Below are 144,179 nucleotides of genomic sequence, written 5' to 3'. Positions count from 1 at the left end.
ATCATGGCAAGTCAAGGTATACAATAATTTAGCCAGGATAAAATGTGGTGCAAGATAGTTATGAATCATAAGTAGATGTCAGCTAACAAACATTACCTCAAAATATGAATTATAGAATGATGCTCCAAAGCCGGCACACCAAGACATTCCGAATTCTGCCTCACTGTGTCCATCTATGGAACAGGAAAACAGACACCACAATCAGTCCAATTTATTCTTCAAAAAACTGTGTAGCTAACATAATCTTAACAGGTTTCGTTCACTCGTTCAATTATTAACCGAAATTACAGGGTTTTGCTTGCACCTACACCTCAATTGATCTGAGCTTTCATACTTTGCATTCTTAGCTACAGAACAAACTTTTAGGATTGCAACTTACAGTAGCACGCTGGATCCAATATGACAGGCTCTCCATTTTTGTCAGAGCTGATGTTTCCGCTCCATAAGTCTCCGTGTAGTAAGCATGGTTCTATCGCCACATTTTCAAATAGTTTTCCTATGCTTTTCACCAGTCTTTGTCCTATTAAGCAGGAAAATTATACTACATTCAAAATATTATTAAGCTAAAGTAGCTCCACAATAAAAAATGTTGATGCTTATAGATAATCCAAACAAGGATAAGCAAAGTTCGCGAGCAAATGACGAGTTTGACAAATCTTAATAAAATATTTAGGCCGTTGATATCTTGGAAAAGACTCGTGCTTGCTCGGACAATGTTGCATAAATCTACCCTCTCTAGACCCCCACCAAGTGAGAACCTTGTGTACTAAATCATCTCTTCTTGAGTTTGGTGAAAACTTATACCACAAAGGAACCATATTTCTATTCTGTTCCCAGATAAAAAATTACCTCTTTCATAAATGAGACTGTCGCCATATTGTCTCGATGCTAGCTTCAACTGGTAACCCAATCTATGCTCTCCATAAAATTGAATCCAATCCGATGACCACGTGTTTATTTGTGGAGTACTACGGCATAACAAAGATGATCTCATCAGATATTAATTAGTACAAAGTAATCTCTATTTTAGATGTTTATAAACCCCGAAAATGTGCTACTTGGTCACATGAATGATAACAATAGCAATTGCAACAAGCCAATAACAAAGCCACATTTGATGAAGAGGGCCTCTTATACCTGCCAATGGTGTTATCGACATCAAAACCAAAGCCTTTGCTAGATTTTCCGGCTTTATGCATCTCAGCAAGTTTCCTCCCTAGAACAGACTGGGAAGCAATAAATTATAACTAAGCTTCATAAGTTTTCCTAATTAGCAGTAATTTGGGTGCAGCTCACTTGATTGCCTCTGGAAGCGCCGAATTCTATGAATTCCATAATGATGTAGGAACCACCAGTGGGAAGCTCTCCAACCTATAATTTCAAGCAACAAGTTACCTCAAGCTGGCATGTTACAAATAACAAACAATAGTATTCACATCTCTAATGTTAAACCATCTGACCTTATATGGCCTAGGCACACGGATTGTCCCGGTTTCATACATAGCCCCTAAACCAAGAGCCTCTGCTTCAAACATTGATGGTCCAATACTCCTAACATAGGGTTTCAACTTTCAATAGCATAATAGTTGGAAACAGTTCAAAATCAATTTAGAAAAGGGGTAATTTACACCTATCCCCTAAACCCTAGGTATACTTTTACCTGTTTGTTTTAACAAAGAAAGAACCAGAATCAGTGTCATAGCGACTAGCAAGGTTGATGCAACCACCACCAACAGGACTAATCTTGGTTATCTTTGTGGCTTTCCCTTCAGAAAGGATCCACTCACGAACTGGATCCATATTCATGCTAATGCTGCAAACTATCACACAACCATAAGAGTACAATTAAAAACCTTGGTTTATCTTCTCAGCTATAAATCTAACTAAATAACTCAAAAAGAAAAAAAGGGAACAAAAAATTTGCACACTCCATACCCTTACCATTCAACTTAGAACAAAAAAGGCAAACCAAACAGAAAAGTTCAACCACTACAACAGTGCCCCAATTACAAAACTCACAAATGTGGAGATAAAATTGCACTAAATTGCATGCAATAGAACAAATTAACCCAGTTCACAAAAATCATCATTTATGAGGCTACTTAATCTTTGAAGGGAAAAATGGCAAACCTGAGAAACAAATTGGATAGAAAGAAGCAAAGCAATTCAGCTACACAGACATTACTACTTTAATAGCATTGGAACTGAGTGTGAGACTATATAAATATAAAGAAATAGTAATATAGATTGCAATAACAAAGTGTATGAGATGAAATTTGATTAATACTTACCTGGTGATGTATTGATTTTGGTTTTGATTAAAGAAGTTGGAGGAAATCGAGGGAAGAAAGTGGAAGGTGATATGATTCCCACGTGTGCACCCATCATTGCTTATTCACTTCCTCAACACGCCCACCACTGATTCCTTACCTTGCTTCCTCTCATACTAGTTACTACTTTCTTCTTCTTTTTTCTTTTTTTTTTTCCCATCTATGTTAACAATAATAACTGTTTTTTTTTTTTGTCACATGTGTTATGAATTTATATATCTTTATGCAGTTTTCTTGCCACCATATCTGGATTCTCTTTCACTACTTCCTTGAATGAATTTAATTTTGATATATGCTATAAAATGTTTTATATTCTTATTCGATTACTTTTATTCTATAGATAATTTATTAAATAAAAGAATATAAAAATAAAAAAAATTAAATATACTTAAAATACTAGTGTTCTAATAATTTTAATAATTGATTTTAATTAATATATATTATATATATTTTTTATAATTGAAATTAATGATTAAAATTATTAGAACACCAATATATTTAATACACTTAAAATTCTTCCACAAAAATAACTATTATTATTAGTATGAAAAAAATAATTGAAATATCTGTATAAAATAGTCTAAATAAATAAAAATTAAATTCATGAAGAATATGTTTTTTTCTGGAAAAAAAAAGAGTACAGAACCAGTTTTCATGGGGATTAAATTACTAGAGTTTTAACCAATATTTTTTGTTTGATAGACAGAAAAAATTACAGCAAGTTAAAATAAATTCTTACAATCATTAGTGAATAAAATAGATACTTCAGAAGAAGGATAATTAAGCACTGAAAAACTATACTTACATAAAAGACGATATAATAATACCAAACTTTTTTTAAAAAATAACACGTGCTTTTTAAAAAAAATAACTATTAATTAGTTGAGAGGTCTAAATTGAACTCGTCTCAACAACAATAATGAATCTAAATCTAACCAAGTTCAATGTTCTTATAAATAATTCATGAAATTGAATAACCCAACTTAATCAAACTTCAATTGAATTTTTTGTAGTTATACGATATCTAGTTATATATGGACCTACATTTTGTGAGATTAATCCATTACCTTTTGCTTTGAGTCTTTCTTTTAATAATAAACTATTATTTTTAACTACAAAATATATAATTTAGATAAAAAATAATCACAAATTAATTAAACTAATCGTATAACTACAAAAAAAATTACTTAATCAAATATAACAAAATTATTATAACAACTTTTTAAATCATGCGCTTACTTCTCCGTTTCCTTGTCCTTCTCCTTCTCTGTTTTTTTCTTCTTCTTTTTCTCTTTCTCCTCCTCTTTCTTCTTCTTCCAAATTCAAGCACACATGTTCTTCTTCTTTTCTTCTTTTTCTTCTCTTCCTCCTTATTTTTCTTCTTCCAAATTCACACACGCAGATTCTTCTTCTCTAATGTTAGGTCTTCTTCTTTTTCTTTTCCTTTTTTGTTATCGTCTTCTACTCCATTTCATTCAATTAGTTCAGTTTGGAACAAGCAGTCAAAAAGACTCTATTATCATAAAAAACACATCGAATTCATTTTTGATCCAAATGAATCTCAAATAAACTAATAAATGAACCGAAATTACTTAAGGAATAAAAAATTTGGTCAAAACTTAACAGCAGCATCAACTGAATCTCAATTAACACACAAATGAATCAAAATTAGTTCAGTTTTGAACAAGCAGTTAAAAAGACTCAATCATCAACAAAAACACATACAATTTATTTTTGGGTCCAAATGAACCTCAATTAAACTAAGAAATGAACCGAAATTACTTAAGAAATAAAAAATTTAGTCATTACTTATCAGGAATATCAAGTGAATCTCAATTAATTCACAAGTGGACATCAATTAATTCACAAATGAAACGAAATTAGTTAAATTTTGAACAAGCAGTAAAAAATATTCGATCATTAACAAAAACATATCGAATTCATTTCTGGATCCAAATAAACATCAATTAAAAGAAGAAAAAGAAAAAATGCAGCAGCAACAACATCAATAAAAGAATGACCATTGAGAGAAACACGCGAAGAAGAAGAAGAAACACGAAGAAGAAGAAAGGGGAAGGCAAAAAAGAAGAAGGAAGAATGCAAAAAAAAGAAGGAATGTAAAGACGAACAAAAAAGAAAACGAAAAAAAGAAGAAGGAATAACACGAAGAAAAAAGAATGCGAAGACAAAGATAAAGAAGTGTTATTTAAACATGCGTGTGTACACATTAATGTAATAAAAGTGATTTTTATTGAATTTAAACTTATTTAATTAAATTTAAATACAAAAATATTTAAATGTATAGTTGAATTAAAAATTAAATTTGTTTTATAAAACTAGCCAAATCTTATAAAGCCAACCACTTTTTTCCTCTCTCTCTCTTTCTCCAAACCATGTAAACTCTTATTTGTTGAAAGGATTCAATCATTTTCGACCAAAAAAAAAGAAGAAAGGATTCAATCATTTATGAATATCAAGTTAGTTTTAATATATCATAACCAATTTTGTTAGTATTAAATTTTTTTAATCAGAAATAATAATTTATTCTTCTTAAAAATACAGCATATTGACATAACAAGGTTGATTGCATCATCTAATTAGATTAAAAAATGGCGTTGACATTAATTAAGTAAATCTATAATTTACATTTAGTTAGTTTTATTAAATGGATTCAATCTTTTAAGTTATGTTTAAAAGGGAGACAGAAACTAAGAAATTGAGACTAAAAAGCAGAAATTAAAAAATTAAATTAAATTAAATTAATATATCATATTTAATATAAAATATTATGAATTGAGTTATGTCTTAATATTTTATTTAGTTTAAGATAAAATAGAAATTGAGAAATAGATTTAAAATTTAAAAAATTAAATAAGAGTATTTTTTAAAAAATATTATTAATTAAAGTATCATTCTTTGTTTCTAAAAATTTTAGTCTTTTTTATCTCCTACTTTTTAGAGGTAAAATTTTATATCTCGAAACTGAAATTTTAATTTTAGCCTCTAACTACTAATCATAATATTGAGTTCCAATCTTTCGGTCTTTGAAAACAAATCTATTTTACAGATACCAACTTTAATGTCTAAATCTTTCGAAGTAGTTGAAATTAAAAAAATAATTAATATGTACTTTAAATATTTGTGATATGAAAAGATCAAATATTATTTAAAAGTTATTAGTTTATATTTTTAAAATGTTCAATTTAGTTTGATGTATTTTGATTTTATTTAATTAGTTATTAAATTGGACTTTATGTTATAGATTTATGATTTTTCTTTATTTTAACCTAACTTGTCCACATCATAGTTTAAAAACTGAATCGAATGGGCTCTTTAACTTTCTACCCAATTCTCCGATGCAATAAAAGAGATTAACTCAATCTCATTTGTCCACGTCATGGTTTCATCACAAAAACTAAAAGAAAAATTTTTACACTTCTAATCTCTGAATTACAATTACCATAATTTATGAGATATTTATAATCTCTCGTAGTCTCGTTAGGTTAACATAAAAAAAAAAACCATAAGCTTATAACATAAAATCCAAATAGAAAAGTTTAGGGTCAGCAACTTTATTAAATTCTGGACATTATATAACCAGTAAAAAAAAGTGATCATTAGATAAAATCTCACACCAATCTCACACCATTAAAATCATCATTGATAGCTATTGGATGGCTATAAATCACAAAAATTACTGCCCCTAACACTCTTCAATTTAATTTAGTAACTAGTTAAATAAAATCAAAATACATCAAACTAAAAATTAAATATTTTAAAAATATAAACTGATAACTTCTAAATAATACTTAATCTCTTTATATCACAAATATTTAAAACAGGTATAAAAAATTCTTTAAAATTAGAATTGACGGCTACGTATAACTGTAACTGTAACTATAATTGTAATTGAAAGATGTTATGAGGGTCTTATATCAGGTTCTCCTACAGAAATTGGAAGTGAGGTGTTACTAGAATTAGAATCAACTACTGGCCTCTCATCATCACTACTAATGTTCCTTTGTAATGAAGTATTATACTCTTCATCAAGAGAGTGGTGGTGGCTTATTGTGAATGCCAAACTTGTCACATTCTTTTGTTCAAGAGCATTTCTAAGTGGCAAACGGCATACAGGGCATGTAGATTGCTTTCTTAGCCACATATCAATGCAAGAGACATGAAAACAGTGCCCACATTTTGGTATCATCCTCAACAATTCTTGTTCTTTGTAATCTGCCAAACATATCACACACCTGTAGTTGGAAATGTCCAATGTTACAAGTTCAATGGTTAATTTACAAACATGCTCTTGTGATTGTACTTACCATACAAAGTTATATAAAAGTTGTGGGATGAATAGTCAAGTGAATTATAAACATTTCATTGTCAAATAAGCATTTCCATATTTAGTCAATATATTGACCCATGCCTTATCTTCATGAGCTTATTTTTCAACTTATAAGAATATAAAATGCTTGTTGTATACATCATTTCTTATACAAAACTTAGAAATTATGAAAAATTGTTATTAGGTGATTAATATTGGGTTAATAATTAAAATAATTTTTGAAATATTACATGTTCTTTAATTTGGTTTTTAAAAGATATAAAAATAAATTTGATCGAATCTTCTACTATCTTCAGATTTATTCTTATATCTTTCAAATTTCAATATCAATTTAAAACGTTTGATTATTTAAAAACTATATTAATGCACATTTAATCGTTTAGAAAATATTTTGATTATTAACTTAGATAATATTTTTTTATTGCACTAACTTTATATTTGTGTCCATATTAATCAATTTTCTATTTTTTCTACTATAACTATTATTCCTAACATTATCCTAATTTTATTGATAAATAAACTTTTCTTCCTTTTAAATCTCTTGTAATTTATGATTTTAATTTCTATGAATTTATTTTCATGGTTATGACCCAAATATTTTCAAAATCAAATAAAGATGATCTGAATATAACATGATAGTAAAAATAAATTTCACTTATTTCTAAAAATTATAGACCCCATAAAATAATAATAATAATAATAATACAGAACTAAATTACATATAAAACTACTCACAAAAAAAATTATATATAAAACTAATTTATGTACAGCATCAAACTCTATTTAACCTTTCACCCTTTTATAAATTAGATTGAATTGTTCAAGGAGAAGAAGTGAACTTAACTGTGTACATTCAACGGAGCTGAAAGCCTCTTGGTTGAACTTTAAAGTGGGGATTGCAGAAACAAAAGCAGGTACTCCCTCAACAACAACATGTTCTCCCTAACAATGAAAAATACTTAAATTAAATTAAATTAAAATGGATATATAATAATTTCACCAGATAGATTGATGAAAATGAAACATGCCATAGAAATGAGAAGAAGAATTCATCATAGGAGAGGTGAAATTAATTATTAATTTATCATTACCCGTTCTATGTCTGGTCTTGATTGAAATTCGTATATAGTCCTTGATGATGAAGATGATGATGATGCTATATACCTTTGAATTCTCCCACAAATGATTCTTGTGCACACAAACACTATGAATGTTGCACTCAATCCAAAACCAATTATTGTAGTCACCAAGTTCGTACCTGAACTCCCCATGACATCAATCTTAACATAATACAAATAAACATATATATTACACAAAAACAAATGACAAATTAAGAACACAAAAACTTTTCAAAAATTGAAAAAAAAAAATTATATATATATATAGTAGATAAGTCACCCCACAAGTTCTAACAAGAGATAAAAAAAAAAAAAAAGAAGAGAGAGAATAATTATGATTTATGAGTGCTTGGAAAAATATTGTGGTATGGAATAATCGAAGTGGATTTGTGGAAGAAGAAGGTTAAATCTCTTACACCTTGAGAATCATTTTCATGGGGTCCACTTTTCAGTGAGTTGACCCACTCATATCAAACGGTTTTCATGGTAGTTAGTTGATTCTTCAAATTTCTTTTTTTTTTTTTTTCAACAGAAATTTGGAGACACACATATTGTAGAGAGGATAATTCACTTATATAGTTATATCAATATACGTATCTGGATACATAAGTTAATTTATTAATAAATATTAAATTACGATCAACTTATAAATTCAATCAAATACCAATACCATCTATAAATTCAGGCTTTATATTTTACTTTAGATATAGATTTTGTCTTTATGATAATTTAATTACAAAAATATTCAACTAATTAATCTTTTAGCGGAAGATAATAATTAATTAAAAATTTCTTCTATAAAAATAATTACCAGAAATTTGATTATTTTAGACTAATTTGTAGCAATCTTCTCAATTCTATTTCAAAATCTATCCAAGTTATATGGATAAAACAAGATCAAATTTTTAACATTTGTTTAAATAGACAAGTTAACTAGTCACTTGATCTATCCAAGTTAGTTATAATAAATTGATTTATGTTATGTGATTCTGAAGTTATAATGAAAAAAAAAACAATATATATATATATATATATATATATATATATATATATATATATATTGTTTCCTATGTTAGTTGCAAAAAATAAAGTTCTATAGTCAGGGAAAGAAGTCTGGCCACTTTAGGATATGGTCAAATGTATTGAGTTTTTGCCAATTTTGTAGTAAAAAATAAAATAATAAAATGATGTTTGAAAACCATGGCCTTTAACTAGTCTTATCTCCTAAGATAAATCTTATTACTCAGGTATATGGTGGCATAATTTATTTTTATCTAAAACTGATGAACCCTTTTTTTTTTCTCCTATCTTTAGGTGGATGGATTATGATAAGAAAACAAAAGTCTCACCTTAATTAAAATCTATTGACATCACCATAAACGTAACACTTGGAACTCTGACAAAGTACGTTTATTATTTAATTGAGTGACAACAAAATACTTATTCTGTCATAGCCTACTAGCGAAGTTGTTAAGGAATGGAGGAAAATTTTTTTCCCTTGTTAAATCATTTTATTTGTCAAATTACAAACAATTTCTTGACATCACCAGCTTTTCAAACGAACAAGGAACAAGTTCAATAGTTTAATAATCAAGTCGAGTCCTAAAATAATTATTGAGATTATCCGTTTGTGTTAAAATAGTTTTTAAAATTGGTAAACCTATACCGTATAATTAAGTATTTTTTAAATATTTTTTTATTCAATTTTTAAAAATAAAAAATAATAAATATTTTTTATTTTTTAAATAATTGATACGTGAAAATAAATATTCAAATTAATTAAATAATATTAAATTTTTAAAAGACTGACTAAAGATTAAATTTTAAAAAACAAATAGTATTTTTAAAAAATATATTATGTTAATCCCATGAGTTAATTGATAAAAAAAATAAAAAATTAACGTAATATATTTTTGTCAATTTTAAAAATATAATTAACAAAATTTAAATTTATTGACTATTTTAACGCATACAATCAATTTGAGAGGCTATTTAGAATCTAATACAAAGAGAAATGGGGCGCAAACATTAACAGCCTGAAGTGAATATGCTTCTTACATCTTAGTTCTACAGATTCCACATTAGAAAGCTAATGAAATGTAAATGACGACATAGAAAACAAATTCAACTACTATTTCATTTCTTTCCCTGCTCCATCAATGCTTAGTTAACTGAATCAAAGTCTTTTTTTTTTGTCAATATGCTTACAGAAAACATGTAAATTGTTAATACAATTTTGCTCAAAGAAATGTAGGTGACTAGGAATCCACCAACCTAATCTTTGACATTACCTACTTAAATCAATCAAAATTCATTTACAGTTGTATTCCGCAATATCTACAATTATCTATGATGCACAATAACATGAGATACCATATGATATGGATACTCAAATTATAAATTTTTATAAGATATAAGAATAGAAAATGGCAGAAACTCACCTGCAGTCGACTGCAGGTGAAATTGCTTCTGGATGGCTGACACGTATTACTATATAGTTTAAAAAAATTGGTTTATTTTATATAAATGGTTTATTTAAAAAAATCGGTTTGAATTGGACCAATCAGTTACTTTTATTCCTTTCTTCTTCGTTTCGCACGTAAAATTCGTTCTTTTTCAATCCCTTTTTCAGAATTAATATGAAACTTTCAATTAGGTATGTTCCTTTTATTTATATTTCTTAATCAAATTTATTATTTCAAATGTATTTCTTAATTTATGTTTTTATTCATTTCTCTGTGAATGATGAAAATTATTTAATAAATACGTACATATTTATGTCATCACACCATTTTGATGTTCAGGATCATAAATGCCAAGATAATTCATGGCAATTTCATGTGATGGAAGACAAAAATGTAATTACGGTATAATGTAGACTAGTTGATAGCATGAGCATTGTTGAAATTTTGGCATGATCTCTTTCATATTTGTTATATGTCTCTTTAGTTGGTGATGTTATAGTTTATTGTGATGATATGATGGTAGTTTAATTGTATGAGTTAGGTCCTTTTTATTTGGTTGAATTTTTTCTATGGCTATCCTATTCTTGATGGCAATGTCAAAATAAATATTTTTATTAGTTGTTTTTTTCTCTATTTTTGAATCAATTTTATTTTGAAAAATTTATTAAAATTTTTTGTTGTAGACAAAATTAATAATATTATGTTCAATTATTTAAGGAGACCAAATTAATATTTTGATTAGATACTTTTGTTTTATTAAAAATAAATTCTAATTTCATTAAAAAATAAATTCTAGTTGATAAGTAAAAACACAAAAACGTGCGTGACAGTGAAATCATAATTTCTAGACAAGTAAATTATAGTCTTATTATCTTAAAAAAATAATTTATTTATAGAATAATATTAAAAAATCAACAATAATTTGCATGAAAATAGTTTATTAGTAAAATAAAAGTTAATTGATTGATTACCATAAAATTTAATTTAACGATAAATTTGCAATTGAACATATTTTTACAGCTTAATTTAAAATCTGTTTACAGCTTAATTTAAAAGCAACTGAAAATATAAGTTATGGAAAACAAAACAAAACAAAACTCATCAAGAAAATAGAAACAGAGACACAAAAAAAGGAGAGATGATATCATTTATGCCATTCCTATAAAAAAAACCGTGAATTTTGTTTCTTTTTCAGAATACTAAATTTTACTTTTTCAAACAATTTGTGTACATATATTTGATAAAAATTAAATAAAAAAAAGTTTCAGATAAATTTAAAGAAAAATTGGTCAATATGAATGAAGAAAAAGAACATATCAAATTCATCTGTTAGGAATTTAGGAATAACACGCAGAAAGAATTTAAATTATTTTAAAAGTAGTTATTTGATCTATTTGGTTTTTTTAAATAAACCATTTGTATAAAATAAATCGATTTTTTTTTAAACCATACAGTAACACGTATCAACGATCCAGAAGCAACTTCACCTGCAGTCGACTGCAGGTGAGTTTCCACCATTAGAAAATATATATAAAATATAAAGTATTTTTTATATAATTGGTAATGATAATATTAAAATATAAATTAATTTTTTAATTATTTTTAATATTTTTTAATTATATAAAGTATTTAAAATATTTTTTATTTTAATAATAATAATATATATTATTTTAAAATTAATTTTAAAAATACATATTAAAAATAATATTTAGGTGTATTTAAATATATCGGCGAATAATTTTTTATTTTTTATTAAAATACAGTTAGATACCAAAAATATCAGACAAATATTGATGAGTGTGGTTTCTAAAATATGTCTGGCATATGGATTTGAAAACTCAGGAAAGTGTCCATACTCGTAATCGCAGCGCAGCCGCATCCTTGACCGTTACCAACTTACCATAATCCTGACCTTAATTGGAGTTTAAGAATCTTGTGGAGAAAAAATGAGCATAAGCATGATTTTCAAATTTTCTTGTATGTATGGTTACTGCAGCCAAGTCATACAATGTAATATAATCAGAGCTATTAACTGCATCTACATTTGATGTATGAAGCAACTTGTCAGAGTCAAACGCCAGGTTTAGTTTAAGTCTAGTTGAAAATTGTTCAATTCATAACCACTTTCTTTCTTATTAGTTGATCTGTCAGATGCATTGCTAAGTCAAATTCTTCAACAACGTTTTGGATGGAGGGATTTGAAGGTAAAGGAAGAAGACTAGTTTCATATTCTATTATGTAGGCTTGTCTAACAAAAGAAAAAATATGACTAAGTGCTCCAATGGTTCTAATGGTGTTTTTTTTTAATGCAGAGCATATCCCATGTTTGTTTTCTTTTATCTTTCTTTTAGTTCTCTTTATGTTTTTATGAAGTTTTTCTTTGTAAATATGGAGAACTACTCATTGTCATTGAAATAGTTTGATGGTAAAGCTGAGATGAGATGTTAAATAAAATTTCAGAATGATCTATCCTAACAAAATCTCAATATCAGATAACTATATTGAGAATAAGACTCCATAATTTGAAGTTTTCAGATTTCAGCTTGAAAGGTTCTATTTCTAATAAAATAAAAATAAAGTTTTGCTAAATTCAATCATATTATCAATGTGTGAGATTACTCATGTTATGGCAAATAGAGTTAAAATTTAGATATTATATTAAAACTGATATCATAATTCTCATTATGTTCCTCAATTCAGAGGCAACCATTGAGCCAAAGCTCAAATGGAAGACTACCATAACACCAAGGCAATATGCAAGCAACAGCTAGAGATTTAACCCATTCCAAGTACTAAGTAGCATCAAATCCGGGTAAAAGAACAGAAGCTAGAAAATCAACAAAACTGCCCTTTCATTACTGTTTATCTGAGTTCTCAATTATCTATTGAACTCAATAGTTCATAATGTAACTAAATCCCAAAAAAGCACATACATTCAGCTGGTATTTTACATCATTTATCCTTGGATCATGGTATAGGTGTATAGCACTATAGCACAAGTAACAACAATAGAACTTTATTCTAGTAAAGCGGGGTTAGTATTCAATGACATTATCCAAGTCATTGATCCATATGATATCAATTCAACAAAGTTTTTACAATGGTTAATGAATAATATAATGATAGCTTAACACATTCCTCAATTATTGAAGCTCAGGAGCAGCAAGGTAAAGATTAGCAATAAAGCATAACAAATAAAGCAACAACTTTGGAATACTTCAAGCAACAACATACTTCCTCCTTTGGAAAAAAAAATCATTTTTGGAATGTATTTAGACAAAAAAAGTTGCATCTAAATACATCCCAAAAGTGACTAATGTTTTTGGACAGGAGAAGTAATATACAAAGCTGAATCAAATTGAAGACAGAATACAAAGCTTTAAGACCGGATCATCATAGATCACAAGATCATTTAACTGCAGTGCTAGTAGGGACATGAATGTCTTTATAGAGACAAACATAAGGTGCATCACTCCCATCATACTTCCCTGCCCACCTCCCATTATCAATGCAGCTTGCATCCCAAATGGAAGCATACAAGAACATAGGCTTCTGAGGGAACCCTTTCCCTTCTTCTTTCTTCTCCTCTCTTCTGACTACCTTCCCATCAATGAGCCACTCTATCACATCATAACTCCACTTGATCACATACTCATGAAAACCATCACAGGCATCAAAACCCAGATGGTGAATCTTCTCCTTGTTGCCATTGCCACCACTGAAGTAGTTTGTCTGCACAATGGTCCTATCCTTACCCAAGAACTCAAAATCTATCTCATCTTGGGACTTTTCACCTGCATAACATAATAGGAGAAAACGTAACTAACAGCATAGATACATAATATAGAAAGATAAGAATATTAAAAACAAATTTTATTTATGGCTTAAATAATAAAGAAATATTTCTAAACAACTTCACTAAGTAAAATAACAAATTAAACTTTATAATCCTTGATCCATAGCAAGAACTCAAAGCATGTTTCACCAATTATGCAAGAGTAATTAATCCCTTACTTCCTTCTCCAAGATCCAATTCTCTAAGTATTCTATACTATCATCCAATCACATAACTTGTAGTATAAGCTATTAGAATCAAATTGTAGTATCAAAATGTATTAACTTTGATACTTAGCAATACAAGATATCGTCAGACGTGTAATTTGAAAAGTAATTATACAAAAATATATTAGATCAAACTTTGAAATCATAAATCAGTGTAAAAAAAAAAGCATATATATATAATTACATATATACCTTCTAAGGAAGAGAGGTAGAGGTTGAAGTTGAGGCCATTGGTGTTACCCTTAGGGCACTGGATGAGGGAGCTGAAGGTGCCATAGTGGAAGCGAGTGGTGGTGCGCCACCTGGCGCCGCCGCGGTGATCGAAGGTGAGGGTGATGGTGTTGGTATTAGGGCAGTGAGAGCATGCTTCTGGTGTGTAGTCAATGGCGATCTCTTTGAGAGGTTGTGTTTGATGGTGATGAAGAGGGTTTGTAGTGTCTGGGTGAATAACTGGATCCGCCATTGTTGATTCGTGGAGTTTTCTGCAGTGTTTGGAACTTGGAAGGTGCAAAGTGGAGAGAGAGAGAGATTGTAGGAGTGTTGACTGTTGAATGAATTGTGACCGTTGATGTTGATTACCTTTTCCCGATATGATTATTGCATGGTTGAGATTAAAGGGCAGAGAATAATATGATGTGTCTTATTCGGTTATTCCTCGTTTTCATGTGTAGCAGCATCCAACGACCACCATTCATGTTTGGATATACGGGTGAGCACGGTCAGTTTAGTTTAAATTTATGGTAAAATTAAAATCGAATAAAAAAGTAATTGATTTGATTTGGTTTTAATTTGTAAATTTTTGTACATGTATTTGAATTAAACCAAATTGATTAAGAATTGATTGATTTAGTTCAGGTAATTGGATATCCGATAACTTTAAAATTTATAAAAAAAAAAATAAATTTTTATCTTAAAAATTCAACAAGTATAATAAACATGTAACATCAATAAAAATAATTTAAACATGTTAAATACTAAATACATTAAAAATTAAACTTATTAAAATCCAAACATATTAATAGTGAATAATCATTGTCAAATAGAAAAGTCATATATATTTTTTATTTTTTTTATTTAATTAATATATGATCGGGTTCGTGGGTTAGTTCGGGTTACGTACTCCCATAACCGATATCTGAACCAATTACTAACAAAGGTCATTGGTTTGGTTCAAGTTGGACTCGATTACCCGTTGGTTTCAAAACCAATTTAATTGATTCGGTTCGAATTCGAACGGGTAATTGGATACCCACTATACGTGCTCATCCCTATTTGGATACGTATTTTATTTGGTGAAAATTCAGGTATAGTCAACTTCATGTAAGTTGATAGTTAAGAGCTGTTAGATTAAAATTTAGTCAAATCAATTAAATCATCTAATGATTCTCAAGTATCAACTTCACGTAAAGTCGACTGTACTTGAATTTCTTCTATTTTATTTTATTTTATTCAAGAATAAAATACTTTTCATTCTTAATTTTTCTACTAAATTATAATTTCATCTTAATGTTTAAAATGTTTTATTTTTATGTTAAATATTAAATTTTTTTTCTAAACATTTTTATCTTACCATATATTGACGTATATAATATTCGCTGTATGTTATCTTATATATTTTTAAAATATGAAAATGGCGAATTTAATTAAAGATTATGGAATTTGAAAAAGAAAAAAAAATTACTAATGCATGTTATCATTTTTGAAATATTTTTATATAATACTAATTTTTATGGTATTTTCGATAAATTAAAGATTAATTCGCGGTTGAGTTGTATAAAAATAATTGGGATAAGTATGATTTTGGTCCCTAAGGTAGAGGCTGAAAATTTATTTCGTCCACAGCCTTTTTTTCACTCTAAAATGGTCCCCAAAGTTTCGGTTTGTTTTAAAATTATCCTTTTTACTAATTTTTTTATTACCAACTACCCCTCATTAAAAAAAGTATAATATAAAATAAATAAAAAAAAAGAAAGAAAGGGATAGATATAGAGAAAGGGTGGGGGAGAGAAAGAAAGGGGGGGCGAGAAAAAGGGGGCAGGGGATAAGGGGGAGGGAAGGGGACCGCCGCACCACCGCACCGCCGCCCGCCGCCTTGCCATCCTGCCGCACCGCACCATCGCACCACCACTACCACCTTCTTTTTCTTTTTCTTCTTCTTCTCTCCTTGCCGCTGCCACCAGTCTTCATTACCGCCGCTGCTCTTCGCTGCCGCCGCCGCTCTGCTCCTCGGAAAAAGGGGGAAGGGAACGCGAAGGGAGAAGAGGGGGGAGGGGGTTTCGGGAAGAAGAGGGGGAAGGGGAAGGGTCCTCGCCGCCGCCATCGGTCTTCATGGACGCCGCCGCTCTTCGCTGCCGCCGCCCCACCTCTTCTTCTTCCGCCGCACCACCGCACCACCAATTCTTCTTCTTCTTCTTTCTTCTTCTTCTTCTGTGAACTGGATTTGTTTGTGAAATTTCTGGATTTTTTGTCAAATTTGTTGTGAAATATTGTTGTTGCTGAAATTTGTTGTGGAATATTGTTGTGGATTTATGATGATGATGATGACCATGATGATTTTAAAATTGGTGGTGGTGGTGGTGGATTTTAGTGGTGGTGGTGGTTCTGTTATGATGATGATGATGATGATGATGATGATGATGATCATGATGATAATGTGGTGGTGGTGGTGGTGGTGGTTCTGTTCTGGTGGTGGTGGTGGTTGATTTTGGTTGATTTTGGGTGAAGAGAGAAGGGTATTTTCGTCTGAATGACGATTTTAAAACAAACTGAAATCTTGGAGACCATTTTAGAGTAAAAAAAGGCCGGAAACGAAATAAATTTTCACTCTCTACGTTGGGGATCAAAATCATACTTATCCCAAATAATTAGTACAAGACCTTATGAAGTGTATTTTCAAACTTGGGTCTAGTGGGTTATTCAAGTAATGTCATTTTTTCATATACAAATTTTGGCGGTTTAAAATAAGAGGAGTTTTATGGTGTGGATGGCATTAAACATCCACATATTATGTGAACATCTTGGTCGATGAACACGTTTGGATTGTTCATGCTTACAGGTTCAGCTAATGGGATAGCAATAACATTTCAGGGTGTAGCAGTGGTTTTGTAAATGTAATGTACAATGTAAAAAAATTAATAAATGTAATGAGATGCTAATTATTTTTGATAAATTGAGACTAATGGACAAGTTGTATTTCTTTTTGTGTATGTGACCATGACTGAATTTTGGACTTGAATCACCATTTTTTATGTAAGTGTGCATAAACAAATTTTGTTATGGATAAAAATAAGTCAAAGATAGCATTAAAAAGAAAATGGGCTAATGTGTTTTTGGATTTGTTTGGGTAATCTGATTGTTTAATTTCTAGAGAATATGACTAAGCTTCTCTAACTCTTTTTTATTTGTCATGGTGTTCTCATAAAATGCAAGAGATTGTATATTGTTAAATGAATAAAAAAAAACAAAAGGATTTGGGCTTTGCTAGCCCATCTTTATATCAAAAAAAAAAAAACAAAAGGATGCAATGCATTATTTTTATATTTAACTTAAATAAATAAATAAATATGTGATGTATGTTACTAATAAGATAGAAAAATAATATTTTATTATTTTTTGAATGTTATTTTTTATTATGTTGTTATTAGCAATTATTTATATAGCTTAAATTTTTATAGTTTTAGTGAACTATAAAAATAGAGAATTCCTTTTAAACATTACATATGTCATATTAATAATGTAAATCAAATCTTTATGAGTATGCAATTTATTATAATATTTATGAAAGATGTTAAAAAATAAATAAATAAAGATATTTAACACTTCTCATTTATATTTTTATTCATTCGAATAAAGATATTAGTTTGTGATGAGTTTGGAAAACTCTTGTTTAATTTTGATGATGAACAAACATTATTGAAATATTTAAATACAAAATTATTAATTTAATCCTAATTCATATATGTTTAATTAATAATTTTGTTGTGCAGATTTTGAGCTGGGCCGAAACAAAAGAAAATATAACAAAGCCCAACTGTTGCATTATTGATTCAGCTTTGTGTTTGTAATCAAAGCTAGTTATAATTGGGCCAGAATAAATATTAATGTTGCAAGCCCAACCAAATGCTTTCTTGTTTGCTTCCTATGCTTGATCCGCTACACAACTCATCAGGAAAGCAAATGTTAACCAATTGGGCCAGCTTTAATCTCAACACTACAAGCCCAAGTCTCACAAGTGATGAATGTTTCCATTCTTGGTCCGAAACAAAAGGAAAAATGAAAGCATAATGCTTCCAACGGAACCAAGTATTAACCATGTGATGGATTTCAAAATCTATTACATTGTTAATTAATGCATGGGGAACATGAGAGAGAAAAATTCAGCTGAAGTGATTGATGGTTATTATGACTAACACGCCACTCTATGTTAGGGAAGTAAAAGCAAGCTATTCATTTTGTTTAAACCTCTTTGCATTGCTTTTCTTCAAGATTCTTTTCATTCTCTCTCATCTCTCACTTCTTCTCTATTCGGTCCTTGTCCAGGAAACAATGGAAGAAATGTTCTTCAACACCGAAAAGAAGATGTTGCATGCGCCTAAGACCATCAAGCTAATGATGGCAAGAAAACATACCAAAAGAAAGATGAGCTGTGGCTGAGATTACTACCAAATGTGGTTAGATTTGGTGAGGTAATCTTGAGCCTCTCATGCTCAAAAAGGGAAGTTGAAGATTCGGCCAAGAGGGAGATTCTTGAAGCATGGCTTGTCTTTGATTCTGATCAACCACCACAGGGAGTAGCTAGAGTGGCGAAGTGATGGTTGAAGGCAGAGATTGAAGCAGATGAAGTCATTATCATCATGAGGCATCAAGGGCCAGAAATCCATCTTGGAGAGGAAGCCAAGGATGGAGAGCTCAGATTGATGAAGGGTGATGATCAAGAAAGGACTAGAGGTAATTGCATGTTGGGTTTAGCATGGTTATCTCTTCTCTCTCTGTGTGGCCGAACCGGTTTGTTGAAGGAGGAAGAAAGTTGGTTCGGTTTTGGCTTCAAGTGTGGAGGCTTTCCTCTTTCTTTAAAAAGGGGGAACAACCACTGTTTGAAGCAAGGAGAAAATTTGAGAGTGCAAGGCACAGAGTTCTCAGAGCTACCTGAGCTAACAGATTTCTCTTCTCCTTCAATGTATTCTGTTTTGTAATTTTTCTGTTTAATTTTGTCATGTCTTGAGTCTCATGGAAAAAGGCAAACAAGTGAGGTTTGTATGAAAAAGCCATTGAGCGGAAAAAGGCAGAGAGTGCAAAATTAAAAGAAAAAGCCATAGATGTCTTAGAGGTCCTTTGTTCATCTATGTTGTGTATCATGATTCTGTGGGAATCCCCTTGTAAGTTGGGTTAGCACTTTACAAGTTGTAATCAGAATGATTATAGTGAAATTCCATCATGTTTGTGATGGAGACTGGATGTAGGCTGCACTGCACTTAGCAGCCGAACCAGGATATATCTTGGTGCAATTCTCTTCTCCTTCTACTCCATTTCTGTTTTCCACTACACAGGAGCAAAAGCCAGAATTATCTCGTGCCAAGTGACGAGACAAAACAAAAAGTCTCGTGGCAAGGGACGAGACAAAACAAAGTTACTCGTGTCCAGTGACGAGCAAAAACAGAAAAGTCTCTTCCGAAGGTCAGCAAGTGTTAGCTTCGAAAAAGGGGCTAAGATTCAACCCCCCCTTCTCTTAGCCACTGAAACCATCAGTTTGTATATAATTTTTTTTGTTAGAAAAACTTAGCCACATTCCTTGAAAATTAAAAAACTAGATTATCCAAACAAATCTAAAAACACATTAGCCTATTTTTTTTAATGCTATCTTTGACTTGTTTTTATTCACAACAAAATTTATTTCTGTACAGTTGCATAAAAAATGGTGACCCAAACTCAAAATGCAGTCATGGCCACATACACAAAAAAAAAAATACAACTTATCCATTAGCTCTAATTTGCCAAAAATAATTAGCATTTTATTATACTTATTAATTTTCTTACATTGTGCAGTACATCTGCAAAAAAAATGTCCACATAATATTCATAAGTATGAATGTTTAATGCCATTCATACCATAGAACTCTCCTTAAAATAAAGGACATATATCCGGATAATTTTTTGTTGGAGACTTGGAGTAATTAATACACATGAGAGTTCTTTAGGAGCTCTACAAGACACTCTCCCAATTGAAAACATGCATGTTAAAGGAGGATGACAAACTGGTCCAAACTCGTTAGATCATTTTGCATAATTCGTTAAAAAAATGGAATAAATTAAAAATTTAAAATTGTTATAATAAAAAAGTTTGCTTAATTCGTACGGTCTAATTTACAGATTTTGACGAATTTTAATATAGTGAAACGAATTTATTCATTAGGTTTGCCATTTTATTATTTTATTTTAAAAATTTTGGTTAATTTTTTTTGTGTTCAAACAAAAAAAAAACACAAAAAATACCTATCTTAAATCAAAACTGATGATTTGCTAGAGAACATTACTAAGCTTTAACCGAATCACATGATTGGGATTACTTCTTGTTCTATATCTAACTATCAAATCCACTGCTTTATTTGCTTTTCTAGCTATCCAATTGACTTGAACATATCAAGATCTTGATCAAAATTCCTGAATTTTGTAAACTAAATCAACAACTTCAGACGTGTACTCACTATTCGAATCATGCAAAAAGTGTAGAACATCCAAACAATCTATTTTACTTACAATGTCTCTCAAACTACCATCTTAGATTAAGATAAGTCCTTTTTAGACTGCAAAAATCTCACATTTAGTGATAAATTAAATTTTAAAACTTTTGGTTAATGATTATATTTATTAGATATTTAAAATTATATATTTTTTAATATTTAAAAACAAAGTCTCTTCCGAAGGTCAGCAAGTGTTAGCTTCGAAAAAGGGGCTAAGATTCAACCCCCCCTTCTCTTAGCCACTGAAACCATCAATTGGTATCAGAGCTTGGTCTCAAAGAGATCAAGCTTTGCAGCTTGGAGTAAAGATCCTCATGGCAGAAAACAGTGGCACAAATGTGTTATCATACAATCTGGCTGAAGGTCAATCAAGCAACAGACCTCCCCTCTTCAATGGGAAAAATTATACCTATTGGAAGGAGAGGATGAAGATATTTGTACAAGCCGTGGATTACAGACTTTGGAAGATCATCCTGGAAGGTCCTAAATTTCCAACTACCACAAATGCTCAAGGAGTAGTCTCTCTTAAACCAGAAGCAAGCTGGACCGAGGAAGATAGGAAGACGGTGGAGTTAAATGCCAAGGCAACCAATCTGCTCAACTGTGCTATCAGCTTTGAGGAGTACCGACAAGTATCACGGTGCACAACGGCAAAGGAAATCTGGGACAAGTTGCAAATCACTCATGAAGGAACTACCATTGTAAAGAAGACTCGGACAGACATGTTAAACAGGGAATATGAAATGTTTACAATGAAGGAAGGAGAGTCCATCGATGAACTGTTCGAACGGTTCAATGCCATCACTGTTGGCTTAGATGCTCTTGGAATCACACATTCAGAATCTGTGCTAGTGAGAAGAGTGTTGAGGTGTCTCACAAAAGAGTGGGAAACAAAAGCCTTAATCATTTCTGATAGTAGTAACTTAGATTCCATGACACTTGATGATTTGAGAGGAAACTTACTTGCCTTTGAAAACTCCTATTTGAAAAAGGATTCAAAAAAGAAAGGAATTACATTTTCTTCTGTGACTAACCCTCTGGATGATGAATCCAGTGATAACTCTTCTGAAAATGAGTTTGTGTTGTTTGCAAAAAAATTCAGGAAAATGGCAAAGCTCAAAAGCAAAGGTAGCAGCTCCAGGAGGACAAAGAAAGATCTTAGCAAGGTATCCTGTTTCAATTGCAAGGAAATGGGGTATTTCAAATCTGATTGTCCCAAGTTGAAAAAGGAAGAAAAGCCGAAAAGAGTGAAGAAGAAGGGACTGATGGCCACATGAGAAGATTTGGAAAATGACTCAGATGATGATGATGAAGAGTATGAGACTAAATCACAGCACTGTCTCATGGCAAATGAGATAGATCAGGTCTGCCTAGCATCTAAGAAAAAGGAAAATATGTGGTACATGGATAGCGGATGCTCTAGGCATATGACCGGAAAAACAACCTTCTTCATAAAGCTTGATGAATATGATGGAGGACTTGTTACCTTTGGTGATGATGCAAAAGGAAAAATAGTAGCTGTTGGGAAAGTGGGTAAAAATCTCTCTTCTTGTATAAATGATGTCCTTCTTGTAAATGGCTTGAAACATAACTTACTTAGTGTTAGTCAATTGTGTGATTTAGGTTTTGATGTTATCTTTAAGAAGTTTGTTTGTTTGGTTGTGTGTGAGAAAACTGGGGATATTTTATTTGAAGCCAAGAGATGCAACAATGTGTATGGATTAACTCTTGAGGATTTAAAGGAACAAAATGTAACATGCTTTACATCTTTTGAATCTGAAAAATGGCTTTGGCATAGAAAGTTGGGACATGCTAGCATGTACCAAATTTCTAAGCTAGTCAAAAAGAATTTGGTTAGAGGAATTCCAAACATCAAGTTTGATAAGGATCTTACTTGTGATGCTTGCCAATTAGGCAAACAAGTAAAATCCTCTTTTAAATTAAAAGATGGAATCTCAACCAAAAGGCCATTGGAAATGTTACATATTGATCTTTTTGGTCCTACTAGAACTCAAAGTTTGGGAGGTAAACATTATGGTCTTGTTGTGGTTGATGATTACTCTAGATTCGGTTGGGTACTTTTCCTTGCTCATAAGAATGATGCATTTTATGCTTTTTCCACCCTTTGCAAGAAAATTCAAAATGAAAAGGATTTGAAAATTGCCCATTTGAGAAGTGATCATGGAAAAGAATTTGAAAACCAAGACTTTGAAAAATTCTGTGATGACTTAGGGATTTCTCATAATTTTTCATGTCCTAGAACACCCCAACAAAATGGGGTGGTTGAAAGAAGGAATCGAAGCCTTCAAGAAATGACTAGGGCCATGCTATGTGAGAATGAAATTCCTAAATTTTTATGGGCTGAAGCTGTGAACACAGCATGTTATATTTTGAATAGAACAATCATTAGAAAAGGGCTAAAGAAAACTCCTTATGAGCTATGGAAAGGAACCCCTCCAAATCTTAAGTATTTTCATGTTTTTGGATGTAAATGCTTTGTGCTTAATAATAAAGAAAATATTGGAAAGTTTGATCCAAAATCCTATGAAGGAATGTTTGTTGGATATTCCACCACAAGCAAGGCTTATAGAGTTTATCTCAAAGAACATAGGACAATAGAGGAATCCATACATGTTACCTTTTGTGATTCTAACTTAATTCCCAGTACTGTGATAGACAATGATTCAGATGAAGAAGGAGCCGGAACAAGCAAAGAAAATCATAAATCTGTCCAGAATGAAGAGTCTGCCAGTCCAATTTTGTCTCGTCAGATTGAAGGAGAAACTTCCGATTTGTCTCCTGAGCAGGGACGAAAAACTGAAACAGTAAGACCACCAGAAGCTCATCAAAGCTCAACACCTGTCCGAAAGCCTAGAGAATGGAAGTCTATGAAGGGTTATCCTCATGACTTCATCATTGGTGATCCCTCTCAAGGAGTAACAACAAGATCATCCGCCAAAAGGCCAACCGAACCTAACAATCTTGCTCTCTTGTCACAAATAGAGCCCAACAATGTCATACAAGCTCTTGAGGATCCATCATGGGTCAAAGCAATGCAAGAGGAGCTTGCTCAATTTGACAAGAATAAGGTTTGGACACTAGTACCTCATCCGGACGGTAAGAAGGTAACGGGTACTAAGTGGGTATTTAAAAATAAACTTGGTGAAGATGGACAAGTTGTTCGTAACAAGGCTAGATTAGTGGCCCAAGGTTATGATCAAGAAGAGGGTATTGATTTTGATGAGTCTTTTGCTCCGGTAGCTAGAATGGAAGCAATTAGGTTGCTTCTTGCCTATGCTGCCCATAAGGGTTTCAAAATGTTTCAAATGGATGTTAAGTGTGCTTTCCTTAATGGCTTTATTGATAGGGAAGTGTATGTGGCTCAACCCCCCGGTTTTGAACATAAAGAATTTCCAAACCATGTTTTTAAATTAACTAAGGCCCTTTATGGTCTTAGACAAGCTCCAAGAGCTTGGTATGAAAGGCTTAGTGCCTTTTTGTTGGAAAATCATTTTCAAAGGGGAACCACCGACACTACCTTATTCATTAAAACATCTAATGATGATATCCTTCTTGTTCAAGTTTATGTTGATGACATTGTATTTGGTTCGGCCAATGTTTCCTTGTGTGAAGAGTTTGGAAAACTCATGACTAGTGAGTTTGAGATGAGTTTAATGGGAGAGCTTACTTTCTTTCTTGGCCTCCAAATTAAGCAAACTCCTAGTGGTATTTTTATTCATCAAGGAAAGTATGCAAAAGAACTTATCAAAAAGTTTGGCCTAGAAAATTCCAAATCAATGGGCACTCCTATGCATCCCAATACTAAACTTGAAAAGGATGATGATGGCCAAGATGTGGATGAAACAAGGTATAGAGGAATGATAGGTTCACTCATGTACCTTACCTCCTCTAGACCGGATATAGTCCAAAGTGTGGGTGTATGTTCAAGGTTTCAATCACATCCAAAAGAATCCCACCTTACGGCTGTTAAACGCATCATTAGATACATTAAAGGATCTTGTAATTATGGATTATGGTATCCTAAATCTGATGACTTTTGTGCAGTAGGGTTTTGTGATGCAGATTATGCGGGAGATCGGGTGGATAGGAGGAGCACCTCCGGCATGTGTTGCTTCCTTGGAAGCTCACTCAACATGTGGTCAAGCAAGAAACAAGCCACAGTGGCCCTATCCACTGCTGAAGCCGAATATGTTTCCGCATCTGCTTGTTGCTCACAATTAATTTGGTTAAAAACACAATTGGAAGATTACAAATTAAAAATCAATAGTATACCCTTATTTTGTGATAATATGAGTGCTATAAACATTTCAAAAAATCCTGTCCTGCACTCAAGAACTAAGCACATTGAGATAAAACATCATTTTATTAGGGAACATGTGCAAAAGGGTACTATTGATATTCAATTTGTAAAATCTGAAGACCAAATTGCTGATATTTTTACAAAACCTCTCTGTGAAGACAGATTCTGTACATTAAGAAAAAGTTTAGGAATGTTTGACTTAAGTTTCATTGAAAATCTGTGAATTTGTGACTCTGTTCTGTTTTGCTCGTAGGTTTGGACGAGATAAAAAATAATGGCACAATGGAAGAGCTGTGGTCAAGGGGAGGCAACGCAGAATTCAAAATTTTATGGGCCCCACCAAATTTCCATGACCCCACAATAACAGTTTTGTTAATTACCTCTCCATACAAATAAGAATCTTCTTCCTTGAGTCACCATATCTTATTGGAAGTAGTTATTGTCAAATCAAATCCTTCTCTCCATCTAATCCCTTGATTTAAGGCAACCACTTTTCAGTTTTTAGATTTCAAAAGTTAAAAAGAAAATCATCTTTTTGGGTAATAACCTCCCCATAATGGTCATTAACCGCCCACTAATGATCATTATTTCCATCTTTCTCTCTCTTCAAGCCACATTTAATGCGTCACCCACCTTGCTTCTCTCCCACTCAACTCGGCTATCAACCCTTTCATATTTCATTCTTCCATTACCATGAAAAAGAAAACCGCGCCAAGAAAGAGTGAAAGAATTCTTTTATCTCAAAAACCATCAACACCTCAAACCCACACTCACATTCACATTCATTCAACCTCATCATCTTCTCTTTCACCACCGTCCAAACAAACAACCACCATGAGAAAAAAGGTGATTGCCCACAAAAGTTCAGGCCGAGGCAAGAACAAGAAGCCCGTAGTTGAAGAAGAGGAGCAAGAGTCTCATACTTCTCCCACTCCTTCACCTCCACCCTCATCACCAAAGAAGTCTACTCCCGGAAAAGGCTCACAAAAGAATCAAGGGTTTGCACTCAATGACACCACTGAACCACCAAACTTGGAATCCATGGAATTCCGAGACAAGTATGGCAAGTCTCACTCTCATTTTGATCCAAGCAGATTTAACTCATGCACCTCTTTCGAGTTTCACAAAGAGGTTATGGAGAAACGTCATCTGTGCACTACCTACCTTGTTAGTCTCGAAAATCTCAAGAGCACCAACATTCCCTCTCTGTTTGATCTTCTCAACTGGAAGCCTCTGTTCCTTATCAAAAAGTCAGTGTACCCAGGTCTTGTTCGAGAATTCTATGCTAATATGCGACTCATTGATGGCACCCTTCATTCCTATGTCAAAAGGGTTCAAATAGCCCTTGATGCTGAGACAATTGGAGCGGCCCTGGGCTTCAAGGATGAAGGACCACGAGCATACATGGTGGAGAAATGGGACACACAAGTCGGCATTTCTCACAAAACTGTTCTTCAGCACATTTGCACAAACCTTTCCGGATTGCATGGAACCACTCCAACTCACAAAGCTCTTGGACCGGTCAATTCCTTGCTTCACCGCATCATCACTCATATTCTGACTCCCCAAAGCGGCTCACACAACCGAGTAACATTTTCTGACTGTCTCATATTGTTTGCTTTGGTTACCTCTACCCCTATTTCCTTTGGTTACATCATGATTAGGCATATGTGGGATTCTGTTAGAAGCACCAGAAAGGCTAACCTGCCTTATGGTATGTTTTTAACTAGAATATTTGAGTACTTTAAAGTTGATTTGTTAAATGAGAAGGTAGAAAACGAGGTGTCTACAATCCGAGGAGGAGGAGCAACCAAGGAAACCAAAGGGCGAAAATCGGACAGTGAGCATGAAGGAAGGCCAGAATCTTCCAAAACAATTAGATCCATTCAACAGATTCTGGGAGAATTTTCAAACATGGCAGACCTGATGTTCCGATCTCATAAAGAAGCCCGGAAGCAAGCTTATGAAAATGAGAAGGCTTGGAAAAACTGCAAGGAACGGGTTAATTTGATGCTGGAACATCTGAACAAGGATTTGGGAGATGATAATGAAGGAGGCGCTGAGGAAGAAGACTTTCATTTATCTGATGATTAGCACTTGTCTTTATTCTGTTTGATATTGGCTCCATTAGGCTCAATCTCTTTTTTGTATAAGCATGACTTGATACTCACTGCTTTAGGATAATCTCTAGGATGCTTTGATCCACTTTTGCTATTTTATCTTGACTTTTTGTTGTGTTTATCATGGTTTGTGCAGGTGCCCCTTTGATGACAAAAGGGGGAGGAACTTTAGGTTCCAAAATTGAAATTGGAACGAAACAGGGGGCTGGAAAAACAGGGGCTGAAATTTTCACTTTTGAAAATTTATGATCACCCATGTTCAAAGAATGCATGTTGATTGCATATGATCATTGTTGTTTGAACTACATTTGTTTGTCATGATTAGTCTATTTTGGCATTTGGTTTATAATGATGTTTGATTTATTTTGATGCCATGGCTGTTGATTCATCATTAATAAACTTGTTGAATTGAAAATTTATTTTTGGCAGTTCCTTTAAATTGTGTAAAAGATTAAAACTGCCTTGTTTTATTCTTCAAATATTTTTCATCATGTTGTTTTGATCTTATATCCTAAACAGGAAAATGTTTGAAAAATATTTGGATACTTTTTGTAAGGTTGAGCAGTAAATCAGTTTATGATATCAAATGAGTTTTGATTATCAATTAAAACTGCTCATAAATCAAGCAATTTAGCATTATAAAATTTGCTAAATAATATTGTTACTTGAAGCTTGATTTAAATGTTACAGGTTTATGCTTCCCTTGGTAAAATAGCATATATTAAGGGGGAGCCATGTGACATTTTGAAAGGGGGAGAAATTCAAAATCAAAGGGAGTATTCCTTACTCAATCTTTAAATTTCTTTCCATTTCAATTTTAATAATGTTTGTCATCAAGGGGGAGATTGATGAGTTTGGAAAACTCTTGTTTAATTTTGATGATGAACAAACATTATTGAAATATTTAAATACAAAATTATTAATTTAATCCTAATTCATATATGTTTAATTAATAATTTTGTTGTGCAGATTTTGAGCTGGGCCGAAACAAAAGAAAATATAACAAAGCCCAACTGTTGCATTATTGATTCAGCTTTGTGTTTGTAATCAAAGCTAGTTATAATTGGGCCAGAATAAATATTAATGTTGCAAGCCCAACCAAAATGCTTTCTTGTTTGCTTCCTATGCTTGATCCGCTACACAACTCATCAGGAAAGCAAATGTTAACCAATTGGGCCAGCTTTAATCTCAACACTACAAGCCCAAGTCTCACAAGTGATGAATGTTTCCATTCTTGGTCCGAAACAAAAGGAAAAATGAAAGCATAATGCTTCCAACGGAACCAAGTATTAACCATGTGATGGATTTCAAAATCTATTACATTGTTAATTAATGCATGGGGAACATGAGAGAGAAAAATTCAGCTGAAGTGATTGATGGTTATTATGACTAACACGCCACTCTATGTTAGGGAAGTAAAAGCAAGCTATTCATTTTGTTTAAACCTCTTTGCATTGCTTTTCTTCAAGATTCTTTTCATTATCTCTCATCTCTCACTTCTTCTCTATTCGGTCCTTGTCCAGGAAACAATGGAAGAAATGTTCTTCAACACCGAAAAGAAGATGTTGCATGCGCCTAAGACCATCAAGCTAATGATGGCAAGAAAACATACCAAAAGAAAGATGAGCTGTGGCTGAGATTACTACCAAATGTGGTTAGATTTGGTGAGGTAATCTTGAGCCTCTCATGCTCAAAAAGGGAAGTTGAAGATTCGGCCAAGAGGGAGATTCTTGAAGCATGGCTTGTCTTCGATTCTGATCAACCACCACAGGGAGTAGCTAGAGTGGCGAAGTGATGGTTGAAGGCAGAGATTGAAGCAGATGAAGTCATTATCATCATGAGGCATCAAGGGCCAGAAATCCATCTTGGAGAGGAAGCCAAGGATGGAGAGCTCAGATTGATGAAGGGTGATGATCAAGAAAGGACTAGAGGTAATTGCATGTTGGGTTTAGCATGGTTATCTCTTCTCTCTCTGTGTGGCCGAACCGGTTTGTTGAAGGAGGAAGAAAGTTGGTTCGGTTTTGGCTTCAAGTGTGGAGGCTTTCCTCTTTCTTTAAAAAGGGGGAACAACCACTGTTTGAAGCAAGGAGAAAATTTGAGAGTGCAAGGCACAGAGTTCTCTGAGCTACCTGAGCTAACAGATTTCTCTTCTCCTTCAATGTATTCTGTTTTGTAATTTTTCTGTTTAATTTTGTCATGTCTTGAGTCTCATGGAAAAAGGCAAACAAGTGAGGTTTGTATGAAAAAGCCATTGAGCGGAAAAAGGCAGAGAGTGCAAAATTAAAAGAAAAAGCCATAGATGTCTTAGAGGTCCTTTGTTCATCTATGTTGTGTATCATGATTCTGTGGGAATCCCCTTGTAAGTTGGGTTAGCACTTTACAAGTTGTAATCAGAATGATTATAGTGAAATTCCATCATGTTTGTGATGGAGACTGGATGTAGGCTGCACTGCACTTAGCAGCCGAACCAGGATATATCTTGGTGCAATTCTCTTCTCCTTCTACTCCATTTCTGTTTTCCACTACACAGGAGCAAAAGCCAGAATTATCTCGTGCCAAGTGACGAGACAAAACAAAAAGTCTCGTGGCAAGGGACGAGACAAAACAAAGTTACTCGTGTCCAGTGACGAGCAAAAACAGAAAAGTCTCTTCCGAAGGTTAGCAAGTGTTAGCTTCGAAAAAGGGGCTAAGATTCAACCCCCCTTCTCTTAGCCACTGAAACCATCAGTTTGTATATAATTTTTTTTGTTAGAAAAACTTAGCCACATTCATTGAAAATTAAAAAACTAGATTATCCAAACAAATCTAAAAACACATTAGCCTATTTTTTTTAATGCTATCTTTGACTTGTTTTTATTCACAACAAAATTTATTTCTGTACAGTTGCATAAAAAATGGTGACCCAAACTCAAAATGCAGTCATGGCCACATACACAAAAAAAAAATACAACTTATCCATTAGCTCTAATTTGCCAAAAATAATTAGCATTTTATTATACTTATTAATTTTCTTACATTGTGCAGTACATCTGCAAAAAAAAATGTCCACATAATATTCATAAGTATGAATGTTTAATGCCATCCATACCATAGAACTCTCCTTAAAATAAAGGACATATATCCGGATAATTTTTTGTTGGAGACTTGGAGTAATTAATACACATGAGAGTTCTTTAGGAGCTCTACAAGACACTCTCCCAATTGAAAACATGCATGTTAAAGGAGGATGACAAACTGGTCCAAACTCGTTAGATCATTTTGCATAATTCGTTAAAAAAATGGAATAAATTAAAAATTTAAAATTGTTATAATAAAAAAGTTTGTTTAATTCGTACGGTCTAATTTACAGATTTTGACGAATTTTAATATAGTGAAACGAATTTATTCATTAGGTTTGCCATTTTATTATTTTATTTTAAAAATTTTGGTTAATTTTTTTTGTGTTCAAACCAAAAAAAAAAACACAAAAAATACCTATCTTAAATCAAAACTGATGATTTGCTAGAGAACATTACTAAGCTTTAACCAAATCACATGATTGGGATTACTTCTTGTTCTATATCTAACTATCAAATCTACTGCTTTATTTGCTTTTCTAGCTATCCAATTGACTTGAACATATCAAGATCTTGATCAAAATTCCTGAATTTTGTAAACTAAATCAACAACTTCAGACGTGTACTCACTATTTGAATCATGCAAAAAGTGTAGAACATCCAAACAATCTATTTTACTTACAATGTCTCTCAAACTACCATCTCAGATTAAGATAAGTCCTTTTTAGACTGCAAAAATCTCACATTTAGTGATAAATTAAATTTTAAAACTTTTGGTTAATGATTATATTTATTAGATATTTAAAATTATATATTTTTTAATATTTAATAATAAAAAAATAAAAATTGATGGGCTTGACTCCCCAACCCACCAATCTATCATTAGGTGAAACAAAATAGAAATTTAAGACTACTTCACTAATTAATAATTATAAATGAAAAACGAATCAAGACAAACTCTATCCATTTGCTACCCCTAACTCAGTTGAAGACTTGAAGTATACTAATGCAAAATAAGTATTGGCTCCACACATTCCTATAGCTAAACCCCATTTTTTTTTCCGGTGACTAGCTAAACCCCATTTTGAATTCATAGGATTCCCTCCATTATTATTAATTAACCACCCTTATTATATATTTAGCCACTTCATATAATAATAAATTAATAATCATTCTGATAATTATCATATATGTATAAATATTGATGACTATTAGTTAGCAGTAAAACTTTCATCCTATAAATTAAAGAAACATTATTCGAATGGATTTGATGATAAATAAAAGCTTAAAGTATTTGAAACATATTATAGCACTGTTCATCTAAATTTAAAGTAGTTATTAGTAGCCAGCAACATTACACATATAGTTAGTTAATTACAATATAATGTACCACGTATCATTCTATGCTCTATGGCATAAATCAACCTACTAAAGTACAAATTTACTCTCAACAAAAATTGACAAGAAGGGAACTAAGGAATCTCAAGGACGCATTATTTAGGTGATTAGTCCTAATTCAAATGGACCACGTCTTCAATAATAGGACAATATAGCCATCTCAATTTCACTTATATTAAATTTAAATTGCACCAAATTATTATTAATTCCCTAATTGTAACATATAACAAAATGTATGATGAAAGCAATAAGGGTAAATGGGAACAATAGAGAGGACAAATCTTATGAAGAAGTGGAGCCCATAAATCATTCTATCATCATTCATCAACTACTACTAAATTCCAATACGTCAATAAAAAGCTATAATTAAACTTTTTATCAATTAAATAAATAAAATATTTGAGTTTGGTTATGTGATTTAACGTTGCAAATGCCCATTAGTTCTTCGTTTTCTAAGAAGACAAAATTTGACCGCCCTTAATTTTGTATGAATCTATTTGTATTATTGTATGCTTATTAATGGCTCGGCTCAATTAATTAGCTTAAGCCACAATAACTATAATCTAACATAGCTTTTCCTATATGCTAGGGTTAATACTTTTGAAGTGGCATTTTTATTTAGCATATATAGTACAAATAATTAATGATAAGAAGAGATAAATGACAAAGATTAACTTTTGAACAGAATCTAACTAATTTGAAATATTGAAGTGGTCTTTGTAACTGTATGTGAAAAATGTTAAGTATGGTGGCATATATATGACCTTATTCTTCCTTTACTATATGGTAATATATGTAGGATTTTGTTCCTAGCCTTACTCCTTAATTATATTGCTACTACATTTAATTTATAAAATCATCATTCATCTATTTTCATCGAACAATTTATATATTTTTTAAGGTGAGATACTTTTATAACATAATATCGGATACTTTAAGATAAAAAGTTTAACATTATATTTGATTCTTATTGCAACCATTTCTCTAAATAAAGATAATATTTTAGCACAAAATGCAAAAATATACTTGTACATATACATAATATAAATTTTTAATATTTAATATACTTTATACTTGAGGTCAAATTGGTCAAATTTATTATTATAATAATAAATAATAATAAGCTTTGCTTTCATTTATAAGTTATTTTTTTAGCTTGAAATTATTAGTTTGGATTGTAATCTATTTTCAAATATTTTACCCAAACATTTTTTTTAAAAAGGTATTTTTCTTATGATTCCCAAACATGCTCAGAATGGTACTTTAATTTTTTAACCTAAAAATTGTTTATGTAAGGGCTTGTTTTGCTGTTTTTATTTCTTATTTGAATGTAAATTATAAAAAATATACTAAGTTGTTCATTGTAATAACATTTTGTGAAGAAAATAACAGAAACAGAATATATATACTAAGTTTTAATTTATCGAGTGATCAGTTTATTGATCTGTTTAAATAAATGTCGAGAGTTCGAATTTCATCTTGTATATACAGCAATGAATAACCAAAAATAAGCTGATCATATTTTTGCATGCAAATAATTAAAACTGAAAAAAATGTAAAGTGTACTAGCTAGAAATTAATATCTCAATCTTATGTATAATCCTACATAATAGAATGCATAATATATAAGTAACTCAACGTAATTAACTTTACCTAAAACAAACAGAGAAGCAAAATGTCAAAGTATTAAAAGTCAACTACTTCCAAATAAAAACTAATTACATATAGTTATGGAAAATTACAAACACAAAAATTTACAAAGGCATGCAGCATTACTCAAAAATTGGCCGATATATATGTTTCACAAGCAGGTATTGCAGGCATGCAATAATGTAAATAATTTTGAGTTTGGATGATTTTGTGGCTACTTGTGATTAACACGGTTCAATTTGGAGTTTAGCAAATTTTGACCACTGTTAATGTACTTCAATTCCTCTAAGCATGAAATGTTGTACTGTTCTTAAATTCTAGTACATACACCATCACTCACCAACCTAATTATCATTAGGGCATGTTTAAAAAATTGTTTTGATATAGGAAAATTATTATTTTAATAGTCTCTTAAGTAGCGTTTGGTAGAAAAAGAGAAACTGAAAAATTAGGACTGAGAGACAGAGACTGAAATAAATTTTAGTATTCTATTTAGTGTAAAGTGGGAGTAAAAAATTGAAACAAGAATGAAACTCTAGTTTAATTTGTACAAATAGTAAAATTGGAATTAGTTAACTGAAATGAGGATATTTTAAGTATAAAATATTATTAAAATTTCAGTCTCTATCTCTAAAAATTTCAGTCTTCTGTGTCCCTATTTTTTAGAAGTACTGAAATACTGAAATTTTAGGAACAAAAGATAGAAATTTTAATACCAATCTATGAGTCAATAAATATAATACTGAGTCTCAATCTCCTAGTCTCTGTCCTAGTACCTCAAAACAAACGCTATCTTACTCGTTAGTTGATCAAATTGGTTCGCTAATTTTTTCAACATTAATTAATTATGTTTGTTCATATTCAGTTTTTCGTTTACACTCTATTATTTACACTTATTTGTGGGTTTTTTTTTTCAATATACGTGCAGTGAATTTAAAAATTAAATCACAAAAATAAGCATTGGATCGGATTATTATTAATTACATTTATTTTTTTCATTTCTGATTATAATCGTGTCATGGAAAATTAATCTAACATGCTTATCTTTTCAAATAATAATTTTCCAGACGTATTTAAAAATTTATTTATTTAAGGTTATCATCAATATTTGTTTTCCTTAAATAAAATCTCAAGTTCATTCACAAACCAAAAATTAATGTGCTAATTCCAAATAGTTTTGATTGAACCGATAAGAATAGAAGCGTATTAAAATTGAAGTTAAATCCTCTAAAATAAAAAAAATTTAATAAAGTAATAAAGTAAATTATTAATCATTATTAATTTTATAATTATCATAATTTAAGAATAATCAACTCATCAACTAATAATAAGGATACCGGTGACACTTTTTCAGCACCAACTAATAATGATTAGAAGCCAAGGAAGATCAACTTGCAAAGTACATATCATGCAAAAGAAAAAAATGTTTAATAAATTTAGAACCATATGAAAGATGCCAACAAAAACTAATAATGCATATAGATATTATTATAATATATACATATATACTTCCAAAATCTAATTTGACCACTATATATATCCGTTCTCCTTCAATTCACTACTACAAATTCCTCAAACTAAAAATCTTAATAGCTACTTTAAGCTAAGTAATTAAATCTCCTCTAATATAGTTACTATGGCAGGGGATGAAGCTATTAAACATGCTTCTACAACCACCACCACCACTACTCCTATGTCCAAATCAAACAAATCAACCATGAAAAGGTTCATTGGTGTGAGGCAGAGGCCTTCAGGAAGATGGGTGGCTGAGATCAAAGACTCATCACAACATGTGAGATTATGGCTTGGGACCTATGACACACCAGAGGAGGCTGCAAGGGCCTATGACGAAGCGGCACGTGTCCTACGAGGCGAAAATGCAAGAACAAACTTTGCATTATTTGGTTCTGATACCGATGGAAGTTCCAGTAAATTGTTATCTGAATCTGACGGAAAAAGCAGACTGAGTTTTCCTTCGTTAAAAGCGAAACTCAGTAAGAATCTTCAAAACATTATAGCAAGAACAAGCGATAGTAACAATAACAGTATGAAATCTTCGTCGGCAAAGAGTAGGGTGAGTGATCATTTCACTTTTGCTAGCATATTCAAAAGAAGAAATTGTTACCAACAATACCCTCATCAAATGCCTAGTCCAATTGATATGAAGAACATTGATAAAGTTGTGCAACCTAGTATCATTGTTCCCCCTTTGGAAAATGATCATAACCACAACAATAATCATAATGGTTCTTCATCATCATGGGAAAATTCTAGTGTTTCTGATTGTAGCAGCTGTGATTGGTTCGGATCAGATTTTGGAGATTTCAGTGTTGGTGATCAAGGGTATTTGGATCAATTGTTGGGGTGGGTTGAAAGTTCAAATCTTTGTTCAAATGGGGTTGGTGATTTTGATGATGAGAGTTCAAGGAGTAAGAGGTTTAAGGTGTCTTCTACAGTGCTTGTTCCTCCGACTTTCACTTCTTCATCACATGATTATTGTGGTTCACCTTATGATTATTATAATTATAATACTAATAATGGATGTGGCTCTCCATGTAGTGGTTATGCCTCTCCATATAATGGTAGGAAGTAAACTTTTTAGAAGCATGTAATGTATTATTTGTAGTGAGAAGTTATCCTAGAGAGTAGAGATAATTGTGGTGCTTAATTAATTAATTGATATGCCAATGAAAATTGGTTAACTCTGGTTTGTCTTATAGGGTAAAATGTATGCATGCTTTTCTCAAAGGGTTATGTTACATGTATTTAGTCATCTTTATATAGTTAATTGTTGATTCATATCACTCATTTTAAATATTTGGATTCTATATCCATTCACTTGTTATCTCAAATGTTTAACCTACCAAAACAATATTTTCAACATTCCAAAGTTTTACTTTATGGTCAAGAACGGTTAGAATTATTCCAATCAAATATGTCTAAACAAAAAGTCAAAAAATGCAAGTCCAACTTATACATGTGTGTCAGTGTGTGAAAAGGAGTCTATGGGCTCGTTTTATTCTTTAATAAATGCTTACTTGCACCGACTTATAAAAATATAAGTAATTATTTAAATCAGTTAATAAAAATTTTAAAAGTGGACATTTTAAAAATTAATACATAGAATCACAGATCAATCTTTAAGATTTTGTTTCGATAGATAAATCAGTCTCTAACTTAACTGTTTAATCAAGTGTCAGAAATTCGAATCCACTTTATGCATGTAGTAATCTATTGGTCAATAATAAATCTTTATTTAAGTCATGAACATTAAAAATTATTTTCTAATACCAAAAAGAATCATATATATCTATTTATTGACAATTATAAGAAAAAGTCTAGGAGACCAGCAGTTTTATTGAATTTTGGCCAGCATGTAACCAGCAGAGGAAGGTGAGCCATTGGATGAAATTTCACACCAATCTCACACCATCAAATCATCATTGATGGCTAGTTGATAGCTAACAATCACAAAAATTACTGCCCCCTAGCATTGCTCCAATTATAATATTCTATTTTTCACTTTAGGGTCTTAACCACAATCACTTAGATTCGATTTACATGTATTTAATATAAATTGTCTTAAACTTGATTCATTTTATTTAGATATGTTCTGGTTTAGGGGATCTATGTAATTTTCAATCATTCATTTTATTAACTTGAATTACCATGTTTTTTACGAGTCTTGGTGTACCATACATCCCTTGCATTATAGCCATCAGATAGTAAAATACATGAAACACCATATATATGAAGGTGCATATTAGAATTCTCCATCATAAAAGCAGGTATATTCCCACTTGGCACTTATCCATCTAGCAAGTGGGATATTTAGATTTTAGATATTTACAAAAACGGTGACGTTTTGGGTTTGTCCTTTGTCGAAACCCCACATGCTGAATGTGACCTGAAAATGTGATTCATGATTTATTTCCCACTCTTATTCCAATCCAACCACTCTCTCTTTCTCTGCAAGTTTCCCCCAAATCCTCACTCCTAGGGTTCCGGCTCCAAACTTTCGATTCCTCCGATAAGGTACCGATCCTCGATCTCCCTTCCAGGGAGCTTCAGATCTGCTCTCCCTCTTTCCTCCATTGTTAACGATACACTCAATTTCGTCTCTCGCGTTTTCATATTTATTTGTTTCGTTCAGTTTTAGGATTTTCATGAAATAGTTGAAAATGTTCTTCTTTTCGTTGCGTAGCATTTGCAGGTTCTGTGAGCAAAGGTGGTTTGGTAGCTTCGCTCGACTCAGCTGAGAGAAAAGAGAATTCACAATGAGACCCGTGTTTTGTGGAAACCTGGACTTCGACGCGCGTCAATCTGATGTTGAGAGGCTCTTCAAAAGATACGGGAAGGTTGAAAGAGTGGACATGAAATCTGGTATGCCATTTTTTTCGGAAAATTTTATTTATTTATTATTTGGTTCATTTTTATGTTTAGGGTTAAATTTCTGGTTTTTTGTTTCAGCTATGCAATTACTCATTTTACTGGAATTCTTTTCCTTCATGTTTGGGACAATTTGAGTATGTAATGTGATTTTCAGTTGTTAGTTAGTGTTGGGTGGCCAAGCATTGTTTTTGGCTTTGAACTTTGTGTGAACTTGTTTTATTGTGCTGAATTTTTCGGGGCCTTCCTCTTTGCAATGTATACTTTACATGGTTGTTGGATAAATTATATGGCAAAGACCGGATATCTTGGAGAGGTGTATTTCTCGAGAAAGCAGATTAACGGATTGGCAACTGTGACTGGCATTGCTTGAATGGTGATATTTCTTTTAATTTTCTTCGCGGTATTGTTTGACAATAAGGAACACGCGATGAAAGTGTGCTCTAACGTTGAGTTGCAGTGGGGCTTTTGTACTGTTTAAGAAAGGAAAATGTTATGTGCAACCACTGAAAGTGATCATTTTTTCAAAGAACTCGTCGACCCTTTTCTGTTTTCAGTTTGGATTTGATACCTAAAAAAGGATGAGTGTGCCATTTTTCAAAGTAATCATTTTTATTCTTTGCAGCAAATAATAACGGAAAAAAAAAATCTTTATTGTTGTACGCTCAAAGTGTTCTGTTAATGCAGGATATAAGACCTTAAAAATTTATGTTGCCGTTATCCTCTTACACTTAAGTATTTTCACCATGAACGTAATTTGAGCTTGCTTAACAGCATGGAATGAACCTTTGTTTCTTCCAAAATTATAACTGAAGTACAATACAATTTGTGTTCCTAAAATGATTTTTTTAAAAGGGTCAAGATGATGTTCTTTGGCTAGTTACTTTTGAATGGATGTACATTTTCTTTTCCTTTTAAAAGAAGAGAGATTTCGTTTAGAAATGAACCCCCATACTCAACAATTTCTTTGTGGCAGGATTACTTGGAAAATTGGAATGCCCATGCTCTTCTTGGGTGGATGTGCTTCCCTGCATTTCATTTCTAGAATGTGCCCAGGCTTCTTGTATTTTTCCAGACGAAATAATCTGATCCGCCTTAGCCCTGCCATTCTGCATTCCCTCAGCATTCATTGATTTTTCATTCCTCATGACTTTTGATCCGTGTTCAATTTCCGACATGTTTCAACATAGAAACCTTGATGATTTCGCAACTGTGGCAGGTGTTGTGGTACTTCTTGACAGTTTTATTTCGTGTTTTATGTTGAAATTTTCTCATACTTGAAAAATTGATGCTGCCTTCCTCCATAAATCATCTCTGTGAAAGGAGTATTTGAATTTTCCATTGAAATGGTTTCGGTGCTGTTTTATTTTTAACATTTTTTGTGTATAGGGTTTGCTTTTATCTACATGGAAGATGAAAGGGATGCTGAGTATGCAATCAGAAGACTTGATAGAACTGAATTTGGAAGAAAGGGGCGCCGTATACGTGTTGAGTGGACAAAGGTATGCTTGTGATGGTAAACCACAATAGTGGTTATTAGTTATTAAATAGTGATATATTATATAACACAACTCATAGCTTCTATTTTCATCACTTTTATGGTATTGGAAAAGTATTAAGACATGTTTAGGTGATAGTCAGATTTTAACATTCAATGTAATTATTTTAAGATTTGTAGTGTAACTTTGTTATGATTTGTAGCAAGAACGGGACAGCAGAAGGTCAGGTGATTCAAGAAAATCCTCAAGTAATTCAAGACCATCAAAGACTTTGTTTATCATAAATTTTGATCCAGTTCACACCAGGACAAGGGATCTGGAGAGACACTTTGATCCCTATGGGAAAATATCAAATATAAGGATCAGGAGGAATTTTGCTTTTATACAATATGAAACTCAGGAGGATGCTACAAGAGCTTTGGAAGCAACAAACTTGAGGTTTTACATTTAAATTTGCTTATTATCCTTTCAATTGTTGATGTTATTTTTCCCCAGAAGTTTTAACTAGAAATACTCTAGATTCCAGTGCTTTGAATGGAGGAGGTAAGATGAGGGCAAGGGAATAAATATGCTAATGGCTTTGCTTAAACATCTTACATTTTCTTTGCATGTTTGATTTGCAGCAAATTTATGGATCGTGTTATCACAGTGGAGTATGCTATTAAAGATGATGATGACAGGAGGAATGGATACAGTCCTGATAGAAGAGGCAATGACTCCCCTGATGGGAGATATGGCCGGGGCAGATCCCCGAGTCCATATCGCAGAGGTAGGGGTAGCCCAGATTATGGTCATGGATCGAATCCAGCTTCCAGACCAGAACCAAGAGGAAGCCCAAAGTATGAACGAGGTGAAAGCCCAGTCAATGGCAGATATGACAGGTTTGTGGTTTGATATCATCCACCTAGTGTTTTGGTCTATTCTTCCTTTTGTATGTGGCTATTATTGACCTTGTTCTCGCTTTGACTATTTTATTTTTTTCGCAGCCGGTCTCCTCCTCCACGAGAAAGGTCTCCTCCTCCACGTGAAAGGTCGTCTCCTCCACGTGAAAGGTCGCGATCCTGAGGAGTAAAACAATTAGATCCGTCTGTGAAATTGTTACCCATTTTCATTTTGTTCTAGCAGTCTGTAGTTTGGCAGCAGAAAACATTAAGCTTGGTTGTATCTACTGTTGTGTGTTGGCTTGAACCTAATGCAGCGACATGCAAAGACATTGAAACAGATTATCTTATGTTGGTGGATCTAGTTTGATTTATGTTTTCTAAAAAGGACATTGTTCGACCTCTGGTTCATTATGGATTGAGCATTATTTAGTTACTTGTATTTATGAGTGTGTAGGTCAAATTTTCACAAAGAGAAGAGATCAAAATTTCGAATTTTTAAAGCTCGTCATTGCAATCTAACTGCATCTAATAAATTTGGCATTCAATATTTTACGGCTACAAAGTACAAACTACAAAAATTACAAAAATTGTATATATATATTAAAACCGAATTGCACTTGCTTTTGTTTATATAAAAGCAATCATTCTCCCATGAGGTACTAATAAATAATAATCCTAGTAAGGTTGGAGCGTATTTAGATGTTATTTGAAAGGTCACCAAAAAAAAAAAGATGTTATTTGAAAGTCCAGATTCGCACATGATTTTGATTTTGGAATTTAGAATATCAATGTAGGGTTTTTTTAATTTATTTTTTTCTTAAAAAAGGGACAATAAAAAGGCCTCACCTAGCCTCTTTTGTTGTGTACCTTTTTCCTTCCAAGTTCCAAAGGATTACTCTACATTCTCATATTGATTAACTCATTATTCTATTTTGTTTTGACATGCTTTGTCATGATTAGTCATTATTATCCATAAATCATGTTAGTTTTAGATCAATTAATTATGTGTTTTCATCTCGCAAAGAATCAAAAAGTGTAATTAATTACTTCAAAAATCGAAAAAAACAGTATTTTAATTTGGTTTGGTCGAGTGGTTAGCTCACTCGTTTGTTTAAGCAAGTGTTAGAATTCGAATCACGATTTATGCATGCAGTAATCTATTAGTCAGCGATGGATTAATCAATACTCATTGACTTGTCAGATTGAAAATACGTAAAAAAAAAACCTTAAATTATTCTAAATAATCCATTTACCCTAAATTATACTAACATCCCCTCGATTTGGATTACTAAATTCAAATAAAATTATGCATTTAGGCATATAATTAAATTCAATTTTCATGTAGAGACAATATAAAAAAAATGTGTCCAGATATTCGAAGAATATTTCTATATCATCATAAATAAATAATTTTTAAATTCATTATGTACTTAACTAGTTATCTAAATGTATAAATTTAATCATACAATTGTATAAAATTTTTTATACTTACATAAAGATTAAATTCATAATTATGATTTTATTATTCTAAAATACCTTTTTGTGTTTCTTTATTTATTATTCTTTTTCTCAAACTAACCTAACCAATTACTGTTAAGTACCAGAGTTAACAAGATAAAATAATATAACTAAAATTTATAAATGAAAAATAAATAGAGCTAAACTAAATAGTTTAAGAAATAATGAAAATAGCATGACTAAGTGATAAATATTATAATTTTTTAAAATACATAAAAAAATTAATATTTCCATACATATATTAATTGTTATACATATTAAATGGTAAGATTTTTTTATTTAATGTTAAAATAATATACATTGATATAAAAAACTAATAGTAAAATATAAAAAAATTATTAACAAAAATTTTGGTAAAATCATAATTTAATAATTAAAAATTATTAAAGGATATTTTAGAAAAAATAATTTAATTATTAAAATTTTTAAAAATTGTTTTGATAAAAATAGAATTTAATCAATAAAAAATAATTTATTAAATGGTATTTTGGTAAGTAAAGTTTAATGATAAAAAAATTGTTAAAGAGTATTTTTGTAAAAAATATTTTTTTTTAAAATAGATAAAGTTAACATTAATTAACAAAAAAAAATTTAAATGGATTAAAGAGGAGGGTTTTTAAGAGTTATAACTTATAAAAGAGAAAAATGTACATTTTATAAATAGAGGAGAAGAGAGTGTCATTTTAATATCTCACAGAAAAATGGAGTATAATTTCTCTTATTTTTAACATATGATTAACTAATAATTTGTTCTTTGGCAAAGTCAACGATTACAACTAAAATAGCTTATCCAATTTTACCATAGTTAAAAATCACATTTTAACCAATATAATTATCTAAATCACTACTTTATCTAAATCCTTGACTTGCAATTTTGTAAGATCAAGTCAAAAACAGATCGAGGAAAGTGGAAACATATGTGTGAATGATTAATTCATCATTTTGTAAGCATATCTTATTGCTCCGATAATCACGAATGACAGCTAAGTGATGTTCATTCCTTCTTTAAATTTTGAAATCCATATTTCCCTTATCCGAAAACAAGTTTCCAATAGAAATCTCTTTACAATAATTTTATTCAGACACAGTGCAAAATATGCCCCTTTTAATTTGATAAATAAACAAATCTGAACACATTGAGCTTAAACCAAACTCCAAAGCTGGTTGTGCTTATTTGCTTTTTTACATTTCTACTGTTTTACAGTTAATCATGCTTCTTGGTACATAGACATGGTCACATGGAATGATTAGACAACAATAATTACATCTTATGAGTGTATTAATAGGCCAAAACGTACTTATTAATCTATTTTTTATAAATCAAATGTGTATAATAATCACAAATATAAAATTAGTCAAGATGGTTATTTCTTTACATTCTAATTAAGTGGTGTTAGGTTATGTTACTTGAGAAATACTATTTATTTTTAAAATTTTTAATTTTTAGTAATTTTTTATTTAAATAATATTATTTAATTAATTTAAATATCTATTTTATAGGAAGTTATTTATTTTTTATAAGAAATTATTTATTTTTTAATTTTTTTTCTAAAGACCAAATAATAAACAATTTTTAAAAAATATTTAATTGCACGGTATATACTTGACCATGATAAAAAAAAAAACAATTATATTACTTATCTCACCTAAAAATATTTCATAGCTTAATTCATTAGTCAATAAATATATCTATGATTCTCATCATATATTCATGGCAAAACATTAGTGGCAAATTCGTAATATATCACAAGATCAATGTCAAAGATATATAAATTCAAATTCAATAAACAGACGGTGAACTTTGAAAAATGAAACAAGTTCACTTCACTTTCACACGTGGGATTTTTAGGCACTTTCAAAATACTACTTAGACACCTTATACTACTAGGACTTAGGAGCTGTTATTACACCATGCCCCCACATTACACGTGGCACTGCTACGCACCCACGTAATCACATTGATAACCTTAAAAAAATATATATATATAACATCCTTAGATTTTTCAAATTTCAATCAATCTCAACGGTTAGCTTATCTGTCTCAACCCCACAAATCTGAACCGTTAAATCAATGGAAATGTTCGAACTATAAGCACTTCTAAGCACCCCCAAAACTCGCATCTTGCTTCATTTGAGCGTTTATGCTATAAAGTTTGATTTTTGAATTGTGGGGTGTTTTGTTTTCTGATGTATTGTGCTAGCTTGTGTTTGTCTTCTTCTGTTGTAAGAGCTTCAGTGCTATATATTATATTATATGGTTTGGATTTGCTTCAAAATTTGATCACTCATCACTTTGGAGCGTTTTGCTTCTGTTCCTCAGCTTATTATGAGACAGGACTGAAGCAGCTTCTGAAACTCTGAAGAAACTGTTTCCAAGTAGCTCATAGCCTGATCAATGATTTTGGAAGCATTGGAAGAGTTTAATGCTGTTACATAGTGTTCAAAAAGCAAAGTGTTTTGTGTTTTTGTGTGTGTGAAGTTTGAAGTTTAAGTCACAGAAGAAGCTTGTTTTCTTTGTTACTCATTCTTAAAGGTTGGTCCTTCAAGTTCAAGTGTGTTCTGTTTTACATTGTTGCATCTTTGCTTTGATCTTCTACTTAAGGATGAAAAAAGAAGAAGAAAAAGAAATAACGAAGTTCTGTGCTTTTTCTTCCTCCTTTTCCTTTTCCTCTTAATAATTATATTTTGATGAGGTTAAGGTTTTTATCTTTTGCTCAAGCTACATGTTATGGAATCTTTCTAATTTCTTTGGCTTTTGGGCTTACAGAAACAGTGAGGAACAAGATTGATAGCTCTAAACAGGAAAAAGAAAAGTCCTTTGAATAGTTTGAGAGCAAGTCAACAAGTTGAGTTAAGGTATTGTATATATTTATTTGTTTTTAATTTAAATTTACATTAGTTGAAATTCATTCTTTTTTTTTTAAATCTTATCAACATTTTTTATTCCCTTACTTATTAACATTAATAATAGTCAGTGATCATTGATTGGACATGCTTGTGTTGTATACAACTTGTAGATAGAGACTTGTGTCTTCCCTTTAAAGTGAAGCTTCTCCCTTTCTCATATTTCATTAACCCCTTTTATTATGAGGACAAAAATGGAAAATCACATCTAAGGATTCTACTTCCCTTTTTGAAATTAACCTCACAAAACTCACTCATGCACTTAATTTTGGGATAAATTCTTATAATGCTTTTGAAAAATATTTAAAAGATATTTAATAAATACTAATGTTAATTTGTATTGTTAAAATGTTAATCAAGATCATTTTCATGCAAGAATTCAATTTCTCCAACTTTGTGTTGCTCTTTGTACCTACCAACCCCTTGATGCTGAGTAAAGTTAAGAGATATTATTTTTCCCCTCTAGTGACCAATATGCCCCTAGAGAGGACACCTTATTACATTTGTGCCACTTTCCAAGTTGGTCTCTTAGGCCTAACATATTAGTAGATTTGCACACTCAAATTAATATTTAATAATACCCACCGACTCCCTCTTAATTGGACAGCATTCTTAGCAGATAAATGTCCAATTACTTCATTTTCATTAGCAACCATATATCTAACCATACCATTTATTGCACTTAGAAAAATCCAATATCCAATATATCAATACAATACAATACACTAACTTGTTTATATAATTTCCAAAGGGGCATTAAATGATCACTTTGCTAAAGTAACAAGAATAGTGGGGTATCTTTAGGTACTTCATCTTTGATAGGGAGGGTCATGCTTTTAGTAAACAAGTTTTTTGTCTGTGATCATCAAGATTCTTCATACTATACAATATTCATGTTGGTCTAATCTCTCTTTCTTTTTGTTTTTCTTAATTATTTGTTTATTTTGTTAGAGAATTTTCTATTGGAGTCTTGATATATAATTTTAAGGATTTTATGAGTGCAACTGCTCCACCTCCTTTTGATTTTTTTTTTCTTTTCTGTGATATTATCATTGCATTCTCTTTTTCTCCTATGCAAAAAATTGTATCTTGGTCATTTCTTTGAGCTTAGTTTTTCTCCTTTTCTTTTCTTTTCCAGTTCTTGGTGATCAATCATCAAATTCTACATCATGGTGGAAGATTATGGTGCTGCTGCTGCATCATTTGATGCTAGTTCAACAGAAGAATGGTTGCTTCATGCACAAAAGCTTGTTCCTGCAGCAATGTCTAAGGCAAAAGAGGTTAAAGTTTTCCCAGTCAAGTGGAAGATGATTATCTCGAAATTGGAGCAGATTCCGTCGCGTTTATCGGACTTGTCGAGCCACCCTTGCTTCTCCAAGAATGCTCTCTGCAAGGAGCAATTGCAGTCAGTTTCCAAGTCACTCGAAGAAGCTATCGAATTGGCCGAGCTCTGTTTGAAGGAGAAGTATGAAGGTAAGCTTCGGATGCAGAGTGATCTCGACGCTTTAGCTGGGAAACTCGATTTAAATCTGAAAGATTGCAGCTTACTGATCAAAACCGGTGTGCTAGGAGAGGCTACTCTGCCTTTGATGGTGTCTGGTTCTGTTCAAGACTCTGATGTTGATTTTGCATCCATTAAGGAATTACTTGCAAGGCTTCAGATAGGTAACTTGGAAGCCAAGCAAAGAGCATTGGAGAAGCTCTATGATGTGATGAAAGAAGATGAGAAGAATGTTTTGGCTGTTCTTGGGAGAAGCAATGTTGCTGCATTAGTTCAATTGCTTACAGCAACATCTCCAAGGATTAGGGAAAAGGCTGCTACTGTGATATGTATTCTTGTGGAATCCGGTAGTTGCGAAAATTGGCTAGTTTCTGAAGGAGTTCTGCCACCTCTAATTCGGCTCGTTGAATCCGGTAGTGCTGCAGGGAAAGAGAAGGCCACGGTTTCTCTTCAGAGGCTGTCAATGTCGGCTGAAACCACCCGTGCAATTGTTGGACACGGTGCTGTTCGGCCGTTAATTGAGGTTTGCCAAACAGGGGACTCTGTTTCTCAGGCTGCAGCCGGTTGTGCTTTGAAGAATGCGTCGTCCGTGCCGGATGTGAGGCAGGTTTTGGCTGAAGAAGGCATTGTGAAAGTGATGATTGAGCTTCTTTGCTCTGGAATTTTGTTGGGAACGAAAGAGTATGCGGCCGAGTGCTTGCAGAATCTAACAGCGAGCAACGAGAATCTAAGAAGATCTGTCATAGCAGAAGGTGGTTTCAGCAGTCTCCTGGCCTATCTTGATGGCCCTCTTCCTCAAGAATCTGCGGTCGCAGCCCTGAGGAATTTGGTTGGTTCTGTTTCTGAGGATGTTCTGGATTCCCTCGGCTTGCTTCCTCGATTGGTTCACGTGCTTAAGTCGGGTTCCTTGGGAGCCAAGCAAGCCGCAGCCTCTGTCATTTGCCGGATTTGTGGCCCAGTTGAGATGAAAAAAATGATCGGCGAAGCCGGCTGCATACCTCTTCTGATCAATTTGCTTGAGGCTAAAGCAAATAGTGCTAGAGAAGCTGCATCACAAGCAATTTCGAGCTTGATGGTGCTGTCTGCGAATCGAAGAGAGGTTAAGAAGGATGATAAGATTGTGGTGCCAAGTTTGGTTCAGTTGCTTGATCCAAATCCACAGAACACTGCAAAGAAATATGCAGTTTCATGCCTTGCATCACTGTCTTCTTGCAAGAAATGTAAGAAGCTTATGATTTCTTATGGAGCAATAGGGTATCTCAAGAAGCTTAGTGAGATGGAGATTCCTGGATCTAAGAAGCTTCTAGAGAGATTGGAAAGAGGAAAACTCAGAAGCTTGTTTAGCAGAAAATAAGACTAAACATTATTATTATTATTATTGCAACTTTTATTTCTTTGTTTTTGTTAATTTTTGTTTCATTGTCTGTATGAAACAAGTGGGAGGTTAGGAAGTGTAATGTAATCAATGTTTTAGATTTTATTGTATTTAATGTTTCTGCCTTTTTGTACACTCTTTTCCTCTCTTTAATTTGTCTCATGTTTTCATTTCATAACTTGGCTCTTCATGAATGTTTCATTTAATCTTGGATAAAACTTGGATTCTGCACATAGAGAAGAAGAAAAATTAACTTTGAACAAGTGTTAAGTAGAATCTTTGACCTATTTTGCTATTATTTTGAACTTCTAGTTATAGTTAAGTGTGAAAAGTTTATAAGAATGAGTATTTATTTGATGAAATCATCAATTAATTATATATCTAAGGAATTGTCACCATCCAGCACCTATGTATTTTTATGTAATAATTCTTACTTTTAAGAAATACCTAATCCCATATTATTTAAAAGTTTGTAATTATTTTATTTTATTTTTACAAATTTCTGAGTGTGATGAACACTGGTGTTTCCATCATTTTTGTTATCAGATTCTAAATAACAACTTTATACACTTCATGTAAATGATTAAATTTTAAGTCAGATTAACAAATTGCAAAAACACTAATGTTAACAGCACTATAACTTTAATATGTCTAGCTAGTAAACAAATAATGCTACCAAGATCATTGCTTACCACCCTTTTGATTAATAAAAAAAGAAAAGTACTTTATTCTGAGATTATTTGTGATGATATATCCTTGGACACCTACTTCTAATTAGTTTTTTCTCCTTTTCTTATTATTTTTATTTTTTATTTTAGGAGTGCAACTATAGATTAAGTTATGTGTTTATTTATTTATTTATTTTGAAATATGAACTATGTAGAGCCAAATTTCACATCTTAGATTTGGGTTAAGAAATGTTACTCAATATCATACATCATTTAAGAATAGATGTTAATCAATTGGTTGAAGTTTTCACAATTTTTTCACAACAAATTTTTTTTAAATTTAATTTTAATACACTAATAGCGTAATTTTACACAGTCGTGCAATCACATCCATTTAAAATGTTTTAATATAAAAAGATAGTTATTTTTAATGATGTAACATTACGTAATTAAATACACGTGTAAAATTATTTTACTCTAACAATATATTAAACTTAAATTCTTTCTTTATATACTAAACAACTTTTAACTTATCAAAGGTTCTGAAATTGCTTTTAAAAGTTTGCCATTTTCCTAGTTATCTTTATGTCTTGGTCTTTTTTTTCTTTTTCTCCTTAAAATCATTGTAGTAGTGCTTTGCACCACTTGGACTTGCATTAGTGTGACAAAACAATCATAATGGCATGTGAGTTGTAAGATATATGTTTTACTAATTAATTATAAATTATAATGCATGCATGGTGTGTTCAATTCCAACCCCACAATGACTTCATCACTTTAGGAACATGTTTTCTACTTCACTATATAGTCATTTGCACCTCACTATCTCAAATGTGAAACCAGCATTGCTTGCATTATACACGTAATAAGTGGTGTATCTTAGTAATATTTCACAAATTAAACATTATGTTTCAGTGAATAAGTGCACTTAGGTTTCATTTATTTACAAGGATAGAATACTGACACATAAATATAAAAATATAAAATTATGTTTGGCAAATAAAACATAAATAAAATATTATGTCTTAAAATATTAAATTAATATATTTTGTATTTTTTTATCTAAAAGAATATAAATATTAGATGAAAAACACAAATTTTTTTAGTATTATTATCAAATTTTAATAATTATATTTTTTATTATTCTTTTTTTTTATTTTAAATTTTATATAAAAAAATAAAAAAGTAAATTGGACTTTCAATTATTTATTCTATTTTATATTCAGTTTATCTTTAAACAAAATACAAAACATTAATTTTTATATTTTTATTTTTTATGTCATATTTTTATTATCTTATCTTATTTTATTTTTAAAATCAAACATAGCATTATTGTTTAGTGAATAGTTTTTTCATTTGACCTAAGACCTAACATATAGTTGGTAGCTATTTGAGCTTATAGATTAGTCATTTTGATCCATAACTGATTTTAGGTTTAAAAAAAAAAGCATGCAGTATTATTTAGAAAATAATTTAATCAGCAAAACTAATAGAAAGAAAATGAGAAATATATATATATACACCTTATTCTAAGAATGAAACAACATTCCTTACAAAAACTTTGAACCTAATAATGTGAATGAATTTGAAGTACCTATGTATCAGGGGTTTCATCTTCATCCTACTTCTTCTTTCATCACCAAAACAAATTAGTTAACTAAAATAAAATAAAAATGACATGATTAAGTCTTCACCTGGTTATGCTTTTGAAGATGTACCGCGTTATCTCAAAATGATAATGATGCAAAAGTAATGCTTGTGCATGATTCATGAAAGAGATACGTATGTATTACGATTTACGAAATTAAAGTTAGTATGTAAAATATTTTCAATGTGATAAATTTAAGCCCAATAGCTATACTTTTTTTTTTTACTATTTCAATTTTCAAGTGAGTTGATAAGATTGACACCTTTACAATAATTTAATTTTAATGTATTAGTAATCAGGACGGAACTAGACTAAATATTAAAAAAAATTAAAAAATATTTACACAATAAAATAAGACTAAAATAAAATTTTAAAGAAGAGTTACACTGTAATTTATATATAATTTATATATAAAAAATTAAAATTTAAAAAAGTCATTGCCCCTTTCTTTATATTTGGCTCCGTCCCTGTTAATAATGTAAAATATTTTAATAATTATAGCATCACATTCATATTTTTTATAATTATTCATATAATTAATAAAAATAATAATTATTTTTAATAATATAACATTATATAATTAATACATGTATAAAATTACTCTATATTAATAGTACATTAAAATTAAATTCTTTACTAATAAGATGTATACGCGTTTATATTTGTAATTTTTGTTCCTTCTATGGAAGTTTAAACGATGATTTAGTTCAACTCAGATAAAGCAACATTAAGTCACCAAAAAAAAATGATAAAGCAACATTATTTACTTTTAAATGGAGAAAATTAATACTAAGAATTATAATAATTTTCACAAGTAAGCAACTAACTATGTTTATTGCATAAATAAAAATAATTAATTTTTAACTTTATTATTTAAAAGTTATTTAAATATAGAAATTTAATTGAATAATTGTATCCCGTTGGATCTCCTTTGATTTCCGAACAATTAGTTGAAATTGAACGAACCACAAATTATTAAAATTTGTTCACTTTTGGGGTTCATAGTTCATAGGATCACATCGCAATCACCGAGCCGTAGATCCTCCATAACATGAGACAAAGCCATTTTCGTTTCTTTTTTTTTTTTTTTCTATTATTATTATTATTACATGAACAACAACCAAACAAGGCCTTAACTACTCTTTGTATATATCACACAGGCAGCACTTCTTTCGCTACCTTCTCTTTCTCCGTCTCTCTTTCTCTCTTTGATCCTTTGGACTTGTTGTTTGAAGGTACATTACAAGTTCCAATCTTCCTTTGTTATGGTTTGCGATTTTGCGGATTTTGATGTTGTTATGTGGTTCTTGTGAGCCTGTTTGTTTCATATATAATAATATAATATCAAATGGATTCTTCAATTTCTATGATTGATTGGTTTATCTTAATGTTGTTGTGCATGAATGAATGAAGGAATAAAATATATTGTTTTGGAATCATGAAATTTTGTGATCCTCATTGGCATATTAGATGTTTGAAGATATTCCACACTGAAAGATGGTTAATTGGATAATGTGAATACTGAATGAATATAGCTCGCTTGATTTTTTTTTTTTTTCTTGTTGGGTAGAGAAACTTGGATTATGGTTTGATTCTCATGAATTTTGCTCATTGGATTCAAAGTTTTGGTGTAGAGAGAAGGGTTTAAATTAGCAAAAGTTAGTTATCAGAGTTAGGTTTGGATGCATGAGGAGGGTTATTTACACGTTGGAATATGTTGGTGAGGCCTCTTTGGAGTAAGATTAGCAAAGACAAAATGCCACTTATTGTTATTGCTTGGAACCAAAATTCTCTGGGGAGAAAAAAAGGGATTATCAAACAAAACTATTGATGTGATGAGTTTTTGACCAAGTACTCATTCGATAACAGAACCAGGATTGGAGCTTCTAAAATTTAAATTTTCTGAGTGAGGTCTTCCTCTTACTGCTATGGAATATCCAAGGTTGTGTGTATGAATCAGATTGGATCAGGTTTAGATTGTAAAGCCAAAAGCATATTAGGGAACTTGAGCAAAATGGCATGTCATGATCTATTATCTCAGTTTGGTGATAAAACAAGGATTTAGATTAGGATGTTTATGTTTGCTAGCAGAATATCAGTGGAGACTGCAACGAGAATATGGATAAGGGGGAAGCTAGTCCATATTACAAAATGATGCAAGATAGTTCACTTTAGGAGAATATGGATATTACCAATTGGTTTTGATTGAAATTTTTCCTTTCGGTGTCAAATGATGCATGTAATGATCTTATCTAGTGAGACATAGGGCTTGCTGTATTTAGAATTTGAAATTCTTTCCTCTTAACTATATTAGGGTGTAATGGATTTTGGTGGACGGGTTTGTGGAACTGTTAACTTCCTAACTCACCTGATCAGCTTACAGAAACGGCATAATTTGGGAATAAATATGTGCTTATTCATTTTCTTTCAAATCTCTGCTAAATAACATACACATATAGTTGTTGAGTCTAACAACTTACTAAAGAGCCACTTTAGCACATTGCCACAAAATGTAAAATTTCATAATTCATAGATATAAAAATGTGTCATCTTCAATCACTGTTTAATAATTACGAATACCACCTTTTGCTCTCCAGCCATTGTTCTCCTTATTAGTTGTGATGAGTTAGTTTGCTGTGGTTTTGTTACACAGCTACTACTACGATAGAAAATGAGTACCTTGGATGCAACTAGGGCAGAACTGGCTCTGTTAATTTTGTATTTGAACAAGGCTGAAGCGAGGGACAAGATATGCAGGGCTATACAATATGGTGCCAAGTTTGTGAGTGCTGGACAACCTGGTCCTGCCCAGAATGTAGACAAAACAACTAGCTTGGCACGGAAAGTTTTCCGTCTACTAAAGGTTGAGATATGTTCATGTGTAATTTCAGATATGATTTCAAGTTCATATATTTTTCTTCTCCTCCTTAATATGATTTCTCATTATTTATGTATATCTTTGGGCTCATATCTTAAGGAAAGAATTTAAAAATAATGACTGAAAATAAGTCTTAGAAACATTTTTCTGTTTAGAAATAGACCTGCTCTGAAGGAAATTCTGGCTCAGAAAAGATGTTGCAAAATAATTAATTTAAAGATTTTCTTTGTAGACATTGCCTGTTATACTTATACCCCTCTATTTTCCCTGAGATACTTATTACCTCTCATGATTTTGCAACCTGCAATATGCAGTTTGTCAATGGCCTGCATTCTCTGATCAGTCCCACCCCAAAGGAGGCTCCTATCCACCTAACTCTGTTAGGAAAGGTATGAGTTTCCAAGTCATTCAACCTTTCTTGATCAATCTTTCTATTATGTATTCTTTCTAATGTCTTCCTCGATGTTTTATTTTATTTTATTTTTCAGTCCAAGGATGCATTAGTTGCGATGTTCTTGTTTCTTGATCAATTCGTTTGGCTTGGCAGAACAGGCATTTACGAGGTAGGGAGTATGCCTTTTCTTAAGCATCGTTTTTCTGGTTGGTTTTCTTGTTCTGTGAGAATTCCATCTATAAGTGTATAATAATTTATTGTCGAAATACAGAATAAAGAACGCACGGAACTAATTGCCCGGCTATCCATGTACTGTTGGCTTGGTTCCACGGTATGCACCAGCTTGGTCGAGGTTCGTGTTTGCCTTTCCCTTCTCATTGGTGCTAGCACACACATATATGCATTAATGATGGTCCTTAGCTCTACTTTTAACTATTATCTGACATGTTAACTCACCAGCTTGGGGAGCTTGGAAGACTTTCCGAATCAATGAAGAAGTTAGAGGCAGAACTCAAGAACAAGAATAAATATGAAGTAGGTCGCTCGGGTTTGTGCATATAATCTTCTAGGTTTCAGTTTCTTGGCATGCGTTGTTGCGAACTGTTACTGTATTGCTCTAGTATCATTGTATACTTATGTAAGCCATTTTCTGGGGTTGCAGAATGAGCAATACCGTGCTAAACTTAAAAAGTCAAATGAGAGGACTGTAGCACTTGTCAAAGCAGGCTTGGATACTCTGGTAGCAATTGGATTGCTCCAATTGGCACCAAACAAAATCACTCCGAGAGTCACCGGAGCCTTTGGATTTATTACATCTCTAATAACTTGCTATCAGGTTCCTGCTAGTAACATTATAGTTCACTTGCCTGATTTGCTTGAGTGTCTTGAATTTCCTTTGAAGTTGTCTTTGTGTGTTCAGTATATATGTAAAAATGCACATGATTTCTACATAGGCATGCACAACTAACAACCAATGACAGAAAATTAGATACAAAGGCTACCCTCTTGATCATTTTTCTCAAGAGATGCAAGGAACTGCCTTAACAATTTTTAGGGAATCAATTCAGAATGTGCATGAAACTTTGGTGGAGTTTATATAAGGGTTTTACTAATGAACAATGATTACCTTAGAAGTGCTTGTTAAGGTTTCAAAAATGGGAAGTTTTGTATTGAAGGCATTGAAACTATGAAAACTTACCTTAGAACACTTGTTAACAAAATCCTTTATATTGTATCATATATTGAAAAGAATGCATGTCATATATATATATATATTGGGGTCGCAATTATGTTTGAGGATCATTGACTGACAAGGGTATGTTGTTGGTATAATGCAGTTGCTTCCTGCCCCAGTGAAGCCCAAATCAACATGAAGATGGAAGAACACACACTCACACTCAGCTGTTTCATTGTTGTTAATAATAGCTGTATGAATTTTGTTAGAAAATGTTGGTGAGAAAAATTGAAAAAAAAATGCAAACTACTAACCTTTTTGTTAGATGTCATCATAATTGGTGCCAATGTTGTCACAATAAAGTGTTTTTCATAGTAGAAGACAATAATCTCTGTTATCCTAATGCCTACAAATTAATTGGCATGAGGACTTAGATTGATTTTTGGATGGGGTTTCCAACAAATTGAAAGAAAAAAATATTTACCTGATATCTCATAAATTGTTTGATGATAATACATATTTTCTTGGAAATATGTTCAATAAAAAAAAATGAGAGTTCACTTGGTATTCATATTTTCAAAAGGAAATTTGTATATGTATATAAGCTCTAGAGACATTTTGTTATGGATAAAGGGTAAAAATCATTTGGGTATTTCACAATTTAGTGAGATGCCATTGTGTGATAATATTAGAAGAATGAAGTACCTCTTGAGAATGATGAAAGGATGTCAAATAACTATCTTACCCAATTAGTACTTTTCTTACTTTTTTTAGCATTAGTTTTTATTTATTTATTTATAGAGTTAACTTCATTTTTGCACACAACACATTTGTTAACATATCATCATCAAGCTATCTTAAATCATGAGAAAAAAAAAATCTCAATCTTATTAATATAGTAAACAAAAGAAAAAACAAATAGATTCACTGCAGATTAAAGATCTAATAAATATATGGCATTGAGTTTTAAATTGTTTATCCATTTGAGGTTCAATTGACATATGGCATCATTGCAAATGCATGTTTAAAGAGATTATTCCATTCTTCCACCCCCTCCCTATGTTAATAATGGTTTGAAGATAATGATCATATTTCATATCCTTGAGTATTAATATTGCAAGAGCTGCTTTGATATTAGGGTTAAAATTTAGATAGAGTATCAACCTTAAACAATGATATCCTTAACCGTCCATAAAACATTCAAATCAATAAACCCTATGTTTTAATTTCTTTGGTATCACATTTAAAATGAATAATGAGCCTTTACTTTCATGACAGCCTTGCATATACTACTTGCTAAGTCCTATGTTGGTGCCATTAATTTTCATTTGCATTGCGTGTTGAGACCATGATCACTAACTAGTAGGGTCAATCAACTTGGATTGGTTTAATGGTTATCTTATTAGTCCGCTTAAATAAGTATTAGGGTTCAAATCCTGCCTTGTGCATGTAGTAGCAACAAATTCTTAAATAAAACTAAGATCCGTAACGAATTAATCATTATTACGTCGAGTTGTCGTGAAAAAAAGAAAACTATTACTAGGGTCAAAAAGTGGCGGCATCACCATGTCAAAAACTTAGTAGGGTGAATGTTCACTTTTTTCTTCACCAGTTTAAATTATTGATTCATAAAAAATAAAAGAAAATTAGTTAGTTGGCTTTAATAACAAAGGAAATTTTGATCACCTTAGTAACTCGTTGGTTGCTATATTATTTATCTTTAAACGATATCTTAAATTTGAGTCTTGTAAATAATAAAAGAAATAAGATAATAATCGGACAAGCTTTGTTTGAAAACTATAGACTAATCTTAACTCAAATTAAACTATAAAATTTTGGATACTCTTTCGATTCAAAATATCAATCCATTTTTTTTCTTAAAGAATATTGATGTTTTAATTATCATTATGTCAAAATTTTCAATTTTTTCGTAAAAGGATATTTTTTGTATTGTTAATAATATCCTTAATTTAATTGTGATAATTAAATAATTCTTAACTACGTATATGCATATATTTAATGCAAAGATAATTTTCTCTACTCATACAATAATTTTAACATTCGAAATTTCATTTATTGTTGTGTTTTTTAAGAATAATATTTTAAAAAGAAAGAATGATTCAATCTTGTTGATTTAGAAAAAAGAAGAAAACACTATATATATATATATATATATATATATATATATATATATATATATATATATATATATATACCAACATTAAAATTAAATTTAATTTGTGCCTAGGTAAAAGATGAACGGGCATTGAAAAAGCATGATGAGGGATCTAGGTACCTGTAGCATTTTTCACTTTAATTGAAAGAAAAATTAATTTATTGGTTTATAAAATTAGTGTTGTTTCCTTTCCCTTCTTTAGTCAATTTAGAAGAAGCGGAAAAGGAGTATTATGGAAGCATATTTGATGGTGATTGGTAATAGCATTATTTCACCATTTGGGAGAAAGTTTGCAAAAGGGTATATATTCTTGTCCCCTTGTTTCTTTCCCATCTCATTTATTTTCCCCTTTCATCTTCATTCAATACTTTTAATTTTACTACTATATGTTCTTGAGTTAAATGTTAATTAATATATACACAAGTTATGAATTATGATATTTATTAAATATTAAAAAAAACTATTTATAAATACTAAATTTAGTTCAATTGTGAAAATATAAATTAAATTTCGATATTAGAGTGAGAACTACAATTCTAAAATATCTAAGAGTTAATATATAGAATGAGAAGTTTCATACAAAATACAAAAATTTAAGTGTTACAAAATAATGGGTCGTAAAATTTATGTTTTAGGTTGATTTATTTTTTTCATCCATAAATAAAAGTTTTTGGGAGCCACTTGTATAAAGATGCTTAAAACCTCATTTTTTAAAGACGTTTTTTAATAATTAAAATTTAACTTATATAATTGATCAAACTGTGTTATTTTTGTCAAAATTAGACCAAACAAACTGATTTAACCGAAAAATCAATAAATCAAATCTCGAATCGATCTAAATTAATATTCTTTTTTATAGAAAATGGTTATAATACTCTTATTATAAAAAATGACTAAAATATTCTTATTATGTATATTAATTTTAAAAATCCTAAATTCTAATTCAATGATGGCATAGAAAGAAGAGAAAGATTAGGATTTAGAGTTTTTAAAATATATAATAGAAATATTTTAAGTCATTTTCTATAATAGGAGTATTATAATCATTTTTATAAAAATATTAATTTAAATTGGTTCAAGATTTGGTTTATCGATTTTTTGGTCAAACATATTTATTTCGTCTAATTTTGACAAAAATAATACAGTTTGATTGATTATATATGTTGAATTTTAATTATTAAAAAAATATCTTTAAAAAAAGACGTTTTAAGCGTCTTTATATGAGTGATTTCCAAAGTTTTTACATTTTGGCAAAAATACTAAGGAATTATTCCCTATATTTTAAATTAACTCTTTTTTTTAAAGCAAATTAAGTATCGTGTTTTGATTTTAAGAAATCAGTAATTAATTTTTCTTATTATTCCTTCTACTATTAAAAAAAATAGAATGTTAAAAGAATAGTAAAAAATTAATGAAGAGAGAAAATATCAAAATAACATGAGAAATGCTTTTGTCTTTTTCCTTTGATCATTTATACTTTTAACAACATTTAATTATTGTCTTAATAATTGCGACAAAAATTTATTCTTAGTAAATTATGAAATGATTATTACAATTTGATATGAATCTTAGAGTAAGAGTGAAATTGAAAAACTGAAATCTAATAATTAATACTTTATTGGAACTTTAAAATAATAGATATATATTATTGAATAAAAAATTCAACTTTGGAAAACAGTTATTCAAGCAGCAAGGGAGACTACATGTCTTAAAAATTAAAATTAGTACTAGTATATTAATAATAAAATTTACTTTGTTAAGAGGGACCACAGAATCAATAATAACTAATCTATGCTTACAATGGTTTGGACGCGGAAAAACTAATTTGTGAAACTATCCGAGTTGGAAGAGAATGGGGTGTAAAATTAATAATGCTAATTCTAATATTTTTAAATTTTAAAATTTGATAATAATTATTTAATTAATTAGGAATTTGATTTTTAATTCTAAATTTACCTTTTTTTTTTAAATTGTTGTTCGTTATATACGTTATTTTTCTATACTTTTTCACTTGTTATATCAAAATAACAAAAAAAAAAGTTAAATAGTCACTATTATTAGGTACTATATTTATATAGGAATTATTATTGTCCTTGTCACCACTTATATTTTAATGTTCTAGTTAAAATGAGATTGTTGAATATTTTTTATTAATTATACCTTTTAAAAAAGTAAATCCAAAACTAGTTAAGAATTCCCTTCCTAACTTCATATGACTGTATAAATGATGTGACTTGGCGATAGATCATATAACGTAACAGCTTAATAAGCATGTTAGTTTGTGGTTAGTTGTTAATGCATGCCTATTGGTTAATTGGTAATCATTGTAATTATCAAAACATTCTACTTTCATTATCTTAATTAATAATGTGATGTTCTTAAAATATTTTTCAGCCAAAACTAATTACTAAGTAATCATTTAAATTTCTTGAAAAAAATAAACCATGATTAATAAATTCAAAATTTAATCTTTGTTATCCTTATTATTTTAAATAAAAGTTCAATTTTGGCACAAATTAGATTCATTATATATATTGACTTCAATTCAAGAGTTATTATTAAAATACAAAAACCAATTAAAATTAGGTTTAATAATTATTTAATGAAAAGTTTAATTTTTAGTTAGTCAATATTAACCAACTTTAATATTTAAATTTATAATTTAGAGTTAAAAATTATGATTTAAGATCTTGATTTTAATACAAATAAAATCATTTAAAAAAAATAACTGATATTAACTGAAAAAAATAATTATTTAACATTATTCTTACTTAATACTTAACTAAGAGTGACAGGTTAGATAGTTTAAAACGTTAGTTGGAGCTTAGTGGTCAATAAAATGGACCAATCTAATTAAATACATATGCACTATTGCAACATCAATAATGTTAGCTAGGGAAGACAAATAATTATGGACAACAATGGCATCCACTAACAATAACCAATTGAACTCCAATTCATATAAATGACCAGACACCAATGCCTCAGGAAATATATATTATTCTAATATATATATAGGGTATGTTTAGTTTTGGTATTTACTTAAAATGAAGTGCCATTAATGTACTAATTAGCTTTTCATAAGCTAATTACAAATCCAATTTAATATTTTTAGCAATATCCACAAGTCCAATAGTATAATATAATAATATATGTGAATGTATGAAGATGCATTTGTTCATTCAAATTGAATGTGAATTATTATTTTATTTTCATTATGTTGCACAAGTTGTATGTATGCCAACGATAAAGTCAATAATTGGTCACAAATTCACAATCTAGATATAGTGGACAAACAATTTAATTTTAGAACTTTCTATTTGTGTGAAATTTCTTCAACCAACTTGTTTAAGAGAAGATGAATTCCATATGTTTAACCACATTATTCTCCATATTAACTTTTTCGGTAACTAATATATATGTATTAATACTCGAAAATTTTAAATAGAAAGGTTAGGGTCACTATTTTTACTAATCTCAATCTCAGTCAATATTTTTCGTTCTAGAGTGAACAGTCTTCAAAATCAAATAGATATAGCTCATTATTGCAACAATTTTCTCTCAAGATTTTGAGTGAGATGAGTTTACAATGTCTTATTTTATAATATTAAAAATTAAAATTTAGTATTTAGAATATAATATATTAACTAAATATTAATAAAAAAAATAATAAATTTTATTAGTTATGTAGTATTGTTCAATCTTAATTATCTTGCTAATAAATCTGCACAAAGCATTGTTCTGTCAATAATCAAGATTTAGTTATCCTAGCTAGATAGCTAATAGTGAATTTAGTAATAAGGTACATTTTTTGGTGCATAAAAATTTATGTGAGCCTCATGTCCATCAACTCATTAAAATAGGGAATGGCTCTTGGACTCAACAAGTATTTGCAGTTGAATTTAGATATAACCTACTAATAAGTATAAATTCATTAATGATTGTCTAATTTATATTGGAGAATAATAAATTAATAACACAATTCATAATAATAAAAATAAAAATACTCCATATATACACTAAAAATCAACTCCTAAATTAATTATTATATATTTGTATATATTTATATATGTTATATTTTTCGAATTAAATAATTAACACCAAAATAATCCAACACGTAATTGAAGAATAATCAAACCTATTTACATTAGTATTTATAAAATACATTTTTATATACAGTGACTAATTTGTGATTTATATATATATATATATATATATATATATGATTGTAATAAAAAGAGGCAAACAAATGATTTATTTTTAAAATTAAAATTACTAGTAAAATAACTAAAAAAACTAATTATCATGAATACGTATAATTTATCATCCCATGCAGATTCTTTAATAACATAAATACAATTTCTAAATTAAAATAGTATATATTCAAGTATGCAACGAAGCAATGGAATCTCTGACCACAAATATACAATAGCCGTAGAATTTGAAGCGTGTGTTGTAAAGTTGATGATTAATGGAACAAAATCAATAACCCAAGAAAGTAGAGAGAGATCCTTCTTAGCTTGGAAGAAAGGATTATTATTCAAATATTTTTATTTATTTATTCATTAATTAATTAATTTCTTTGATTCCTTTGGACTTGGTCGGTTGGATTTTAAAATACATATATATTATCTCATGTTTAATTTAGTGAAGAGCACATACACCATGCATGCCTTCTCTAAAAATATCAGTTTTTTTTTTGCAATAAAAGAAAATTAAATACTGAATTTTAATTACATTATCTTATTTAATTTATCATCTATAATTTCATACATGTAATATCTATAATAACACACTTATTACATCTAATATTATTCGATTATTCCAGCGATTAAAGATATAAAATAAGATAAATAATAATTAAAAAAATATAAAATAAGAAAATTCTTTGCTGCTTTGAATTAATTTTCTATTAACTTCTAAATATTTTTGAAATTTAAATACTAGAGACTTAAGAAGAGTAAAATGCATGAGTTTCATTTGAAAAACAAATTTGTTGAATATATGTTACCTTCTGAACTCCAACTGTATGCAACCATAGTTTCTTTTAACACGTTTGGATCCAACATGAACTCGTGTGTTTATTTTGCTTGGCCTTTATTCACTCTTGCCCTTCCACTTTTCTATATTCCCTCTGCAGTTTGAGTTTTCCTTCTAACAACAATAAAACAAATAATGTTACTAATGAATCATAAGTGAAACAATTAAGTTTAAGAGATTATATTGAAATGGTTTCAAAAATGTCCATTGAAAACATGACTTGATTTAGAAGGTTGCTTCTATTTAATTATACGGTATATAGACATTGGGGCATTTTAAACTATTAAACTACTCTTCCACCTTAACTCATGACAATAATAAAGAAGTTTCGTGGCCCACAAATTCATAGTCAACAGAATACATCAATTCGGTTACAATTTTAGTTTTTATTATCTTATCTTATCTTATCTTTATTTTTATCTTTGGTAGACAATGCTCTCTATATATTTAGTTTTACCTTCATAAAGATTAAGATTATAACTAAATTTATATATTCTGTTGGACTGAATTTGTAGGTCACAAAACTTTTTTATTGTTATCATGGGCTAATGGAAGAGTAGTTTAATATAAACGTCTAATTTTAATTCAAAAAAAAATTAAATGGATTCAGTGTTGTCTCATCTTTAAATTTGAGATGAATAATTAAAGGAGTGAGTGACATGAACGTTAACATTTTTAGTTAAGTTATATATTCTTATTTTTACATGTTAGAGAAATATAACCAAAACTTTCTTGTAAAATTTTCTCTTTTTATTCTCCTCTTCGTATAAAACTTCAAACCATAGCAATTAATCATCAACGCTTCAAAATCTAAAAAAAATTATTTATATTTGTGATTGTTGGATGGTCAATTTTACCTTAAACATTATTGCATCTTCAATATGTTAATTGTTTGTATCAGTAGGATAATATTAAACCTGTTTAAATTTTTTTGAGATTAAAACAAGATGTTTGAACTGTTAGAGATCAAATTACAATGTAAAACTTCTAATAATAGCATCAACCAAATTTATAAATTATCTTCTTTTCTCGTTTCTTTTTCACTAGCATTTCTTATTGAGATAACCAAGACATGTTAAAGAAAGAGTACAAAGATTTTTTTTCAATTATTTTTTAAGATAGTTATCATAAAAATCAAATATTTCAATGAAATAATAACTATTAACATACAAACAAACAATTTTACAATAATTGGTAAGTAAAAATAACTCAAACACAAAGGGTTATAGGGGCCCCTGGTCCTCTACCTCAGTCCAAAATAAAGTTACAAAATCCATACTCATGATACTACTTGAAAAATCCAAGAATAGTAAGATTTCTTTTATGAGAATGGTGTGATATGTTTGTTGACTTTAATGTAAGAAAACATTCTTCCCTCACCTTAATTTTTTTTAATAAAAAAATTACTTTCATATCATGTAATATTCTTTATGAATAATTTTTTCATTTTCCACACACTTTTTGAGCATAGCTCCAACTATAAATACACCATCACCCTTTACACTTCTCTTTCATGTCCATTCCATTATTCTCTTCCCCTTTTGATTCTTTCAATAGCCTATCTTCAATTTGTGCCAACAAATTCATTTCTTTCATTTTAACACCCTCACATTTCACCCCAGAATTCCAAGTTTTAATTTTTATTTTTCTTTCTAATTACTTCAAGAACAAGAAAAAGGAAAGAAAAAAACTCCTCTGTTTTCTCCCCTGTTTTTATTTCATTCCTTCCCCTGTTCTTGACACTTTTTTTTCCCTCTATTAACACAACTATGTCTCACTCAAGTGTCTCCAAAGGTTTGCAATCTTGTCTCAAACCACGAAACGTCGAAAGAGTGTTGAGACTCAAATTGGCTACACAAGGGTTTAAAATTTCTCCGAAATCCGAATGGCCTAACAATAGTAGCAATGATGATAGCACCATTGCCTCATTCTCAAAACCAAATTCAGGTAACATCTCAAACAATAATAAATTTGACATGAAAATGTCCAAAGAAGATTCCTCTGAAGAAGGTGGGAAATGCACCTGGAGTTTCATTGAATCCCTCTCCAACAATTCTCATTGTGGCAACAAAGATGAAGATAGTGTTTATGTTCTCCCAAAATCTAAGTGTTCTTCTTCATCAATGCTAAGTGCTAAGAGCTTGGAAATGTGCACTGAAAACTTAGGATGTGAAAGTGGAAGTAAAAGCAAAGGTGATGAAATGTCATTGTTTTCATTGGAAAATAATAGCAACGGTTTCATGGAAAATAGCAACACTTCGGTGGAAGTTGACACAAATTGTTTTGAGCCTAATAAAAGGTTGAATAATAACAAGAAATGTGGCAACACTTTTCCTCCTCCATTGACATCAATAACTGATTTTGGAGGGTTGCACGTCCGCCCTCGTCGCGAAAATGGTAGGCTGATTTTGGAGGCAGTAACAACTCCTTCTCAGCCGTATTTTCGCGCCGAGCGCAGCGAGGGAAGGCTTAGGTTGAGTCTTTTTGAGAGTGTTGAATCAAATTGTGGTGATGATGATGGAGTTGAAGAAGAAGTAGAAGAAGTTGTAGAAGAAGAAGAAGTTGAAACACTTAAGAATGAAGCATGTGTTGATGAAGAAGAGTTGGAAAAGTGTGTTGGATGTGTTGATGATGAAATTGGGATTCCAACAAAGTTTAGGACTCCAACAAGGTGCAAGGCAAGTGGCAGGAATAGAGACATTTTTAGTGATGCCTACTTTGAGTTTCCCACTTTTTCTTTGTGTCTTTGAGCATCAATTATTATTATTATTATTATTATTATTATAGGCTTAGTTTATAATAATGAGATATTTATATAGATTTTAATCTATGTAATCGATCTCATTTAGTGGATTAACACTTAATTGAAGTCGACTGTTTTTTTTTTGTGGTTTGTTTCATTTTCTTTTTGTTTTGTTCCTTTTAAGATTTCAGCAGTTGTCATGATTGGTGGCTTGGTTCTTTGAAATTTTTGCATGTACTAAGGATAGGTATTAGTTATATTGGACATTGTGCTTATTTTTTTCACCCTATCTTTTTGGTGCTTGTTTCCTTCTTCATATTATTATTCATTACTACCCTTTTCATGTTTCTAGCCTCCACCTGAAGCATAATTCATTGAGAAAAAAAAATAATAAAAAGAGAGAAATGATTTACAAACAGATACACTACAAGAAGGTTATAATAATCATTCGGTGAATGTTATGGTACCTATCACTTTCTATCTAAGTTACTAAAAAGAGTAATAAATAATATTTAATAAATTTTATATAATTTATTTTTTATTTTAAATATTTTATTTTTTATTTTAAAAGAAAAATTAGACAATTTAGACACTATAATAAAGATACCATAAAACTCACCTAATCATAAAGCTAAAAGGAGAAAAAACTGATAATAGTACATTTATTAAATGTTGAATTCTAGTATAACTATATTAGAGTAGTTATGGTGATTATATATAAATATTGTTAAAATTAAAGTTATATTTTTATATTTTAATAATAATTTTTAAAAATATTAATACTTTTTAAAATACTATAATTATCGTAATTACCGTAATATGGGAACAATGATTGGAATACAATTATTAAAATACTAGAATGATCCTTATTAATATTACCAACTAATTAGATTAATAAACCCTAAACCTAATTGAAATACAATAATTGGAATTATGCATGGGAACATATCTAATTTTTCTTTTGCCTCATCAAATTATGGTTACATATAAAGAGTGATGAATTAGTCCACTAGCTTATACTTAATTTTTTTTCATAAGCCATGCCTTTGCTTTTTTGGGCAAACAATTGTTATGGTAGGCACTTAGAATACCTCTAAACCAATCCCTAACTATAGTCCATTATAGGCATTATCTATAGTGGAAATTTTTACATTTTATGCGTTTTCAATTGGATTCTAAATCCTTGAAGTTTATTAATTTGTTTATAGTGGTATGGAATATAATTATGTTTAAGAACTTGGATTAGGGTTTTGTGAAATGAAAAGAAAAATGGTATGTGTTAATAAGATAATTTTCTCTTTAAGGTTTATAGCGTCTTTTCTTACATAAAAAAATTAGAAAATATCATTTTCCTGCAACATTTTATCAAATTTACAATTAAGTTATCTCAAACAATGTGTTCAATGTTAATTAAACAGGCTAACAATAAAGAAAAATGCAAATTATACAATTCAAAAACAAGAAACAAGAAACAATTAATAATATACCTACACTATTTTTTACTAATTAAATACCCTGATAGAAATATAAAGAGTAAAAAAAAGTGTAGTTTTTAGTTGGTTATTTCTTGTTTTTCCGTTATGTAATTAGCATTTTCTCAATAATAAATATAATGGACTCAAATAAGATAATTAATTAATTAATTACAAGTCCAAACCAAATTCGAATATTAATAGTAGTTTAATTAAACTAATGAAATTAAATTAAAATCAGAATTTTTAGGTAATAAGTCTTTGTCCTTATGCACTAAAAAATGGAAAAATCCATCCCTTAGTTATTAGTTTGTCCCTTATAACTTTTGAAGCTTGTTAATTGGTACCATCCTTAAAGCAACAATAAATCATAGATATGTTGAAAACTGTTAATAATTAATGATGTTTAGGGCATAGCATGCTGAGATGAACTGTTCTCTAGAGCCCTGCCATTTAAAGCATGGAATCTCACTAATCCATGGATGGTTTAAATTTGTATTATTGAAGATATATAATAATTGCGGCATGGCTTTCTTAATTATATAACTACAAAGCCATGAAAACGATTTGCCACATTATTATTACCTCTCCCTAAAAAATCAGTTACTAATTTAGTTATTATATATTTGTAAATATAAAAAATAATATATATATATATATATATATATATATATATATATATATATATTAAAAATTAACAATTATGTATTTGTATATATTTATAATATTAATTCATATATAAACTATTATAATAATAAAATTTATTGTAATAGAATAATTAAATTTATAATAAACAAAATTAAATTTATTTACACATGTATAATTATCTTTTTTTTATAAAATATTAAATATGTATTTTTATATAGAATAGCTATTTAGTGATAATTTTTTTGTGTATACATAATATAATTAATTTTATATACTAACTAATTTTTAATATAGAGAGATCATAATTAAATGTTGTTAGATATTCACATTAGAATGCAACAAACCTAAAACAAGTTGGGGGGTGTACGGCTTTGGTACCAATTTGCAATGGCTTGTAGCTATTAGAAAACAAAGGAGGGACCCCAAAAAGGAATAACATGGTCTTAATTTGTTCATCATGTGATGTATCAATGTGTGTATGTATATCAACCTCATCCTTTGGCTTGCCCTACCATGTTATCGACATCCCACAAAAATTAAATTGAAAAAAGTCTCACTTTAATTTTATCTTTAATTTGACCAAAGAATTAAACAATAATAACTAGTATTAAAATTAAATCTCTTTGTATCTAAAATAAAAAATGTCAAAACAAATTATGACTTACGAATTGACTCGATTCACTTGTAAAAAATGAACGAATGAACGAGTACAACCAATAAAATAATGATTTGTTTAGAAGCAGATCAATTTAATTCGACTTAAATAACTCACGAGTTGAAATGAATTTGGATCGAGCAACGGATACACAATAAAGTTTAATGAGTTTATATTATGCATTATCTTTGTTATAAATTCGTTAAATAATTTTTTAGATTTTAGATCATTTACTATAAAATATATGAATGTATGATAATTTTTTTATTTATATGAATATTAAGTAAAAAATTACTAAAATTAGGTAGTATAAAAAAGATAAAAAAAAATCAAACGAGTCAACCTGCTTCATTCAATAATCTAAATAATCAAGTCGAACCGATATTTTTTTTCATTTAAAATACGAGCCAACTCATTTTTTTTTTATTTTAGCCCGCAACTCATGATGAACCGCTCATTTTACCGCTCTATTCAAAACTAATATTTTTTTTTTGGGATAAATCTGAAATAATAATAAACATGTAGTTAATATATAGTCAATACTTAGCTATAGTTTTAATTATATTCTAGCCAAAATTTAACTGAATATGATATACGTTAGTGCATGTATTGGGATATTTAATTAACTTAGCTTGTATATAATTGTCTACCTTTGCACTTGGTGCACTACTTGTAACAATGTAACAAAAGAAAAAAGAAAAAGGATATTGAAGGACCAAAAAGAGAATAATAGCGATGATGCATGAGCTTGATTGAATGAAACTGATGATGAATTACACAATATATCACAATAAGAATAATTGAGGATCGGAATATGGTTGGTTAATCGTGGAGTATAGGGATCCATACATTACCCTATTTGTGGTTATATAGGTTTCAATTTGTTTTTGGATGACAGTAAATGAAACGCAGTTTTCAAACCATCACATGCATCAAAACATCATGTGCTTTAGCTAGGAACCTTATTTTTGTGAGGTATATAGTCCCTTTAAGCACATTATATTCTCTTTCTCTCTCTCTCTCTCAATATCATCTAACAGTAAAAGAAAAATCTTGGGAGCAATCAGCATGTCCCTTAATTTTAATGTCACATGGACATACACACACTAATATATATCCTCCAAACTTCCATGATTCAAAGGGGAAAGTGACTCCTCTTCATTCTCCTGGAAACTTTTTCTTAGCCCTTAGAGTTAGGAGTGTATTCGGGTAAGATTAGGTCTAGTTTCTTGGCAAATTTACATAAGAATGGAATTAATTAAATTTGATTGGTTTGACTTGATCGAGTTAATTTATCTTCTATGATTAGATTCGAACTAATTAAATTCAGATTAATCAAATTCATATTTGATTAGTTCAGATAATAATAGGTAATCGAGTAAAATTAATTTTTAAGAAAAGTTAAAAAAAAGATAAAAATAAAAAAAATTGTGTAACATTAAAAAAATGTATTAAAGAGCAGAAGGAAAAAAAGTAATTAAGGTACTATTAGAGTTAGTAAAATTATATAAACATTATAATTTTTTTAAAATAATATATTAGGTAACTAGATTCTGTGACTCCAAACCAATTAAGATCGGATATAATCGACTTTATCTTATTAAACTCGATTATCAGTAGAGTATAATATCCAATATAATTGGATCAAATTGGTCTGGATTTAATCAGATTATTTATATATGCTTTCTCTCTTATTCAGTGATATATATTTTTTATTTTTTTTAATAAAAAATATTATATGATTGAGACATTATAATTTATCAATCATATTACTTAGATTATTTTTTTTATCAATAATAGATGTAGATTTATTTGTTGTAATTTTTTTTATAATAGAAATACATAAGGAGTACATAGAATACAAGATGTAATAACTCAATAAATATTTTTAAAAATTTTTTTATTCTTTTGTGACCGAATTTTTTTTATTATATTTTTTTTTAAATTGAAAAAAGTGTTATAGGAACAGGATTATACAAGTAGTTATATATAAGAAGAGTTTTTTAGTGACTTTAGTTTTTATGACTAAAATGCCATAAATTTGACCTATAAATAAAATATTGATACATAATAAGAAAATTAAATCTAATACCATTTTGTGAATAATCATAGTTAAGATGATCCAAATCTTTTTGCTATCAAGAATAGAAAAGAATATTTAAAAAATTAAGTCATAGTATACAGATTTATAGGAGATTCCAATATAAAATATGCAGATGATAGAAAAGAATATTTAAAAAATCAAGTTAGGGTATATAGATATATAGAAGATTCCAATATGAAATATGCAGACTGCGCAAGGCTGAATGAACTTCCAGAGATTTGTCAAATTTGTGCATATGTTCCCAATAAATGAAATTGTAAGGAGACTTATAAAAGAGGTTCAAAAGAAGACAGTAACAAACACGGCATAACATATGATCTGTTATTTATATTATTTTATCAATAGTAGATGTAGATTTATTTGTTGTATATTTTTTTAAACAAGAGTACATAAAGAGTACATAATATATAAAGTGTAATAACTTAACATATTTTTTTATCATGTCTTAATCTATTTAAATTGTGATATTGATGGTTTGATAAACTCCCTTAAAGATACAAATATGAAATATGCAGACTGCATAACTTCCAAAAATTTATCAAAGACGGCCTTACCTAAGATCTAATATTTGCTTCACAAAGCCTTTGGAGCCTATCAGAAACAACTGAGGTTGTCAAATTTATTCACATGCCTCCAAGAAATGGAATTGCAAAGTTGTTAATTAAGGAGCCTCAAAAGAAAGCAATAGCAAACACGGCACATATGATGTGTTATTTAAATTTTTTTATTAATAATAGATGTAGGTTTGTTTGTTGTATTTTTTTAAATAAAAGTAGATAAAAAATACATAGTATATAAAAGAAAATAATTTAATATATTTTTTTATCATATCCTAAGCTGTTTAAACTATGATGTTAATGGTTTCAAAAAATTCTTTCAAAAAATATGTTGAGTTATTACACTTTATATATTATATATTCTTTATATACTCTTATTTAAAAAAAATTACAACAAGTAAAACTACATCTACTATTGATATACATACATCAAACTATACTCATTTCTAACTAGCCTATTACTAATATCCATTTATTTTCATAATTTCTTTTTGTGATTATCTCAGGTAAGCAAATCTACTGGAGATGCAAATATCAGAAATTCGTCAAGGGAGCCTTACCTAAAATCTGACCCAGATTTAATTTCAGTACCATAGAAAAGTTGTGATAGATTTGTGCAGGAGAGACGCATGACTGTGCGATGGAAATAACCCAAATTTTATAGGGCAGTGGATTTGCTCTCACGTTGAGGATTACATCTTATATACTATGTATTTCTTATGTATTTTTACTATAAAAAAATTATAACAAATAAACTTACATCAATTATTGATAAAAAAAATAATCTAGGTAATAAGTCTATTACTTAGTTCAAGTGGTGCATGTATATCTTTTGGTGTAAATCATAAATGTTTTTTAGAAGATAATCTTATTCAAGTGGAGAATATATGTTTGTATTTAAAGTATTTATCTATTTTGGTCCTAAAAAAATTTCGGATCAGACACTTTAGTCCTCAACTAAAATTAATTATTCGATTGGTCTCTAACAATTAACTCCGTCAGTCACTTATGTCATTTGTTCCGTCAACTTTAATAGAGGACAAAATAATCCTGACAAAATAGTCATTGACCACTCTATTTGGAGACGACACTGTTCTCTTTCAATTTTCATCATATTTCACATAATCCTAACGGTCTGCAAACTTCAAGCTACACAACGCACATTTAGTTAATTATTAAGGACCATTTTGTCTCGAATTATTTTATTTTTTGTTAGAGTTGATAAAATAAAAAATTTAAATGATTGACAGAGTTAATTGTTAAAGATCAATCGAATAATTAATTTTAGTTGAAAACTAAAGTGTCTAATCCAAAAAAATTTTAGACTAAAACGAGTAAATACTCTTGTATTTATATATTAAGTTAGTTGGGAGTTGGGACTAAATTTTTTAAGCAGAAATTTCTTTTTTCTCACAAATTAAAGTTGTTAAAAATTGTACATGCATATATTTGGTCTCCCTTGACTACTACATTAAGATTTGGATTAATTGGTGGAACATGACTTCTTATATTCCTTAACATTCAATTCTGTTAGAATCTTAATACGTAAACTCGGTGGAATCTGTGGTAATATCGCACTAACAGACATGTGGGATTCTTAAAGCTTAAAAGACGGGAGAAGCTGTGCTTGTTATAAGGTGAAAATTCACACCTAATTATGAGTATGTGAAGTTATTATTTAAAAATTATTAAATAATTTAATAAATTTAATTAAATTATTATTTAATAATTTTTAATTATTAATTTTATATAAAAATAATTGTATATAAATTTTTTATTTATTATAATTAAAAAATAATAGTAACTGATAAGTAAATAAGCATTATTTAACTAATTTTTTAATTAAATATTATAAAAACTTAATAAAAAAAGTCACTCTTTATATTTTTTTTCTTCTCCTTTTTTTTATTTGCATTCCTTTTCTTCTTACCTTTTTCTTTTTATTTTTCCTTCTTCAACTACGTTTTTTTTTTCTTTTATTCTGTCTCACTTTTTTTTTCTCTTTTTATTATTGCTCTTTTTTTGTGATTAAAAAAATATAAATAAAAAAATTTATATAGAAAGAAGAGAAACAAGAAACAAAAATGTAAAATTTCAGTATTTTTATACAAAAATTCTGTTTATTTTTCAAAGATTTCTATGTTTGTTTTTCTAATATTTATATGTTGTTATAAAAAAAATATATTTCTGTTCTTATAATTGTTTTTGTTACGTAAATAAAATGAATAGTTTTTCAAAAATAGCAACTTTTCAAAAACATATTGCAATTTAATTATAAAATTATTTATTCACCTGACATTTTTCTTTCATTATCATCCTTAAGGGAAATTCTATAGTAATTAGTTAATTATTTGACATTGATAATAACAAATTATGAAAGAAAAGTATATGAAACCAACTTTAAATTAGTCTAAAATAGAATAATTTAATTAATTATAAATATAGTAATTAGTTTTATTTATTTATGATTTAAAATTTTGGTTATTAAATGTTTCACCACATTCAAATTAGGAGGAGATACAACGTGAATCACGAAAACTGATTCAATTAGCTTCCGTCTCTTCACTCTCTTTTCCTTTCCAAATGCCTAAAACATGATAAATAAAAAAACAGATTCAGAATCATTTAATTTACAAAGAAAAAAAACCATCCTAATGCCTAGCATAAACACCATTCACGTAAAAATTTTAGATTTATCTAAAGACATTTGACTGGTTTTTTGCTGAAATCATCGTGGTTCCTAGCATTATCGAATTATGAATTTGTTATTAGTTATAAACATTATTTATCTACGAAGAATATTAAGGGACATGTTTTTTTTACGCCATTCCTTGATATCTGTGTTGAACAATTGCGTTATTTATACACTAAAATTAGTTATTAATATAAAAGATATATATTAAAAATAAATTAAATTATATATTATACATAATATATTAGTAATTATTTTTATTAATTAATTTTAATATACACATAATATTTTTGTTTGTAAAAAAAATAAAATCCACGTCATCAAATGGTGTTAAGTTACAAAGATTTGATATTTATTTTTCTTAGACCTATAATTTCTGTAAATATATAAAAATAAGTGATATTTATGATAAAAAAAATATAATACAGAATAATATTCACTAAAAAGAGTCTATGCATGTTTTTTATATGTCCACATCATATTTAGATATGGAATGAAATTTTGAGATGATCTCACACATATGATATTATTCTTAGATATGACGTACTTTTTACAGAAAAATCTAGGACTCCAGATATTTGAGATTGTTAGAATAATATGTCTTTCGATAATTTAATAAAAACTAATTCTAATAATATAATACTCATCATCTAATTTTGCACTTTGGAATGTAGGGATGGCAACGGGTATCCACGGGGGCGGGGACATGCCCCCCGCCCCCTGCCCCCCGCCTCCATATCCAGTCCCCGTCCCCGCCCTGTCCCCACCACGGGTAACGGGGACTCCGTATCCGCCGGGGATCGGGGACTCCACGGATATCCGCGGATTTTTACAAAATTAAAAAAAATTGGAAAAAATTGGGGAAAAAATGAAAAAACCATATCAATCATCATGTTCCTTGTCTCCAAAGCATTAACAACAAAGACATTAACATGTTCCTTATCTCCAAAGACATTAACAACATTAACAACAACAAAGATATTAACAATATTAAAGAAATAAAAACAATTGGGTAATTTTATCAATGAACATGAGTAGATTATGTGGCAGAAATGTTCATTTGATGCAAAATAAAATAAAAAAAACAATTATTTCATGGATAGTAATTGCAGACAAGAGTAAAAACTTCATCTGCAACAATGTCAAACAAGCTGGAGCATCTTTTTCGTTTAGACACATTGTTTTGCCTGATAAAATACTTTTGAGCGTGACTGGCCACTTGAGTAGAGGTCCTTGATATAACATAGTTCCTTGCAATTCCACGCCAATCACCTTTGCCCAACTTTTGTAATCCAAGTAAAAATATTATGTTCCTCCTCAGTCCTTGGATCCCCTACATATTAAAAATTATAATTTAACTATAAGAAAATGCTGCATGAATGTGTTTGCTTGTCTTCATTTAGGATATATGGTAGCATTGTTGGAGTTATGTGCAATGTAAAAATGAAATTAATTTAGAACAAATGAAAACAAAACACCCATTAAATCATAGCGAAAACAGGCATCTCAGCTAATGCTTGAACACCATTTAGAATCTAATTACCCTAATCACAAATCAGAATCAGAAGTTCATAAATTCAGAAATCAAAATCTAATTACCCTAATTCAAAAATTCAGAATCTAATTACCCTAATCACAAATCAAAATCAGAAGTTCAGAAATTTAGAAATCAAAATCTAATTACCCTAATTCAGAAATTCAAAATCTAATTACCTTAATCACAAATCAGAATCAGAAGTTCAGAAATTCAGAAATCAACTTACTCGACGCAGAAACCATAGTGAAAACCGGCGATTTGGCGGACGAACGGTGAAGAGGAGAAGACGACGACCGGCGACGGTGAGCTCGGGACCACCAGTGAGAGACCGAGCCACTCAGGAGGTGGGAGGCGGCGCTGGGTCGTGGGAGGCGGCGGTCGGCGGTCGGCGGTGTTTGGGAAGGAGACAGAAGGGGCTGAGGGTTTGAACTTTGAGGAGGAGTGGAGAGGAGACGAGACGAGACTCCAACGCTGAGGGACCCAGAAGGTGGGAGGCGGTGGTCGGCGGTCGGCAATCGGCGGTCAGCGGTGTTTGAGAAGGAGAGGGACTAATGGCTTGGGCTTTGAGGAGGAGTGGAGAGGAGAGGAGAGGAGACGAGATCACGAGCCTCTCACTCTGTCTCTGAAGCAGGAATTCAGGGAAGCATATGTGCGGCTAGGGTTGCTGTCCAATAGTTCAGTCACATATTATATATATATATATATATAAGGGCATTTCCATCATTTCATCTAAACGGGGATTTAACGGGTCTCCATGGGGCGGGGACCTCTACCCCCGCCCCCGCCCCGTTTATTATACGGGGCCCCGTCCCCCGTCCCCGCGGATATAAATCACTCCCCATATCTGCCTCCCGGCGGGTAAATCCCCGCGGATACCCGCCCCGCCGGGAATTTTTGCCATGCCTATTGGAATGAATAACCTAATTGCAAGAAATAGGTTATATATATATCATATTAGAATATATTAATATCAATTAGTATTTATTAAAATTATTTAGTATATATTTAAATATTTATTATAAAATATTACGTTTTTATTATTTCGATTCTTTTAATATCTATAAATACTATTTCACATGATTTAAATACACATAATTTTTTTTAATTCTTTCTTACTTTTTCTAACATATCAAATGCGAGTGTTGCATAGGTATATCAATAAGAAAAAATAATCTATATCTCATTCGATTATCAAATCATAGTTATTAGATTCGATTTAACTAGATTGATCAAATAAAAAATCTTATCACAGTAATTATTAAGCAATTAATCTTATGCATGCAGTAATTTTTTAGTTAATAATAAATTATTAAATAAAATTTAAATTTATAATATATATTAATTTTTTATCTGTCAAATTAAAAAATACCTAAGCAACTAATAAACTTAATTATAGATCTACTAATATTGGAAGGGACTCATCAAGCTTTACGCACCAACTAATAGCCACTAGACTAGCTTATTTTTCTAATACATAGCCTTTTTTAAAATTATATTATATATAATTAATTAATTAATTTTAATTCATTTACGCCAGAATTAGTAGATAGCGATGGATTAATAAACCGTCGTTAATATTCTTTGTAGTGATTTAACGATTCAATCAATAATTTATAGGTTAAATCACTGATCTAATAATTTAATACTTTAATCAATTCATTTATCTAATAATTGTGTGCTAAATATTTCTTATTTCTTTGTATAAAGTTAAAAAAAATCCTAGAAAGTGTCAATTTGGGAGCATATTAGTATAAATAATGATTCCAAGCTTCAAAATAAAAAAAATAAAAAATAAATAAAATTGTGTTAGCATTAGTTGTAACACATACAAAAGTGTGCCATGTTGTTGGCCATTTTTGAACCAATAGTCAAGTGGTGACTTTGCTCATTAGTTGTTATCCTCACTTTTAGGAATTTATTCAGATTATATCTCTTTTTAGCTATGGAAGAGAGAAAGCTTTGATACTATATAAGTATCAGGCCAGAGAGAGAGAAAGAGAGAGAATAGAAAAAGAGTAAAGTTCTGAAAGTATGTTAGAAATGAATTAATAACAAACTGAATTGGAGTAATTATATGTGTATCTCATATTATATAGTTATAGGAAATACTGACTAGTACAGTAACAAATATTTTTTTTGAAATAATATTTTTATTTTTGTAAAAAAATTATTAGGCCTTTTAATAGACTTCAAGCCAGATTAGGCTGAATAACAGGCTAGGATTAGTACTTTAAAAAAAACTTATAACAGGCTGCAGGTCAGACTCAGGTCAATTGATTACGTGACAGGCTAGTCCTGTTGGCCTGGCCTGGCCTGTTTCCACCCCTAAACCATGCATTCACACTGTTCCTAAATTTAAGAACATTTTCAGACGTTACTAAATAATGTGTACATTATTGTGTACCTTACTTGGCAACAAATTAAATAATTAAAAGGCCTTTTATATATATATATATAATTTCATCAATAATACAATTTTATGTTCCATTATATACATGATATAAATTGCACAAATATATGTAATCTAATTATAGTTTCATTACAAAGCTCTGATATAGAGAGAAAGCTCTGATATCATATAGATATTAGGCCAGAGAGAGAGAATAGAAAAAGAGTAAAGTTCTGAAAGTATGTTAGAAATGAATTAATAACAAACTGAATTGGAGTAATTATATGTGTATTTCCTATTATATAGTTATACGGAACAGAGGCGGAGCCTCGTACAAACCAAAGGGGGCAATGGCCTCCGCCAACTATCAAGTTTTTCTTACAAGTTATGCATAAATTTTAGTTTAGCCCCCCTTAAAATTTTTATTTTATTCTTTGTTAATTATAAAGTTTTTTTTTGCCTTCCCTAAAAGTTAATCTAGCTCCGTTCCTAATAGGAAATGCTGACTAGTACAGTAACAAATAATTTTTTAAATAATATTTTTATTTTTGTAAAAAAAATTATCAAGCCTTTTAACAAATTTCAGGCCGGGCCAGGCTGAATAACATTATTATGTACCTTACTTGGCAACAAATAATTGATTGAGAGGGAAAAAAAATACCACGTATAATAATTGATTATAACACTTGTTACCCTTTAATTATTAGCATGCTGATATTCAAGGTTGTACACGGACAATACATTATTAGCATGTCGATATTCAGTGATGAAGAATTTTCTATGTTGCCCAAGAATGAGAGGAGAAAAAAATCCCACGTCGTTGGGATGAGATTGAATGTAGATGTAGGCAGGAACGGAACCAAAAATGATATTATGTGGGGCCAAAAACACATATAATATTAAAAGTTATGTAAACAAATTATATAATATAAGATGTATTACAAAAATATACCGACAGAGAATATATTTTAAAGTAAAAAAAATATGTGTATACTTTTTATTAACGAAGTTGTCGAATCTTCGTATCATAAAATTCACCGATAATAGAATTTGTGTCAAAATTTTCAGTAATTTTCTTTTCAATATAATTAAAAGACAATTAGCAATAAATTCATCTTTTATTTTGTTTCTAAGTTATTTTTCACAATATTCATAGTTGAAAAAATTCTCTTAATTGTAGCAGTTGAAACAGAGATAATTAATACCAAATGAATAAAAAAAGACAGCCACAAGAAGAAAAAGAATTCACTTTATGATATTTAAAAATTTTTATTTAATTAAAAAATATTAGTAATAATATCTTTTTCAGATTTCTTTAATATTGTTACTTACTTTTTAGATATTAAAAATTATTAATATTTAAATTAGACTGAACTTTTATTTATACTAGACTAAATAATAAATAATTTTTTTAAAAAATTAAATTATACATAATAACTTATTACTATTAAAAAAAGTTGGAGGGCCGAGGCCGCCACTCGCCCTCCCTTATGTCCGTCCATGGATGTAGGTCATCCCTTAATAAATTAGTGGACAAGTTCAAGCGCCACAAATTAATTTCTAACCACTACGTATCAGATTTAATTAATAACTATCTTAACTGCGAGACTGACATATCTATGATTGATAGATCCTATTCCATGCAAAGGATTTACCATGTCTGTGGTCTCTTTGAAATATGCATACACCGAGCCAAATAATTTGACATTTCCAAACCTTTATTATTGTTAGGATTTAGCTTAAAAATACGCTTTAATAAAATAATAATAAAACAGAAATAAGTTTTTTTTAATGTTTTTTGTTAATATTTTTAATAAATTTTATTCAAATCTATTTTTACTATTTTTAAAAAGACAAATCTAACAGACTAACACTCTATTATTATATATATATACGCTGCAAAAAATTATTTTAAATTAAATTAAATATTTATATTTAAAATATTAAATATAATTTTAGACTATTGATATTATGATTTTCTTAACTAAATTAATAAATTAAAATATAAATCTTTAAAAAAATTATTAAAACAATTATACAAATTATATAAAAAAATTTCTAACTCGTAAAATTTGAATGATTCCATACAAGTGTTACTAATAACACATGTTTTCACATTATTTTGATAAAAATATCAACTATCTAAAAAAAAAATTTAATTTTGATATGTACGGTAAGTGTCAAGCAATTTTACACGTATATCTAATTACGTAATACTACATTATTAAAAGTAATTATTGTTTTCATTGACGGCGACACTGTGTGAATGATCATTCAAAAAATAGATGTAATTGTACGACGGTGTAAAATTTTATATACTGTCAATGTAAAACCGTTTTACATGTGCATCCAATCACATAATATTAAATTAGCAAAAATAAGTATCAAATTGACTGCGTGAATAGTCATCCAAAAAAATGAATGTGATGACATAACTGTGTAAAACACTTTACCCCGTGCATCAAAATTAAATTCAAAATTTAAAATAAAAAAATTCACGTGACCCAAAGAAAAAAAATTCTCTCAAATGCCCAGAATAAACCACACAGGCACACTACAATAACTCTAAGGTTTGACTAAAGTTCATACACTCATTAAATACATTGACTATTCTATAAGCGCCATATGACTATTGGACGGTCAAATATAAGTCATCCTTAGCCATCTATCTTCATGTCATCGTAGAACCCACACACACACAGATATATATTGTACAATTTCATCAATAATGTAACTTTATGTTCCATCATATACATGATATAGATTGCACAAATATATGAAATCTAATTACAGTTACATTACAAAGCTATGATATAGAGAGAAAGCTCTGATACCATATAGGTATCAGGCCAGAGAGAGAAAAAAAGAGAGAATAAGAAAAGAGTAAAGTTCTGAAAGTATGTTAGAAATGAATTAATAACAAATTGAATTTGAGTAATTATATGTGTATCTCATATTATATAGTTATAGGGAATGCTGACTAGTACAGTAACAAATAATTTTTTTAAATAATATTTTTATTTTTGTAAAAAAAATTTATCGGCCTTTTAACAGGTTTCAGGTCAGGCCAGGCTGAATAACAGGCCAGGGTTAATACGTTAAAAAAAGCCTATAGCCGACTGCAGGCCAGGCTCAGGCCAATTGATTACATGACAGGCTAGTCCTATTGACCTGGCCTGACCTGTTTCCACCCCTAAACCATGCTTCACACTGTTCCTAAATTTAAAAACATTTTTGGACGTTACTAAACAATGTGTACATTATTGTGTACCTTACTTGGCAACAAATAATTGATAAAGAAGGGAAAAAAATCTCACGTACAATAATTGATTGTAACACTTGTTACCTTTTAATTATTATCATGCTGATATTCAGGGTCGTACACGGACAATACATTATTAGCATGCTGATATTCAGTGATAAAGAATTTTCCACGTTGCCCAAGAATAAGAGGGGGAAAAAATCTCACGTCGTTGGAATGAAATTGAATGTAGAGCGATGTAGGTCATCCCTTAATAAATTAGTGGACAAGTTCAAACGCCACATATTAATTTCTAATCACTACGTATCAGATTTAATTAATAACTATCTTAACTGCGGGACTCACATATCTATGAACGATATATCCTGTTCCATGCAAAGAATTTACCATGTCTGTGGTCTCCTTGAAATATGTACACACCGAGTCGAATAATTTGACATTTTCAAACCTTTATTGTTATTAGGATTTAGCTTAAAAGTACGCTTTAATAAAATAATAATAAAACAGAAATAAGTTTTTTTTAATACTTTTTGTTAATATTTTTAATAAATTTTTATTCAAATCTATTTTTACATTTTTTAAAAAGACAAATCTAACATACTAACACTTTATTATTATATATATACGCTACAAAAAATATTTTAAATTAAATTAAATATTTATATTTAAAATACTAAATATAATTTTGGACTATTGATATTATGATTTTCTTAACTAAATTAATAAATTAAAATATAAATCTTTAAAAAATGATTAAAACAATTATACAAATTATATAAAAAAATTCTAACTCGTAAAATTTGAATGATTCCATACAAGTGTTATTAATAACACACGTTTTCACATTATTTTGATAAAAACATCAACTATCTAAAAAAAATTTAATTTTGATATGTACGGTAAGTGTCAAGCAATTTTACACGTATATCTAATTACGTAACACCACATTATTAAAAGTAATTATTGTTTTCATTGACGGCGACACTGTGTGAATGATCATTCAAAGGATAGATGTAATTGTACGACGGTGTAAAATTTTATATACTGTCAATGTAAAACCGTTTTACATGTGTATCTAATCACATAATATTAAATTAGCAAAAATAACTATCAAATTGACTGCGTAAATAGTCATAAAAAAAAATGAATGTGATGACAGAACTGTGTAAAACACTTTACACCGTGCATCAAAATTAAATTCAAAATTTAAAATAAAAAAATTCACCTGACCCAAAGAAAAAAAAATTCTCTCAAACACCTAGAGTAAACCACACAGGCACACTACAATAACTCTCAGGTTTGACTAAAATTTCATACACTCATTGAATACATTGATCATTCCATAAATGTCATATGACTATTGGACGGTCAAATATAAGCCATCTTTAGCCATCTATCTCCATGCCACCGTAGAACCCCCACACACTATATATATATATATATATATATATATATATATATATATATATATATATATATATTGTACAATTTCATCAATAATGCAACTTTATGTTCCATCATATGCATGATATAGATTGCACAAATATATATATATATATATATATATATATATATATATAATCTAATTACAGTTACATTACAAAACTCTGATATAGAGAGAAAGCTCTGATATCATATAGGTATAAGGACAGAGAGAGAGAGAAAGAGAGAGAATAGAAAAAGAGTAAAGTTTTGAAAGTATGTTAGAAATGAATTAATAACAAATTGAATTGGAGTAATTATATATGTATCTCATATTATATAGTTATAGGGAATGCTGACTAGTACAGTAACAAATTATTTTTTTTAAATAATATTTTTATTTATGTAAAAAAAATTATCGGCCTTTTAAAAGGTTTCAGGCCAAGCCAGGCTAAATAACAGGCCAGTGTTAGTACTTTAAAAAAAGCTTATAACAGGCTGCAGGCCAGGCTCAAGTCAGGCTCAGGCTAATTGATTACGTGACAGGCTAGTCCTATTGACCTGGCCTGGCCTGTTTCCACCCCTAAATCATGCATTCACACTGTTCCTAAATTTAAGAACATTTTCATACGTTACTAAACAATGTGTACATTATTGTGTACCTTACTTGGCAACAAATAATTGATTGAGAGGGAAAAAAAATTTCACGTACAATAATTGATTGTAACACTTGTTACCCTTTAATTATTAGCATGTTGATATTCAGGGTCGTACACGGACAATACATTATTAGCATGCTGATATTCAGTGATGAAGAATTTCCCACGTTGCCCAAGAATGAGAGGGGAAAAAATTCCACGTCGTTGGGATGAGATTGAATGTAGATGTATGTCATCCTTTAATAAATTAGTGGACAAGTTCAAACGCCACAAATTAATTTCTAACCACTACGTATCAGATTTTATTAATAACTATCTTAACTGCGGAACTGACATATCTATGATCGATAAATCCTGTTCCATACAAAGGATTTATCATGTCTGTGGTCTCCTTGAAATATGCACACAACGGGCCGAATAATTTGACATTTCCAAACCTTTATTATTATTAGGATTTAGAATATTTATATATATATATACGCTACAAAAAATTATTTTAAATTAAATTAAATATTTATAAAATATAATTTTGAACTATTGATATTATGATTTTCTTAACTAAAACATTTAGAATATACATTTTTGTTATATTATAAAATTAAACAATTAGTTATTTAAAATTGTGGGAACGTACACACTCAACTGTTTTGAAAAAAAAGAAAAGCTCACCAACTGGCTTATTATTCCGAGACGTTATTTATCACTGCATTATGAAGGGGCCAACTATCCCGTCTTTGGATGCTAATTAATTACGTATGTTTAGGTTGTTCTATAATAAAGGAGAATTGGGCCACAAAGGTCTGCGAGTTGGAGCTTGGTATTAGGTGCAGTGGTGCACTGAATAGTTTTCACATAATGCTAATTAATTAGGCCTAATGAAGAAAGGCTGATATTAACTAAGAGGGAAAAAAAAAGGAAAATCCATTGTTAAAATGGTGTTTTTTTTTTGTTTGTTGACCAAGGAAAAAAAATTGCTTCAGCTTGATAGGACAATGAAGTTGGAATGCCGTTATTACAAATGGAGTATTTTTATATTGCCAATTCAATATAGAGCATCTAAAATGTATTCGTAAGACTGTTAAATTAGCGCTAAGAATGCAAGATTATTAGATTACAGATGTAGTGTTTGAATCACATAAGTTAAAAACATTTTCAAAATACACTACACTCCACTTGTAGTGTTATACCGGAAAAAGTATATTAATTAAATACATCATTGTATTAAAAGAAAAACATTAAAAATATTAAATTCCTTGTATAAATAATTCTTATTTATTATATTTTTATGTTATTTTTTAATGTATAATTCTTTAATCAACTTTTATAGATAAAATATCTCGTTTTTAATATATTTTTGCATAAAAGGACATTCTATATTGATCATTAAAACCCTTTTTGATAATAATAATATAATATATAATAGTTGGATATATTTATCATAATTTAAAATATTTAATAATATTTTTAATTTTCAGAAGTTTGAAAAAAAATTTTCTCAAAGATTTAATAGTTTAGAATAATTTTGATAATTTAGCCTCTTTAATTGTGGAGAAAATATTAAATATTAATATATTTTTTTAAATGATCACAAAGAATTGTGTTCTGCCCATTTTTTTTTTGGTATAAAATAGGGGTCCTATCAAAAGATCAACTAGTCCAACCCAAAAGCCATGGTCCAATGACAAAACAACTGTGTCCTGCCCAACCTAATCTTTAATATAAAGACTTTATTAATCCTAATTAATAAACATGCAACAAACAGCAAACTGAACAATCCAACCCTCCGTAATAGACTAAATAGTCACCCTACAAAGTACAAACACAGTCCCTTTGACAAATACACACATGCACGCGTCACATTCCAACGGCACCACATACTGTCCGCATGACATGATGATTATAGTAGTCAGCACCATAGACTTACCATATTCAAGATTGCTATATAAGACTAAGACTAAGTGACTTGTGTGTGTTCTTCCTTTCTCTTTCAACTTCTTCTTCCTTTTTCATTCCTAAGGTTTCTGATAGCTTCACGCCCCACTACAGCCGTCTGATTCATAATAATGGCATCAAGCTTGATATTATTCCACCACCCCTTCAAGGTCACATAACACCTATGCTTCAATTAGCCATCATCCTTCACTCAAAAGGCTTTTTCATTATCGTGGTACACACCAAATTTAATTCCCCTGACCCAACTAACCACCCTAATTTTACTTTTGTACCTTTCCATGACGGTTTACCCAATACATATACCGTTTCTTCTAAAAACTTTATTCACATTACTTCACACCTCAACACATATTGTGTCACACCACTTAAGGAGGTTTTGAATATATAGGATCATCAAAGAAAAGAAAATTTCGTCTATTATCTACGATGGTTTAATGCATGTTGTTGATTTTCTGGCTAGAGAACTCAATCTTCGTACAATACTCTTTAGAACCACATTTTGCACAACTTTTCTGTCATACCATTGGTTTCCTACCTTACAAAGAAAGGAATATCTTCCCTTGCAAGGTATTCAATTTATATATTATGTGCATGCATGCTTCAATCATGATTAAATTAAAGCTAGGGTTCATTTATGTGTGTTCTAATTAATTGTGTTAAGAGTATATATATTTCAGAAAATATTTGATAACCAAATAAAAGTTAGCCAAAAAAACCAAAAGAACACAGAACAACAAAAGAACACAGAACAACAGAAAGAACAAAAACAGGACTAAAATGAATCAACTAATCAGTAATCATTCAATCCCCACAACTTTATACATTGCTATGTTGCAAACCCTGTTTTATTGCTCAACTGTGCAAAGCAACACATTCATCACCCATTGCATTTTCATCTTCGCTTCCTTCACATTTATATTTATAATTCCTCTTAAGAACCCACTGTTTCCAGAAACTTATGCCCCATTGTTCAATCTTTGTTTACATTTTCCCAACAAAGAAAAGGACTTTATTTTCATACTATATTCTCCAACAAAAATACCCAGGTCCCAACAACCAATCAAGCCCTAACTAAGCAATAGCAAATCAGATAAGAAAAACATTTGTCACAGATGACAACCCACAAACCGCCGATGCAGTGAAGCAACAGCAGCAAAGCAGAAGCAGCGAAGCACAACCCAGTGAAGCAGAACAGGGGAGAAGCAGCGAAGCAGAAGACGCAAGGACGCCGCGGAGAATGGAGAAGCACTGAAGCCGCGGAGAGGGGATAAGCAGCGACGCCGGGAAGGAGGAGGCAACGACGATTTCGGGAAGGACGCAGCGACGATGATGTGCGACGATGGTGAGTTGCGATTTAGGGTTTTCTGGTGACTTGTGATGATGGTGCTAATTCGGGCTTCCTGGTGAGCTGTGGTTCGATAACGTCTCGGATTCTGAAAGCGTGGGTTAGGGTTGATGGTACGGTGGAGGGAGGAAGAGCGTTCTTCGCCCTTTGGTTTCGAAGAGAAGAGTTTTTTTTTTGTGACTTTCATAAATCTTTTGGTGACTTTCGAAGAGAAGAGTTGCTATGCTATTAGTGACAAATAATTAATAAACAATAGATAATTAGATATATAATATATTTATTCTAAAATTGTTTTAATTTTATTTTTTTATATTAATATTTGTTATATATTTATAATAAAAATAAATAATATTTATTATAAATTTATTTTAACTTTATGTTTTCAGAATATAATATTTTTTATATATTTATAATAATAATATATAATATTTATTATAAATTTATTTTAATTTTATTTTTTTTAAATAATATTTGTTATTTATTTATAACAATAGGTTTTGAGCATTTTATAAATTCAGTATTTATAAAAAAATAGTTTAAATTTATATAATTATCTAAAATTATTTCTATTGGTATTGTTTAATTTGTATAATTATTTGTATAATATTAGATAATAGTTATTTCATAAATAATTGTTGTAATGGTTGTAAAATCGTTCTTTAAAATAGTTAAAAAAAACAGTTTTATTTTGTTACTATAGCGTAATGAAAAAATGAACTTCAACAGCAATACTGTAAAAATCGTTATTTGAGACCATCTAATAGAACGGTTTTAAAGTGTAGCATTTTGGCAATGGTTTTAATGCGTTTCTTTTGTACAATACTTTAACCAACAAAAAAACCGTTGACTAAAAATAAATCATTGTAACAATTATAAAATCGTTCTTTAAAATAGTCATATGATAAAGTTAATATTATACAACTGAAAGTAGAAAATATGAGGTTACAGCTATTCACACGAAGTGCTAGTTACCGAAAAGGAAAACAAAATAAAAATATGTATCTATTTTTAGAGTGATAATATATGCATAATTTTAAAAATATATATAATATAATTACTTTTTTAATGTAGTTTTTAAATAATAAAATATAATCACTTGTAAATATTTTTGAAATATTTATTACCAATGAAATTATAAGCAACTAGTAATAAGTGTATATTTATGAATTAAACATGTTTATATAAATGTGTTGATTTCAAGTGGAACAAAAAATTTTAACTGGCTAAAAATTTTGTTGGTAGATTCTAGCAGTGTGTAAGGAGATAGTAGAAGGACTTGAACCTCTTCGATATAAAGATCTACCAATTTTTAATCTGGGAGAATCTGTAATTGAGCTTATGGTGCAACAAACAGTTGAATCACTCTCAGTGAAGCCATCATTAGGCATCATCTTCAATACCATTGAATTTCTGAAGTCTTCGTCACTCCAAAAACTCCGAAATCTCTACAAAATTGGTGTATTTTCCATAGAATCCTTACACATGTACATGACGTCTTCAGAAACTCAAGCAACAAGTCTCATGCAAGAAGACTATAGTTGCATAACATGGCTGAATGAACAAGAGCCATGTTCAGTCGTGTACATCAGTTTAGGAAGCATAGCGAGCTGAAAAGAGAAGGAACTAATCGAAGTGGCGTACGGCTTAGCAAACAGCGAACAGAGGTTTCTATGGGTAATAAGACCAGAAACTATCAATTCAATTCCGGAAGAAGTAAAAAGTGCAGTGAGAGAGAAGGGTAGAATAGTACAATGGGCACCGCAGAGGGAAGTTCTGGCGCATAGAGCGGTGGGAGGGTTCTGGAGCTACTGCGGATGGAACTCGACGCTGGAGAGCGTGTGTTTCGGCGTTCCGATGATGTGTCAGCCATGCTTCAGGGACCAGAGGGTGAACGCAAGGTTGGTGAGTGATGTGTGAAAGGTGGGGATAGAGTGCTCGGAGACGAGAATAAGGAGGGATGAGGTGGAAGGTGCGGTGAAGAGGATGATGGTGAGTGAGGAAGGGAAGTTGATGAGGGAGAAAGCGGTGTCGATGAAGGATAAGATTAGGGTTAGAGATGAAGATGGTTTAAATGGACTTGTTGATGCTATCATCATGTGCTCTTCTAATTCTTTGGCACCACACAATAATCATAAGTCGTCATAGTCATACCCTCAATCTACAGTACACTACCTCTTCATTTCCACGATGTAGCTCATGATAATGTATTAGATTGTTTTGCATACTAGAATGTTCTTCTTATGAGAAAATTTGGAGGATTAAGTTGGGTTGGGGTCACTGAAAAGTTTCTTTTGGAACTCATAGAAGGAGACAGCGCACCATGGTGGAGGAGATCGAGTGATTGAACCCTCCCACCGCTCTATGCGCTAGAACATCCCTCTGCGGTGCCCATTTTATTATTCTACCTTTCTCTCTCGTCGCACTTTTCACTTCTTCCGGAATTGACTTTATCGTTTCTATTCTTATCACCCATTGCTAAGCCGTACGCCACTTCAATTAGTTTCTTCTCTTCTCAGCTTGTTATGCTTCCTTCTCTTCTCCAGCTTGAGAAAATTTGGAGGGTTAAGTTGGGTTGGGGTCACTGGAAAGCTTCCTATGAAATCCATAGAAGGAGACGGCGCACCATGGTGGAGGAGATGGAGTGATTGAACTCCAAAACCTTAATCAGAATTTTTTGATTCCAATGGAGGAGAAATAAATTTGAAGATTTCTACAAGTTATTGAACAATATCAAAGTAAGAATACAGTATACTTGATTTATTTTTTATTGTTTAAACTAGTGCGATAGTGTTTTCTTATTCCATATTTTGCTTTTTAGGGAGAAAATTTAGTTGAAGGTATTATGATAGACTTGTCTAAAATTGGAGTCACCGTGATAATTAGCTTTATGATATAGCATAACCTTGTCTAATATTTAGTGATTTGATTTGGATAATGGTCATAGGACCATAATTTCAATAATTGTGAATGAATATCACAACATCTGTGGTATTGAAGCCAAACTCCAATGTTGATCTTTTGTATTGTATATTGACACTGCTGCTCCTCTCGTGACTTTCTTTCTTATAGGGAGTATCTCAACTTGATACCACACAGTAAATAAAGAAAACTCTGATATCATATAGGTATTAGGCCAGAGAGAGAGAAAGAGAGAGAATAGGAAAAGAGTAAAGTTTTGAAAGTATGTTAGAAATGAATTAGTAACAAACTGAATTGAAGTAATTATATGTGTATCTCATATTATATAGTTATAGAGAATGTTGACTAGTACAGTAACAAATAATTTTTTTAAATAATATTTTTATTTTTGTAAAAAAAAATTATCAAACCTTTTAATAGGCTTCAAGCCAGGCTAAATAACAGGCCAGGATTAGTACTTTAAAAAAAGCCTATAGCAGACTGCAGGTCAGACTTAGGCCAATTGATTACGTGACAGGCTAGTCCTGTTGGCCTGGCCTGACCTGTTTCCACTCCTAAACCATGCATTCACACTGTTCCTAAATTTAAGAATATTTTCAGACATTAATAAACAATGTGTACATTATTGTGTACCTTACTTGGCAACAAATTAAATAATTAAAAGGCCTTATATATACATATATATATATATATATATATATATATATATATATATATATATATATATAGTAAAATTTTATCAATAATACAACTTTATGTTCCATCGAATACATGATACAGATTGCACAAATATATGTAATCTAATTACAGTTACATTATAAAGCTCTGATATAGAGAGAAAGCTCTGATATCATATAGGTATCAGGCCAGAGAGAGAGAGAAAGAGAGAGAATAGAAAAAGAGTAAAGTTCTGAAAGTATGTTAGAAATGAATTAATAACAAACTGAATTGGAGTAATTATATGTGTATCTCATATTATATAGTTATCTCATATTATATAGTTATAGGGAATGCTGACTAGTACAGTAACAAATAATTTTTTTAAATAATATTTTTATTTTTGTAAAAAAAAAATATCAAGCCTTTTAAGAAGTTTCAAACCAGGCCAGGCTGAATAATAGGCCAGGATTAGTACTTTAAAAAAAGCTTATAGCAGGCTACAGGCCAGACTCAGACTAATTGATTACGTGACAGTGATTGAACTCCAAAACCCTAATAAAAATTTTTCGATTCCAATGGAGGAGAAATAAACTTGAAGATTTCTACAAGTTATTGAACAATATCAAAGTAAGAATACAGTATACTTGATTTATTTTTTATTGTTTAAACTAGTGCGATAGTGTTTTCTTATTCCATATTTTGCTTTTTAGGGAGAAAATTTAGTTGAAGGTATTATGATAGGCTTGTCTTAAATTGGAGTTACCGTGATAATTAGCTTTATGATATAGCGTAACCTTGTCTAACATTTAGTGATTTGATTTAGATAATGGTCATAGGACTGCAATTTCAATAATTGTGAATGAATATCACAACATCTGTGGTATTGAAGCCAAACTCCAATGTTGATCTTTTGTATTGTATATTGACACTGCTACTCCTCTCGTGACTTTCTTTCTTATAGGGAGTATCTCAACTTGATACCATATAGTAAAGAGAGAAAACTCTGATACCATATAGGTATTAGGCCAGAGAGAAAGAAAGAAAGAGAATAGAAAAAGAGTAAAGTTTTGAAAGTATGTTAGAAATGAATTAATAACAAACTGAATTGAAGTAATTATATGTGTATCTCATATTATATAGTTATAGAGAATGTTGACTAGTAACAAATAAATTTTTTTAAATAATATTTTTATTTTTGTAAAAAAAAATTATCAGGCCTTTTAATAGGCTTCAGACCAAGCCAGGTTGAATAACAAGTCAGGATTAATACTTTAAAAAAAGTCTATAGCAGGCTGCAGGCCAGGCTCAGACCAATTGATTACGTGACAGGCTAGTCCTGTTGGCCTGGCCTGGCCTGTTTCCACTCCTAAACCATGTATTTACACTGTTCCTAAATTTAAGAACATTTTCAGACATTAATAAACAATGTGTACATTATTGTGTACCTTACTTAGCAACAAATTAAATAATTAAAAGGCCTTATATATATATATATATATATATATATATATATATATATATATATATATAGTAAAATTTTATCAATAATGCAGCTTTATGTTCCATCATATACATGATATAGATTGCACAAATATATGTAATCTAATTACAGTTACATTACAAAGCTCCGATATAGAGAGAAAGCTCTGATATCATATAGGTATCAGGCCAGAGAGAGAGAGAGAGAGAATAGAAAAAGAGTAAAGTTCTGAAAGTATGTTAGAAATGAATTAATAACAAACTGAATTGGAGTAATTATATGTGTATCTCATATTATATAGTTATAGGAAATACTAACTAGTACAGTAACAAATAATTTTTTTAAATAATATTTTTATTTTTGTAAAAAAAAAATTATCAAACCTTTTAACAAGCTTCAAGCCAGGCCAGGCTGAATAACAGGTCAGGGTTAGTACTTTAAAAAAAACTTATAGCAGGTTGCAGGCCAGACTCAGGCCAATTGATTACGTGACAGGCTAGTCCTATATGTAATCTAATTATATTACAGTTACATTACAAATCTCTGGTATAGAGAGAAAGCTCTGATACCATATAGTATCAGGCAAGAGAGAGAAAGAGAGAGAATAAGAAAAGAGTAAACTTGAAGTAAGTCCACGTTCCCTAGTATTAAGGCAAGTACCTAATTAGGTGCCCTTAATATAGACACCAACTAAGACCTTATATTGACGAGCATTGCCTAATTGTACAATACACTTGATCATCACTATTATGTACATTTAAAATTTGAAAGACTACGTGGACCATACACTTTAATAAAGATAACAACGAAACAAAAATGGCCATACATAATCTTAATTTGAATCGAGCATCACGTATATTAATTCATAATTTCATGGTCAACACTAATGAACAGTACAACGTAGTACACCAATCATTTTGTTACGTGTCGATACCCCTTTTATGTATGGATATTGAATTCTTGGTATACTATAATTTTTTCTTTTTCTTTTTCAGGTGTGTGTCTTTCTTATCTGTTTCCAAACCAACAATATTATCAATCATGTATGCATTTGTTTTTGGAAGATAAATAAATAAACGAATCCAAATTAATATATTTCAAATGAAAGAAACCTACTAAATATACATACTTTGTTGAATTGTTGTATTTATATATTAGATATATTTTAAATATTGTAAGACCCTAGTTTTTAAAGGTTATTGAATAAATTATTTATGATTTATTATATTTATTTAAAAATATATTTTTTAGGAATTTTTATATGTAAGTTGAGTGAATTCTTATTTATTATTTAGAGTTCTTATAATTGAAAAATAGTAAATATTTTATATGCCTTAATTTTAAATATTTAGATTTTTAACCTTATTTTATAAATAAAAGAGAATTAATCTAATTATCATCAAATCTTCAATTGAATTAGCATTTATTCGAAAATAAAATTCAAGTTGATAATAAAACAGTATTTCAAAGCTGATTATTATATATTTAATTTGATTTTGGATTATTACTCTATACTTTTATTTTTATTAAAAACTACCATCTTATCTTAATTCCTAAAATCCCCAATTTCATTACACAACACAAATCCTAATTACCTTCATTAACTTAAACCCTAACCCATTCACCTCACCCACCCACACCCTCAGCACACACACAAACTAAACACACGCACCCACACTCACTGAAGAAAGAAAGAAAGAAAGAAAGAAAGAAAGGGAAAAGGATCGCGGAGAAGGGAAGAGGGAAGGATGAGCTCGCCGGCCAGTCGCGCCAGCTCCTCGCCGCCGTGCTGCATCGCTGTCCAAGGGAGGAGGAAGGCCGCTGCTACTGTCCGTAAAAGCCATCGCCATCGCGGGTCAGATCTGAGGTGAGATAGATGACCACGATGGAGGAAGGAACCGTGCCGCCCATTCGCTTCCGGCGTTGTCACAAGAAGGAGAGAGCTGCGTCGGGGGAGGAGAGCCGTCGCGGAGCTGCCTCTGCCACCGCGCCCAACCGCGGCCGCGAGCCTTGTTGTCGCTGCTGGAGGTGCGCCGCCAAGCTCCTACCACCGAAGAATATTGCTGCGTCGCCGGGATCCACTACCGGTAAGGGTCTTGTTATTAGATTTTGCCCTTTTTGAATTCTGGGAACATTATAGTCACTGCATGTTGCTACAGCCGCTGTCAGGGTTCCGTGGAAGGAGGATGACCTGGGTGTCGCCGCGCCTTGCCTCTGCCGCCGGAGAGCGCCGCTGAATCCTTTGGCTTGGTAAGCATTTTTGGTTCGAGAAGCCTCTTTGTCGCTGTTCTGTTAACTCATGCTGAGATGTTGCGACGTTGTCCATCATAAGGTTGAGTATCGGTGCTTGCATGTCATCTTCAGAGTTTTCAGCTACTTCGTTTTGCTATTTCAGTAAGTAATTAAGTTTTGGAAACCCTTGCGTTAGTTTTCTGTTGTGTTTGGTTATAGACTTTGAGGTTTGGTAACGTAGGTTTGAGTTCTGAATATTGCATGTTGCATAAATATTGCTGTGGTTGCTGCAAGAATGATTGAGATGAGATTTGCGGCTTCTGTTGATCGCGGGCCGAGAGAAAGGACTTTTCTGTGATGCGTTGTGTTATGGGACTCAACTTATCGACGTAGGCGCGCTTTTATAAAACTTGTTTTACTTTCCAGAGTTGTTATGAGTCGATATTAATGCGTAAAGTGTATTTTTGTGATTTCGCGAGTCTTATGAATTGAGTTGAGTTGTGTTGAAAGAGAGATTGTTTGTTTGATTGATTGGCCGATCGATTGAGAAGGTTAAATATTCTAATTTGTCGGCTGGCGATGTCGAAGTGGTTTTTCTTGAATTACTAGAAGAGATTTAATATTGGTAATAAGTATAATTTTGGAAGTGTTTTGATTTTAGAAAAGATTTAATATTAAGATTTGATTTGATATTGAACCCGATTTGATATCGGAATTTGATTTAAAAATAATTTGGAAATGACTTGATATTTGGTAACGGTTTGTTCATTGAGAATAATTTGCTATTTTGGTAATGATTCAAAAGGGGTTGAGGAATTGATTGGTTTGATTTTGGAAAGGATTTGATGTTGTAAATAAACTAGTTGAGAATGGGCTGAAAAATGTGGTTTTGATGGGACGCGCAAGGGTGGTGTAGTCCGAATTCTAGAGGAGATGCTGCCCAAAATTTTTATAAAAATTGGAGACTTTGTTTAAAAAATGGTTATTTAGAAAGACTTAGATTTTCAAGGATTCTATGATTTGATTTTTGGGATGACTGTATGTGGCCGGAATGGTCGAGATGTATATGTGGCCGAAAAGGTCGAGATGGCAAGGTCTGGGTGTGATCCCGCTTGCGTATTAATTTGAAAATGTGTTTGGGTGGCAAGTTGAGGATGGCAGTTCTCTCTCTTGTCATGATGTGGATGCGGGGAAGGTGGAAAGACACTCTCCTTCGTATTGTATCCCCCACGTTCTTCTCTGGTTGCAAGGTGGAAAGGCACACTCCTTCGATGTGGAAATGCACTCTCCTTCGTGAAACCTCCAGGAGAAGGTGGAAAGGCACACTCCTTCGACGTGGAAAGGAACTCTCATTTGTTTATGATCCTTCTGGAGATGCGTATCCTAGAGACTAATATCTGGGTTAGCTACCAGATGTGTCGGGTTCTGGCAAAGTAGCCGACACGTGAGCTCACGGCCAGTAGGATAGACATTTATCATATGCATTTGTATGTTTTGTTTGGGTTTGAATTTGTTTTGGTTTGCCTAATTGCTAAACTGTTATTAACTGCTATATGATCTATTTGCGGTAACTGTTATCTATACTTGTGTTTTTCCTTATTTGTTTTGCCTGTGTTTGTTTCTGATGTGGTACTCTTGAGATCAAGTATTGATGATGAGATGATAATTGTGTTGATTGATTATGTGATGGCTAAAGGCCGTAATCGGTTTCTGATTTGATTGGTTTCTAATTGAGAGATTAGTAAGGTATGAAAAATCAAGCTGGTTCAGCATAGACTTAATAAACCTATGCCTGGAACAGGTTGGTTATTCATACCGCCTAGAAAACTGATTAATATTTCCTTATAAGAAAAGAACGGTTTTGGATTTCTGAAAAGTTAAATTTTGTTTCCTTGAAGAGGTTTTGAGTGATTAGCCGTTGGTTATTAAAAGATTCATAAGACAACGTTAATCACTGAATTTGAAAATAGTTTTCTCACTAAATATCTTCTTATAACAAATTCTGAAAATCTGTGGTGAGACCATGTGGTTAGGTTCTCACCTCCCTACAGACTTTTCTTTTCAGGAAACGGACGAAGAATCTTATGAAGAGTAGTTGAGTTTAGCCTATGCGATAGAAGATGTTTTAGTTTAGTTATTAGTATTCTCCCCTCGCCATTAATGTTATAACCTTTGCAAGAGGGATAGGAGTTTTGATATGTGAAGTTTATATATTGGTATAATGTATATATATATTATTTGTAAGTATTGTAAATTGTATTGAAAAGTATGGATGTATGTTTTGAAAATTCGGTTTAAGATTTAAACAGGCTCATATTTTAGTATTAAATATTTTAAGAGTCGTAATATCCGAGCAATCAGAATGGCGCAGCCGAAAGCGTAACATTTTGATAGTTAGGGTGTTACATTATGGTATCAGAACAGTCTTTCCTGTTGAGCCTGAGAAATGTATTGACTATGCTTCATTGCATACTCTAAGTGTCTGTCATGTTATAGGTCTTATTTTGGTAACGAGAGTTAGAGCTTTATGCACATGACGGTCTATTGATTAATCCCGTTAGTCTTGCATTGCATAATTTCTGGTATTAAGTTTGGCCGGCTTAACACTAGTGAATTATGTATATGGAAGCACTAATGGGTTATCATAGATGATATACGAGTAATAGGTAACGCATATCGTGGTTTTGGGAGCATTAGAAATTAACTTTGAAGTTAATTTTGTTTCGGTGTATAATCCTTTATTCGTGCTTAGTTTTATCTCTTTCTCTATCAATTGCATTGGAATTCTTTATTTATTATTTCCTTCATGAAATGTGATTGATTCAATTGCCAACTTTATCTTACCATTCATACATTGTCTTGCTTAGTTCTGTATTCGGTTGTTACCTAAAACTTTTGGGATATTTACCCTTATCAATGTTAATAGCCATCTTTATAAATTTTATACTCATTGACTTGAATCTGGAATTTGTTCTGGTGCCATAAATGATTTACAGATCTCTAGAAACATTAACCATTGATTTTACTTACTCTCATTTATGAGCTCTGTGTTCCTTTTTAACTGTTATTAACGAATGCGCTATGAATCGTGCCACGTTATGTGACGTATCATTAGTCTTTCTTTTCTTCATCTTGAAATCACTTGCTTCACTACTTTTTCAAAAGCAATCTGAATTTTCTTACGCATAACCTAGTTGAGAGTGTTCTTAGTTTCCCCTTTTGATTCTTACAATGTGGTCATTGATTTCGCATTCCTCTACATGAACTAAGAAACCCTTGAAGTGAGTTGAACCTGCACCACTGCGATGCACAACAATTTGTTTAATCCTTTCAAAATTTGTCTTAGACTTTTCTAAAGAAGTTTTGATTTGATTTGCTTTCTACTTGATCGTGTTCCTTACCGTTTGCTTGAATCTTTTGGAATATCCCTCTTAAGAAACACATGCACAATCCTTTAATCTTAAGTGGCTTGTACCTTAAGGGTTACTATTCGTAGTTACCTAATTATACGGTTTGATTCTTCTGCTCCATGTTTTGTACCTTATTTGCATCTTGCTCTGTTGTGACGTTTTGTGACTTACAATATTCTTTTTGAACTTCTTCTTAGGATCTTTTAAAGAAATTTTATTTTTATCGTTCTCTACCCGATTATGCCACAACTAATCTTTGAAAGTCTCGAAAAGATTGCTTTTACTTTTGCATTTACTTATAGGAATTTTGAAACAAAAAAAAAACTTTTATGTGGTTTGAATACAACTTAAAATTTTTCCAATCACACTACAGTTTTCTATGTATATTCTTATTTGATTATGTACTTGATTATCTCCCAAGGTTCTTAAAGAAAGATTTTGCAATTATCCTAGTTAATTTTCGTTTTACAAGCTTTTTATATTTTATTTTAACTTAAATTTGTCTTGGCATAATGCAACTTCTTTTGGAAAAAGTTTGTCTGATATCATTCTTTGAGAAGGTGAAATGATTTTCTTAGTTTTGTCCATTGTTAAAGGATGCCCTATTCAAGTGTGTACCATATCATCCTTTTAAAATCTTGTGAACATTGTCTTGATTTCAGTTATCTTCTCTTTGCAAACTTTGTATGTCCTTTATTCATCTTAAACTCGTTTTGGCTTAATATGTTAACTCTTCTTATGATTCCTTTCGAAGTTCCTTGATTCAGATTTTCTCGAAAAGATGTGAATTGACATTCTTTCTGGAACATTTCATTGTTATTGCGAATCTCTATTTAATTATAGCTCTACTCATCCTCTCGACTTCATGCGAATGTTGTCCTTGTCGTTTGATTTGCTCTTCCGTGTTGTATCCCTCTAAATAAACTTGAGTTCGTTCGGTGTCATGTGCAACTCCTAGACATGGGTAATAGTATGTTAGTTCGCTAATACACAGCTTGTCGACGCAGGAGGTGAATTTGGCGAGTTTGAAAATGTCGCAGGTTATGATGCTTGAATTTGGCGAAGGAATACGACCGAGAAGATGTCTTAGTAGCTTAATGCGATGACTCACGATAAGTAGTTAAGTGATCGAGTAACGTGAGATAGCGGTATTGCACTGATGTATTTGAGCGCGTGTCAGATTGCTTAGTTTTTGAAATAATAAAATCGATTGTTTAGATTACCGCTTGACGATGAATGAGTCTAAAACCTTGATTGAGTTTGTTGAAAGTCAAAGTTAATAGTCAAGTGTGGATAAAGATAAGAGTTCGAAAGGAATGGAAGTTGAAGCTCTGAAATTGGTATGAGGCTTATGCGCAGACATTGTCCTATTTGCTTACGTCAGCCTGTTTTCAAACTTTTGCCACCTAGATACCCCTTTGTTTTTGCAAACACCTAAGTAAAACACTTGCACCTTCTTGTGCTTCAAGTTTTGGTAAAATAGTAGCCCCGTGTGATATCTTTGTTTTGAACCATCTTGTAACCTTTGCTTTAGACCACACTTTTTCTTTACATCCAAGTTTTTAGAGATTTTCGATATTTGGAAAATTATATACATATATATGCTAAGAACCTTGTTTTCTAAGGTATACGAAAGTAAAGTATTCAAAACTATTTTAGTACTTTTTGTATCAAGTTAATTTTCGAGGATGAAAATTTTTTATAAGGGGGATAGGATGTAAGACCCCTAATTTTTAAAGGTTATTGAATAAATTATTTATAATCTATTATATTTATTTAAGAATATATTTTTAGAGATTTTTATATGTAAGTTCAGTGAATTCTTATTTATTATTTAGAGTTCTTATAATTGAAAAATAGTGAATATTTTATATGTCTTAATTTTAAATATTTAAATTTTAACCTTATTTTATAAATAAAGGAGAATTAATCTAATTATCATCAAATCTTCAATTGAATTAGCATTTATTCGAAAATAAAATTCAAGTTGATAATAAAACAGTATTTCAAAGCTGATTATTATATATTTAATTTGAATTTGGATTATTACTCTATACTTTTATTTTTATTAAAAACTACCATCTTATCTTAATTCCTAAACTCCCCAATTTCATTACACAACACAAATCCTAATTTACCTTCATTAACTTAAACCCTAACCCATTCACCTCGCCCACCCTAACCCATTCAGCATAGACTTAATGAACCTATGTCTGGAACAGGTTGGTTATTCATACCGCCTAGAAAACTGATTAGGATTTTCTTATAAGAAAAGAAAGGTTTTGGATTTCTGAAAAGTTAAATTTTGTTTCCTTGAAGAGGTTTTGAGTGATTAGCCATTGGTTATTAAAAGATTCATAAGACAACGTTAATCATTGAATTTGAAAATAGTTTTCTTACTAAATATCTTCTTATAACAAATTCTGAAAATCTGTGGTGAGACCATGTGGTTAGGTTCTCATCCCCTTACAGACTTTTCTTTTCAGAAAACGGACGAAGAAGCTTATGAAGAGTAGTTGAGTTTAGCCTATGCGATAGAAGATATTTTAGTTTAGTTATCAGTATTCTCCCCTCGCCATTAATGTTATAACCTTTGCAAGAGGGATAGGAGTTTTGATATGTGAAGTTTATATATATATATATATATATATATATATATATATATATATATATATATATATATATATATATATATATATATTATTTGTAAGTATTGTAAATTGTATTGAAAAGTATGGATGTATGTTTTGAAAATTCGGTTTAAGATTTAAACAGGCTCATATTTTAGTATTAAATATTTTAAGAGTCGTAATACTCGAGCAATTAGAATGGCGCAGTCGGAAGCGTGACATTTTGATAGTTAGGGTGTTACAAATATGATATCTATTGATACTTATTTAATATGTATTTCTGTGATGTTTAACTGTATCTTAATAAAAAATAAAAAATATATTCTAAATATATTTAGATATATTTAAATATAATTATATATCAACATATCAAATTTTATTCTTATCATATATTCTTAAAATAAATTTAGAATTAGTATATATTTTTATTTATTAAAATAAAAAATATTTTAAATATTTTATATAATTAGAATAAATTATTAAAAAAATTAATTTATATTTTAATATCAATAAAATTATAAAATATTCTTACAATTTATCTAAAAAATATTTTATATTTTATGTATATGTGTATCCCTGTATCTTGTTAAATTTTAAAATTCGTGTGTCGATGTATCCTGTGTCGTGTCCCATATTTGTGTCTAAATTTTAAAATTCGTGTGTCGATGTATCCTGTGTCGTGTCCCATATTTGTGTCTGTATTCGTGCATCATAGGAAAAAACAAAAGATTTAAACATTGGGGTGAACTAATTAAGATTGATGCTATATATACAAATATTTTTGTAATCAAATTCAATTAAGTTGGTACAACCGTACAAGTTCAGTGAAAAAAATATTGACATATGTTAGACATATGTATTATTTCTCCTCTTTTGGGTTTTCTACAGTGCACAAATTTTTATTGGAGAAGATAATAACTTATTAATATAGCACACAAAATTTTATATTTAACACAAACTTATCGATATAGCGCACAAATTTTTATACATAGCTAAATTTTCGTTGCGAATGTATTTTGTTAGTTAGGTAAGTTAATATTTTGAGTATGAAGTTTTTCAAAAATTTATATGCTGTATATCAAAATTTATGTATTATACACCAAGATTTTTGTATTGTACACCAAAATTTATGTATTATTGTACATATTTCATTGTTATAGTATACAAATTTTTGCATATAATATACAAATTTTACTACGAATGTATTTTATATGTTGGGTGAGTCAATGTTTTAAATATATAGCTCTTCACAGAATTATGTGCTGTACATCAAAATTTCTGTGCTATGTACTAGAATTTTTGTGTGCTGTACACTAAAATTTATTTGTGATACATCCAAAATTTTATACTATCTAATTTAAGAAGATGAAAACGACGAAGACGATAATAATGATAATAAAAGAATGAAAAAGAAGACAACAGTGACGATGATGATGGTGTTAGGGCAACGACAACGATAATGACGTTAAAAGAAGAAGTGTGTAAAAAAATTAAAAAAGAAGAAGAAAAAAAAGTAAAAGAAGCATGAGAAAAAGAAAAGGTGTCTGTGTGTATATGAAAAAATACACAAATTTAGTTAAAAATTTGATTAAAAAAATATTTAAATGTCTAGTATTCTTTTGTATTTAATTATATTGGATTAAATTATATTTCAAGTTGTTTAATTTTAGTTTAGGTAATTTAGTTTAATAAAATTAGAATTTTTTTTCTAAAAAGATAAAAGTATCGGACTAATACATTTTTTTGTTGAGAGCTACTGAGATAAAGATGTCTAAAATGTCTTTTTTATAGATGTTTTTAATAATTAAAATTTAACATATATAATTGATTAAACCGTATTATTTTTGTCAAAATTAGGTCAGATAAAATAATTTGATCGAAAAAAATGGTAAATTAAACCTTAAACTGGTCTAAATTAATGTTACTTTTTAAAAAAATGACTACAATATCTCTATTATATAAAATAATTAAAATGCTCCTATCATATATATTAATTTTAAAAATCTTAAATTCTAGCACTTTTCTTTTCTGTCGTCGTATAATTGGGATTTAAAATTTTTAAAATTAATATATATATATATATATAATAGGAATATTTTAGTTATTTTTTATAATAAAAATATTATAGTAATTTTTTATAAAAAAAATTAATTTAGACCAATTTAAATTTTAATTTATTAATTTTTCAGCTAAATTGATCTTTTTGGTCTAATTTTAATAAAAATAACACAGTTTAATCGGTTATATATGTTCAATTTTATTTATTAAAAATTATTTTAAAAAAAAATATTTTTAACAACTTTAATTTATTTAAGTGACTTCCTTTCTATTTAATAAAATTATTTGACTAATGAGATACGATTAACCGAATAAAAAAATACTGTTTACACATTAAAATTAATTATTAAAATTAATTATTATATATTTATATATATTATTTAATTTTATTTTTAATATATATTTTATATTTTAATATATATTTTACATTGATAATTAATTTTAATTAATATATACCTAACCTAATTAATCAAACAAATAGCTTGAAAGCGCTACTGCCTACTAGTTAAGTATAAAAAATTTGTATTGAAAAGTTAAAAATTTCAAATTTTTAAAGTTGTTCGGTAGTCGGTTTCCGGACAGGTAGGATTCGCGGGTGAAGGAGTGAGGAGACCCTGACCTTGATCACGCTGGTCGCGGGCCTCCCGAGCAGTCGAGCACTTGTACTGGTGAATGGTCGAGGGGGGGGTGTCACCTGCAAAGACACTCCGACGCCTAAGTCAGATAATGTGCAGGCGGGAAAAGTTATGTGGAAGGGTGACGTACCTCGGGGGAAGAGCCAATCTTCCCCTTATATACATGTCAGTAGTGGGCCCCTTGTGAGGACAGGCCCATGTTCCCAAGGACATTGTCCTGTAGCCGCGTGTGGGTCGTACTGGACACGTGTCCGGGTCGTTTGAAGGGCGAGGAGTCGGGTCGGGTGGAGCTCGGGCCAGGGTCGACCCGTCGGGTCTTTGGGCCGGGCCGTAACAGTGCCCCCACGCGCCAATGGTAGCCGTGGAAGCTATCAATGGCGTGTTGTCTTGTCTCTTACTTGGGGTCGTCTGGTCGGCCATTCGTGATAAGGACGTGCCCTCTGCGTGCGTGTCCTTTGGTTGCGCCAGCAACCGTTTCGTCGCATCGTTCCCCGTGCCGAGCATTAAACGCTCATAATGGGGTGAAAAACCCTTGCTGAAAAGACCATTTTGCCCCCAGTCGTTTCGCGCTTCCTGGGGTAGTTTTTAAACGGGGCAGTTTGAGCATTTTTCTCTTTCTTTTGTGCCTTCCTCTTCTCTGCCCTCTTCTTGCTCCCAAATCTCAACACTTCTTTGCAGTGCTGCTGTGTGCTTTTCCCTTCGCATCTTTCTTTAACAACTACTCCGTCATTCTTCCATTAATTCAGGTAACTTTCGAATCCCACTCTCTTTTATGCATTATTTTTGCGCGTTTGCTGTTTGGCTTTTTGATGTTACTGTGTAGTCTTTTAGTTGCGAGTAGATGTGTTAGGGGGGAAAGTACCATTCCAGGGTAGGTTTTTTCTTGTTCTTTTCGCCATTTAGTCTTGATTGGCCTTAGTCGGGGAGTCGTGGGGGGTAGTGTCTGTATTCGGCCTGAGCAACCGATCTCTTAGACTGACTGGATGGTCTCCCCATGTAGGTATGGCTCGCACGGTTTCCCGGGCATCCGTTAACCTCGCGGCGTACGATCCCTATGCTTGGGTCGTTTCTGACGTGAAGGATTCGCCTAATCAAATGGGCGAGGAGGAGCTCACCGAGTTCCGACAAGCCGGGTACTTGTGTGGTGGGACTGACAAGGAGGCCAATTACGACGTTTTCGTCCCGGCTCCTCACGAGCGATTGTACGAAATCAACTTCCAACCCCGCCAGGTCGCCGACTGGATTTGGTTCTACAAAGCCATGTTCACTCAAGTCGGAGTTCGTATTCCGTTTTCAGCCTTTCAAATGGCGCTTTTAAATCGAATTTCCGTGTCACCGTCGCAGTTGCATCCGAACAGTTGGGTCTCGATCCGCTGTTTCGAGATGGTCTGTGAATATCTCGAACTGCCGGTGTCCGTGGATGTTTTCCTCTTCTTCTTCACCCTCACAAACCCTTCCAAGGAGGGGAAACACAAAAAATGGTTCATGTCCTTCCGGTCTGTCCAGGGTCGGAAGATTTTCGGTTTGTTTGAAGATTCTTACCATGGGTTTAAGGACAAATATTTTAAGGTCCGCCCTGTCAAAGGTCGTCATCCCTTTTGGTTGTCTTTGGAGGGGGTACGGCTCATCCCGACTTATTGGAGTTTCGGGGCAGGGTCCAATACTTTTATTAAGGTAACCTATAGAGGCATGTCGGCGGTGGATAGGCAGATTGCCGAGGTGTTGATGGCAGTTTTTGGGAAGAACCAAGTAAATCCCCACCTCCTCATGGGTGACCGGGAGTCCGGTCGTAATTATATTTGTGAGAAGCTTTTTACTTTACCCTTTACCTTTTTTCCTTTTATTGATATTATGTGGTGATTAACCGACCTTCTTTGCTTTCCTGCAGTGGATATGTCTGCGTCGGTGACGGGTCTTCCCGACTTGTTTCAAACCTTTCTAGGCGGTGGTGATGACGAGGAGGGTGACGAGCAACCCGCCCCCGAGGGGCCTGATGCTCCTCCGGAGGTCAAGGATGTTCCCGAGCAGAGGGCCACAACCAACGAGATTGGCACCTCGGCTCAAGGTGCCGCGGTCGAAGGTGGCAAGGCAGTCCATGCCTCGCCTTTCCGCGAGGTGATTGGAACTGGGGGTTCCGTGCCTAACCCGGATGTTGAGGCGGAAGAGGTCCCCAACCCGAAGAAAAGAAGGAAGGCCTCCACGGCGTCGTCTAGCCCTGAGGGCGTCCTTACTGTCATGGAAAGGAATTTTGACGCCGGGAACTTCATAGACTCCCAGCTGATCCCCGGTACCGAGGAGTATTTCCACGAGTCATCCCTTGCCGGGCAGGCGAGGTGGATGTATCGCACTCTCCTGCGCGGCGCAGTCATAGCTCGGAAGGCCGAGTTCGAACTGTCCGGGATGGAGTCTCTCCGCAGGAGGTTGGATTCTGCCGGGAAGGCTAATAACGAGCTGAAAAGTGAAGTTGAAACCCTTCGTGAGCAATTGACTCAATCTTCGGAAAAACTGGACGCTGCCGAGAAGAAAGCCACCGCTACCGAGCAGAAAGCTACCGCCGCCAAACAGAAGGCAACAACTGCTGAGAAGAAACAGAAAGAGTCGGACGCGACGGTTGAACGTTTGGTTGAGCGCGAAATGGCTTTGGAGGGTCAGGTCGGCGCGGCGCAAAAGCGTGTGGCTGAAGTTGAGAAAGAGAAGCAGGCCGTGGAGGCCGAACTGGCAACATGGAAGGCGAAGTATAAAGACATCGTCAAACAGGGGAATGGTGCGATTCTGGCGACCGAAGAGGCTCTTAAGGCTCAGGTCAAAGTCATTGCTCCCGAGTTCGACACATCGGCAATCGGCATTCGTAAAGTCATTAAGGATGGCCAAGTTGTCGATGTCCCCAAGAAATGAATCCCTTGTTTTAAAGTTTTTGTTTAGCCGTTTTGTTTTGGCTTGTGAATAATCTTGATTTTAGCCGTTTTGGCTTGTGAACAATTTGATCTTAGCCGTTTTTATTTTGACTTGTGAACAATGACCTTTTTCGGTCGCTTGCTCGTGTTGTCGCGATAAACCTTTTCTTATTCGTCTGATCGCGTTATCGTTTCTAACCGTTTTGGTTCATAGTTGTCGTTTATTCGTCTGATCGTGTTATTGTTCCTATTAACCGTTTTTGGTTTGTAGTCGTTTATACCGGCGGCCCGTGGCCTTTCGTGTAGTTATTTGTTACAACGGTAGTTGATGATCTCCCGGGGTGATCAGTCCCGGGTCGCACGTCGGCGTTAGTCATGACGAGATGGTTTATCTGAAAAGCGGAGATAAAATAGGGTGGAGAATTTGCACAAGTATATCTTATTCGGTAACCACATAAAGGACTTGAAAGCTACTATAAAGTTCAAATGACAAATTAACTACTTAGCTAAATTAGCCGGCATGTCGTTCCGTCCTCTAGGAGTAGAATCTTCTAAGGTTGTCCGCGTTCCATGTCCTCGGGACCTCCTTGCCATCAAGCTTTTCTAACTTAAAGGCTCCTTTTCCCATCACCTTTTTGACTCTGTAGGGGCCTTCCCAGTTTGCCGCTAGCTTGCCCTCTCCGGGGGTCGGCAGGCCGATATCATTCCGCCTTAGGACGAGGTCGTTTGGCTCGAATTCCCTCTTTAGCACTTTGGTGTTGTAGCGCAGAGCCATTCTTTGTTTTAGCGCCGTTTCTGTCAAATGGGCCATTTCCCGGGCTTCATCTATCAGGTCCTTTTCTACGGTTTCCTCTACTCCTTTCAAAAGCAACCGCGGACTCGGTTCACCGATCTCTACGGGTATTACTGCATCCACCCCGTACGTTAGTCGGAAAGGAGTTTCCTTGGTGGAGGATTGCTCGGTTGTTCGGTAAGACCAGAGGACCGATGCTAGCTCGTCGGCCCAAGCACCCTTTTGTTGTCCAACCTCTTTTTAGCCCTGAAAGGATAACCTTGTTGGCGGACTCCACTTGTCCGTTCGTCTGAGGGTGTTCTACCGAAGAGAACCTTTGTTTTATGCCCAGGCCGTTGAGGAATTCCATGAACTTCTTATCAGTAAATTGCGTGCCGTTGTCGGAGATGACGACTTCCGGTATCCCGAATCGCGTTACCACCTGCCTCCACATGAACTTCCTGCAATTAGATGAGGATATGCTGGCTAGCGGTTCGGCTTCTATCCATTTGGTGTAGTAGTCAATTGCGACAATGAGGTATTTGACTTGCCCCGGGCCGACTGGGAAAGGCCCTAAGAGGTCGACTCCCCATTGAGAGAATGGTCGAGAAGTCGTCAGCAAGCTTAACTCGGAGGCCGGCGCCCTGGCAAAGTTGGCGTTCTGTTGGCACTTTACGCATTTTTTGACGAACTCTTTGGAGTCTGCCATCATCGACGGCCAATAGTATCCGGCTCGGATTAGTTTCCTCGCTAGGGCCTTGCCTCCGATGTGGTGCCCGCAGCAGCCCTCATGGACTTCCCTTAGGACGTAGTCCGTCTGATCGGGGTGAAGGCACTTCAGTAGGGGTTGGTTGAGCCCTTTCCTGAACAACTGTCCTTGGATGACGGCGTATTTGGCCGCTTCCCTTCTCAATTTTGCCGCGTCCTTTTCATCACTGGGGAGTTTGCCGTGTTCTAGGAAGTCGGTGATGGGGTCTAGCCATGAAGAACCTAGGCTTGTCACGTGCAGTGTGATTGCTGGTTCTCTCGTCATGCCTTGGATGAGAGACCGGTTCCCTTCTCCCGGCTTTGTGCTAGCTAACTTTGACAGGAGGTCTGCCCGTGTGTTCCTTTCTCTAGGTACGTGGTGGACCGTGACCTCTTCGAACTTTTGGCTCAAGCTTTTAACCTTTTCCAGGTACTTCTGAAGCAAGGGGTCTTTGGCTTGGTAGCTACCGTTTACTTGGGAAGTGACGACTTGGGAGTCACTGCATATTTCCAGTCTTCTCGCGCCGACTTCTGCCGCTATGGTTAAGCCTCCTATAAGGGCTTCATATTCTGCCTGGTTGTTCGAGATGGGAAACTCGAATCTGACCGACTGTTCGTATACAACCCCAATCGGGCTTTTCAGGATGATCCCGGCACCTCCAAAGGTCTGGTTGGAGGCTCCGTCCACATGGAGCTTCCACCGTGTACCCACGTCTTCGCTTGGGTCTCCCGTTACTTCAACTAAAAAATCCGCCATGGCCTGCGCTTTGATGGCTTGCCGGGGCTCGTACCGTATGTCATATTGGGAGAGTTCGATGGACCAAGTCATCATTCTTCCCGCCAGATCGGGTTTTTGGAGAACTTGTCGGATCCCTTGGTCCGTTCTGACGACAACTTGGTGACTTTGGAAGTACTGTTTTAACCTTCTCGAGGAAGTTAGGAGTGCTAAGGCTAGCTTTTCCAACTTGCTATATCTTAATTCTGCCCCTTGCAGGGCCCTGCTTATGAAATAGACTGGCTGTTGAGCTTTCCCGTCCTCCCGTACCAGAACTGCGGCCAGGGCTTCGCTTGTTATAGCGAGGTATAGGTATAGTGGTTCCCCGTCCTTTGGCTTCCCGAGAACGGGAGGTGCCGCCAGGATTTCCTTGAAGTGTTGAAAGGCTTCTTCACATGCGGGTGTCCACTCAAACGCCATCCCTTTCTTCATGAGGTTAAAGAATGGCAGGGCCTTTGTCGCCGAAGCTCCGAGAAATCGGGATAGTGAGGTCAACCGTCCTGCCAACCTCTGGACGTCCTTGATGCAACCCGGGCTCTTCATCTGGAGTATCGCCTGGCATTTCTCCGGGTTAGCTTCTACCCCTCTCTGAGTTATCATAAATCCCAGGAACTTGCCGGCTTCCATGGCGAAGGCGCACTTGAGGGGATTCAGCCTCATACCGTGTTGACGGAGGGACGCAAATACACTTGCCAGGTCGTTCAAGAGGTCATCAGGTCGTGTTGTTTTTGCCAGGATGTCGTCCACGTAAACTTCAACTGTTTTCCCTATGAGGTCGTGGAATATCCTGTTCATCAGCCTTTGATATGTTGCTCCTGCATTTTTCAAGCCGAATGGCATTACCTTATAGCAAAAAGTTCCTCCTGGCGTTATGAACGCCGTCTTGTCTTCGTCGGGACGGTGCATCGGTATCTGATTGTAACCGGAGTAGGCGTCCATGAAACTTAGATACCGGTATCCCGCCGCGGCGTCGACGAGTGCATCTATGTTGGGGAGGGGGAAGCAATCTTTGGGGCATGCTTTGTTAAGGTCAGAGTAGTCCACGCACATTCTCCACTTGCCGTTGTGTTTTCTCACCAATACCACATTCGAGAGCCATGTCGAGTAGTCCACTTCCCGTATGAAGCCTGCTTCTAGGAGGCTGGCCGTTTGCTTGGCTACCTCCTCTGCTCTTTTCGCCGACATCTTTCTCCTTCGTTGAGCCACTGGGCGTGCTTCCGCCTTGACGGCTAGATGATGTGAGATGATTTTTGGATCTATGCCCGGCATGTCGGCTGGTGTCCAGGCGAACAAGTCCCTGTTGGCCCTTATCATTTCAATCAAAGGTTCCTTCAGCTCATGTGGGAGGTAGGATTCGCGGGTGAAGGAGTGAGGAGACCCTGACCTTGATCACGCTGGTCGCGGGCCTCTCGAGCAGTCGAGCACTTGTACTGGTGAATGGTCGAGGGGGGGTGTCACCTGCAAAGACACTCCGACGCCTAAGTCAGATAATGTGCAGGCGGGAAAAGTTATGTGGAAGGGTGACGTACCTCGGGGGAAGAGCCAATCTTCCCCTTATATACATGTCAGTAGTGGGCCCCTTGTGAGGACAGGCCCATGTTCCCAAGGACATTGTCCTGTAGCCGCGTGTGGGTCGTACTGGACACGTGTCCGGGTCGTTTGAAGGGCGAGGAGTCGGGTCGGGTGGAGCTCGGGCCAGGGTCGACCCGTCGGGTCTTTGGGCCGGGCCGTAACAAAAGTATTTACCAAATAAAACATGCATGAAAGTTTACAAAAAATATAAAAAAGTAACGTTAGAAAGATAATAATTTAAAGTTACTTTATTTAACTCAACATTTATAATTTTATGTATATAATATTTAAAATTATATATTTATTCAATTAATATTATATATTTATTTTAGTTAAAATTAATAAATATAAAATAAAATAATTTTAAATTTATTTAAATTGATTTTTATTATTTTTTAAATATTTTTAATATTAAAATAACTAAGCATTTATTAGTAAATTTTTCAACCGTCTAAATTATCTAAATTTAAAAAATCTGATTAAGAACTCAGATGGCACGTCAAGTAGTTGTTTCGATTTTCGATAAATCCAGTTGATCTATTTACTTAGACTTGAAAACTTCCTAACTTTCGATCTTCAGCACCATCGTCATCACATCCTTCTAATAAATAGAGTAAATTACTTTAAAAAATTAAATAAGAATAAAAATTATCAGCTTTGTTTTAAATAAGAAAGAATAACATTTTTGTCCTCCTATTCTTTTTTATGTAAATAGTTGTCTTTATACTAATTTTTTAAAAAAATATAAAACCTAGTGGGATACAATGATTTATGCTTATATATTCTACAGTGTATAAATTAAATCATCATGGTGAGCTTAAATTGTAGGATAAAGGATAATTTTAAATGAAATAGAGTAAAATATTTGAGAATTCTATGATTTATAAAGTTTAGGACTAAAATAAAAGAAAATCTCATAATTTATACAAAATTACAGTAAATCAATATTTTTAAGTCTTAATAAATTAATGAAAAAGAACAATATGTATTATATATGTATTTTATATTTTTTTCTTACATTTGAAGTTATAATTCATGTAATCGATATAATTAAAAAAGAAAAATCAAAATTAGAATGATAAATTTTAATCTTATCTATTCATAGCATGAATTATTAAACTTATAAATATTTAAAATTTAGCATTACAAACATGACAACGTTACATTATTATAATTTACTTTCCTAACTCAAATAAAATTATTCAATTTGATTTATTATGTTTATTAGTTTTTCTTTTAGAAAAAATAACATGACATGATTATTTATAATTTTGATACTATTTCACTTATTTTTCTTTAGAAATATATTTTTTTGGATTCTGTAATATGTCGTAAGTTTATTTAAAAAATAAAATGACTAAATTTTATAAAGTATAAATTTTTTATTTAACAATGACTTTTATAAAAAAAATTATATGAATGAAAAGTTATTATTTATAATTTTAGTAGTGTCACTTCATCATGTGTACATATATATAAAATCGATCTTCGATTTAAATCTTAAAATTTATAAAATCTTTTTATATTCTTTTTAGAAAAAGACCAACAAATTATGAGTACACTACTAAAGAAACTAATCTTAATATTCCAGACATCTTTAATTATATATATATATATATATATGTTAGGTGATCGATATTTTTTTTGTTTTTTTCCTTTTATTTAAATTAACACTAACGAATGATTCATCATATGTATATATTAAATAATTGAAGAATTAAACATAAAGTTTGCTTTTTTTAAATATGAGAATTCATGATTTGTTGTAGTTTTGTATAAGTTATAGAGTTTTTTTGGGTTTTGGCTTTGACCTTCATAAACCATGAGATTTTCAAATGTTTTACTCTATTTTATTTAAAACCACCCTTTATCTCATGATTTATGCTCACTATAAGGATTTATGTACTGTTGGATATATAAGCATGAATCATTGTATCCCACCAGGCTTTATATATTTTATTTTTTCTAAAATTTGTATAGAGGCAACGATTTATATAAAAAGTGGGAGGACAAAAATATTGTCCTTTCTAATTTAGGACAATGTGATAATTTTTACTCTCATTTAGTTTTCTTAAATAATTTACCCTTGTGAATATGAATAATTGTTCGTACATTTTTTCTCACAAATATGTTGGTGGACGTATATGTATAAAGGCATCATTATATTCTCTCTACTCTCTATGTACGCGTGTTGCATGAATAGGAATCGAATTAGCAACAATAGAATGGAGTAACAAATCCTTAAGATTTGGAAAATGATCACACAAAAAAGGTGGCCAAAAGCACACAATAGTATTCATTCAAAGTTACACAGAGGAGGGACAAAGATTTTGAAAGATGAAATAGGTGTTCTCTTTCGTCAACATGAGATCTCTTAGTTTAACTCTTTCAAGCTTCTTTAGATCTACACAGTTGTCCATTTCTTCTCATCTTTTTTATTTTCAAAGTTCTTCGTTCTTCCCGTCCATCGTTGGGGAATTCACCTTTTGCTAATATATTTATGGTTTTTATTAATTCACTCTCAAAAAAATATGAAATTGAAATTCCCCTTAAGATGTCTTATGGTCACTTGTTAATGACTATATGAAAAACAAAAATATTGTTTGTACATTAAAATCAACCATTAAAATTAATTGCTATGTATTTATATGTATTCATATATAATTTAACTTATTTTTAATATATATTTTATATTTTAATTTATATTTTATACTGGTGATTGATTTTAATATATACTTAATATGATTGTATTAAAAATTACTAATTATTATGTGAAAAAATTATTTGAACTTTTTTATTAAAATATTAATTATGATTTTTCCAATTTTTTTGCTATTAATGATTTTTCCACTTAATGCCTCATGGCTAAACCTTCATGTTCCGTTCAATAATGTCGTGGCCCAAAAAACAATTGATAAAAATGGATGTAAACATATTATCAAAGACAATAAGATATTCCGACAAAAAAAAAAAAACACTAAGTGTTGGAGCTTGTTAATGATTAATTGGCTATCCATTATAGCAACTCTATTAGCATGACTAAGATGTATATAGTTAGCCCAGTCCAAAAAAAAAAAAAGATGTATATAGTTAGATCATTTATTTACCATTTATTTGCCATAGTTAGATCATTCATTTTATATCTTTACTCTAGTTAAAATAACAATTTTATTAGCTTCTTATATATAAGGTTATTCTTTGTACAGTATAGGGTGTGATTTGCCACACTAATGAAAAATCTTCAGCTCTATCTTCCATATTCTCCCCTATCCTTATTCTTCTTTTGTCCAGCCTCACCAGCTCACTCCTCAGATGCTAAGTTTTAACATTAAGATATCATAAAACTGACAAAAGATAAGTATTACTCAAATTGATCAATCTAATTAACTTACATGATTTGTTGATTAAAGTATTTCCCATGGAAAAAACAAATTAAAGAAAAGAAAAACTATATATATAAATAGGTAGCCTTATTAAAGCATTCTCACAACAAAAAAATAAATACGATTACAAGAACTATACATCGTATATTTTTAACTTTAGGGTACCCAAAACCACTCTAATGCACAGTCAATGCAGTCAATAGTTAATGTTATTAGAAAAAACTACTGGTGCAGTTGAATAGTTTTTTGATGACTAAGTAACTGAACTTTTCTTTATGGCACGTGCTCGGCTCACTGACAAACCAAATGCTGCAACAGCTGCTCCAACTGTAAATTCAAGAAAGAGTACTATTTAAAAGTTAAGTTGGATAATAAAAAACTTGGATGCTGTAAACTTTTGGTGCTTGTGTCAAACCTTGTAAACAAGGGTTACTAAGGGTATCAAATCCTTAAAGTTTTAAACTATTTCCAGGTTTAAGTCACAAATTCGAGTTTATGATTTGAGTAAGTTTGATAACCTTATTTCCAAATTCTGGTCAGAGGAAGTGAGTAACGCACCTAAGGCAAACATAAGAGATTGATAGAAAAATTGCTGCTGTTGTTTTCTTTTCTTTGCAGTCTCACTCTCTGGAATGTTCAAATGAGGGTGTTCTGCAGCCTTGACAATCTTCTGGTACACATAACTTGAGTCATCCAATTTCATACTTACATGAATAGGTACCTCTATTCCCAATTGTTGAGCAACCTATACATAATGATAAAATACTGAATTCAAAGGTAAAAGTATATCAAATCATAGAAAATCATCATGTTCGCAAACTATTTGGTGCTTACAATCTGAAAGCAAATTACCTTTACTGAATCCAGTAACGCCCTCGGATGGGGAGTTAAATCATCCTTAGCAGCAATGAGGAGGCAAGGAACTCTATAGCCAGTTAGTTCTCCTTTTCTAACAACCCTCTCAAGTAAATCTCTGGATTTCCTCCATGAATGTTCATCTGAGCTGGAAAATAGGGAACATAGATCTTAAACAACGAAATTAGAATAAAATCCAAAAATTAAGCCAGATTAATTCAATTGAAAAATTTATTCCACTAGTGACCTTAAAACCACAAAATTTGGTGTACTAATAGTCTAATACTAGTAAGTGAACTCAGAAATCAGAATTGCATTTGTATTTTAATTTAACAGGAGTGTATAGCTGTGCCTAGAAATAACAAACACGAGTAGCAAAATATATATTGTTATGTATGTCTTTGACTTATAAATCCTAGGTCCTTCTTAATCGACAAATCCATTGAGTATTGTATGTCTATGCCATGAAAATCAATTCTAGCGATACTCGAGGAAGGAAAGGAAACATGAATGCTTAGCCAAATTAAACTTCAATGACTTTTAGAACAACCCATCCATAGGTCGGAGATTCAAGATATCCAAGATTGAGTGACTTGGTTTCTAGTTCAACAAAGTTCATCAACATTCAAATAATTATTCCTTTCATGTGGAACACAGCATATTTTAAGCTAACATACACACTTCTAGAAGATCTCATTTCAATATCAATAATGCAACCCAGCAGTCCTACAACTATGATGCAGCAAAAGCATTAAGCCATGAAAATTTTGCACCACACCTGTCATACACAAAAAGAGCTACATCACATGCAGCCAAACAATTCTGATTTGACAAAAACTTTGATACGCCATCCTCTGGTATCTCACACAATATGAGAGTTTTCCTAGTTCCCTGTATGGTAAATATTAGGGTTAGAAGTAGGAGTTTGTATATACTTATCACCAAGAGTGAATTAGATTCAGGAAAAATCAAAATCACTTAATTGATTATCACATTTTCTCATCATAATACTCACCCCAATTAGTTCAACTACATTTGCTGCATACTGTTCAACTGTTGTAGGAGTATAACTATCTGAGAAAGGCCTGCACAATCAACAGAGGAAGTTGTTGATTTGAAGCAAAACAGCAATAAACAGTATAAGCATATTAAATTTTACTTGGTTATAGACTCAAATTTAGAATACAAGGAAGCAGCATATAATTGGGGAATTGGACTATGATGATCGGTTCAAAATCACACCTTTCCAAGAATGAATTCAGCAAAGCAGATTTCCCTGCATTTTTAGAACCAAGAACATAGCATTGGAACACATTTCTTTCTGTTGTTTGCTTCTTGCGGTCTGCTGATCTTCTACGAGTAACTTGCAAAGCTGTAGCAGGATTACCACTATATCCAATGTAAATCAAATTAGCCAAGCTAAGTGTTGGATCAAGTAATGTCATGAGGGCCCACTGCAACATACAATTATTCAAAAATAAAAATAAAAATAAAAATAAAAAAATCAAACTCACTCAACTTCCAGCTAAATGTAGACAAGATAGTAAAGAAGCATTCTTTTCAATTTACCAACAATAGAAATGTACAAGAAGTAAAATGATGCAACTGGAGAATTGGATGATGTCCTATCCAACAGATCCGGCAAAGCAAGAAGTAGAAAGGGATACTTGAATAAAATGCACGAGGCTCCCACATGGGAACAACGGAATTAAAATGCTCAATCTAATAATCATAGAAACACTAACAAGTAACCTACTTCAACAACTATTCCAACATGGTGGACTACTAATCAATACAAATCTTCCCTGATAGAGATAGGCATATCAGTTCCACAATTTAAACCCAAAAAATTATGATTGTGTCTGTCCTGATTCTGGTTACAATCTTTGTTAAATTTTCCATCAGAGCTAGTTAAATTATGATATGGATCTACCTCACAAGATATATACTGCAGTAGCAAGTGAAAGGCCATTTACACCATGGACCCAGTATTGCTAAAATCAGGAAGGATAAAAATCCTTTCAGATATTTCTCCAACAGCAACCGGTTGGACAATAAAAGACAGAGAAAGTGATTGATAAATCACCTGAGACAGAAATCCCTTCAGAGATGCATAACCCATGCTAGTTTTCTCGGTTGCATCCTTGTATGGAGCATCATTCCATGGACTAAAATTCAAAAGCAAGTGGTAATCTGAGACTTATAATTCCAGGCAAAATGAAGAGATAGCTATATCACTGTTTCAAGACATGTATGACGAATCACTAGGGGGAAAAAGGAAGCAATGAACATCTTTTTAAGATATAAAATTTTTGAAAAAAATAGAAGGATTAAAATGTTTAAAATTAATACCATTATCAAATCCAGGAGAAAAAGCTTATACGTGGAATTACAAGGGTAAAAAACAGAAAAGAGAGGCATTTTTAAGAGGCAAGACAATGTAATCCTTCAACATAAACATAAGAACTGTTAATACCTTTTTCAAGTATCTTATAACGGCAATTTTGTCTGAGATATGTTATTGACTGTTGGACCTAGTAACTATCTCAAAGCTCTACTGTTGATACTTAATCAATAGCTGAGCTATTAGAGGCCATCAAACAATTTAAGTGTACTTCCTCAATGTCACAAAAGAGTAATTTAACTATGCAGATTAATATAACACCCCCCTCTCCTCCCCCCCTCTCCAAAAAAAAAGTGCAGATTAATATGATAGCAGTGGAAAATTAATTACTTATTTGGGAAAAGAAAAAGGGACAAATAAAGGGAATGTTCACCTCTCTGGAGCAGTATTAAAAAGCTTATCAACTTCTGCAGGGCATAGGGATCGATCCTAGAAAGTGTCAAGTTTTGAAACATCAAAGAACAGAAAGTATAAATTAAAATGCGCATGGAAGCTAACTAAATGGAGGTGCATATTGGAGTGGATAAAAAATGTTGTGACATACTTTATCTGTATCCAACAATCGAAAGGTACCATTCAAAAACTCTATAGCTTCACTTGTTAGCTCCACACTCTGCAATATTATGTCAAATAAACCAATTTTCTTACATATATTTGCAAGTTAAATAGAAATTGCAGAACTCCTTATTCATCAAGAATATTTGTCAGAATTTGACGGCTTAAATCAAAGATAAATGTGATATTTGGTAGAAAATGCAAACCATTTCTCATGTTTTGAAAATGATCATTTGACTAAACAATCATGCATCATAAAAACAATGCAATCAAATATTTGCATCTCTTTGGCTTTAGGCAATCATCAACATTGAGAAAACCTCAAATTAGTAGTTTTACAGCTCAATTTGCTAGTATAATCCATGTATATAACATTTTTGCATTCTACTTTAGCAATTAGATACATTTTTTGTTATGAAGTTATGAACCAAATAACAATTAAACGGCAATACCACACAGAAGAAAACTTAGAACTTCAAGATAGTAAAAAGATGAAAATATGACCTGATCAGGAGCCTTCTTAGATGGAACTGGAAGGCAATCATCCCGGAGTTTTAAATTATTATCATACCCAAACTTTCTTAGAACTGTCCAAAATGTCTCTGTACTTCCTTTCTTTAGATACATATTATGGATATAAATAAAGCCTGGAAAAGTAAGACCAGTATAGTTTACTCCTTCAGGTACTTTCTGCTCTATAAGTCTTTTGACTCTTGCTATTTCAGATGGCTGCAATGGTGCATTGAAGCATCTAACCTGTCGATATATGAATTCCAATAATAAAGACAGCAAAAGAAACTGTACATTCATAGTATGCAAAATTTGAAAGCCAAAAAAAAAGGAGGGAGGGACTCCATCAAAAACCTGATATTCATTTAGTTCTTCATCATTTAGGGCACCATCCATGTCTTGATCACAGATTACAAATATTCTTCTTAATGCCCTTACACATCTATCTGTTAAAGCATTTCTTTCATAATCAAACAATGGATCGACTGGATGCAGTACTGATTTTTGTGCAAAATAGAAAACTTCAGGGACCTAGAAGCAATCAAAGTTACACATTAAATATATGGCACTTTTAGTTTTGGAACATAGGAAGTCAAACGTTACACCAATATAATAAGTAACAATCTGTATATATGCATTTCTTGCAATTTTTATAATTCACACTTGGTTGCTGAAGGAAAACCAAATGACCAAGTAATTTTAAAAACAAAAATACAAGTCTGTGTATCTTCATCTTATGTTCTGATACATAATGGACAAACTACAAAAGTTTCTATTTGCAAGATTAAACAATATATAAGTATAAACGATTAATAATAATCTCATAAAACAACAAACCTGATACATCGTAGCTGCAGAACATTCAATACAGGTAACAACTTCCTTGAATTGTTGCATGATCTGTGAAGTGAAACTCTCTAAGCTCACTAGCCGACTATCATCCCGCAGATCTAGCTTACAACCAACCACAACCACCGGTGCCTTCACCTGCATCATGACCAGGTAAATTCCAACAGAAGGTTATTTGCTTGCCGTTCATATTTCCTCAGTTCCTTCAAAAAAACTAATCCAAACACCAACCTCTAACCGGCGTAGCTCGGGAAGCCAGTAACTACTCAAACGCTCAAAGGTTGCACGTTCCTCACAATCATACGTTAAAACCACTGCATCAGCTTGCTTCAATTCCTCATTGCGCGTGCCTTGTTTGTCCAAACTAAACAAAGCAAGCCACATTTGCTCACATCACATTAACATAATAAAACATCCAAAAGTATGTATACAACATTCATCTATCATAATAATTACAACAATTAACACACGAAAAATGTTAATCCAATCAAGATACTGGCATACAATTTTTCATACAAAACATTGACCCAAAAGAAAATGTTAATCCAATCAAGCAGTTGCTATGCAAATGTTATATCATAATAATAACAGTAAAGTTCAAGACTTTAACAGTTGATGAGATAATAATGAATTTAGAATTTTGTGAAAAACATATAAACACAAGCATAACAGATTATAACACTTGTATAAGTGCTGAAGATTCAGCAAATGGCATGCACCTTCCAGATTATAACACTAAAGAAGATAAAATTTGAAAGCAAAAACAAAATCATAGTTCATTCAGTTAATTACTTAAATCTAGGGTATATCTAAAATTAACACAATTAAACAGTTTTTCCATTAATGGTTGTGTTTCATGATAGAGGACCTTGAAGGAGTGTCAATAAGGATGAGAGGAACGGAATCATTGAACAAATTATGAGGCAACCGCGTGGGAGGGAGCAGCGGTGGAACCGATTCGGAGTAAGAGCCGGAAGCCATGGCGGCAATGAGGGTGGATTTTCCGGTGGATGCGTCGCCAGCTACGGCGATTCTGAGCTCCCTGCTCCGGCGACGTCCGCCGGAGAAGAAGGTGGAGGGACCTAACAGCAAAACCATTGAATTGAATCGAAAGCGCGAACGTCGATAACAATTAGTGAGAATGTGAATCGTTTTGCCGTGCAGAGATCACAATCGAACGAGGAATCCGTATCATTATATGCAATATAGAATTTAATTTATTAACATGTACTTATTAAATTTCTTATATTTTAAGTTAAAAAAAAAATACGTAAACAACTATTTTTGAATATTTGTTGATCACCCATGGTGTATTAGATTATTAGTACATCATAAATTAACTAGACACCCAAAAAAACCATAAATTAACTACTAATAAGTAAATATATATTATTTAATATTAAAAAAATACTTCATTACAATGGACATGACTTTTGAGTTTTAATATTTATATAATATAAATTATTTTAATTTGTCAAAAAGAGTATAGTCATAGTCAAATTTTTTTATGTTACGATTTTAAACAAATAAAGAGTCAATCAATTTTAAAATAATTTTATTAAATTATATAATTTTACGATTTAAATTTTATTATAATTTTATATTTTAAGTATAAATTTATTTTTTAAATTTTGAGTAAAATCTCATTTTTTATTTTATTGCAACAATTAGATAAACTCAAATTTATATTATCTATCACATTTTAATTAATTAATAAAAAAATAAAAAAAATTCATTTCCAACATATTAATCATTTTTTTTGCCATATAATTTTAAGGTTTTTAATATATAATTTTTTTAATAAAGAATTACTATATTATTATTTTTTTCGCACGTAAATACGGAAAAATGCTTGAAATTGAGAAATGCTATTTCAATTTAAAAAAAAAAGTAAATAAAAATAGCATTTAGGGTTTAAGGAGATAATTTCAGTTTCATTTCATTAGGGTTTAAGCATCAATGTTGATTTCGGCAAAACGGAAAATGTTCCTCCGCTCCATCAGAACAACCTACCTCGCTTCCACACGCCACCTTTCCACGGCGGCGCCGCCACGAACACCCTCATCTTCCTCCCCATCCGGCGGCGGCGGCGGTAGAGACACGCTGGGGCGGAGGCTGCTGAGCCTTGTGTTCCCGAAACGCAGCGCGGTGGTTGCGATCAACAAGTGGAAGGAAGAAGGTCACCCTCCGCCACGCAAGTACGAGCTAAATCGAATTGTTCGCGAGCTACGTAAGAACAAGAGCTTCAAACACGCGCTTGAGGTTGATTTCTTCTATTCTCTTCTCTTCCTTCATTAGCTTGCAATATAAACTTATAATAAATATTAGCAACCTTTTGGGTTTATTCCTTCGGATTTGAAGTTTCGATAGTTATGCATATGTGATTTCTAGTTTCATCTTCGCCATGTTTTTCGCAATGAAGAAAAAGTTTCCGTGGCTTATTTGGATGAACTTTCTCAATCAAAGCTGAAGCACAAAAGGAAAATGTTTATCTTCAAAAATTGAATATTGTGAAGTTCTGAAGGATTTGCTTATTGTCATATATACTTTTGAGAATTAGAACCAAAGTACCAAACTGATTATAGCACATGATTAGCTGAGATTTTAATGAACTATCCAGTTGGTTATACTTAGTCGCACTCACATCATTAGTTGGTTGGTTAGTAACTGTAATTGTATGAATTACATTGCTAATGTAGCTTATGTGGAAAATAAGAATTTGTGTTTTTTGAGTTCGACTGAACTTTGTTTATTGTAGAGTTGAATCTGCTCAGCAGTAAAGGAATATCATTATGTGCTTTGAATGGCAGGTTAGTTATGAAGAGGAATACATAGGTTAGATTAAGGTATTGTAACTGTAAAGTATATTGATAGATGAGTAAAACTATCGAGTCAATGTTGATCGAGTGAAGTGCTGTAAATATAGGCTCATGAAAGGACATGCCAATGTAGCGAGTTGGGCAAGTTTGCCTTTCTTCGTCTGTTGGACCCTGGTGATCGTAGTATGTAACCTATTAATGGCATAATTACCAAGATGCCTGCTTACTTTTCTTAAAAGTTTTAGATGTTAGGTATATTATCGTACATTAATTGGAGAGACTTTTATTGGGGCTAGAATTGAACAATTTCATATTTATTGCAAATTTAGGTCTGTGAATGGATGACCTTGCAGCAACATATCAAGCTAGTGCAAGGAGACTATGCTGTCCACTTGGACTTGATAGCTAAAGTTCGGGGTTTAAACAGTGCAGAAAAATTCTTTGAGGATCTTCCTGATCAAATGAGAGGCAGACAGACCTGCACTGCTCTTCTTCATGTCTATGTCCAAAACAATTTGGCAGACAAAGCTGAAGCCCTCATGTCAAAAATGTCAGAATGTGATTTATTGGGATGCCCACTTCCTTTCAACCACATGATATCTCTCTACATTGCAAATGGGAAGCTAGAAAAGGTCCCGCAAATTATTCGGGAATTGAAGATGAACACATGTCCTGATGTTGTTACTTTCAATTTGTGGTTAACTGCATGTGCTCTGCAAAGTGATGTTGAAACTGCAGAAAGAGTAATGCTCGAGTTAAAGAAGGCAAAAATAGATCCAGACTGGGTAACATATAGTACATTGACTAATTTGTACATTAAAAACGATTGCCTTGAAAAAGCAAGATCTACTTTGAAGGAGATGGAGAATAGAACCTCGCGGAACACTCGGGTTGCATATTCCTCTCTCATTAGCCTGCATATGAACATGGGGAATAAAGATGAAGTTATCCGAGTATGGAAGAAAATGAAGGCTTCCTTTCGCAAAATGAATGATAATGAGTATCTTTGCATGTTATCATCGCTTGTGAAGCTTGGAGACTTTGCTGCAGCTGAGAACCTCTATAGTGAGTGGGAATCTGTTTCCGGGACACATGATGTCAGACTTTCAAATATACTTCTTGCTTCATACGTTAACCAAGACCAGATGGAAATGGCGGAAAATTTTTATCATCGGATAGTAGGAAATGGCGTAAATCCTTCTTACACTACATGGGAGCTATTAACATGGGGCTATTTGAAAAATAAGGATGTGGAGAAATTTCTAGATTATTTTGAGAAAGCCATTTCTAGTGTGAAAAAATGGAACCCTGATCAGAAGTTAGTGAGAGAGGCATTCAAAATCCTTGAGGAGCTGGCTCATATTGAAGGGGCAGAAAAATTGTTGGTTACCCTTCGCAATGCTGGCCATGTGAATACTGACGTATATAACCTATTTCTCAACATTTACGCAAAAGCTGGTAAAATGCCTCTTATTGTTGCTGAGAGGATGAAAAAGGACAATGTTCAGTTGGATGAAGAGACTCATAGGCTCTTGGATCTGACCAGTAAAATGTGTGTGAGTGATGCTTCACTGATTCTGTCGAAAGCACCAATTGACGGAGTATTAGAATAAACTATGATTTGGTTGATCCTCACCTCCAATTGTTTATATTCATACTCAAATATGTGAATCAATGACGGGATTGTTGATGCTTGTGAATATAAGGTAACAGCACTGATATCAAATTTTCAGAGGCAGAATCAGAAGATTTCCGCTGTTCAATTCTGTAATCTATTCATGAGGTATGTTAGCAACATGTTAAAATGTTTTTGTACAGGTAAATAATGGGGCCTAACCCTAATTTGTCACAATTTTCCTAACTCATTTTTTGTAGTGTATGCCAATTCTGATTTTTGTTTCACATATTCTGATCTATGTTTCACACTTTCACTTACCTATATGGAGACTTCTAAAATTTATGGAAATTGGTTAAGTGTGCCAATGTTGGTAAAGTTGTTTCTTCTGATTTTCTAACAAGCGGTGGATGGATATTGGAAGTGCATCAAAGATGGAAGTCTTGTTGACCTAAATCTTTGTCCTGTGTATGGTTCCATCATATCCTGGTTTGGTACGTTTAATGTGTCTGTTTCTTTTGGACACAAGTACCCAAGAAACTCAACCTTTATTGAGTTTCACCAACCATTATCCTCAGCGTATTGGCATTATTATTAATCTTCAATTTTTCTGAGTTATGTATTAACTCTTCTGATGACTTTGACCTCATTAGACCTGCTTCATAAAATTTTGGTGGTTCCTGAATCAAGAGTTGACTTGTAATTCTGAATCAAGAGGTTACTGAATAAGTATTAATATTATACACTAGTTTGTGACACATGATCATATCTATGTATTATAATCACTTCATCATCTCCTAATCTAACTCGCCTAAACCATAATAAAGTTTATCATTTAACTTATTGCATAATACATGAGTAATAAGTAGCTAATCTTTAGCATAATAGTATATCCTCTATTTTGTGAAAATATTGTCTCCTTTAGTTATTAGTGATTATTATTTAATCACAAATATAAATAGTAAAAGCAGAAAATAAAAACTGTAAATATTAAAGAATGAATTTGTGACAAGTATCAGTATGAAGTTAACTTTAAATGAAAACATTTAATTTGTAATGAACATAGGTTTTTGGAAGAATTGTTCCACTAAGAATTAATGCTGGTGTAGAATATCTTATACGGTTTCTAGTTTAATGTGATATCCCCAATGTGAGGGTACATTTCAGGGTTCTATAATACGAAGAAGAATAGTAGGTAGAGGATTGCAACCTTGGTAATGCAGTTAAGACAAATGTTTCATGTTTCAAATATTTATGGAGGATTTGGTATGGTGGTTTAAAAGTTTGCTACAACTTTCCTCATACGTACATAAGACCTAGTTTAACTTAACATCTACCTCCTCCTCCTTCAATTATTTTTTATATTTAATTTTTATAAGGCAAGTTGGGGGGTGTTTACCTGCATCTTATAAGATTGCTCACCAACATAAATAATAAGTTTGACATTGAAAATTCAATTATTTAAACATCCTAAGCGATATGATTTGACCAAAAGGATAAATGACATAAGAGAAGGTTCATGTGGAGCAAGCAGAGGAGGGCTATGAGAATTAAGAGGAAATATATGCAACAACCATAAATAAGAGGGGTTTACCGAACCCAACCCACATACATAAATACATGCCCACGTCCCCAACCATAGCTACTGGTGTTTCTAACTTACATATAATACAGAACATAAGGTTGTAGTGTAATGAGTAACATCATCCTATTTATGGGGCTGAATTATTTTCAACAATACTATGAATTATTATTATCATTATTATACACATGTAGACCAATTTTAGCTCAATAATATCTTATATATGTATTCATAACCTATAGCTCTAGTCAAAATGAAAAAAAAAAATCATTAATCAAACTCAAATGATTCTAATGTTGATTAAGTAAACCAACCCTTACAACATAATATAATCATATTAATAAGAAAGAAAAGGAAGCACTTAACTATATCTAGAAAATATCACTATTTTGTACAATATGCTTTCTTTCTTTCTTTTTCTTTTTTTTTTGGAAAAAAAAAAGATCTAGTTTGTTTTGTGTTGTCCCTACCACTATACCCCACAAAAGTTTATTTAGTTAAGTTGCAGGTCAGAAGTTGGAGCCTTTAAAAGCCTCCATTTCTCTCTTCCTTTACAGAACATCAGGAGACAGAAACTTCAACTGTCATCAACATCAAAGACATTAACACCAACAACAGCAACTACAAAAAACAATTTAGATTCTTCTTTTTCTATGGCTGCCATGGATGATGGTATTGTTCATCATCATGATGATGCTGCTGAAGTTGGTTTTGAAGAAGGAATGCTCTGGCTACCCTCTCATGTTTTGGACGAGGCGTGCGGCACTAAGGTCCCTTTTTTTGGCTATATTATTTATTTCATCATTATTATTCCTTCTTCTCTCATTATCTTTCTTTGTTTTCCAATTAAACAAATTAATTTAACATTGTTTTTCATGATTGAATACTATAATTTGGACATAGTTATTTTTATGGATGTTAGACATATATATTATTAAGCATGTTAGATTGTTAAAAATGAGCACAGTTCTCTTATTTCTAGATATTCTTTCTACTTTTTCTTTTCTTTGATGGTCATGAATCTCAACATGGTATTAAAATTTTAATAATGGAGAAGATTACTTGCAAAGGAATGAACAATTCACCATGATCATCTTGTCACAATAAGTGAATAATTATCCATTTTTCATTTAACATTAATTTCGTATATCAGTATACATACCCAAATAGCTATATGTTCAATTAACACTTTGATTTCTGAAGTGTTTTTGTGTCGTCTTATTAATATTGAAATTGCTTACATTATCTGGTTCAATTTATCTTCAGGTTCATACTAGGAACCGAATCCATAAGGTCCAAAACCAGCATCAATTGCATCATCATCAACAGCATAATAACAAATCATGTGAAAAACAATCACAGGTAGCTATTATATCTCATATGTTGGGGATTGGAGAGACACTAGGAGCATACTTTAATTTGTGAAGTTAGGCAGGGGAACTGGGGTATGAAATTGATAATTTGGGTTTGATTGTTTCGGATTTACTTCTGTACTTTCAAAAAATACATGCCAACTTTAATTTTGTACTTTCCAAAAAATGCATGCCAACTCATATATATTCAATTACTATTAAATCTTCATGTGAAAACGATAAGTGAAAACTGTTAGATGGTTTGATATAATTAACTAAATTGTCATCTAATAGTTCTCAATTATCATATCTTCGCATAAAGACAATTACATGTGAGTAGTCATCACCAATGAAGTAATAGACCCATTTAAGTGAGATCGTATTTCATCTATTGATAGAGATAAGTCCATCTAAGTTAATATAATGTCTTATATTAGATTATTTAAATTTTCACACACGAAAAGTATTATTCTTACAATGATAATATTCTAGCTAATAAGTTCAAGTGAAATTTTGATTAATTAAACATCATTCTTGATTTTCTAAGCATTTTTTAAACTATGATTTGAACACTATAGCATCATGTTTCCTTTTTCCAAGTACACATAGCATTATAAACTATTTAATTAACCCCACTTAGTATGAGGTAGGGGATGCAAGATATCTCTCAAGTGTTAGTGGGAATTGGGAACAGAGAATATACTTTTGCATTTTGCTTTATACCCAAATATAGTATTATTTTAATAAGAGATAACTGAAAGGTTGCATATAAAGATGAACATTACACAAAAAAAATAACAATAGTGGCTTTTCCAGGAAGAATATGAAGCATATATTACCAACATTCAATTAGAAATGTCATATTGATGCTTGCCTTGTTGGTCACATGCATACTCAATCTATTAGTAGGGTTGAAATTTTGGAGACTTTATGGTTTCATTGGTGAAAAGGTGGATCTCGGTTGCAATCACATATTTTACTATTTCTTTAAATTAAAGAGTAGGAAAAATTCATTTGCTTATTAATCCATAAGCTAGTTGAGATTAGCTTAATTGCACTACGAAAAATTGGCCAATTAGCTATCACAAAAATATAACTAATTCGTCGTAAATAATAAACTGTTGCAAATTAGCTGTTATTTAGCAGTTGATTGATCCCTCGCTAATTTCAAGTTGCTAATCTTTAAGAAAAAAAGGTTTTATTCGCTAATTCGTCACAAATTTCGCAGTACTCAAAATCTAGCACAAGATCATCATTGCATCAATGGCCAAATAGTAAAGTTATTGTTAATGGTGGACCTGGAATGCAAGCTATTTTCTTAGGATCAAGTCAAAGGTCTTGTGGCACTGGTGTCTTCTTACCACATCGAGCAGGCACAAATAATTTCCAACCAACCAAAAAGCCAGGTCAGCAGCACTTACCTTGTTTTTTCCCTTAACAATTAATAGGAAATTAAAATTCTTTTTCCTCAATGCATTGTCACAAATAAAATATATATAACTATATTTTCTTTGTTATATATATCATTATTGTAGAATTTAATTTTCATATATTATCAATATAAAAAAATTTTATATAGATATCCAATCGTATTTTATCAAATCAATAAAAATAACTAATTTAACTTATTATTTAAAAATTCTTTATACTTTCACTAGTACATCAACTATTGTTGAATAATGATATAATTTTTTTTTATAATTTCAGTATATCAAAATTAAATTATTATTATTATTTATCACAATTTATTAACTCACATTTCATTTATCTTAAATACTTATTAGTGACTTAAACTAAATTTCTTCAGCAACTATTTGCACGTGCTAATGTAAAATACTTTATCAATCCTCCTTTTTGTTTGATGGAATTATCTGCTATCTATAATAACTATATTAAAATATCCACCTTGTTATAGTTCTTTTAAATATTATTATTGCACGAAATTCTGAATATAGTGTTTTATTTGCAGCTTGTTCTCCGGTTCTTCTTCCAGCAAGAGTTGTTCATGCTCTGAATCTTAATGTTCAAGCATTAGGAGTTCACATTTCACCCCCTCAAGGTCTCTTATATATCCAAGTAGTTTCAAAACTATTAAAATTTTGAAATACTATTATTTTTAATAATAGTGATAAGTATGCTAATAATTAATTATCATGGCCTTTAATTATTATTTCTTGTTGCATGCAGTTCATAAATCTAACACAAGATGTGAAGGGATGGACAATAATTATTCTAATAATAATTGTTCAACAAAAAAGAAAAGTGATCAGAAAGAAGTCTCTAAGCAATGTAGTGTTATTTCTCAGAATCAAAGTTCTTCTGCAGAGATATTTCTTCCAAAGGAATGGACTTATTAATTAGCAAGCTAATCATATTTCAATAATATTGAAGATCAGTTATAATTCTGATGTGCACACAAATTAAAAGGGGTTAATATTATGTATTTACGTTATAAAATAAATAGAAAAAAAATCATGCATCATATGGGATTGGCTATATATTCATTAAATATTGTGCTATGTTAGATTTCTATATGATCTTGTAAATGTGTAAATTTTAAATAAGAATAGCACAAGGGTCGTCCCATTTGATTTGTATTTGCATGCTTCAGTAAAATCAGTATATTATATTATATTACTTTATTATTAGAATTGGCATGTCATAATCATATCTCACTGCTCCTTGTTATATATACTTTAATTTTTATTCATCCAAAAAAATTGAAAAAAGGGGTGCTGTATTGTAAATAAATCATTCACGTTCCTTTTCTTTTTTTTTTCTCATCATTTGATCTAAGAAAATTTCAATATAATAATAAATGGCCCATAAATTTAAGGTCTTAAACATCAACTTATACATAACACCTAGCTAGTAATTCACATTAAGGAAAAAATCATCCTAATAATCTTGATTTAATTTAAAACCTAATTAATCACCAGTATGGGGTATAACCTGATTTAATGCCCTCTTGACTTCCACAATGCTAACCTTCTTCCCACAATTATTGTCCTTAACCTTGGCCCTCAATTCAGCCACAAAAACTCCATTGTTGAGTGAGGATTGAACCCCAATAACCTCAATCTTCATCTCTCTTAACACCAACATCACATCAAGTAGTAACCCTTCCCTATGACTACACTCCAACTCCAACAATGCATCACTCTCTATAATCGAAACCTGCACCGATGCCTCTGTGGCCGCCGCCGCCACCACCTTGGTTGCGGTCTTCGTCCCCTCCACAATCCTCACCTATGTTGTGGAAATAAAAATATCAAATACAATATGGCATGATACATAAATACCACCAAGGCTAAATAAAAAGAGAAACTGATAAATATTAAATTATTTTTAATAAATAAATTTTATTAATTTATATATATAAATTTTAAAAAATATGAATATAAATTATATTGATTTATATGTACAAATTTTGATAAATATAGTTATAAATTATATATTTTTTGTGTGTAAAATCTTTATAAATATAGGTGTAAATTATTGTTGACCAAACACTAATAAAAAATAATAATATTTATTGACCATGTAGTATTGTTCAAATAAAAATATCAAAGGTTAAATAATTTCTTTAGTCTTTGTAATAAATTGTGAATCTTGAATTATTGACTCTAGCTTTTCTTCTTTTTTTTTTTACTTTCTATAAAATTTAAAATATTTTATTTTGATTTGTGTTTTAAATATGAATTTAATCCAATTATGTATCTATTGATACATCAAAGTAATTAATTTTTAAATTAATTATTGAAAAAATTATTTAAATGGATGAATATAAATAAACTAGCGTGTTAAATTCTTTATATAGTTTATTAAAAGTAAACTGTCTAAATATTGATGTGACAAGACAAAATAAGATATTTTCTAATAATCTGTTATATTAACATTTAATGAAGAAAAACTAATAAAAAAATATTGAAATCAATTTTTTTTAAGGAGGAAGAAAATAAGTGAAACCAAACAAATATTCTCTAAAAGTTTATGTTGACTAAAAATTTATTTAATTAAAAATTAATCATAAATTTAAAATGGTAGTATTTAATGCAAATACACATGTTATAATATGCATACAACATAGATAAGCAACTAAAGTAAAAATGAAGTGCTTATGCCATTGTAGTAGATGGATGATTATTACCTTCCTCTTCTCATGCCCTACCACAACCGTGTGTTGTTGTTGCTCCTTGTTGGAGGAGCCACAATGGTGAACTTCAATTGTTGTTGATGGTGTCCTCGAACGTTGTTGTTCAGCTTCCATTTGTCGGATACGTGCCTCTAAGTCTTGGATCTTCCTTCTAAGTTGTTTCACATATTCAATTGTGTCACCTAAAATTGAAGCTTTGTCCATTTTGGTAACAAATGGGACAAGTGATCTTAGGATGATGAATCTCTCATTTAGCTTCTCACGGCGGCGGCGCTCCGCCAGGACGTGGTTTGCACTCAGCTCGTCCTGCGGAGTGCCACTGCCTTTTCCCCCTCCGCGCAGCCGGTCCGACGGACCGGCTGAGCTGGTAGGGTTTGTGTTATTTGGAGAACTATTGTTTTCTTCATTGTTTTTGTTGGAGTGTAGGTAGGGCACGGTAAATAAGATGTATTTTAGTAGCCATTGGGAGGAGCCGTCGGCCGTGGCGGCGTGGAGATGTTCGTCGGCGACGAGGGATGTCCACTTGGCGAATGCTGATTGGTTGGAGCAAGTGACGTAGCATGCTATTGAAGGAGAGTCAGCCCAACGGGTTGATTGGTTTTGGAGGATGCTTGATACAGTTTGAGAATAGTGATCATCTTCTTGTGTCAATATTTGATCTTCTATAGGTGAAAAGACTGCAAAACCCTTATGCAAGTTAAGCAACTAATAATAATAATAAATAAGTTTAATTTTGATATATTGGTGATCATTTAATCAAATTTATGTGTTTACATAATTTTTTAAATAATAAATTTAAAAATAATTTATTTTTATTTGGAATAATTAAAGTAGGTTCTAGAAATATCCCATATTTATTAGGTGTTGAAATTAATATCATAATTAATATCTCCAGATAACATTCCTATTATAACTATAGGAAACATATCATATTCGACATTTATGTATGCATAATTTCACCTAGGTTGTTTGACAGTAAAATGCATGAAAGATCATGGATTTTAGTTGATGTACATGGATGTTCCTTCTTCATCGATCAATCATATTCGAAGCATGGGATATAGTTCATCAGATTTATGCAGAAGAGAGTGGGGGCCCCTCATCACAAAGGGCCAAACCAAAGGAATTTATTATGATGGTCCACAATAATATAGTATTCAATGGTGTTTTCTATAGTTATATATAATATAACTAACTACAATAATTATTAGACTCTACTCTATATAATGTGGTCCTTCAAATGTACTTGGATATGTATACTATAGTAGATTTCATTATCAAAATTTAATGACTCTCACCTTACTATCATGCTTTTCTTTCTAGGTGTTGAATGTTGGATGCGTGCGTTTATGAAAAGTCTTGCTCTAGTTGCTATAATGTTATGTGATGCTTATGCTATTCGATGACTATGATTTATATGACATATATAAGTTTTCTTTTCTATATTTGTATTATATATTGATCTGATTTTAATTTTAATAAAAAATAAACTACTATTTCTAACCATAAAAGTTGAAAACACTGACATATCTACTCATAGAAAACGAAAATTATCATTTATATTCATAAAAAATGACTTTTGCAAGTAAAATTATCTAACTTCTAAAAAATTAAATAAAAATTTTAAACTGTCCTTCTCTGCAAAGACAAACTATCTCTTCGTAATTTAAAAATTTTTAATCAATATGTAATAATTTAAGTGAGGTTTAATTATTCTGTTGGTCCTATAGTTTTGTAAAATTTTCAATTAGGGCTCTATATTTTTTTTTCTTTTAATTAGGTCCCTGCACCGATTTTTTTTTCAATTAGGTCTCTATTGGTAGTAATTGACTTAATTGTATAGGGATTCAACTAAAAAAAATTGGTGTAGAGACTCAAATAAAAGGAAAAAAAGTATAGAAACTCAATTGAAAGAAAAAAATTTGGTGCAGAGACCCAATTAAAAGAAAAAAAAAAGTATAGATACTTAATTAAAAATTTTACAAAACTATAAGGACCAATAAAATAATTAAACCTTTAAGTAATTGGTCTAAACAATTTTTGTTATCGGTCTAAACATCTCCTTATACATTAGTAGGTCACTGCTTTCCAAAACTGTTCGAATCAATTACTTAAATAGTTAAAAATCAATTGAAAATTTTCGAATTATAAAAAAATATTTTGTTCTTTGAACAAATAATCATAAATCAAAAAATGTATTTGCTCTAAAAATTATTTATTTTAGTTCTCATGGTTAAATATTGTTGTGATCGGTTAAATATTTAAATAATGCATATATCTTGATACATGAATATTTTGGCAAACAAACAAATTATTTGATAGATGCTAATTAAATATTAAAATGGTATTTGCATGTTTCTTGACGTATCAACATTTTTGCATAATTTTATAACAAGTAAATTAAATAAATAATTTATCATTTTACCTGGTAGTTGAACTTGGAGCTGATCCAAAGGGCTTTGAATTGGATCCCATCTTTGAGTCGGGTCAACTCGATAAGAGTCGACTTGACCCGACTGATTATCTGCTTCGGTAACGGCTAGTAAATGAAAATTGGAATCAAGATTATTTGATCCGTCATTAGGTGATCCAACTCTAATATCTTCAGACATTTCTAATTGCATCAACTCACTTGGTTCTGTAATTCCACCTGAAACATTATTATTATTTCGTCTCTTTTCATCTTCAGAGTCCAATATGGGTTCTTCTTCTTCATCATCCTCGTCCTCCTCTTCTTCTTCTTCTTCCTCATTGTCTTGGTCTTCTTCCATATTGTCTTCATTGGTAAGGTTAGGCGGAGGAAATGGTGGGTCCGTTACGGTATAAATGAGGCAGTCAGATGAGGATGCAGGATTGGAGGTGGAGTGCTCTGAGAGGGCTGGCTTTGGCGGCGGCGGAGGATGGACGGAGGCGTGGTGGTGTTCTATGAAAAAACTCTTCACGTGTTGGATAAACTTAATATCTTCTTGAACCTAATAATAAAAAAATTATATATATATTAAAATATAAAATAGACAAATAACTATATCTTTCAAAAAATTTAAATTGTGCACTCGAAAGAGTGAAAATAAAAACAATCACAATTGTCTTGAGATAATTATTTAGTGAAAATGCCTTCTTTATATAAAATTGATAGTTAATAAATTTAACTAAATTATTATTTGACAACTTTTAACTATTAAATTTATAAAAAATTTACTGCATTTGAATTTTCACCTAATTATTTATATAAAGATATTTCTATGTAAAGATAATAACTAAAATACTACACATTATTTTGAGTTATTTAGTCAAAATATATAAGTTATTTATCAAAATTTAAGAGAAATACCAGAAAACTATTAAAAATTATTATTTTTAACCATTAATATTTAAAAATATAAAATAATGTTATTGAATTATTAAATTAAAAAAATTGAATTAATAACTAAATAATAACCAAAATAATAAATTTTAATAGTTTTTTAACTTTTTTGATTCTTAATTGTTATTTTTATATAAAAATATTTTCATATAAGTATTAGATATTTTTTTTACATAGTTTCGAAACACAAACTAGCTATTTTATTAAACATATATAGTACAGACTAAAGTTTGTATTGAAAATATTGTTAAAATGAATGATAAATGAAATCTAAAAAATTCATGATCAGATGTTACTAGACATATATAAAAAACAAGATAAATTTACCTTATCTATTGTGCCAAACTCAACGACACCGTCCAATAGAGGAATGCACACCACGGTCTGTAATTTGCATGGCACAAATCATTTTTGTAAAATTAGTATTATTTTTCTCATTTTTCTATTAATTCGTATTATTTGCTTGAATAATATATTACGCATAGTAAAAATATAGAATGCCATAAATGAAGGACTTGGAAGAACTAGTACCTGTATACGAGCACTCTAGCGGTGGAAAAATTTCAAATAATAAGAAAAAAGATGAAATGGAAGAGAAAAATATGTTAGTAAGTTACATATATATACAGTTATATAACTACTAACTATACATCGATAAATTAGTAATTCAAATTTCAAATCATGAAATTGTCATAGATTTTACATTTTAAAACTTGAATTAAAAAGAGGGATAAGTTGATACAAATTATTTTCAAAATCTAGCTCTAGCTAGCTCATCAAAAAAATAACTAAATTAAATTGTGAGTAAAAAAAATCTCATACATATTACGATAATGTTGCTAATTTTCTCAGTTAATTATTGTAAGTGACGAAGAACTTGCAATAAATCAAGAAAGTGATAACTTTTGTACTTTGCATTTTTCTTGATGTTGAAAATTGTAAACACAATTAGATGGCCAATTCCATGGTATTTTAAAAATTTGAAAATTATAAAATTCATTTCTGACAAATTTGCTTTTTTTTTTCAAAAATAAAAATAGAATTAGCACCCACGAATTATTAATTTAAAAAACACTCTTGGCATTGTTTTCTTTCATATTCTCGTAAATACTCCATAATTTTCATTTTTGGAAATTACATCTATATATAAATTAATCTTTTTAAAATTATTTCTCGAATTAATTTTAGTTTATTTTAATTTTTAAATTAATTCTTTATTTTTTATTGATTTAATTATTTTATTGGTCTTTATAGTTTTATCAAATTTTTAGTTAGGTCTATACATTTTTTAAATTGAATTTTTACATCCTTTTTTATTTCATAATTAGATTATTTTTATATAAAAAATATTAAAATTAACAGAATATTTTTCTCAAAATACATATTTCAAAAATCTAATTATATTTTTAATTATAAATATATTTAATTTACAAATAAATATTCAATTAATTTTAAAATTTTTTATATTAAAAATTATTTAATTATAAAATTAAAAATAATATAAAAATTTAATTATCAAGTATTTCAGTATATATATATATATATATATATATATATATATATATATATATATATATATATATATATAAAATAAGAAATTGAGGACCTTGGCTAGAATAGCTCTGGTAAAGGTTTTGCTGTCCACCTCGTTTGCACCTGTGAGCCATACATGTTGCCTCCTAGCATATGCCTTTCCTGGCAACCTTTTATATATATAGTGCATAATTCAATAATTAACTCAACCACAAAAATAAATACATAAGTTCTATAGTTAATATCTTTTTAAAAAATATTACTCATTTTATGTGCAGTTATTAAAAACTCACCACTTTATCATTATTTACTGAATAAAAGTGAACCTTAAATTAAATGAGATATATATTTTATCTTATGATAATGAAATAATAAATATAATTCTAAACTGATATATACATAGAGAAAGAGCATTCAATCACTACAATAACATTGAATTCCGATGACTTTACCTAGCTGGAAGATTGGTAATCAGTTTTACTGACGGTCTCACTGTCGGTAAAGATACGTGGATAAAATTTTTGACAAATATTACTAAAATACAATGTTATAAATTAAATTGATTTTTTATTAGTTTTTAAAAGTATAAGGTAATACATTGTGTTTGATAACTCAAAAAAAAATTAGGTGGTTAAATTTTTTACTTTTAAAACTAAAAGCATTTATAGAGATATTTCTAAAAATTAATTTGTTCTTTTTCTTTTTAATGAAAAAAAAAGTCTATTTTTACCTTATATATTAAAAATAAAAATATTAAAATTAATAATAATTTTTTTAATATAACCAATAAGCGGTTTATGAGGTCAGCTTTTCCAAACATGCTCTAAGCTAAATTTAAGATAAACAAGGCCCTCTTTTTTAGGGGAGATAAATTGTATTAAACTATTAATTATTCTTTATAAGTGAAACACCAGCAGAGTCCAATCAATACACATCACAAATTCACAATGGAATTATATGCATTAATTATTTCACTCAAAGTCACAAGTGACAATACAACTCAACAAATCAAGGGGGAAAAAACCAACAAAATATGATTGATAAAAGAGTATATATGCTTATTTACATTAATAACTAAACAGAATCTAAGCAATAGTAACACATTAATAGAACTTAACACATTAATATGATTGAAATTAAAACCTAATCTAATGCTAATACTACAAGTTCTAATTAAAACACTCAGTTAGGTCAAGTTAAACCCTAACCTAACCAAATCAAATTAATGCATTGTAATTAGTGCATTATAACATTGTATGTTAATTTGAACCACCCTAAAATAGAATTTTAATTTATTTATTTTTTACTTAATTCTAAGTCTATTACTTCTAATAATATCATATCATAAAATCACTCTTCCTAAAAATTTAAGCTGATAAAAAAAATAACATTAATAATTATATTTCTAACGGGTATCAGATAAAAATGCTCACATTTATTTTTAACTTTTCTACCTAGAATCTAGTTTATTAGTATCTTCATTATTTTTCCTCATATTATAATTACTAACATGCCTATTAATTCATTATTTTATTTACTATATATAAAAATAATAAAAATAAAATTAGTCAAAATAACAAGTATTTATAATTTAATTAAGAGGTCTTAGATTTAAGTGTTGCATTGACAAAAAAATATTCTTCTATAGATTATATATGATGACAAATATTTAAGAAAATAAAGTTGTGAATTAATCCTTTTTATACCTCTATCTACTATATATATCGACTGATTTGATAATTAAATTAAATTCTTTAGAAATGGATTTGAGAGATCATTTTTTTATAAATTTTGTTAGCAATAATTATTATAAAAAATTACTTATATGTTAAAAATAGAAAATATTAATTATTAATTATAAAGATAAAAATATTGGAGTAAGATACCCTACTAGACTAATGCATTTAATGTATTAACTAAAGTTTCAAAAACTTCTATTAGAACTACTATAAAACACTTCCTAATCTCGCTATTAATAATTTGTACTTCCTAGCTAGCTAATTATTTCAACCATATTAATGAATACGCTTTAACCAGCTCATCATATTCTTGTTTCGTGCATATATATGCTTCGAATATATTCACACAACAAAACTATTCTAACCCTAATAACTCTTAATATCACATATAAAAATATTGACATATATACAATTTTATGTAATCTATCTGTTCTTCATTTAATTACTCCCCACAATAAGAAGAATCTGACTGACACAACCTCTCGAATCTATGATGAAGAAGAATAAAGGCACTTACCTACCTCTTTGGCGGTGAAAAAATCATACTTTATATGAAAAAACTTCCAATCCAAAAGTTAAAAGAAGTTCAAATATATATTGCCCCCCAAGAAATAAAATATATCCTCTGTTTATTATTATTATTATTATTATTATTATTATTATTATTATTATTATTATTATTATTAGGTCAACCTAGCTATTTTTAGTTGTATTTTCTTAATATACTTAAAACTTAAAAGTATATTTGGTGTCTACAAAAAAAAAGTTCAGTTTTACTTATTATCATAAAATAACTATATGCTATATATGATTTTTGAAATTTTTTTATTGAACAAGAAAGTTATAGAAAAATTTAAACCGACAAAATTTTATAATTGTTAAATTTATGAGAGAAGAGCATAATAAAAAGATAATATTATGTATAAAATTGTTGTGTTAAAATTATTGTTACATGATATAAGAGTCATTCTATTTATAAAAATATCATCAATTAATTTTATAAATATTTATCTACTAACTATTAACTATTACTAACTTAACTCTCAATTACTACCAACTCTACTAATATTTTAATATAAAGTATTAAAAGCTCCATAAAAGAGCTCTCTCTATAATTTGAATCTTCTTTCTAATAAGATTCAGCACAATTATTCTGTTCATTTTTTCTAAACTATTGACAGATTGCATAGCAAAATCTCTTTCATGAGAAAATGTTTTAAAACGTTTTCAACGTTCTCCAACAAAAGAAATATTTTACTTAATAATAATAATAATAATAATAATAATAATAATAATAATAATAATAATATATTATCTTCTTTACTTTGCACCTACTTATATTATTATTACATTTAGGCTTACAGAAAGTTCAACCCACATATATCTACCCTCATCTAACCCTTTGTCTTCTCACTTTAGGGAGTAAAAATTTAAAATGTATTCAACCTTTATTAAAGCTATCTCTCTTCCTATCTACAAATGGAACTTTCCAATTCATGCAGTGATAGCTATATTTATAAAGAAAATGACCTATCCTATGATACAGTCATCATTACATACACTGTACATCCATAGATTTATGAGAAATCAATCATGACTCAAAGTTTTGAAACACAATATATAAATAAACATCCACATTGATTTTCAAAACCTTTTTTGAGTGATTATTTTAATATTTATTTATTAGTTGTTAATCTCTTCATTTTTAAATTGTGAAACATATCAAACACTTTTTTTTTTGTAAGTTTTAATGATTTAGGTCAGAAATATAGTTTAATTAATTTTTAATTAAATTTTCAAAAGAAATAGTTTTATGATATTATATTAGAATTTTTATAATTAAAAATGATAGAATTTAATTTTTATTATTTCCAAAAAAAATAGAATAAGTCAATTAAAAAAATAAAAAAAATTTACACAAATCCAAAAAAAAATTATATGAAAAAACGTGTATAGAACATAATTATTTATGTGTCTCCTCTTATCATAAATTTAGAATGAAAACTAAAGCATGTTTTTACAAGTTTAGAAACTGATTTATCTCATAATTTAAAAAAATAAAGATTAACAAATAATTAATAAAATGGTTATTAATAAAGTTTAGAGACTAATTTAGATTATTCTTTAAAATTTAAAAAAAAAGTGTGTTAATTGATTAATGCAAAGGGAACTCTAGATAAAATTTTCTAATTTAGAGTAATTAAATTTGAAAGAGAGAGATAAACATGTAGTAACTGCTTATTAAGTAATATATAGTTAGAGGAATTATTATTAAAGTTGAGTACTTACCCAACAGCAGGAGGAAATGAGAATGAGACACACATCAAATAGAACCATTCGGATTCCGTTAGGTCCTCCGGCGACAAGGCGGCGCAAGGGCGGCGAGTAGGCGGGTTGGTCTCTCCGGCGGACAAGGAGTCATAGAGTTCCCTGAGCTGTTGGCTTCTTTGGAGAGATGCCTCCTCAGCACTAACCTCCATTGGTTGCACTGTCTTCCTTGTCTTAATTGCTCCATTGTAGTAACCATCGCCCCAAACCAAAATCCTAAATTAATAAAAATTAAAAATTATATAAACAGATAATTTTTTATTTTTTACTTTTCAAAAAAATTTGTTGCTGAATGTAATAGCTAATTCAATTCTCATGAATCACCTTCTTAAGAACAAAGGTGCAAGATGCTTATTATATAGAATTGCAGCATCATTAAATCATTTTAGTAACTAAATTTAACTAAGTTGATGTAATAACTTATTAATACAATAAAAATCATTAAAAAAATATAAAAAAAAACTTAATCAAATTTAATTATAAAAATAATTTATTCATCTAATATACTATATTTAATTTTCAATATTTTCTAGAAGCATGTTATAACTTTTGTTTAAAGTTTACATTTCAAAATAGGTTTTTGAAGTTTGAATGTGTTTTAGTTTATGCTTCATCTATCTGAGATTTAAGTATTTCTTATACTAGATGAATATACACCATAATATGTTATTTATATAAAATATTTATTGAAATATAAAATATATATTGAAAAATATAAAATATATTGATAACTGATTTCTTTTATAAAAAAAATATTTATGTTTCTCAATTATATATGTATACCAAATACTCACATTTATGTCTTATTAGAGACTAACCTTTTTATTAAAGAACTTAATTATTTGGACAATAAAAAGAAAATTAAAAAAGCAGAAAATCAAAGGTTATATGGGAATTGAATCAATAAATTAGAAAAAATTAAATGAAATACATACATTTGTTGTGGACAAAGTTGCCAGAAGAGGCTGTAGGTCCATTGAACAGATTGAACTGCAGCTTGCAACATGCTTTGAAGCCTACTTCCACCCACTGACGCAGCCATTTATAAATAACTCTTAATTCCCAACAAAGATTTTGCACCCTACCACCCTTTCTGAAACAACAACAACAATAATAATAATAATAAATATATTAAATATCTTATAAATAGATAGTCTATAAAATATATCAAAATTTCAATATTAATTACAAAACTAGAACTCCACCATTTTTAATATTACAACTAGAAGAACTAAGAATCAAAGAAGAAGATGTAGATAAATGAAAGTATGATTATGATTATATTGAAATAATTGAAAAATATATTGAATATGATAATGAATCAAGAACTAAGAACATAATTCCCTTAGCTTTTACCTTCAAGTAAAAGAAAAAAAAAAGAATTCAATCCTTTATGAACCAAGATTCACCAAATTTTATTATTTATTTATTTTCTTTCTTACAATAGTATATAATCTCTTATTCATATTATTATTAATATTATTCTCAATTTCTCATCACTGATACACACTGCTATTACCCAAATAACTAATCATTACTCCCTACTTACCATTGTTCTGTCAAATATCTTCTCCTCGTCAAAACAACCTTGCTCTCAAAATTATAAGGATTAAAAAGACACTGATGATCTCTTGTAATTCAGAATTCGATGTGTCAAAAGCATCTTAATTAATTCTATTATAAAAACAACACATTTATCTCTTCAAAACTAACACTAATCACTATATATCTCTATATATCCTTTCAAACTAAAACACATGCCCAAAAATGGAAAAGAACGAAAATTGAATCCTAGGTAATTTTCATGGAGGAGTAAATTAAACAGGGACATAAAAAATGGGTGGTGATAAATGTATGTTGTGTTTAATGATCTGAAAAAAAATTGAAAAACAAAAAATATATCATCACTATTTAACTCTCCTCTCAAGTCTCACCACCAACAACAAATTAAATGAATAATAATAATAATAATAATAATAATAATAATAATAATAATAATAATAATAATAGAAAAGAAAAGAAAAGAAAAAAGAAGAAATAAAGAAAGATAAAGAGGAAGTTCCAAGATAGAGGGAGAGAAGAGAGAAGATAGTTACATGAAGTAAAGTAGAGGCATGAAGATATATGTGTGAGTGGTGATGAGATGAAGAAAGAGAGAATATGTTTAAAAAAGGTGCATGACTTTGAGGTGGATACGGAAACTGTTCAAGAATTAGCATGTTTGTGAGATGAGATGATAATAATAATGATCTGAGAAAGAAGAAGGTTTGTTGGTTAAGTAAAGAAGAAGAAGAAGAAGAAGAATCAAACAATCTAGAAAGAAAGAATAACAGTGTTATGAAAATTAAAAAGAGAGTTTTTGACTGGTTGGTCTACCTGACACTGAGTACATAATAATCATAATAATGCATGTGTGCTTTTGAGCCTAAGAAATAAGAGTGTGTGTTGTTCCAATTTTTGTTAGTTGTGTGTGTCATTTTCTAGACCATGTCTGTGGTTCTGTATTTTTTTTTAAAATAATTTTGATGTGGATTTGGTTAATTATGGAAAGATTAGGTGGGATCTATGGTTAGTTAATTAACAAGGAGTAATATAATTAATGATTAATTGGCTTCTTTTTTCTAAAAGCAAAATATTTAGATAGATTATTAGACACTAATGATCTTAGAGTATAGTTTGATCTAAAGTTATTTTATTTATTGTGTATATATTTGTAGATTTTTTTTTTGAAATTTAATTACAGAATTGAAAAGAAATTAATATATAATGCTCAAACGAAAGAAGAATGTATACGTCATCATCCCAAACTCTGGACAACAGTGTACTTAGTTTTTTAACTTTCTTTAGGGTTTATTCTTTTATTTTTTAATTAGTTTTTAGTTTTAGATAATGATGTAATTATTATAGCAATGATACTATATGACCAAGTTGTTTTAATAATTAAATTTAATTAAATTGGTCAAATAATTTATTGTTATAATAAAAAAATTAGTTAAAGGAAAAAATAGACATAAAAAAATTAATTGAACTTGTTTATAAAAATAAATTGTTAATTCAATATGTTTCTTTATCAAGAGACGTTTTGCTTCACTCCGATATCATGTAATTTAATTGTGGTTATTTTCCTTTTGATGTGAGATTGAATTGGGAAGATAGAGTAGGTGGGATCGGATAATACTTTCTTGTTAAGCAATAATGGATTAATATTCTTTTTGAACCCAAAGTCACTAAGGTTCATATTAATTGGGTATGTGATTCACAGATTATGTAGCTGGTTCTAGAAATGAGAGAAGCATAAACCTAGCTTTTCAGGTTTTTTTTATGAGCAATGCTAGGGGCCAGCAATTTTTGTGATTGTTAGCCATCAACTAGTCATCAATGATGATTTGATGGTGTGAGATTGATGTGAGATTTCATCCAATGGCTCACCTTCCTCTGCTGGTTACATGCTGGCCAAAATTCAATAAAACTGCTGGCTCCCTAGACTTTTCCTTTTTTTATCTTAAATTCTGACCTTTTTTAAAAAAATTACAATTTGTTAGTTATCATCTCTAGTTTTAAATAAATGTTTATTTTAAAAATCTTATTTGGTTTATTTTAAGTACGCTTATTTAAAAAAAAAACAATATTTTTTTTACTGATAACTATATTAAATGAAAAAGAAAATAAGTATAAGAAAAGAAGAGTTAATCAAGTTAATTTTGTACAATTAGATTAATTTATCTAAAATTTAACATATTTTTAATTAGGATAAAAGGTGTAGTTTTTGTCTTTAAATTTTATTAAAAATTTTAAAAATATTTCTAAGTTTTATTTTATTTTAATTTTATCTCATAAATTTTCAATTTGCATCAAAATATATCCCTCACAACTAATTTTTCAAAAAACTTAAAACCAATTTAACAACAATTTTACAAGAACAATCATCAACAAAAATAAGTCAAAAATAATTGTCATACATTATTATTAAATTAATTTTAAATTTTTAAAAAATTTAACTGTCATGAGTATATTTAATACAAATAAAAAACTTTTAAAACAGAATAAAATTTAAAAATATTTTTAAAATTTTTAACAAATTTCAAATATAAAAAATATACTTCACCTTTCTAATTATTTATTTATTTACTAGATTTTGAACATATTATTGAGACTACAGTGCTAGAAGTCTAGAGAACTATGATTTGCAACTACTAAATGCTCATAATAAGCAACTTCATTAATTATATTGGTTGTCCACATCAGTTTTCATACTAAAAATCAAGCACAACTTCTCTTGAACAAGATGTGTTTGTTGGTGTGAAAATCACAAGATGTGTTTGTTGGTGTGAAAATCAATCATTGCTTCTCTTCATTTTATTATTGGAAATAACATTTTTTTTCCAGTGGCATTAGCTCTTAAAAATATATTGTTGTAACAAAAATATTATGGTATACTGTCACAAAAAGTGTTGCTCCTAAAAGCTTTCAGCAAAGAAATATATTATTGTGAGGGTTTTAGACCATTGTAAAACTTTTTATTGTGACAGTTTTGGTGTACTAAAAACCCTTTAACGGTGTCTAATGTATTAATAAATACCAATGTATTTATTAATTTACTTTTATTTATTAAATGCATATTAAATGGTCACAAAAAAATGCATATTGAATTAATAATTTATGTTTTTTAGCAGGAATATCCCAGAACTTATTCGAGATCACTTAGTTAATATTCTCCTAGTGTCTCATGTGGGGAATAAGAACAAGTATTTAAGATTTCTAGCGGTAATTCAGAGGTAAAAAATAACTACTTTTAACTATATCAAAGACAAGGTAAATCAGAAATTTCATCAATAAAAGAGGTCTCTTTTATCTTCTTCTGACAGGAAAATCATAATTAAAGCTATTGCAATGGCGATTCCGATTTATACCGTAAGCTGCTTCAAGTTACCAGCAACTCTACTAAAAGAGATTCAACGAGCTATTATGCGATTTTGGTGAGGTCAAAAAGGTAATGAACGAAAGATGCATTGGATGGGGTGGAAGATAACGTGTAGACCAAAATCACAAGGTGGACTCAATTTTAAAGAGATGAAAGCTTTTAACCTTGCAATGCTTGCAAAGCAAGGGGTGGAGAATTTTAACAAGACCTCATTCGTTAATCTACAAAGTCCTAAAAAGTAAATACTTTAGATTTTCAACATTTATGAGTGTTGAGACAAGAACAAATCCCTCTTGGGATTGGCATCGCATCATAGAAAGCAGAAAAGGTGTTAAAAAAAGTATCCTCTAAGAAGTTAGGAATGGTAGATCAATCAGAATTAAAGAAGATTATTGGGTCATGAACTTTGTGGCTATTACTCCTAATCCTATCCCAGCTTCAGATAAGGTTTTAAAATGGATGTCTAAACTAATTCAATCAAATGGCCAGTGGAATCAACAAAAAATAATAGAGACATTCAGCGCAATAATAACAACAGTTATCTTACAAACAAATATCTAGGGAGGAGAAGATAAGATTGCCTAGATGATGAATCGAACTGGTACTTACTTGGTTGCGTTTGGATACAGAGTTGCCTTTCAATTCAATCATCCGCCGCTTGAGTTTCTTCCAGAATATTGCCACTTGAAACCCCTTTGTCTAGCATCTGGAAGTTGAAAAGCCAACCAAAAATTAGAAGTTTTCTTTGAAAATTACTACACAATACCTTACTGGTGAAGCTCAAAATTAGTGCCAGAGTTAGAGCAGTGAACTCGGCCTGCCCCAAGTGTGACTCAACAGAAGAGTCAGTCCACCATTGTCTGTGGTATTGCACTGATTCGTTGGAAGCTTGGTACTTAGTAGACTTTTTCATTCCAAAACCAGATGGGCAACCTTAATAATGTTGGAAAGAAGTTACAGAGAAAATGGAAGCTTTCAATAACAAATCAGATCGGATAAAGTTAGCGGCAAACCTTCTATGACAGCTTTGGAAGGCCAAGAATAGTTTCATCTTCGACGGGTCCAGAAAGCCTCCATCCCTTTGTGTTGAAGAAGCTCGTGCTATATATGCTAACAGAAGGGAATGAGCTAATAACTTTACCAATTCTTCTTACTTCTTCAATGTAATGAGTTTTAATTAAATTTTATTTGGTAGAACTTTTCCTTATTTACCTCTGGTGCATGATGTAAGTTTTTAGTGGACTTTTGTCTAGTAATGAATATCTTAGATTATAAAAAAAGACCTAAAATTAATTTATCTTTTTTTTAACCATTACATATAATGAAACAACAAAGTATCTTATGTTCTTTTTCACCTTTAGAGAAAATAACCATTTGTACTTATGAATTTTGTGAACGTTGACAAAAGTACCTATTAAATAAGGAAGTTAACGTTATACCCATAAAAGATGGGTTACATGTGATAAAAGTACTTATATCCTAATTTTTTATTGACTTTTTAATAAATTCTAAAATTATCTTTACCCTTTATCTTTAATCTCAACTCCACACTATCGGTTCTGAGCAGCGATGTCTCCTTTGTCTACTGTCATATTTTTCTCCAACTAACCCACATTTAGAGTTTAAACTTCAGCAGTAGTGCTTCAAAAAACCCCATTAAGCCAGATCCCAGCCTGTGATCACTGAATCCTCGGCCAAAGGATGCCCTCGCTGCTAGCGGTCGTTGCCCCTAATAGTCGTCGTCGCCTTCAAAAGCTCTGCTCAACCTCTTTTCGTTCATCCTCTTATCTTCTACATCGTCGCGTCTAGCCCTCTTCTCTCTCGCATAAGCTCTTCTCTTTTATGATTGCTCGATCCTCTTCTCCTTTTCTCTATCTCCGAGCTACTCAGCTATTCAATGGCCTCACTCTCATTCTCGATCCACGTCAACACAATCATAACCAATCTTCATTATTGTTAGGAAGAAGAAACACTAGAAAATCAGCACGATCCACGAGTTTGGATTAACGCTCAGATTCATGAGGCCAAATAATAACAATAACAATGGTCCACAAAGACTTATGCATACACCGTTGCAGCCGCAACCGTAAGCCAACAATAACAATAATTCTAATTGATGAATTCATTCAAAATTTGGTCGAGAATAATAACAACCGATATTATAAGAAAAACATTGAGTGTCATCGGATTTATCGATGAATTTTGCATAAGATTTTGTAATTAATGCACGAAAATAAGTGGTTGGTTACTGTCAGAATTTTTTACGATAACTTTGGCGTCATATTATGTTTTGTGCCTCCCAATTACCGTCAGATTATTCCGTTGATAAATCCGATGGT

At 30.9% G+C, this 144,179-nt stretch overlaps 13 protein-coding genes, 1 long non-coding RNA gene and 1 pseudogene across 24 annotated transcripts in view; 8 read left to right on the top strand and 7 right to left on the bottom strand.

Annotated features, from left to right (window-relative positions):
• LOC130960640 (protein-ribulosamine 3-kinase, chloroplastic) overlaps nt 1-2,523 on the bottom strand; it is a 2,818-nt gene extending 295 nt beyond the window's left edge. The window contains exons 1-8 of one of the 2 annotated variants that reach the window (XM_057886086.1): nt 2,292-2,523; nt 1,661-1,820; nt 1,461-1,551; nt 1,297-1,371; nt 1,138-1,226; nt 850-968; nt 380-520; nt 97-173 (exon numbers count right to left, since the gene is read on the bottom strand). In XM_057886086.1, the coding sequence (XP_057742069.1) occupies nt 97-173; nt 380-520; nt 850-968; nt 1,138-1,226; nt 1,297-1,371; nt 1,461-1,551; nt 1,661-1,820; nt 2,292-2,388 (849 nt within the window). In that variant the 5' untranslated portion in view covers nt 2,389-2,523. The other variant, XM_057886087.1, reaches the window with a different exon arrangement.
• A 3,573-nt stretch (nt 2,524-6,096) lies between these two features.
• On the bottom strand, nt 6,097-8,125 carry LOC130960795 (RING-H2 finger protein ATL5-like). The gene is made up of 3 exons (XM_057886257.1): nt 7,770-8,125; nt 7,523-7,620; nt 6,097-6,583 (listed from the first exon to the last, which is right to left on the bottom strand). The coding sequence occupies exons 1-3, from the start codon at nt 7,947-7,949 to the stop codon at nt 6,250-6,252; spliced, it is 612 nt and encodes a 203-aa protein (XP_057742240.1). The 5' UTR covers nt 7,950-8,125; the 3' UTR covers nt 6,097-6,249.
• A 5,544-nt stretch (nt 8,126-13,669) lies between these two features.
• LOC130963519 (probable xyloglucan endotransglucosylase/hydrolase protein) lies at nt 13,670-14,786 on the bottom strand. Its single transcript, XM_057889624.1, has 2 exons — nt 14,516-14,786; nt 13,670-14,055 (listed from the first exon to the last, which is right to left on the bottom strand). Exons 1-2 carry the CDS (start codon nt 14,784-14,786, stop codon nt 13,670-13,672), a joined length of 657 nt encoding a protein of 218 aa, XP_057745607.1.
• A 20,455-nt stretch (nt 14,787-35,241) lies between these two features.
• On the top strand, nt 35,242-36,198 carry LOC130963518 (ethylene-responsive transcription factor ERF013-like). The gene has a single exon (XM_057889623.1). It carries the CDS (start codon nt 35,242-35,244, stop codon nt 36,196-36,198), a length of 957 nt encoding a protein of 318 aa, XP_057745606.1.
• A 1,303-nt stretch (nt 36,199-37,501) lies between these two features.
• Nucleotides 37,502-40,816, top strand: LOC130961375 (serine/arginine-rich splicing factor RS41-like). Of its 5 annotated transcripts, none has more exons than XM_057887229.1 (7): nt 37,586-37,640; nt 37,810-37,988; nt 38,971-39,221; nt 39,384-39,496; nt 39,696-39,931; nt 40,117-40,374; nt 40,480-40,816. In XM_057887229.1, exons 4-7 carry the CDS (start codon nt 39,401-39,403, stop codon nt 40,556-40,558), a joined length of 669 nt encoding a protein of 222 aa, XP_057743212.1. In that variant the 5' UTR covers nt 37,586-37,640; nt 37,810-37,988; nt 38,971-39,221; nt 39,384-39,400; the 3' UTR covers nt 40,559-40,816. The 5 variants fall into 5 exon arrangements, with proteins under 5 accessions (XP_057743207.1, XP_057743208.1, XP_057743212.1 ...); XM_057887227.1 differs by having other exon boundaries at nt 37,594-37,640; nt 38,971-39,213; XM_057887228.1 differs by lacking the exon at nt 37,586-37,640 and adding an exon at nt 38,076-38,370 and having other exon boundaries at nt 38,971-39,213.
• A 3,342-nt stretch (nt 40,817-44,158) lies between these two features.
• Nucleotides 44,159-47,824, top strand: LOC130960248 (vacuolar protein 8-like). 2 transcript variants are annotated; one of them, XM_057885606.1, is made up of 3 exons: nt 44,159-44,428; nt 44,663-44,751; nt 45,938-47,824. In XM_057885606.1, the coding sequence occupies exon 3, from the start codon at nt 45,969-45,971 to the stop codon at nt 47,652-47,654; it is 1,686 nt and encodes a 561-aa protein (XP_057741589.1). In that variant the 5' UTR covers nt 44,159-44,428; nt 44,663-44,751; nt 45,938-45,968; the 3' UTR covers nt 47,655-47,824. The 2 variants fall into 2 exon arrangements, with proteins under 2 accessions (XP_057741589.1, XP_057741588.1); XM_057885605.1 differs by lacking the exons at nt 44,159-44,428; nt 44,663-44,751 and adding an exon at nt 45,527-45,694.
• Nucleotides 47,825-51,148: 3,324 nt separating this feature from the next.
• LOC130962218 (peroxisomal membrane protein 11C-like) lies at nt 51,149-54,899 on the top strand. The gene is made up of 8 exons (XM_057888365.1): nt 51,149-51,226; nt 52,645-52,854; nt 53,184-53,258; nt 53,358-53,432; nt 53,535-53,615; nt 53,723-53,797; nt 53,925-54,098; nt 54,601-54,899. Exons 2-8 carry the CDS (start codon nt 52,663-52,665, stop codon nt 54,634-54,636), a joined length of 708 nt encoding a protein of 235 aa, XP_057744348.1. The 5' UTR covers nt 51,149-51,226; nt 52,645-52,662; the 3' UTR covers nt 54,637-54,899.
• Nucleotides 54,900-63,422: 8,523 nt separating this feature from the next.
• LOC130963517 (protein FANTASTIC FOUR 2-like) lies at nt 63,423-64,619 on the top strand. Its single transcript, XM_057889622.1, has 2 exons — nt 63,423-64,331; nt 64,581-64,619. Exons 1-2 carry the CDS (start codon nt 63,423-63,425, stop codon nt 64,617-64,619), a joined length of 948 nt encoding a protein of 315 aa, XP_057745605.1.
• Nucleotides 64,620-73,381: 8,762 nt separating this feature from the next.
• Nucleotides 73,382-74,722, bottom strand: LOC130960674 (uncharacterized). The gene is made up of 2 exons (XR_009079191.1): nt 74,288-74,722; nt 73,382-73,857 (listed from the first exon to the last, which is right to left on the bottom strand). It is a non-coding gene; the product is annotated as an uncharacterized LOC130960674 (long non-coding RNA).
• Nucleotides 74,723-79,853: 5,131 nt separating this feature from the next.
• Nucleotides 79,854-87,236, top strand: LOC130963516 (UDP-glucose iridoid glucosyltransferase-like; annotated as a pseudogene).
• Nucleotides 87,237-91,795: 4,559 nt separating this feature from the next.
• Nucleotides 91,796-95,240, top strand: LOC130960737 (uncharacterized). Of its 3 annotated transcripts, XR_009079229.1 has the most exons (5): nt 91,796-92,237; nt 92,310-92,400; nt 92,483-92,544; nt 92,624-92,771; nt 94,434-95,240. XR_009079229.1 is itself a non-coding variant. In XM_057886191.1 (4 exons), exons 1-4 carry the CDS (start codon nt 92,027-92,029, stop codon nt 94,475-94,477), a joined length of 408 nt encoding a protein of 135 aa, XP_057742174.1. In that variant the 5' UTR covers nt 91,796-92,026; the 3' UTR covers nt 94,478-95,240. The 3 variants fall into 3 exon arrangements, 2 of the variants coding, with proteins under 2 accessions (XP_057742174.1, XP_057742173.1); XM_057886191.1 differs by lacking the exon at nt 92,624-92,771; XM_057886190.1 differs by having other exon boundaries at nt 92,624-95,240.
• A 9,653-nt stretch (nt 95,241-104,893) lies between these two features.
• On the bottom strand, nt 104,894-106,357 carry LOC130963515 (uncharacterized). The gene has a single exon (XM_057889621.1). It carries the CDS (start codon nt 106,355-106,357, stop codon nt 104,894-104,896), a length of 1,464 nt encoding a protein of 487 aa, XP_057745604.1.
• A 4,941-nt stretch (nt 106,358-111,298) lies between these two features.
• On the bottom strand, nt 111,299-117,615 carry LOC130961538 (mitochondrial Rho GTPase 2-like). The gene is made up of 14 exons (XM_057887474.1): nt 117,300-117,615; nt 116,663-116,795; nt 116,420-116,569; nt 115,937-116,113; nt 115,577-115,828; nt 115,062-115,130; nt 114,891-114,946; nt 114,200-114,281; nt 113,356-113,567; nt 113,129-113,198; nt 112,892-113,004; nt 112,111-112,261; nt 111,817-112,003; nt 111,299-111,585 (listed from the first exon to the last, which is right to left on the bottom strand). Exons 1-14 carry the CDS (start codon nt 117,527-117,529, stop codon nt 111,512-111,514), a joined length of 1,956 nt encoding a protein of 651 aa, XP_057743457.1. The 5' UTR covers nt 117,530-117,615; the 3' UTR covers nt 111,299-111,511.
• A 762-nt stretch (nt 117,616-118,377) lies between these two features.
• On the top strand, nt 118,378-123,069 carry LOC130960516 (pentatricopeptide repeat-containing protein At4g02820, mitochondrial). 3 transcript variants are annotated; one of them, XR_009079143.1, is made up of 3 exons: nt 118,378-118,693; nt 119,580-121,033; nt 122,945-123,069. XR_009079143.1 is itself a non-coding variant. In XM_057885932.1 (2 exons), the coding sequence occupies exons 1-2, from the start codon at nt 118,391-118,393 to the stop codon at nt 120,861-120,863; spliced, it is 1,587 nt and encodes a 528-aa protein (XP_057741915.1). In that variant the 5' UTR covers nt 118,378-118,390; the 3' UTR covers nt 120,864-121,542. The 3 variants fall into 3 exon arrangements, 1 of the variants encoding a protein (XP_057741915.1); XR_009079142.1 differs by having other exon boundaries at nt 123,005-123,067; XM_057885932.1 differs by lacking the exon at nt 122,945-123,069 and having other exon boundaries at nt 119,580-121,542.
• Nucleotides 123,070-126,727: 3,658 nt separating this feature from the next.
• On the bottom strand, nt 126,728-139,139 carry LOC130963367 (basic helix-loop-helix protein A). Its single transcript, XM_057889491.1, has 9 exons — nt 139,016-139,139; nt 137,855-138,012; nt 136,881-137,135; nt 132,926-133,022; nt 131,851-131,865; nt 131,647-131,703; nt 130,381-130,927; nt 127,950-128,632; nt 126,728-127,048 (listed from the first exon to the last, which is right to left on the bottom strand). Exons 2-9 carry the CDS (start codon nt 137,959-137,961, stop codon nt 126,728-126,730), a joined length of 2,082 nt encoding a protein of 693 aa, XP_057745474.1. The 5' UTR covers nt 137,962-138,012; nt 139,016-139,139.
• Between the last annotated feature and the right edge of the window lie 5,040 nt (nt 139,140-144,179).

This window comes from Arachis stenosperma, chromosome 2 (genome assembly GCF_014773155.1).
Source record: "Arachis stenosperma cultivar V10309 chromosome 2, arast.V10309.gnm1.PFL2, whole genome shotgun sequence".
In the NCBI taxonomy this organism is placed as follows: domain Eukaryota; kingdom Viridiplantae; phylum Streptophyta; class Magnoliopsida; order Fabales; family Fabaceae; genus Arachis; species Arachis stenosperma.
The sequence above is the reverse complement of the archived record's forward strand: the minus strand, read 5'-3'. Positions and strand labels throughout refer to the sequence as shown.

Bases quoted from the DNA above. Each gene is read 5' to 3' on its own strand.
- LOC130963519 (XM_057889624.1), bottom strand. From the start codon at position 14,786: ATGGCGGATCCAGTTATTCACCCAGACACTACAAACCCTCTTCATCAC. The intron at 14,056-14,515 runs GTATATATGTAA...TATGTTATGCAG, and splicing joins CTACCTCTCTTCCTTAGAAG to GTGAAAAGTCCCAAGATGAG.
- LOC130960737 (XM_057886190.1), top strand. From the start codon at position 92,027: ATGACCACGATGGAGGAAGGAACCGTGCCGCCCATTCGCTTCCGGCGT. The intron at 92,401-92,482 runs GTAAGCATTTTT...GTCCATCATAAG, and splicing joins CCGCTGAATCCTTTGGCTTG to GTTGAGTATCGGTGCTTGCA. The intron at 92,545-92,623 runs GTAAGTAATTAA...TTGGTAACGTAG, and splicing joins TACTTCGTTTTGCTATTTCA to GTTTGAGTTCTGAATATTGC.
- LOC130961375 (XM_057887224.1), top strand. From the start codon at position 37,883: ATGAGACCCGTGTTTTGTGGAAACCTGGACTTCGACGCGCGTCAATCT. The intron at 39,497-39,695 runs GTATGCTTGTGA...TATGATTTGTAG, and splicing joins TACGTGTTGAGTGGACAAAG to CAAGAACGGGACAGCAGAAG. The intron at 39,932-40,116 runs GTTTTACATTTA...TTTGATTTGCAG, and splicing joins TTGGAAGCAACAAACTTGAG to CAAATTTATGGATCGTGTTA.
- LOC130960248 (XM_057885606.1), top strand. From the start codon at position 45,969: ATGGTGGAAGATTATGGTGCTGCTGCTGCATCATTTGATGCTAGTTCA.
- LOC130963518 (XM_057889623.1), top strand. From the start codon at position 35,242: ATGGCAGGGGATGAAGCTATTAAACATGCTTCTACAACCACCACCACC.
- LOC130963517 (XM_057889622.1), top strand. From the start codon at position 63,423: ATGTCTCACTCAAGTGTCTCCAAAGGTTTGCAATCTTGTCTCAAACCA. The intron at 64,332-64,580 runs GCAAGTGGCAGG...GTTCCTTTTAAG, and splicing joins GGACTCCAACAAGGTGCAAG to ATTTCAGCAGTTGTCATGAT.
- LOC130963515 (XM_057889621.1), bottom strand. From the start codon at position 106,357: ATGACTTGGTCCATCGAACTCTCCCAATATGACATACGGTACGAGCCC.
- LOC130961538 (XM_057887474.1), bottom strand. From the start codon at position 117,529: ATGGTTTTGCTGTTAGGTCCCTCCACCTTCTTCTCCGGCGGACGTCGC. The intron at 114,947-115,061 runs GTATGTCACAAC...GACACTTTCTAG, and splicing joins GATTGTTGGATACAGATAAA to GATCGATCCCTATGCCCTGC. The intron at 112,262-112,891 runs GTGTGGTGCAAA...CCTATTTTCCAG, and splicing joins GCTCTTTTTGTGTATGACAG to CTCAGATGAACATTCATGGA.
- LOC130960516 (XM_057885932.1), top strand. From the start codon at position 118,391: ATGTTGATTTCGGCAAAACGGAAAATGTTCCTCCGCTCCATCAGAACA. The intron at 118,694-119,579 runs GTTGATTTCTTC...TTGCAAATTTAG, and splicing joins GCTTCAAACACGCGCTTGAG to GTCTGTGAATGGATGACCTT.
- LOC130962218 (XM_057888365.1), top strand. From the start codon at position 52,663: ATGAGTACCTTGGATGCAACTAGGGCAGAACTGGCTCTGTTAATTTTG. The intron at 53,259-53,357 runs GTATGAGTTTCC...TTTATTTTTCAG, and splicing joins ACCTAACTCTGTTAGGAAAG to TCCAAGGATGCATTAGTTGC. The intron at 54,099-54,600 runs GTTCCTGCTAGT...GGTATAATGCAG, and splicing joins CTCTAATAACTTGCTATCAG to TTGCTTCCTGCCCCAGTGAA.
- LOC130960795 (XM_057886257.1), bottom strand. From the start codon at position 7,949: ATGGGGAGTTCAGGTACGAACTTGGTGACTACAATAATTGGTTTTGGA. The intron at 7,621-7,769 runs GTAATGATAAAT...TTTCATTGTTAG, and splicing joins CAAGACCAGACATAGAACGG to GGAGAACATGTTGTTGTTGA. The intron at 6,584-7,522 runs GTTAAGTTCACT...TTCCAACTACAG, and splicing joins AGCTCCGTTGAATGTACACA to GTGTGTGATATGTTTGGCAG.
- LOC130963367 (XM_057889491.1), bottom strand. From the start codon at position 137,961: ATGGCTGCGTCAGTGGGTGGAAGTAGGCTTCAAAGCATGTTGCAAGCT. The intron at 130,928-131,646 runs GTAAATTTATCT...TTTTATTATTAG, and splicing joins AGTTTGGCACAATAGATAAG to GTTCAAGAAGATATTAAGTT. The intron at 127,049-127,949 runs GTAATAATCATC...TCCACAACATAG, and splicing joins TAGGGCATGAGAAGAGGAAG to GTGAGGATTGTGGAGGGGAC.